General features: G+C 45.3%; 2 protein-coding genes across 5 annotated transcripts in view; one reads left to right on the top strand and one right to left on the bottom strand.

Moving 5' to 3' along the window:
- JAK1 (Janus kinase 1) overlaps positions 1 to 25,041 on the bottom strand; it is a 127,606-nt gene extending 102,565 nt beyond the window's left edge. For 2 of the 3 annotated variants that reach the window (XM_073544686.1, XM_073544683.1), the window contains exon 1: positions 24,858 to 25,041. In XM_073544686.1, the coding sequence (XP_073400787.1) occupies positions 24,858 to 25,021 (164 nt within the window). In that variant the 5' untranslated portion in view covers positions 25,022 to 25,041. Of the gene's footprint in view, positions 1 to 8,201; positions 8,534 to 24,857 lie in introns of those variants that run through there. The other variant, XM_073544684.1, reaches the window with a different exon arrangement.
- A 17,180-nt stretch (positions 25,042 to 42,221) lies between these two features.
- AK4 (adenylate kinase 4) lies at positions 42,222 to 112,792 on the top strand. 2 transcript variants are annotated; one of them, XM_073544694.1, is made up of 7 exons: positions 42,222 to 42,432; positions 43,306 to 43,449; positions 46,525 to 46,713; positions 73,191 to 73,310; positions 95,637 to 95,809; positions 103,030 to 103,148; positions 110,572 to 112,792. In XM_073544694.1, exons 3-7 carry the CDS (start codon positions 46,569 to 46,571, stop codon positions 110,708 to 110,710), a joined length of 696 nt encoding a protein of 231 aa, XP_073400795.1. In that variant the 5' UTR covers positions 42,222 to 42,432; positions 43,306 to 43,449; positions 46,525 to 46,568; the 3' UTR covers positions 110,711 to 112,792. The 2 variants fall into 2 exon arrangements, with proteins under 2 accessions (XP_073400795.1, XP_073400794.1); XM_073544693.1 differs by lacking the exons at positions 42,222 to 42,432; positions 43,306 to 43,449 and adding an exon at positions 45,432 to 45,620.
- Positions 112,793 to 144,179: the final 31,387 nt, after the last annotated feature.

The raw sequence follows: 144,179 nt of genomic DNA on the forward strand, positions 1-144,179 counted from the left end.
TTTTATTTTTTTTTCTAGATTTTATCTGGATTTCAGTTTGCAGATTCACAATACAATGAGGACCCCTGACGAAGGGTTACAAACCTGTGTAAATTTGGCCAAAAGATCAGTGTAGGTTCCAGCATATGTTATATACGTGGAGTCAGGGTTTGTTTGTTTTTCACAATTTTCTATATGGCAGTTTTTTTTTCCCTAAATCAATGGAGACTCCGAGACTATTAGACTATTACGACACACTAGTAATATTATAGTTATGTGAGAATACAAAAAAAAAAAAAAAAAAAGGAATTTTTATTTTGCACTGGTGTAACCCCTTCACCACCTTGCAATTCTCCGTTTTGGCTCCCCTTAACTTTATTTTGGTATCAATAAGTTGTACTTTTGAATGACACCATTGATTTTACCATATAGTGTACTGGAAAATGTAAAAAAAAACATTATAAGTGCAGTCAAATTGCAAAAAAGTACAATATCACAATTTTTTTATTTTTTATTTACCATGCTCACTAAAGGCTAAAACTGACCTGCCACTATGATACTCCAGGTCATTACGAGTACGCAGATATCAAACCTGTTTTTTTTTTATTTAAATTGTGAAAAAAAATCTGAAATTTGTAAGAAAACAAAAAAAATATATATATATATATATATATATATATATTATGGCGCCATTTTCCAAGACTCGTAGTGTCTCCATTTTTTGGGATCTGGGGTTGGGTGATGGCTAATTTTTTGAACACTGAGCTGACATCTTTAATACCATTTTGGGGTAGATAGGTTTTGATTGCCTGTTATTGCAATGTTGCAGCTGCCAAAAAGAAAAATATTTTTTTCTTATTACACTGTTAACCGATCTAATTAATTTTATATTTTGATAGATTGGGCATTTCTGAATCCAGCGATACCAAGTATCTGTATTTTTTTAATGGTTTTATTTTGAATGGGGCAAAAGGGGGGGGGGGCATGATTTCAACTTTTAGATTTTAGTTTTATTTATTCACCTGCTGCAAAGAGCAGGGCTTCAGCCCTGCTATGTGTAGCATAAGTCATGATCTCCTATGACGATAGGTTTACAATTACAGACCTCTAGCTGTCATGTCAACCCATCAGTGCCCCATGATCATGTGCCAGGGGTGACGATAGGTGGGTCTTGTGATGCGCTTCCTCCCAGATTGTGTTAAATGACGCTGTCAGAGATTGACAACGGCATTTATTGACTGCAAGTGGATCTTCAATCCACCCACGGCTGTTAAAGAGGCAGATGACAACTGATCAAATCAGCTGTCATGTGCAAGGAAAGATGCTGGCTCAGCGCCGGAGCAAGCATCAGAGGCAGGGACACGTACACGTCCAAGGTAGTAAAGGGGTTAAAGTGTACCTGTCATTTCAGGTGACTTTCAGAATTAGCTGTCATGTGTGCACATGAGGAAAAACACGGTTTCTGGCCATTATATGGCTTCTATCCTGCATTTTCACTAGTTTTCTCCTATGCAGACTTTAGCTCAGTTTTCTCTGAGCTGGTGGGTGCAGACTAACTCCTATGTCGTCTCTCATACACAGCACACACAGAGGAGGGTTTCCTGCTCTCCTGTATGTAGCAGCAGCATGAAGGGAATTATATAGTAATACTGAGCAGTGTAGCTGTGAACCCAGGTTTGCGGTGGGATATAACAGTTGCTTGAAGATGCAGCCTAATCTCCCTGTCTCTCACTTACTTCTCACTCTTCAGAGTATAATAGGGGGTATAACCCGATACCTCAGTGACCTTACAGTCAGTATTGCTTTCACCATGGAGGATTTTAGCTGTATTTCAGAGTAATTATTGAGTTCAGGAGACAGAGGAATGGAAGAAATGGCTTACAAGAGGAAAAAGGCAGTCTTCTCTGTTAAGATACACTACAAAGTTTCTTATATTCACGTGGACTATTGATTTATGCAAAATTTGGGGAAACAGCAGCAACCATTTAAATGCATAGGAATTATTATTAATAAAACCATTTAGCTAGAACATATTGTACAATACCGCAGAATCCCATAGTAATGAATGGGATGTGTTGCAGAATTAATGCTATCCCCTCTGAATTGTAATAAGTTGGAGCTATAGAAGTAAAAATTATTTGCTATCATGGATTTGTTCCAAATATTAGGAATTTTCTAAATTTCTGGGTAAGCATAAATGATTTAGGCGGTGTAATTTAGTTGATGACTATTACCTTTACTCGGCAACATAATGATTGCGGTCATATTGAGAGCAGTAACTTATTGCAACTTTGACACACACTGTGGGGAGAATAAGTTTTTGATACTCTGCTGATTTTGCAAGTTTCCCCACCTACAAAGATTGGAGAGGTCTGTAATTTATTCGTAGGTACAATTCACCTGTGAGAGACAGAATCTAAAAATAAAAAAACAGAAAATCACATTGTATGTTTTTTGCATAATTAATTTCCATTTTATTACTTGAAATAAGTATTTGATACAATAGAAAAACAGAACTTAATATTTGGTAGAGAAACATTTGTTTGCAATTACAGAGGTCAGATGTTTCCTGTAGTTTTTGACCAGGTTTGCACACACTGCAGCAGGGATTTTGGCCCTCTAAAGATTCTCTGTTGGGTTCAGGTCTAGAGACTGGCTAGACCACTCCAGGACCTTGGATTGCTTCTTGTGGAGCCACTGATTCATTACCCTGGCTGTGTGTGTGTGGGTCATTATCATGCTGGAAGACCCAGCCAGGACCCATCTTCAAGGCTCTTACTGAGGGAAGGAGGTTGTTTGCCAAAATCTCACGATACATAACCCCGTCCATCCTCCCTTCAATATGATGCAGCCATCCTGTCCCCTTTGCAGAAAAGCACCCCCAAAGTATGATGTTTCACCCACCATGCTTCACAGTTGGGACGGTGTTCTTGGGGTTGTACTCATCTGTCTTCTTCCTCCAAACATAGCGATTGGAGTTGACACCAAAAAGTTCTATTTTGGCTCATGTACTACATGACCTTCTCCCATGCCTCCTCTGATTCATCCACATGGTCATAGACGTACTTCAAACAGGCCTGGGCATGTGCTGGGGTGAGCAGGGGAACCTTGTGCGCCCTGCAGGATTTTAATGCATGATGGTGTAGTGTGTTACTAACGGTAATGTGTGAGGCTGTGGTCCTAGATCTCTTCAGGTCATTGACCAGGTCTTACCGTGTAGCTCTGGTCTGATTCCTGAACTTTCTCAGAATTATCCTTACCCCACGAGGCCAGAGCCTGCATGGAGCTCCAGACCAAGGAATATTGAAAGTCATCTTCTGTTTCCTCCATTTTCTAATAATTGTGCCACTAGTTGTTGATTTCTCACCAAGCTGCTTGCCTTTTTGTCCTGTAGCCCATCCCAGCCTTGTACAGGTCTACAAGTTTGTCCCTGATGTCCTTAGATAGCTCTTGGGTCTTGGCCATGGTGGAGAGGTTGGAGTGTGATTGAGTGTATGGACAGGTGTCTTTTATACAGGTAACGTGATCAAACAGGGACAATTAATACAGGTTATGAGTGCAGAGTAGGAAGCTTCTTAAAGAAAAACTAACAGGTTTGTGAGAGTCAGGATTCTTGCTGGTTAGTAGGTGATCAAATTTCATGCAATAAAATGCAATTTAATTATTTAAAAATCATACAATGATTGTTTTGTTCTTTTTTTAAGATTCTGCCTCTCTGTTGAAATATACCTACGATAAAAATTATAGACCTCTCCATTCTTTGTAGGTGGGAAAACTTGCAAAATCAGCAGTGTATCAAATACTTATTTTCCCCACTGTCATCACAATGTTTCCAATGCATTAGGCTCTGGCTAGAGGGCGACTTTAGCCATGACACAGGTCAATCTGAGAACTTTGCTGTGATGTATCAGCTGGAAAGTAGATGGCGTCTGACCAGGGCTGGACTGGCCATCTGGCAAAAGCCAGAAGGGCCTGTCTGATGGTGGGCCACCTTGTCTGCTATGTTGTTAACAGAATCAGTGTTCTCAAGACACCCATACTGTTAAGAGTTGTAACCAAGGTATCATTAGAAATATTGGTCTTGTAGTAAATCTTCCTTTCCTCCATCCAGGGTAATATTAGAAATATATCCCCATCTGGTGCTTGAGGACGGGGACAACATGGGCCTGTGTGATTTCAAATGTCAGGGTTGAATTTTCGCCTCAGTCCGTACCTGAGTCTGACACCCCCCTACAGTACAGTAAACAAGATTTTTCTGATGCTGGTTGCGAGTCACACGGCGCTTGTCTTAAATTTCACTGCAAGTGACATGCGATGAGTTGGATTCGTTTTTGTGTTGTTTTTTTTTTTGTTTTTTTTGAAACAGCTAAACAGATCTAAAATAGTTGCACAACAGCAAGTCAAAAGTTGGAGCAATGTTTTTAGTTGTCTGAGAATTACAGTGATGCAACACATTGCAGTGTAGCATCGGTCTTATTAAAAGAAGTTTACACTATTTTTGCAAGAGTTTTAAGAGGCACTTAGGTTTCTCTACCATTTTAAAGAAATAAAGCAAAATATATGAAGAAAAAAAAAAATGGAGAATTCTGTATTCTGAAAAAAAACAAAAAACAAACACACAACAAAAAACCATGCTGCAATGTAGGCTATTCAATAATTTGTCAATTTCATTATCATAAATTCCTTGGCCAAATGGATCAGTGAATTACACTATGCATAAAAAGTCACAATTTGCATAAAAAGTCACAATTTGCACAAAACACCTAAATTAACATACAACATTTCATGCATTGGTTTCCATCCACCTCTTATCTAACATTGTGAAACGCTTAAAAAGCTGCACTGGCGTGATCGGAGCGAAAATAATAATTAAATTGGAATATTTGATAAGTATGGAGTGACGTAGTTTAGAGGGTACAGTAAAAACTTGGTGCAAATCAAGTCATAATTTAATAAACATGCGCCCCCATGAGTAAATCCAACCCAAATATGGCTGGCAATGGTATATCTTAAGGGGAGTTGTCTCGGCAGGAGCCTAGCTTCTGCAGCACACCTAGAAAGCCAGGAGAGCGGTGTGCTCCTGAAGATTGACACTTCAAAGCAGCAGCATTACTGTGCCGCCGGCACGAATTGTGCTCCCTTCAATGCTGCAAGCGCGGGCAGGCGGCATCTGCAGCATCAGGTCACAGTTTCAGCGCACCATCACAAGCTTGTAAGCGCTGCACTCCATGCCTAGGAGACTGCCTAGAATACTGGACACCTCTGCAGTCTAGCAGAGGTGGCCAATAAACTGTAAACTATAGATTTAAAAATCCCGCCGATCTTGAATAGTTTTTATAAATAACGCAGTTGCATTTTTTTTTTTTTTTTTACAAGCACTTTGCAATTTTAACCATTTAATTACAGTAGATGAGACAGACCCTTTAAACCTGCCTTAGTAAATGAAGATCATCATCTTCAGTGCTGCCAATATATACACATATCGTTAGGTGTAACCGATATCTGCGGCTCCCGTTATAACGCCGCTATATTATTATATGCTGCAGTGAGTGGACCGTTTCTTGGATTACAGCAGCAGGGTTCTAGGACCCGACATCCAGGACAGCTCAATCGGGGCGGTGCACGGCTTCAGAGAAAATCTGCAGGAAGACGTAATTGCCAGAAAAGTATATGTGGGCAGGGAAATATGTTATTTACCGAAAGTGGAATCCTCAAGGCTCCTTCACTGCCTAAAAGCCTGGAAATCCCATAACTTATTGATTGAGACGGGATTAATAGCTCAGGGTGTAAGAGCAACAGCTTGTCGTAAAGACGATGGCGCTAATCGTATTAAAAAGGAGGGTAAAATTCATGGAAACTGGATCTTATTATTTCAGGATGTTTTTAAATAAGATGCCGTCCTGTGAAGACCGGAAATGGACTTGAAAAAGGACAGATTGTCGACTCTCATGAGACCGATTTCTGAGATTCCTTAAAAAAAAAACAAAAAAAACTTGTGTGTGCAAAGTTATGGGTAAAAGGGGGAAGAAATTAAAGGGCCTGTCACACTAAGCGATATCGCTAGCAATATCGCTATAACTAGTGACGTTATAGCGATATCGCTGTGTCTGATACTTACCTACGACCCACTCCCCCGCTGGTTATCGCTGATCGCTCGAGAACGTCCTGGGCCGTTTCTCGTTGGCAGCTTCCTGCGGCGCTTCCTGCTGTGACGACGAGCGACGCGTGCGGGAGGACGCAGGATCGCCTGGTGTGACAGGCAAGTAGCGACCCCCGTCCCCAGCGATATCGCTAGTGAGATCTGCCTGTGTGGCAGCGCACTAGCGACCACTTAGCGATGTACCAGCGATCCTGACCGCGTCATATCGCTAGTCGGGATCGCTGGTACATCGCTAAGTGTGACAGTACCTTAAATCTGTTAAAAATGGTGGAACATTTAAATGTGAACTACAGATTCTTCCAAAAATGTATTGCACTGATTACTCTGTAGCTGAGAGCACAGCACAGAGATTGCATTATTTGCAATTGTTTGAGGTCCTAAAATGTGAAATGAAGAATGAGGAACTGATCTGTCTGCAGAATGGCTGAGCAGGTGCATCCAAGCCAAGTGCACACAGCATCTTAGGGTGTGTGCTCACGTTGCGGATTCTGCTGCGGATCTGCAGCGGATTTGGCCCTGCAGTACCATTTTAGTCTATGTAAAATGAAAAACGCTGTGCAGACGTTGCAGATTTTTCCACGCGGATTTAAATCCACAGCATGTCAACTCTTTGTGCGGATTCGGCAGCGGTTTGACACCTGCTCCATGACAGGTGTCAAACCGCAGGGGAAAACCGCAGGCTAATCCGCAGTAAATCCGCAGGTCATTTGACCTGCAGATTTTGACAAATCTGCGCGGAAAAATCCGCAATGTGCACACACCCTAAGGCTGCGTGCACACGCTGCAGATTTTTCTGTGCGGATCTGCAGGTAAAACCGCAGGTAAAGTGACCTGCGGTTTTCCTGCGGATTGGCCAGTGGTTTTCCCCTGCGGTTTGACACCTGGACAATGGAACAGGTGTCAAACCGCAGCGGAATCCGCAGAAAGAATTGACATGCTGCGGATTTGAAAACCCATAGGATAGCATTATAGTGTACACTGCCTGTGGAACTGCTGCGGTTCTGCAGGGCCAAATCCGCTGCAGATCCGCAGCGTGTGCACATACCCTAAGCCTACACTCATGAGGCATCTGTCCGACAGTTGTCAAAGTCTGGACGGATAGGTAAATAAACGATAGCCAGATGAAAATCCAGGGACTGCGGTAAGGGGAAAATGGAGAATTGCCCAGAGATACCATCCAGAAAGGGTGCTCCGTGCTTCTGCAACATCTCCATTAAGTGATTGTAAATAATGTTATGCATCCTCCAGTGTATGACTGCATCCTCAATAGTCCGGAAACACAACACTCAGCTTCCCACCATTATTGGGTCAGAAGAGGAGAGAGAGGGAGAGGCAAGACCAGGAACCTACAGTCATGACTGGTGTGTCTCCCCACCCTCACCCCCTTATCATAATGTCTGCAACGAATTATCAACTGCATTGTGCTTCGGACCCCTCCACGACTGTCTTGGGATGAATAAATATATATACACACACACACACACACACACACACACATACATACATACATATACACACACTGGGATGTCAGCGCTGTTCAACGTTGCATGTTCCAGTATTTGGGAGAACAATGACAGATTGGAATAACAGCAAGAGAAATCTCTGCACCGACAGATCAGAGTAGGAGAATATGGCCAGGATCACACATGCGAGAAACACGGCGGAGTCTCGCATGCTAATACCCGGCAGTGCCGCCAGCACTCAGGAGCGGAGCGTGCGGCTGCATATATTCCTATGCGGCCTCACGCTCTGATCAGAGTACCGTCGGCAGTGCCGGGTATTAACATGATAGACTTGGCCGTGTTTCTCGCATGTGTGATCCCGGCCTTAGGGTGACGTACAGGTGTCCACTGACCTCACGCCACCACTCTCACAGGCTATAATTGGGCAGAGCAAGGGAGGTCTGTCCTCTTCTATAGACAACATTATGGACAATTGTAGCTTCCAGCTATGGAAAAAGTTTGGGGAAGACACTTTTCTGTTCCCCATTACTGTGCCCAGTGCACAAGGTCCATAAAGTCATTGGTGGAAGAATATGACTGGCCGCACAGAGCCCGCTCACCTATAATGGAGACTGTGAGCCCGGCCTCTCCCCAACATCAGGGTCCGACCTCACAAATGCTCTTCTGCATGAAGGGGCAAAAATTCCCCCAGACTCCTCCAAACTGTTGTAGAAATCCTTCCCAGAAGAGCAGGCGCCGTTATATCTGCAGAGAGCGACTCCATATTAATGTATATGAATGTAAAATCCAAAATGGGAGGTCAGTAAAACACTTGGAGGTGTATATGCGAAATATGGAAGACCCCCATAAACATTACATTTTTCGCAGTCCTGCAGAAATTGGCTGACTTTTCTAATGTGCGTCTGGAGTCTTTATTCCTTGTGCGAGGAGTCTGACAAAAAAAAAATAAAAAGGCTATTTAATCATATCAGATAAGTAATTACATCACTGCATATTTCCAAATCCTATGACCGTTCTATACACATTACTATTAATATATAGTACCTTTTTCCTGTATTCCTTCTCCTGCCAAAAGAAAATCTGCAGATCTGAATGGGAAAACCCATTTACTGCAGAAAGTCACAATCACAACTAAGGGTGTGTGCAGACGCTGCGGAATCCGCTGCGGATTAATCCCCACGGATTTTGCAAAAACCGCAGATAAACCGCAGGTCAAAAGACCTGCGGATTATCTGCAGTTTTGACTGCGGTTTGGTCCTGCGGATTCACCATCTCCACAATGGTGGAGATAGGAACCCGCTGCGGATTCCGCAGAAAGAATTGACATGTCACTTCTTTCTGCGGTTTCAAAACCGCAGCAAATCCGCGCGGATTTTTCCGCAACGTCTACACAGCGTTTTTTTTTTTACCATTCATTTGAATGGTACTGTACACCGCAGCTAAAACTGCTGCGGGTCCGCAGCGGCCAAAAACGCTGCGGAAACGCAGCGGAATCCGCAGCGTGTGCACATACCCTAAAAGGTCGCCTTTGTATCTTTTATAAGGCAGATGGAAAACGCTGCCACCTACGGGCCGATGTGTCACATTGACAACATGCTATTTTGCCCCTGAAAAGCTACAAAGTTAGGCCTCTTTCACACATCAGGTTTTCGCCGTCAGGCGCGATCCGGCGCTTTTGACAGAAACCGGATCCGGCGAAATGCAATGCCGGATCCGGTTTCCCCCCCATTGACTTGCATTTGCGCCGGATCGCGCCGGATGGCCATGCGTTTCATCCGGTTTTCGCCGGATCCGGCAATGTGTCGCGATCCGGCGTCTGGAAAAAACGTCTACTGTAACGTTTTTTTGTCTCCGGCGAAGGATCCGGCGCGTCCGGCTTTTTCACACAATGAAAGCCTATGAGCGCCGCAATGCGCCGGATCCGGTGGGGTCTGAGCATGCTCAGTAGCTCTGCCCACAGGAGATATATAAAAGCAAGACAATGGGACCCTCAGCCACACCCAACATGCCACCCAAGCCAAGAACCAGGAGCAGGAGAAGGCAGCAGACATCTGCAGCAGCAGCACCATCAGCACCACCCCAAATGGAGCAGCAAATGGAACATGCTGAGGAGGGGAGTCCAGCAGCAGATGAGAGACGGTAATTATCAAATCCCCCATTCCTCCAAACTAGGGCCATGGAATATCAAGATATTCATTGGCCCTTTGTTTCTCTTTATTCAACAGCCGCCAAAGAGATGCAGCAGCAGCAGCAGCAGCAGAAATGGCATCACTGGCAGCAGCAACAGCAGCAGCAATACCCACAGCCATGGAGTCTGGCCATCAACAGGACAGCACATCTTCTTCTGGGAGCCCTCCCTCGCATCGTCAGCGTTTGACGGTAAGTTTTTATTTCCAAAATCCATCATCTCTGTAATATATGTCTATTCATTGACTTTTATTTCAAAACAGGAATCACAAGATGAAGAGGAGCTCCCAGAAGAAGAAGGAAGGGGTGGACAGACACCTGGAGTGGGCTCACAATTGGTAAGTTTTTTGCATCAAATGCAGAAACACAACATCACACTACACACAACACATAGAAAACAATGTTCTGCAGACCACACACAGCAAACAAATGCCTACATCCAAAGACATAACATTTTTTGTTTTCTTCTCTAGTCTTCCCAATCTGGTGCTCGGCCAAGAGGTCCTCGCAGTGCCTCCCAGGGTCGTCGGCGACAGCAACGCGGCGGTCACCAGCGTGTAAGTATAAATATTTTTGCTTTGTTTTTTTGCACTTTTTATTTCATTTCTTTTGTGGAGGCTAATTATGTTATTTTTGTCTTTTTCTTTAACAGCCTTCACAGCGTGCTCCCGACTCTGACGGTGAGGATGGAGGGATTGATGTGGACCGCCTCATCGATCTCTTCAGAGAAAGGGAGCCGCTCTGGAATATGGCTGACCGCCGCCACGCTGACCTGATCGTTACCCGACGACTCTGGGAGGAAATCTGTTCTCTCCTTGTGGGCCGCTGGGAGGACCTCGAAGCTCGGGCCCAGATTAAAGAGCGTAAGTATATACAGTACCGGTTGCTTGATGTAAACCAGTGTTTCCCGAACTCCAGTCCTCGTGGTCCCCACGGATCATGTGTTCAGGATTTCTATTTACTATGGAAATCCTGAAAACATGACCCCTGGGGACCATGAGGACTGGAGTTTGTGAAACACTGATGTTGTATACTAACCACTCCTTTCTCGTTTCAGGGAACAGAATTGTGAATCGGTGGCGGTCTGTGAGGGATCGTTTCAAGAAGGAGTTCAATAAAGAGATGCGGGCCCCGAGTGGATCTGGAGGACGCAGGAGCAAGTACAAGTACGCACAAGCCCTGTCGTTCCTCCGGGAAACAATGCTCACCAGAAGGTAAATATTACACACCACATGTGAAAAAAATGTTAGATGTAACTTTTTTTTTTCAGCCAGGGCCATACCATGTCAGTATTTTAATTGTTTTTTTTTCTCTTTATTCCACAGCACGGTGAGCAGCACTCGGGAGCCTGCACGATTGGACCCTTCTGAGGCGATCCCTGAGGAGACCGGCACCGAGGGACACTTCGACCGCCCCGGTACATCTGCACCTTCCCAGCCTTCCCACACATTCGACCCATCTGTCCCATCCACCAGCACAGGAGCATCGTGGCCGCCTACATTACATGAAGCTGCTGGTGAGGAGATCGCCTTCCCTTTACCCCACCCTTCTGCCCCTGCCACCTCTAGTACACCTGTGGGTACTGGGCGGCAGCGGCAGAGGGGTCAGGAAAAGAGTTATGCGCAAGAGTTCTTGCATCTGAATGCATCTTTCAAGAACTGTCTCAAAGTCTTGTCAGAGCAAATCTCCGCAGGCTATCAGCAGATCAACTCCAGCATTCTGGAGGTGAAGACACTTCTGCAAACCATGCATTCAGAAGCAAGATCTTCGCCAAACCACACCTTTTTCAGGTCTGTTGTGGAGCGCATGGCAACACTATCTCCTACCCAGCAGATGCATGTAATGCATTCGTGCCACGGTGCTCTACAGCAGGTTACCTCCCAACCTCCACCTCCCACCACTGTAGTTCCTCCACCTGCACCCCCTCCAGCCACTTTCCATCCTCCCCCTCCTATTACATCTGCACCCCCTCCAGCCACTTTCCATCCTCCCCCTCCTATTACATCTGCACCCCCTCCAGCCACTTTCCATCCTCCCCCTCCTATTACATCTGCACCCCCTCCAGCCACTTTCCATCCTCCCCCTCCTATTACATACCAGCAACCTCACCAGTACCAGCAACCTCCCCAGTACCAGACATCTCCCCAGCACCAGACATCTCCCCACTTCCAGCAACCTGCCCCGTACCAAACTCCTTCCCCGTACCAAACTCCTTCCCCATACAACTTTCCATCAACATCATCTGCTCCTACAGTCCCTGCCCAACCCTCCACTCCACCGCCCACCACCTCTTCTGCCTCCCACATGTCCACCCATTCTGTAGTTTTTTCCACACCTTCACCTCTAACTGTTCCTTCCCCATCACAATCCCAGTCCTCTCTCCACACACCCAGTGTCGAAGTGTCCCGCAGCCCCTCCAGCAGTATTTCCACCCCACAGTACACAGATTTGTAATGTGTGTTTTTTGTAATAAAAATGCCCATTGGGTTTAAAACCTTTATTAAAAAAGTTTTTTGCACTTTAAAAACATTTTACAAAAAAAAAAAAAAATTTAAATAAAAGTTAAATTATCGTTTCACAATGGTTGTCTGTCATTTCTTTCTGCGGCGAACTATGTTTTAAAAAAAGGTTAAATACAGGGTATTTCAAAGGTAAAAAGGTATTCAAAACCAGGTATATAACTGTGGGTAAATTTTAGCTTTTTGCCACAGTTGTGTTCCTGGTTGTGTTTGAAGCAAAGTATTTCACCTAAAAAGTTGTGTTTATTGTTGGTGATTTCCTACCAATGTACACAACTTTTGTTAAAAGGTGAAATACTTTGCATAAAACACAACCAGGTACACACCTGTGGCCTAAAGGTAAAAATAGTAAGACCATGACAAGATAGCCAACTTTGGTTGGCAAAGGTATATACTGTTGGTCCAGAAGGTACACAAGTTTAGGGCACAAATCTTTCACACTCTGTCATCCTGCCAGTGTACTCTGCCTTGAGGTGACAAAGTATAGTGGAAAATTGTCCCTGAAACCGTCACAGAACTTCTAGTGGTAATATTTCCAATGACAACATCCATCTTCGCCAGTAACTTGCTCTTCTCTCCAACCTGCACTTTCTTCTCTACAACCTGTCAAAGAAGGGCTGTAGGAACATGCTATATCTAGTTTTCCAGTAGCCAATCCCGTTCGGAAGGCCACAAGGGTCAATTTTAAAAACCGGATCCGGCGTAATCCGTCGAAAAACGGATAGAAAAACGGATGAACCGGATGAGACGGATCCGGTTTTGTCTGTCAAGAACAAGACGGATCCGGCAGAAAACCGGATCCGGCACTTCAGGTTTTACAAAACATTTGCCGGATCCGGCATTCCGGCACGACGCCGGATCGCGCCTGACGCCGAAAACCTGATGTGTGAAAGTAGCCTTAATAGGGCAAAAGTCAGCCACAAACGGTTTAGAGAAACACAAGAAAGACCCCGAGCAAGAACAGTATATGAGCCATCTGCAATCCAATAGTTCGTCATAATTCACGGCACCGGCTGTGGAGATGTTAGCCGGCGTCTTCACCTCTTGGGCCCCTGTACGATAGCACAGGTTGTGCTAATTATACGGCCGCTCCTGTCTCTACAGATTATCTGATGTATCTGACACAAGGTATGGAAGTCAGGGCACAGATTTACATGCATATACCTCCAATTTATTGCCATTGAACCCTTTCTTCGCCATTCTCGCCGTATGCTTCGTGTCGTCCTGCTGTAACCCTATGTCGCCCTTTCCGTACCCATAATAGTCAAGTGTATGAAGTAACTCATCTTATAGGATAGTCACATATAGCTCAACCTTGAGACCACCATCGATCGCCTTTGGCTGGTGGTCTCAACCCCATATCATCAGGATTCCTCCACCGGACTTCACAGTTCCTTCAATTTCTTGATCCGCTAGGTCCTTTTTCTCTTGTTTCGTCCAGACCAATTTGCACCCATCAGAGCCATCTACTGATTTTCGTGTCATTGCTCCAAATTACCCGTTTCCAATCTTCTACTCTCCATTTATCGTATTTTTGCAAACTTGAGCTGACGCTTCTTATGACGATATTGAAGTGAAGTATTCTTCACCTTTTTTAGGGCCACCATTCCAGACTTGTGTAACGTGCGTCACACGGCGCTTGCATTGATGTCTGTGATCTATTATGAAGCATACGAGCCTCCTCCACTGCCATGTTTGCCGCCCCAGAAGTGATAGACCTTGTGATGAGCCAACTTGTTGACTCCGATATTTTGCCTGGACGTCCATCTCTTGGCTTCTGGATGAACGGACTTAATTTCGTATTTTTCCATCTATCGCGGCTCTCACATGATGCGGTTTGGCAATTTTCTTGACTGCTAGACCACCATCGAAGAGCTGGATGATGCCGTTTCTCTTTTCTTGGGAAATGGTCTTCATGGCTGCTCCTCGATTCGAACCAATGACCTTTTGCTTGAGAATCAGCCTAATAAACACACCAAGCGATCGGGGAATGTGAGAACAGGTTGTAGTTTGTAGCATTCTGGAAGAAAGATTTTTCCACCACCAGGCGCAAAACAGTAACAATGCTGCAGTGACATGACAATATAATCTGCATAACTAATCATATGCTAAATAGTTACAAGTCAAATCTATGTACGAGATAGCCGAGATGATTGTCTATAAAATGATGGCAGTCTCATCACTTTAGAAGCAGCAGTGGATGGTGAGATATGGAGACTGAAAGTCAAAAGTTCAAAACATTGTTACCCTTGTGCTAATCTGTGTATAAAAAAAAGAAAAAAAAAAAAAAAAGTAAAAGTTGCACCACAATTCTGCTGAAAACAGACACAATGTATCCCGAGACAGAAGTAGAAACACAAAGTAATGCCAGGACACTCTCAGGCGGCACCCCACAGCCTAGGTTGGGCTACAGGCGGTTTCCACTGCTCCAGAAAAGATCCTCAGATGTTTTTTTACATGTAAAAACAAACGAAGTTGATACTCACCCACCCCAGGTCCATCACCAGATCGCCACCGTTGCAGCAGCGAAGTATGCTGTAGTCGTGATGTCAGTCACAGCAGTCAAAAACACAAAAGCAGTTGCAACAGTTAAAAAAAAAAAAAAAAAAAAAAAGCTGCTTCTGAACTGGGGAAAGAGAGTACCTACTATGTTTATTTTACATGCATAAAAGCATTTGGGGACAACCGTTTCTAAAAGGGGAAAAGCATTTTGGTGACCTGGCAAGATGCGGTCAAAGCTGGGCTCCGAGATGCTGTGGTAACCTGAAGCACAGGAGAAGACAGCGCAATGCTCGGCCTGAGAACTCTGACCCGAAAATACGGCCACCTGAAGAAAAGCGCAATTCTGAGATTTGATCACGTCAGTCGTTAATAACGGGCAACTAGGTTACTCTGAAGATTAACGCTTTGTGGGAGAACACAAGGATGGTCTTCATCTGTTGTGGATAATGGATCTATACAGCTGAAATTACAGCTTATTTCTAAACCTCAAAATATATGATGCTACACCTCTCTCATTGGGGATGTTCGGAACATAAATTTTAATCCAATGCACGGTACGAATATTTAATAACATGTGGATCCAATATAGGACTCACCAGGAGACAAATAGCAGCATGCAGAGAAGTGATGCGCCATCTATACCAGCTCTCCAAACTGCAGCCGTCATGAGCAATTTATAACACTACAATTACTAGAATAGCTAGCAGCCCTAACAGAGATAGCGGTATACAGACTGCCGCACCTCTGCTTGGGACAAAAACAGTGTGATTTCAGCCCAAGTAAATAAAAATGTAGAAAAAAAAAAAAAAAGCGCAAATATTTCTGTTGTGGAATTCACTTTAAAAAAAATTGCAGCAGTTTCCCTGGTCTATTGGTAGAAAGGAAAGCTGCTATGAAAATTGCAACATTTGGTATGATCCATTGCCCCCTTGCTCCTTCCTTACATTATCTTTCAGCTCCACTTTACAAAAGATGCAATTTACAGATCAGGCCATAAAATCCCTATCCTCCCCCCCATCACATATATCTTGTAATTCAGGATCCAAACTCCTGCAAAAAAGATGAACTATGCCTTTAAAGACAGTAAGAGGGGAGACAGTAAAACATCCCCATACAACAGCTTCTGGGCATCTGCAGCAGAGCAAAGTACAGAACACAGACAGGACCGGCTTACACATTCACAGCACGTCATAGGCGGCTAGGATTATTCTACATAATGTATGTACACAGTGACTGCACCAGCAGAATAGGGAGCGCAGCTCTGGAGTATAATACAGGATGTAACTCAGGATCAGTAATGTAATGTATGTACACAGTGACTGCACCAGCAGAATAGTGAGTGCAGCTCTGGAGTATAATACAGGAAGTAACTCAGGATCAATAATGTAATGTATGTACACAGTGACTGCACCAGCAGAATAGGGAGCGCAGCTCTGGAGTATAATACAGGAAGTAACTCAGGATCAGTAATGTAATGTATGTACACAGTGACTGCACCAGCAGAATAGTGAGTGCAGCTCTGGGGTATAATACAGGATGTAACTCAGGATCAGTAATGTAATGTATATACACAGTGACTGCACCAGCAGAATAGTGAGTGCAGCTCTGGGGTATAATACATTACTGATCCTGAGTTACATCCTGTATGTACACAGATTTTCTATGCACAAAATAATCGTTAACTGTAAAAATTTTAATTTTGCACGCAAAATGTGCGGCAACAAGGAGGATGGTATTATAGTAGGTATATTTTACATTGGGTGTAATATTATAGTATAAATAAGGTGCAAGTAAGTGTATATAGGGGCAGTATTATAGTAGCTATATTCTTGTACATAGGGGACAGTATTATAGTAGCTATATTCCTGTACATAGGGGGCAGTATTATAGCAGTTATATTCTTGTACATAGGAGCAGTATTATAGTAGTTATATTCCTGTACAGAGGGGGCAGTATTATAGCAGTTATATTCTTGTACATAGGTGCAGTATTATAGTAGTTATATTCTTGTACATAGGGGGCAGTATTATAGTAGTTATATTCTTGTACATAGGGACAGTATTATAGCAGTTATATTCTTGTACATAGGGGCAGTATTATAGCAGTTATATTCTTGTACATAGGGGGCAGTATTATAGCAGTTATATTCTTGTACATAGGGGGCAGTATTATAGTAGTTATATTCCTGTACAGAGGGGGCAGTATTATAGCAGTTATATTCTTGTACATAGGTGCAGTATTATAGTAGTTATATTCTTGTACATAGGGGGCAGTATTATAGTAGTTATATTCTTGTACATAGGGACAGTATTATAGTAGTTATATTCTTGTACATAGGGGCAGTATTATAGCAGTTATATTCTTGTACATAGGGGGCAGTATTATAGCAGTTATATTCTTGTACATAGGGGGCAGTATTATAGCAGTTATATTCTTGTACATAGGGGGCAGTATTATAGCAGTTATATTCCTGTACATAGGGGGCAGTATTATAGCAGTTATATTCCTGTACATAGGGGGCAGTATTATAGCAGTTATATTCCTGTACATAGGGGGCAGTATTATAGCAGTTATATTCTTGTACATAGGAGCAGTATTATAGTAGTTATATTCCTGTACATAGGGGGCAGTATTATAGCAGTTATATTCCTGTACATAGGGGGCAGTATTATAGTAGTTATATTCTTGTACATAGGGGGCAGTATTATAGTAGTTATATTCTTGTACATAGGAGCAGTATTATAGTAGTTATATTCATGTACATAGGAGCAGTATTATAGTAGTTATATTCATGTACATAGGAGCAGTATTATAGTAGTTATATTCTTGTACATAGGGGCAGTATTATAGTAGTTATATTCTTGTACATAGGAGCAGTATTATAGTAGTTATATTCTTGTACATAGGGGCAGTATTATAGTAGTTATATTCTTGTACATAGGGGCAGTATTATAGTAGTTATATTCTTGTACATAGGAGCAGTATTATAGTAGTTATATTCTTGTACATAGGAGCAGTATTATAGTAGTTATAATCTTGTACATAGGGGCAGTATTATAGTAGTTATATTCTTGTACATAGGGGCAGTATTATAGTAGTTATATTCTTGTACATAGGAGCAGTATTATAGTAGCTATATTCTTGTACATAGGAGCAGTATTATAGTAGCAAAATAAAAGAATTCAGCAATGGGTGGAAATCCATAAAAACTCAAAGTTTATTAAACAAAAATCTACAATTCCATAAAAACCCCGTATGATAATGAACCACTACAAACGCATTTCAGACGTGGTCCTTATCCAAATGGCACTAAATTTTGTTTTATTAGCTTTATTGCAATATTTTAACAAGATAAATATCTGGACAGCAATATCTTTGAGAATAAAACAAGATGGAGGAGCGCAGTCTTCCGGTCCCTTGTAAGAGTCTGACGTTAAGATGGCTGCCATCCTTCAGTTATCACAGTACTGTACCTTTAGACTAGACAGCATCAGCACTGTGATAACTGAGCCAGGGTAGCCTGTCAGTCACAGAATCCTTTATCAAAAAGACGAGGTGCATCAACTTGTGAGCTTTTTGAAGTAGTTTCCTGTTAATAAGTAAAAAAAATTAGAAACAAAAAAACAACCCAAAACAACCACAGAATGTTACAATGAGTTCTACACTATGCAATATAAAATTTTTAAAACACTCCTATTGTTCGGGTACGTGCACACGCTGCGGATTGCAGAGCGGATTTGGCCGCGCGAATTTTGTAAAATCCGCAGGTAAATCTGCAGGTCAAAAGACCTGCTGTTTTACCTGCGGATTGCTCTGCGGTTTTGCCCTGCGGTTTTTCATCTCCTCAATGGAGGAGATGGCAAACCGCAGCGGAATCCGCAGAAAGAATTGACATGTCAATTCTTTCTGCGGTTTCAAAACCGCATAAAAACCGAGCAGAAAGATCCGTACTGTCTACACTGCGGTTTTGTATTCCCATAGGGAATAATGGTACTGTACACCACAGCAAAAACTGCTGCGGAACCGCAGCAGAATCCGCAGCGTGTGCGCACACCCTTCTCCTTTTTTGACTATGCAATATAAAAACATGACACTAGAGGGCAGTATTGTACAACATGCAACATAAGGCAGGAAGACACGAATCAGTGTAAGGAGGGGCCGCAGCACTATGGCGGGCATTGCAACCCCCTGCTTGTTAATGTAGGCATCGTACCCGGTCTGAACAGGCGGCTGCGAGTGGTAGTTTAGTTACCATGCATTACCAGGAACAGCCAGGCTAGTTAATTTATTCTGCTGTTTCTAGCACCACTCCGGTCCTCTCCTCTGTTATGACTACACTTTTGGGTTTCTGGCCCGGAGTGTCATTTCCTTTACTAATTTTAAGTCCATGAGAGTGTCGTCTTATAGATTTACAATGAAAAAGTGACCTCCGCTCCACTCAGAAACCGACATTCTGATCCGGCTGGTCACAAAGACGCTCACATGATCCAGTAGAGGACTGAGGCGACGCTGGAAACATCAGTAGATGGTGATGGGTCAGTACTTTAATACCCATGAATAATGGTAAATGGAAAAGAAAAAAAGAAAAAGAAAAACAAAGCACTGCTTACTGCATAATATTGGCAATTCTAACTACTAGTCCACTGCCTGTTGTAAAGAGTAATCAGCTTCTAGAAGCAGAGAGGAGGCGATGGATTGTAGGATGCGGGTCATGCCATTATCTCTCTATGGGGTCCGGGGCCACGCCGTAGCCACCGCTCTCCTGTCAGTCAACTTGCGTACAGGCATAATGCAGAGTGGAGCATGCAGTCCAGGGCAGGCAAGCCATTTGACAATGGCAGAAGCAGTGCATGCTGGGAAGTGAGGGAAAGAAAGTTACTGCACCTATAGTACTGTCAAAGTGCTGAGCATGGTTATTAAAAAAAAAAAAGAGAAGAAGTGGAGTCTGGTTCAAGATGTGACCCAGAGCAGACGTCAAGTGAGGGGTCTCTCGATCCCCTCCAGGCTCCAAGCCTGGGGGTTCATCCTTCTTTTCATCTCAAGACTTACAGACAGGCCTAATGCCTTGGATCTTCCCCTGACTTCTACAGCCAAGGTGGCTGAAGACTTTTAACCCTGGATCCCCGCTGTCCGGTTTAAGGCGTGCTTCTACAGCACTAGGTCGCTCTAAATGTGTACAGAAGAACCTATTGCTCCGCGTGTTGAGGAAATCGAGGGTCCCCCACCTCACCGCAAATTATCCGTCATTTATTTCAAGTATATTTCAGCATGTACCGTGACCAGCTGAGGAAATGAATACGGGATTTCAGGTCTGTACATATTGCCATATAGTCCCTATTCTCTTTATGCCACCAAGAGACTATGAACTTCTTATAATTACCTGCAAGTCCTGCTCCTAACTAATACAGGTTCTTAAAGCTCCAGAACCTCAATTCTGTGTCAGAATCCAATCCTGAACTGTATTGACCGTGGATTCCCCACATGAACTGTTACCAGAACTCCATGCTATATCTCCCTGTTCTGCTGAAGTAAAGCAGCTGTTATCCCCGAAAAAAAACAAAAAAACTTTACTTACTAGGGGCGAGTGTCAGATGACCAAGTAAAACTATCAGGACAATTCTTGACTGTAGACTGATATGTGCACTGAAAGCAGTTTAACTTGTGGGGGCCGCTTTTCTTACAGGTTGTGTGTGAACAGACAGGCACGCTTTAAAAACTGATCAAGATACAAATGTCTCTTTAGGAATCAGGAAACCCAAACTAGCAGGGGTTTGTTGGATTGGGGTCCCTCACTGACGACTGTAAGATATGGAAATTGCCTCTTCAGAGAGAAAGAGGACCTTTACTCTACAGCGCCACCTATTGGTAGCAGCAATCCTACAAGTCACAGTCAACCCTTTAACGAGTCTTGTAATATGACTTAGGATAAAACCCAAATAGGAATCTCAATTTGCAGACACTGTGTTTCGGGCTATTGGCCCTCGTCAGTGCAAAGTATGAGATCTGATTTGGCTGGGTGAGAGGCTCTGGACTGAGGTCTAAGGGGTGAATTCTGGAGTCCTGTTGAGAAATAAAAATTTTGATCCGTTTCCAGCTGCCATTACGGCTCCCATAGGGGGTCATGGTAAACCATATACGTGGCAATATATGATCCGATCATGTATCACTGTGTACATAAGCTGATCACTGCAGCGTCCCGTAAAGCTGGGGGTCCCTCCTAGGGAGTCATAATAAAAGTGATCGCCGGCAGGCGCTGCAGACACAGCGCGGGATAATTTATGGAGCTCATGAGACTTTGTGGAACTAAATGTTCAGGCTGGAGGACGGTGTCCTCTTATGACCAACAAGTGATGAGACGCTCTTTAAAAATAAAATAAAAAAACCAAACGAAGTTAAAAGTCTTACTGCTGGTGGGTGACAAAATTTATGGTGGAGGAGGCAGTAAAGTGATACGAGCTCAAGAGGATTTATACATCCGTTTTCTACTTAAATAAATAATCCATAAATTAAAGTTCACCTGGAAGTTATGTGTCAGCAGCAAAGAGTATTGCATCAAAAACAATAAAAGCATTTCAAGACTGCTTGCTGACAGTTTCCACGTAGATTCGCAATTTTTTGTCTGACATGTCCTTGTATTTCTTTGCTTGAAAATCAATCTGTCTATAGAAATGAATGCTTTACATTGGGTATGATGAGCTTCTTACCTCCCTTGTTGAGGGTAAAAAGGTAATAAATAGCAAAGCAGACAAGGACATATGGGGAGAAGTCACCATGTCAAGGGGTACAATCTTCATCCTAAATGGCTTGCCCACTAGTGCAAATGTAGCTGCTAAGAAAAAAAAAAAAAAAAAAAAAAAAAAAAAAAAAGAAGACATTTTGGGTTATTTTAAATTACTAAATTATACATTTTTTCTATTTACTTCCCTTTTACACACACGCGATACGATCACATAGCTTATATTTCCCATAACTCAAGATTTTTTTTTTTTTTATTAAACACATTGTTTAGATCCTCTATTATTCCTCCTGAAAGTGTATTAATAAATTTAGAATTGGGAGGGTTCCTATACAGAGTTTATCAACAATGACCATTCTAGATTAACTGACTCGTAATTGATAACTTCCACTTGTCAATATATTCAGAAATTTTATGGAGGAACAACAGAGGAACGGCGCAGGTTATAAGAAAAGATGCCAATCTGTCATTCGTTACATTATCACTGGAAGCTTCTATTGTGTTTAGTCTGTAATCACACAGGAATCTTCACAACAACTATTTCAATTTGTTTTTGAAGTGGGTTCTGCGCCAAAATCCACATAAAATACCACCTTCAAAAACTTTCAATAAGCTACAGATTGATCACAATAAGCAAACACGCCTGTAGAGCAAGCGGTGCTGGATTTTTCCTATCTATTGCAGATGCCAACTGTTCCGAATTCTTGGAACTCCTGGGACAAAAAGGGGCAGAGTTTATGTAAATTAGCCCTGATGGGCAAAGGGTGTGGGATTTCAAGGGTGGAACAGACTTAAAACATCCTCAGAAATATAGGCAACTCCGTTTTTGTTTTTTTTTTCTCTTCGGCATGTGTGTGTGTTAAATGTGAGCACTGATGGAGAAGGAGGAGAAAAAAACCCCAATAAACAGAAAAACCAAATCTGCACTCAAAAATTAAAGAATTTCTGCAAGAAAAAGCTCCTACCGCCTCATATATGGATTTTTCATGTGAATATACACCTAAATTATTTAGACTTGAGAGTCCTCAGTGGTTTATACTTTTTAATATAGTAATAAATTGCAAGCTTTCGAGACTACTCAGGTCCCTTCATCAGGCATATAAAGGCAAAGGCATTCTCTTCTCAGATACCCAAAACTTGCTAAAAATGTACTTTTAAAACAATAATCATTTTTCTAATTTACTTGAAAATTCTCTACCAATCCCTCTATAAAACAAATACCTCTTTTAAAAAAAAAATAAAAATAAAAAAAATTCTGGATGATGATAAATATTTATCCTTCATTTTCTTAAACGTGCTGGGGATTTTCAAACAGGACGTCATCAGGGGGGGTGGCACTGGGGTCCCTCCCCTCAGCTTCTTCCACCGCCAGCCCCCTGATGAGGTCCCATTTCGGGGCAGTGAGCGAAGCTGCAGGAAGAGACCCCCAGTGCCGCCCCCTCTGACGACGCCAGTTTGACAATCCCTTTAGGAAAACTGAAGTGGAACATCTCCAGAAGTAAAATAAAGAAACAGAAGAGACGGGGGGGGGGGGGGGGGGAAATCTTCAAGTAAATTACAAAAGTGATTAAGTTTTAAAAATACATACTAAGTTTTAGGTGTCGGAAAACCCCTTTAAAGTGGTCACATAATACAACCTTTCCTCCCATTGGCCTACCACCTCTAAGCCAAACAAAAAGATACATTTCATAATTCAGTCTGTTACAATTGTATCCGAGGCGTCTACACAAATCAACAGGAAAAACAAAAAAAACACAACAAACTTTGTTCAAGCATGACCGTTTATTACTATGTATCAGTGCAGGCAAGTCGTTCCAGCCAGATGTTAGAAGCCTTTATCTGGCAGAGGATTGTATGGACCGGATACAGCTGTATGGATGGAAACAAGAAATTCACTTTTTTGATTTTGAAATAACTTCGCTTTATTTTCATTTTTATTTTCATAATGTCCTTGAATTGACCTCTTCCTCCACTTAGGTGGGTTTGACAGCCCCATAAACTCAGAAAGAATCTGGGCAACAAAAAATAAGGCCGAGTTAAATCAAGCACCCAACTTTTCCTGGCTCCAGAATGGTAAATCTGCCTATTCATCAAAGTACACCATACTGTGGGGACAATGAGGAAGATTTTTTCTTTAAGGCTTAATGAGATGTAGAGGACGACCCCCCCCTAAATAATATGCAGCCATGTTACTTATGACCAGGGCCAGCACCATCATCTGGCGAATCCGTGCAAGTGCAGGTGCCCATTCTGCGCAGGCTTCAGTTTGTGGTGCGCGTCATGTATGGGCAGGCTCAGCTTGGCTCAGGATATTGATCTATGAAGGTTAACCTCTTAGATGCTGCTTTCAGTCATTACAGATGCATTTAAGAGGTTGGAGATGGAGGAAGATCTCCCGCCACCCTCCATAACAGGATTACATGGGCCCAACGGCATCATCATGGCAGAACTACTAAAGGCTTCAGAGCCTGCGCCGTTTGTACGCCGCCATCTCTGCTTTATAGGGGATTGGCAATTTTACAATATTATAATATTGTGCAAATGACTGAAGGTTAAAGTCCCATAGGGTCATTAATAAGAAAAAAGTCAGAAGTATAAAAAAAAAAAAAAAAAAAAAAAAAAAAAAAAAAAAAAAAAAAAAAAAAAAAGAGTCACATCATTGCCCATCCCATCTCTACTCCCCTTAATTAAAATCTAAAATAAATTAACATTTAGTATCACAACACATAGAACTGTACAAACCGATATAAAGATTGATCCCAAACACTGAAAGCAAAAACGGAGAAAAATAAAACGCAATGGCGGAATCTCTGCTGCTTCCCCCCTCTACAAATCAAATAAAAAGATAAATTAATAGATACTGAAGAATAAGATCAGGTGTGTGGACCCCAAAATGGTGATAAAAACTACAGCTGGTATCGCAATAAATCACGACCTGATACAACGCTAAAGGAACAATCATTTGTGTTGTAGTTACTGGAAGAAGAAAAAAAAAAAACCGAGGGGCGCAATGGGACCCCAGAGAATGGGAAGAAAAGCAGCAGAGCGCGCCGCACTCAGGCCTCCAGGAAGGAAAGGGTTACGGGCGGTGTTTACAGCCCGGTGCGGCCGCCGCCTCCTCCTCGGGGCCTCCCGCCCTCCTGCTATATTTATAATGGCAGAAAATAAGGGGGGGGGCATTAACCCCTCCAGCCCCGGTGCCCCCCCCAAATACAGAGCTGCGGACAATGCCCGGCCGCTCCTCGGTGCGGATCGTGCGCTCGTCCGCGCGTCAGATGCCAGTGTCAGGCGGCGGCGGCTGCTGCACCCACCTGGCAGGTAGCGCCCCCTCCTCTTCTTCCTCCCGGCGCCCCCGTCCTGCAGCGCCTCTCCCCGGCTCTGGCCGCCCGCAGTCACCGGAGGGAGAGCTGGTGACGCAGCAGCAGGAACGTGACTGTCGCCATTTTTGTGTTTTTATTAAATCTCTCCGAGCCATGTGATGGGAGGAAAAAAAAAAAAAAAACTTCCGGGTCTCATGACAGGAAAATAACAAAAGGCACATGAGCCTGGAATAACAGGGAGGAGGAGGGAGCGCTCCACAGCCGCAGAGCCCTGTTCACACTGCGCCAGCCGCTCCTGCCTGCTGCTTACACAACTGCACTCTATTTCTGGTTCATTTCTTTTTTGCACTTTGGTTTTTCCCTTCTTCCATCAGACTTAAAGATATAAATCTAATTTATTTATAAACATTTAATAAATATATATACACAGGGCCTGGCCAAAATAATGGCATCCACAAAAGTTAGTTTAATATGGTGTCGGTCCACCTTTCGCGGCGATTACAGCCTCAGTTCTCCGAGGTATGGATTCATACAAGGTGTGAATTGTTTCCAAAGGAATTGTAGCCCATTCTTCAGGTAAAACACCCTCCAGTTCTCTGAGTGACGACGGCGGCAGAAATCGACGTCTAACTTGAATCTCTAAAATCGGCCATAAATGCTCAATAATGTTGAGGTCTGGGGATTGTGGGGGCCGCATGAGATGCTCAGCTTCATTACAATGTTCCTCGTGCCATGCTGTAACGATTCTAGCTGTATGAATTGGTGCATTATCATCCTGAAAGATGGCGTTCCCCTCCGGGAACAGTGCTTGAACCATAGGATGCACTTGGTCGCCCAAAATGCCCAAATAATCGCGGCTGTTAATTCTTCCATGAAGGGATATCATTGGCCCGGCGGATCTCCACGAAATAGCACCCCAGATCATCACAGAACCTCCGCCATGTTTTACGGTTGGAAGAAGGCAGTCTGGATGGAATGCTTCTTTCGGCTGTCTCCAAACGTACACCCGGTCGGAGGTCAGAAATAGGGTAAACGATGATTCGTCTGAGAATATCCCAGGTTTCCACTGCTCGAGGGACCTACTCTGGAGGTTTCTACTCCACTCTAAACGCTTGGAAGCATTTGTCATTGAGATCAGGGGTTTCTGAATCGCAGCTCTTTCGTGGAATCCAGATTTGTGCAGCTCCCGACGAACAGTTTTTGTGGAAACTGGGTTCTGTAGGAGTTCATTGAGCTCAGCAGTGATTTTCGGAGCCGTGGTCTTGCGATCCTCTCCCACAATTCGCTTTAGAGTCCGACGGTCTCTTTCAACTTCAACTTTCGGCCGGACCTGTGCTTTGCTGCGGACGTTTTTCCTTCTCTTTCAAACGCAGTCATTACTTTGGAGACAGTACCTCTTGACACGACAAGCATTCGGGCACTTTCTGTTACACTAGCGCCTGCCATACGAGCACCAACAATTTGGCCTCTTTGAAAATACGAGCGGTCTGCCATTGGTATCAGGTTCTCATCAATGTTCTTACAATTCTGCAAAACAAACAGTTAATTTACATACACATAACACAAATAATCAACTACAAAACATTACCATATGTCACGGTTTGCATGTTTATAACATGTTCGAAGATAATGATGCCAAAACGTTGGGTGTTTCCATTATTTTGTCCAACCCCTGTATATATATATATATATATATATATATATATATATATATATAGATATAATCTACATTCAGCGTATCATCCTGCGCTCCATGGACCAAAAGAATCTCTCCATGCCACCGGACTTTGGTTTTCGTGCCCCAATGACATCCATTGACTCATTTTTAAATTGCGGCAAAAAAAAAAACATTATTGCATTTCTCTTTACTCTCTCTTCTATCAGGCAGGTCTGATGCACTTTACCGGCCTCTTCTACCAGACAGGTCTGATGCACTTTACCGGCCTCTTCTATCAGGCAGGTCTGATGCACTTTACCTGCCTCTTCTATCAGGCAGGTCTGAGGCACTATACCGGCCACTTCTATCAGGCAGTTCTGATGCACTTTACCGGCAACTTCTATCAGGCAGGTCTGAGGCACTTTACCGGCCTCTTCTATCAGGCAGTTCTGATGCACTTTAACGGCCACTTTTATCAGGCAGGACTGATGCACTTTACCGGCCTCTTCTATCAGGCAGGACTGATGCACTTTACTGGCCTCTTCTATCAGGCAAGTCTGATGCACTTTACTGGCCTCTTCTATCAGGCAGGTTTGATGCACTTTACCGGCCTCTCCTATCAGGCAGGTCTGAGGCACTTTACCGGCCACTTCTATCAGGCAGGACTGATGTACTTTACCGGCCTCTTCTATCAAGCAGGTCTGAGGCACTTTACCGGCCTCTTCTATCAAGCAGGTCTGAGGCACTTTACCGGCCACTTCTATCAGGCAGTTCTGATGCACTTTACCGGCCACTTCTATCAGGCAGGTCTGAGGCACTTTACCACCCTCTTCTATCATGCAGGTCTGAGACACTTTACCAGCCATTTCTATCAGGCAGGTCTGATGCACTTTACCGGCCTCTTCTACCAGACAGGTCTGATGCACTTTACCGGCCTCTTCTATCAGGCAGGTCTGATGCACTTTACCGGCCTCTTCTATCAGGCAGGTCTGAGACACTATACCGGCCACTTCTATCAGGCAGTTCTGATGCACTTTACCGGCAACTTCTATCAGGCAGGTCTGAGGCACTTTACCGGCCTCTTCTATCAGGCAGTTCTGATGCACTTTAACGGCCATTTCTATCAGGCAGGACTGATGCACTTTACCGGCCTCTTCTATCAGGCAGGACTGATGCACTTTACTGGCCTCTTCTATCAGGCAAGTCTGATGCACTTTACTGGCCTCTTCTATCAGGCAGGTTTGATGCACTTTACCGGCCTCTCCTATCAGGCAGGTCTGAGGCACTTTACCGGCCACTTCTATCAGGCAGGACTGATGCACTTTACCGGCCTCTTCTATCAAGCAGGTCTGAGGCACTTTACCGGCCTCTTCTATCAAGCAGTTCTGAGGCACTTTACCGGCCACTTCTATCAGGCAGTTCTGATGCACTTTACTGGCCACTTCTATCAGGCAGGTCTGAGGCACTTTACCACCCTCTTCTATCATGCAGGTCTGAGACACTTTACCGGCCATTTCTATCAGGCAGGACTGATGCACTTTACCGGCCTCTTCTATCAGGCAGGACTGATGCACTTTACTGGCCTCTCCTATCAGGCAGGACTGATGCACTTTACCGGCCTCTTCTATCAAGCAGGTCTGAGGCACTTTACCGGCCACTTCTATCAGGCAGTTCTGATGCACTTTACCGGCCACTTCTATCAGGCAGGTCTGAGGCACTTTACTGCCCTCTTCTATCATGCAGGTCTGAGACACTTTACCGGCCATTTCTATCAGGCAGGACTGGTGCACTTTACTGGCCTCTCCTATCAGGCAGGACTGGTGCACTTTACTGGCCTCTCCTATCAGGCAGGTCTGATGCACTTTACCGGCCTCTTCTATCAGGCAGGTCTGAGGCACTATACCGGCCACTTCTATCAGGCAGTTCTGATGCACTTTACCGGCAACTTCTATCAGGCAGGTCTGAGGCACTTTACCGGCCTCTTCTATCAGGCAGGTCTGAGGCACTTTACTGGCCACTTCTATCAGGCAAGACTGATGCACTTTACCGGCCTCTTCTATCAGGCAGGACTGATGCACTTTACCGGCCTATTCTATCAGGCAGGTCTGAGGCACTTTACCGGCCACTTCTATCAGGCAGGTCTGAGGCACTTTACTGGCCACTTCTATCAGGCAGGTCTGAGGCACTTTACTGGCCACTTCTATCAGGCAGGTCTGAGGCACTTTACCGGCCACTTCTATCAGGCAGGTCTGGGCACTTTACCGGCCACTTCTATCAGAAAAGGTCTGTGGCACTTTACCGGCCTCTTCTATCAGAGTACTGCAGTGCTGCTCAGGCGCTGGGAAAGGTCAGAGAGGTCCGTCACCTGTGCACTGCAGTACTTCACTCTGCCCTCAATAGGGCAGATAAAGTACGCCTGCGCAGGAGCCGTTGCAGAAGTAAGAAGGAGGACGTCATCGCTAGAAGATGGGAGGCGCCGGACCGCGACACCCATCGCACCGGACCCCCGAGTGAGTATAATCTAACTCGTTTTTCTTATTTATCAGGTTACATCGGGGGCTTATCTACAGCATTACAGAATGCTGTAGATAAGCCCCTGATAGCGGTGGCCGCATCTCATGGGGCAAAAATGAGGTGACAGATTCTCTGTAATCCGATTGCCACCACACTCGGACAATCGGGAAGAGCTCAAGCAAAGCGCCAGAATTGGCACATTTAATGGGGGCTGGGGAGACGGCGGGCTGGTATTTTTAGCCTGTGAATGGCCAGATAACCATGGGCCGTCCCAGCCTATTTATATCAGCTCACTGCTGTCTGTTTTGCCTTTGCTCATTATAAAAAATGGAGAAGACTCCACGTCATATTTTTTAGGGTCCCACCCCATTGTTTTTATAACCAGCAAAGGCAAAGCAGACAGCTGTGAGTTGATATTAAGGGTACGTTTCCACGTACCGTAATCCCTGCACTTTGGGCAGAGCGGAAACCCTGCTCCGCCCAAAGCTCCGACCCTTCAGTACACTCGGCGATTCCAGATGTGCTCATTGAACACATCCGGAATCACCGCAGCGCATCCATAGAGTAGGCTGTTTACCTTGCAGAGACTGAGCGTCTCTGCAAGGTAAACAGACATACTGCGGTCTAAAAAGACATGCCACATGTCCGGTTTAGCGGGTGTGTCACCCGCGTATTCAGATGCATAGTGGAGACGGGATTTCATGAAATTCCCTCCACTCTGCTGGAACATCTGGCCGCTGCAGATTAAATGCTACGGCAGGACGCAGCATTCAATCCGCAGCAAATACTGAATGTCTCCGCTACGTGGAAACATGCTCTTATAGGCTGGGAAGGTCCATGGTTATGTGACCCTTCCCAGTCTGATAATACAAGCCTGCAGCTGTCTGCTTTCCCTTAGCTGGTTATTAACCCCCTTCTGACATCGGTTGTAATAGTACGCCATTGTCGGATTCCCCCTGCGGGCTCAGCACAAGGGCCCGCACCTTTCTGGGCACATGACAGCTGATGTATACAGCTATCGTGCCTGCAACAGCCGCGAGTGGAATCGCGATCCACCTGCGGCTGTTAACTAGGTAAACGCCGCTATCAATCTCTGACAGCGGCATTTAACTCGTGCTTACTAGAAGCGTATCACTAAAACCGCCCATCGGTTGGCATGACAACCAGAGGTCTCCAGCAGAAACCTATGATTTGTAAGGTACACCTGGGGTGGACCCGCTAGACCGTGGCAACGAACCTCCCGGGGGCGAGCTGACCAGGTGGACCACCCCTATACAGGGAGCGTTTGGGGCAAGCCCGCGGGTAACTATTACCACGGCAGCTGGTACCCTGGGAAGTAACGACAGACAGACAGCTAGAGCCGAGTTGGGGATACAGGACTGATGGTACCGGCTGGGAACCACAGGACAGACGGGCGCTGCTTAGAGACACGAGATAGGTGGGCACGGCCTGGAGACACAGGAGAGGCGGGCACGGCCTGGAGACACAGGAGAGGCGGGCACGGCCTGGAGACACAGGAGAGGCGGGCACGGCCGGGAGACACAGGACAGGCGGGCACGGCTGGGAGACACAGGACAGGCGGGCACGGCTGGGAGACACAGGACAGGCGGGCACGGCTGGGAGACACAGGACAGGCGGGCACGGCTGGGAGACACAGGACCTAGGAGAGAGGAAAAATGGAGAGGTGAACGAGCAACGGATGGACAGGACGCGATAGCGTGCATAGAGGGCGGCCAGAATCACTAGGGAAAAGCAGTGATACTCAGGCACCGCTGGCAGGAAGAGGCGGCCAGATATAGGGGCTAGTAGGAGGACTTCCGGGTCGTGACCTAAAGTGGAGGAGGAGCAGGCGCGCATCCTCAGGAGGAGGAGGCGCGCGCGTGCCCAGGCACAGTATGTGCGCGCGCCCGCCGAGCAGGAGGAGCGGGAGCGTGCACCCGGCGCGGTCCGGAAGACCAGACGGAGGAGACCGCCGGACAGAGAAGAGTCGCCGGGGAGGACCGCGGAGAAGACCGCGGCCGCCGGCGCAGAGAGGAGCAGGACACCGGAGGATGGGTAAGCTGCGGCCGGGAGGAGGCAAAGAGAGGAGTGCGCGGCAGCCGCCGCGTGACAGTACCCCCCTCCTTACGCGCCTCCCTCCGCAGTCCGGAAAAAAACTTAGCCAAGATTCGAGGGGCCTGGATGTTCTCTTGGGGCTCCCAGGACCTCTCCTCGGGACCAAAGCCCTTCCAATCAACCAAAAAAAAGGTTCTCCCCTTTTGCTTCCTCATGGCCAAAATATCTTTAACCTCAAATACATCGTCTGCGGAGACAGGCGGAGGCGAGTGAGGGGCCTTAGAAAGGAAACGATTGAAGATGACTGGTTTTAGCAAGGACACATGAAAGGCATTAGGGATACGGAGAGAGGCAGGAAGCCGTAGTTTGTAGGAGACATCATTAATACGGGAGAGGACCTCAAAAGGTCCAATATAACGGGGACCCAGTTTATGGGAAGGGATCTTGAGGCGAATAAACTTGGAGGCCAGCCAAACTTTATCACCAGGGTGATATGGCGGAGCATCCAGGCGTCTTTTGTCGGCGTGTCTCTTGACTCTGTTACGTACCAACTCGAGAGCGGCCTTGGTCTCCTGCCAGATCCTGGAGAATTCCCCGGTCAGAAGGTCAGCCGCCGGTACACCCGAGGCAGGGGGAACCGGAAGAGGTACACCAGGATGTTGCCCGTAGACGACAAAGAAAGGAGACTTGCCCGAAGACTCACTGACGTGGTTATTATAGGCGAACTCAGCCCACGGGAGAAGTTCAGCCCAGTCGTTCTGGTGGACATTGGAAAAATGCCGGAGGTAGTTCACCAAGCACTGATTTGTCCGTTCGGCCTGACCGTTGGACTGGGGGTGGTAAGATGAGGAGAAGTCGAGAGTGATATCCATTGATCTGCATAGGGCTCTCCAGAAGCGAGAGGTGAATTGGACTCCTCTGTCAGAAACAATATGTTGGGGCAGTCCATGAAGACGGAAGATGTGCTGAACGAAAATCTTCGCCAAGGCTGGGGCCGATGGCAAGCCGGAAAGAGGAACGAAGTGTGCCATCTTAGAAAACCTATCAACCACCACTAGGACGACAGTACAGTTGGCAGAGCGGGGCAGGTCCGTAATAAAGTCCATGGCAATGTGTTGCCAAGGGGACGAGGGTACTGGAAGCGGGTGTAGAAGACCAGAAGGCAGCTGCCTAGGCACCTTGATCTTGGCACAGGAGAGACAGGAGGCGACGAAATCCCGGACATCCTGGGGAAGAGTCGGCCACCAGTAGTAGCGGGACACCAGGAGAAGTGTCTTCTTAAGCCCGAGATGGCCAGCCAGCTTGGAAGCATGTCCCCAGTGGAGGATTCGTCCTCGGTCCTTCTCCGGCACAAAAGTCTTGCCAGGTGGAGGTGAGAGAAGAGAAAGTGGTGCCACCGTGATGAGCCGGGATGGATCCAAAATATGCGTGGGTTCCTCTTCGACATCTGCGGGAAGGAAGGACCTGGACAAGGCGTCAGCTTTGAGGTTTTTGTTGCCTGGGCGAAAATGCAGGTCAAAATCGAATCGAGCGAAGAACAGAGACCACCTGGCCTGGCGTGGGTTGAGTCTCTGTGCAGACCGAAGATAAGCTAGATTCTTATGGTCTGTGAAGATTGTGAAGGGATGTGCGGCGCCCTCCAATAAGTATCTCCACTCCTCTAGAGCTAACTTGATGGCCAGCAGTTCTCGGTCCCCAATGGAATAATTCCGCTCTGGGGTGGAGAAGGACTTGGAAAAGAAGCCGCACGTAACGAGCCTACCGGAGGAAGATTTTTGAGACAAAACCGCTCCAGCTCCAGTTGCTGATGCATCCACTTCGAGGACAAACGGTTTGTTGACCTCAGGAGGATGGAGTACGGGAGCCGTGGCAAATGCTCGTTTCAGAGATAGGAAGGCCTCCTCTGCTTCAGGGGTCCAGACGTGCGGGTTGGCTCCTTTACGAATCAAAGATGAGATAGAGCCGGCCAATGAGGAAAAATGAGGGATGAACTGCCGATAATAATTTGCGAAGCCGAGAAATCGCTGAACGGCTTTCACCCCTTGGGGACGTGGCCAGTTGAGCACGGCAGACACCTTCACCGGATCCATACGCAGGCCGGAGTCGGAGATGATATAGCCCAGAAATGGAAGGGAGGACTGTTCAAAGGCGCACTTCTCCAATTTGGCGTACAGGCGATTCTCCCTCAATCGGAACAGTACTCGGCGGACATCTCTTCTGTGGGTGGACAGATCGGGAGAGAAGACCAGGATATCGTCAAGGTACACAACCACACTGGAGTACAGAAGGTCTCGGAAAATGTCGTTCACAAATTCTTGAAAGACTGCGGGGGCGTTGCACAACCCGAAGGGCATGACGAGGTACTCGTAGTGTCCATCCCTGGTGTTGAAGGCGGTCTTCCATTCATCTCCAGAGCGAATACGGACGAGATTATAGGCTCCACGGAGATCCAATTTAGAAAAGATTCGCGCCCCTCGTAGCCGGTCGAAAAGCTCGGGGATGAGAGGTAAAGGATATCTGTTCTTGATGGTAATCTGGTTAAGACCTCGATAGTCAATACAGGGGCGGAGAGACCCGTCCTTCTTCTTGACAAAAAAGAAGCCAGCCCCAGCGGGAGAAGATGACTTTCGGATGAAGCCTTTGGCCAAATTCTCTTGTACATATTCAGACATGGCCTGGGACTCGAGTGGACTCAACGGATAGATTCGCCCCCGGGGCGGAGTCGAGCCGGGTACAAGCTCGATGGGGCAATCATATTGCCGGTGCGGTGGAAGAGCCTCTGCCTCTTTCTTATCAAAGACATCCGAAAAAGCCCAATAGGCCGAGGGCAAATCCGCAGGGCCCGAGACAGGAGACGAGCATTTGAGGGGTTGTACTGGACGAAGACATCTAGTCTGGCAAACGCAGCCCCAGCGAAGAATGTCTCCGGTCCTCCAATCCAGGACAGGTTCATGCATCCTCAACCACGGAAGACCCAGGAGCAAGGTGTGGGATAGAGACGGCAGCACGAAGAAGGCTATTGTCTCACGGTGCAGGACCCCGATCTGTAATTCCAGCTCTTCAGTGATCAGCGTAACGGTCTCGCGCAAGGGAATGCCGTCGACTGAAGCTAACTGCCGGGGAACCTCCAAGGACCTAACAGGTATCCCCAATCTCTTCACCGCCTCGAGTTGGATAAAATTACCAGCAGCCCCTGAGTCAATATAGGCTAACTCCGAGAAACGTTTGGATCCCTGGATAAACAAAACAGGAAGGGTCAAAGGTAGAGAGGTGTCGAAGGCACCTAGGGAGGCCTCTCTTACCTGTCCTAGGCGGAGGAGTTTCCCGGCCTCACAGGGCAGGAACGTAGAAGGTGGGAAGCACTGCCACAATAGAGACAAAGGCCATGAGTGAGTCTCTCCTGGCGGCGTAGCTCTGCGGGCCTGAGTCGGTCAACCTGCATAGGTTCAGGGGCTGACGCCGAGGTGGAAGGCCGAGAGCGGGGAGGACTGCGTGTCGGAGGAGAAAACCGAGTGGGTCTTCTCTCCCTGGCGACCTCGCGGGAACGCTCCCGGAAACGCAGGTCAATTCGCGTTGCCAGCGAGATGAGATCTTCCAAAGATGTAGGTGTATCCCTGCCTGCCAACTCATCTTTGATTCGGGGCGACAAGCCACGCCAAAAAGCCCCTACTAGAGCCTCATTGTTCCATCCTAGTTCAGAAGACAACGTACGGAACTGGATGGCGTACTGTCCCACAGAGAGAGCACCCTGGCGAAGGCAAAACAAGGACTCGGTGGCGGAGACCAGACGGCCGGGTTCATCAAAGACCTTACGAAATGTCTCCAAGAAGGTTGCGAGCTGGGAGACTATCGGGTCATCTCGCTCCCACAATGGATTCACCCAAGCCAATGCCTCACCCTCTAAGTGGGAAATCATAAAGGCCACCTTGGCCCGGTCGGAGGGATACTGCAGGGATGCCAGCTCGAAGTGCAACTGGCACTGGTTAATGAACCCCCGACAGAGTTTGGGATCTCCACTATAGCATGGGGGTTTGGCCAAGCGGGGCGAGGACTGAGAAGCTGCCGCAGGCGCAGGGACAGCGGCCGCCGTCTGTAGAGCTAGAAGGCGGTTATCTACAGAGGCTATGTAGTTCAAAATATGGGCCTGGGTGTCGCGCTGCTGAGCAAGCTCCTGCTGTAAGCCGGAGATTTGGGAGGCAATCCCCGGATCGGAGGTTTGCAGAGATGAAAGTCTGGACTCCATTGACTTGAGGAACGACATGATCCTCGCCTGATTCTCACGAAGGAACAAAAGTTCCTTTTGGGTCGGGGTCGGGGTACCAGCGGGATCCATGGCCTGAGTATTCTGTAAGGTACACCTGGGGTGGACCCGCTAGACCGTGGCAACGAACCTCCCGGGGGCGAGCTGACCAGGTGGACCACCCCCTATACAGGGAGCGTTTGGGGCAAGCCCGCGGGTAACTATTACCACGGCAGCTGGTACCCTGGGAAGTAACGACAGACAGACAGCTAGAGCCGAGTTGGGGATACAGGACTGATGGTACCGGCTGGGAACCACAGGACAGACGGGCACTGCTTAGAGACACGAGATAGGTGGGCACGGCCTGGAGACACAGGAGAGGCGGGCACGGCCTGGAGACACAGGAGAGGCGGGCACGGCCGGGAGACACAGGACAGGCGGGCACGGCTGGGAGACACAGGACAGGCGGGCACGGCTGGGAGACACAGGACAGGCGGGCACGGCTGGGAGACACAGGACAGGCGGGCACGGCTGGGAGACACAGGACCTAGGAGAGAGGAAAAATGGAGAGGTGAACGAGCAACGGATGGACAGGACGCGATAGCGTGCATAGAGGGCGGCCAGAATCACTAGGGAAAAGCAGTGATACTCAGGCACCGCTGGCAGGAAGAGGCGGCCAGATAAAGGGGCTAGTAGGAGGACTTCCGGGTCGTGACCTAAAGTGGAGGAGGAGCAGGCGCGCGTCCTCAGGAGGAGGAGGAGGAGGCGCGCGCGTGCCCAGGCACAGTATGTGCGCGCGCCCGCCGAGCAGGAGGAGCGGGAGCGTGCACCCGGCGCGGTCCGGAAGACCAGACGGAGGAGACCGCCGGACAGAGAAGAGTCGCCGGGGAGGACCGCGGAGAAGACCGCGGCCGCCGGCGCAGAGAGGAGCAGGACACCGGAGGATGGGTAAGCTGCGGCCGGGAGGAGGCAAAGAGAGGAGTGCGCGGCAGCCGCCGCGTGACATGATTGTCATAGCCAGACTGCAATTAGTGCCGCCCGATGGTCGGCGCTCATAGTAAGTGAGCATTTCTGCTATATACAGGCAATCTGATCATTGCATGTATGTAGCAGAGCCGATCAGACAACTGCAGCTTCTAGTCTTCCATGAAGACTATTGAAGCATGCAAAAATAAAAAAAAAATAAAAATATTTATTAAAGAATATAAAAGTTCAAATCACCCCGCTTTCGCCAAATTCAAAATAAAACAATAAAAAAATCAAATATACGTATATTTGGTATCGCTGGATTCAGAATCGGCCAGTCTATCAATATAAAAAAAAGAACCCGATCATTAAACGGCGCAATGAGGGGAAAAAGTCAAAACGCCAGATTTACAGAATTACTTTTTTTGGTCGCCGCAACATTACATTAAATTGCAATAACGGACAATCAAAAGATTGTATCTGCACCAACATGCAGATATCATTAAAATATCATTAAAAACGTCAGGTTGGCGCGCAAAAAATAAGCCCTCACCCAACCCGAGATCATGAACAATGGAGACGCTATGGGTATCGGAAAATGGCGTAATTTTTTTTAAAGAAATTTTGTCATTTTTATTTACCACTTAAATAAAAAAGAACCTAGACATGTTTGGAGTCTATGAACTCGTAACGACTTGGAGAATCATAATGGCAGGTCAGTTTTAGCATTTAGTGAACCTAGTAAAAAAAACCAAAAAAAAACCACAAAAACAAGCGTGGGATTGCACTTTTTTTTTGCAATTTCACCGCACTTGGAATTTTTTCCCCATTTTCCAGTACACGATATGTTAAAACCAATAATGACATTCAAAAGTACAACTTGTCCCGCAAAAAAACAAGCCCTCACATGGCCATTTTTCACCTAAAAATAAGACTGTCAGGGTGTGTGCACACGTTGCAGATTCTGATGCGGAATTTTTTGCGCGGATTTTGCAAAATCCGCAGGTCAAAAGACCTGCGGTTTACCTGCGGATTAGTCTGCGGTTTTCCCCTGCAGTTTGACACCTGTACAATGGAGCAGGTGTGAAACCGCTGCGGATTCCGCACAAAGAAGTGACATGCTGCGGATTTGAAATCGCGGAAAAATCTGCAGCATGTGCACTGGTTTTGTTTTCCATTGAAAATAAAGGTACTGTACAATGCAGCAGAAATTGCTGCGGATCCGCAGGGCCGGATCCGCAGCAGAATCCGCAACGTGTGCACACACCCTCAAGGCTCTGGGTGGAAGGGGAGCAAAAAACGAAAAAAAAAAATAAAAATACCTCTGGTTAAAAGTAGGAGGGTCCTTATGTAATTGTTTTTTAATTTATTTATTTAATAGGTTAAATAAGGATAAACACCCTTTAGTGCAACATTAAAGTCGCTAAAGGATGCTAGTTTATTATATGAAGGGGGTTTGTGACATTAAATTTCTACATGACATCTATCTATTCTATCTTATACTCTGACGGTTCGGGCTGTGAGTTTACTGTACTTGGCTGATGAAAGGTCGGGTTTCATTTGAGATGTGTGCGTAAAAATCGGACAACGCACGCATGGTTTGTGTGCTGTGGGATTTTTTTTCTCACATCCATTGACTTGCATTGGCGAGTGTGATCCGTTTCTCGCAGACAATCGTAGCATGCTACGATTTTTTTCCGTAGTCCGATTCAAGCTGAGAAATGACTTGCGGATGAGTACTGAATCATTTGCTAACGTTGGTCAGAGGGCACAATGTGATGTTTTCTCGCCTTGCACTCCTCCGTGTTATACACCAGTGTGAGCGAGTCCTTAAGTTCACAATTTACGTTGATCCTTCCCATCTTTAATTGTAAACATTCTATCTGTCTGATTTCCAGACTTCACATGAACTGATGTTATACAGGGATTTGTCACACTAATGGGAGGCAGAGAAGAATCAGATGGGTGCAGACACTACTTAGATTGTAATGCCATCTGTTGCCAATCCTGCTTTATTTAAAGGGACAATCAAGAAAGAGATGAATCGGGGGCACGGGCTAGGAGAGAAAATGAGAAGCTAAAGCAGCAGCCAAAACCTGGTGTTTATGTCTGTATTCCTTGCAAAGTTAATGGCTTTTTATGAATTACGATTTTAACAAAAATGACAACATGAAGTGCAGCCAAATAGTTCATCACAGAACTTGACAACCACTTTTTTTGCCCTTTTATTTATTTCTTCTCTTCTTCCAAAAGCTATAACTTAATTATTTGTCCGCTGACATGGCCGTACAAGGGTTTGTGTTTTTGCAGGGCGGGTTGTAATTTGACTGTATCCTTCATTCATCCTACCATATAAGATACTGAAAAATGGGGGGAAAAGTTTCATGTGGGACAGAATGGTGAAAAAAATTTAAATTCCACCTTGTTCTGGGGTTTTCTTATTACATCATTAAGTGGAAAAAAAAAAATCCCAGTGACATGATTCTCCAGATCAGTATGATTATGGTGATACCAAACATAAGGAAGTTTATATATATATATATATATATATATATATATATATATATATATATATATATATATATATCAGAACTTTGTAAAGAAAAAAAAAGAAAAAAGATTCTGCCACTATTTTTTGAGACTCATAACTTTATTTTTTTCATCCGTGGAACACTTTTTTTTGTGTGTCGAGCTGCACTTTTTTATTGATACCATCTTGGGATACATGACATTTTGATCGTTTTTTTCTATTGTTTTAGTGTGTGATGCATGCACAGATCAATGATGAGCTGAGATCTCAATCTGCGCATGCGCCGTCACGGCACCATTTCCCCAAAGACTGCCAAAAGATCAGTCTCCGCATGCGCAGTTACTGGTGCCATTGTATTGAAGCCTATCAAGAGATCAATTTGCACAAGCATCAACTGCAGCTTGGACGGCACCGATGTGGAATTTAAATAGTGAAGAAAATAGACAGCAGAGGCAGCGGAGAGGCCATGGCAGAGCTAAAGACTCTACCCACAGTCCCGCCCCAATGCATAGAGATTAAGGCTGTGTGCACATGTAAGCGTTTTCTTTCGTGTTTTTTAAGCGTTTTTACCGGCAAAAATGCTTAAAAACGCTTACAAGAAGCATCCCATTTATTTTAATGAATTCTGCACTTTTTGTGCATATTGATGCTTTTTTTTCAGTGAAAAAAGGCATTGCGGTAAAAAAACGCAGCATGCTCATTAATTTTGCTGAAAAATCCGCATTTCTAGCTATTTTCTAGGAGACTGGGTACGCGTGGAAAAAACACATAAAAACCATGCGTTTTTGCGCAAAAACGCACAGAAAAAACGAGCTAAAAACGCGCGTTTTCTGGGAAGGAGTCCGGTTTTCATGCAGAAATTTTCAGCATACGTGTGCACATAGCCTGAAGCTTCTAAATAATTTTATAGAAACCGTGCTACATATTTCTTCACTGAAATTATGTATTAAATCAGTACACCTGCGCCATTATGGCAATACTTGGTGACAGATTCTCTTTAAAAGTTTGATTTCTCGAATTGCTTCCTCCAATAGGTGCCACTAGAAATCACGTTTTCTGCAACCGTGAAAGGGTTACTTGAAGAGGGGGACACAGCATCACTCTGTATAGATCAATATATATGCAAACACAAGATCTAACGTTATTGCTGAATAAAAGGTGCTAAAAAATGTTTTTCTTTTAAAAAGTACTTACAAAAAATGAAGGTTCTGAGTGCATAAATTGGCCAATTCAAGTGTACCCATCAACCATGACAAAGTGACGCTTCTCCGATGGGTCCTATCATCCTAAACATGCATCACTTGGGCTATAAGCCTACAGTGTGAATGGGCAAACATGCCTCTCTTGTGTTACAAATCTACAAATTTAAATGGGCTGCTACAGGAAAGATGTATATCTTTGTACCATGTTAGCCAGTAAATGGGCTGCTGGAACCAGTGCTAATTAAACCCTAAGGGTATGTGCACACACTGCAGATTCTGCAGCGGTTCCGCAGCGGTTTTGGCCGCTGCGGACCTGCAGCAGTTTTAGCTGCGGTGTACAGTACCATTCAAATGAATGGTAACCAAAAACCGCTGTGTAGACGGTGCGGATTAATCCAATTCTTTCTGCGGAATCCGCAGCGGTTTCCTATCTCCACCATTGTGGAGATGGTGAAACCGCAGATAATCCGCAGGTCTTTTGACCTGCGGTTTTATCTGCGGTTTTTGCAAAATCCGTCCGGATTAATCCGCAGCGGATTCCGCAGCGTCTGCACACACCCTTAGACCGGGGTCACACTTGCGAGAAACTCGCAGGAGTCTCACATCTCAATACCCGGCACTGCCGCCGGCACTCGGGACTGGAGTGTGCGGCTGCATGTATTTCTTTGCAGCTGAGCGCTCCGGTCCAAGTGCTGGTGGCTTTGCCGGGTATTGAGATGCGAGACTTGTGTGAGTTTCTCACAAATGTGTGACCCCGGCCTTAGGCTGATGGAAGGAGTGCAGAGTCAGAAAGGAGGCAGTCACAACCTCCAATGGTAAACTACATAGAGCACAAAACCTGACCAACACCTCCATATAATGTGAACAGGTGCACGCTGCAATGACAGCATAACATGTACAGAGGAGGGGGACACAGCAGCACTCTGTAGGTAGAGATAGGTATTTATATATGCAGCCAGATGAAAGAGTGCAAATACAGACACAAATAGGTAGACAGGTTATCAGCCTTAGTCTAACGAGTTTTTTTTTTTATATCAACCATAACAGATATCACTCACAGTCAAAACAATTGCGTATCTCATGCATTACCAGTATCAAAAGGGCGTAATAATAGGATTTATACATGCAGATATTGGTACCAGTGGTGATTTGCACTATCATCAGTTATATATATCAGACCATCAAAAAAGTCAATCTACATAGACTAGATATTAGTAGTATTGCAACAGTAAAACCATAATAGGATACATAGTAAGTAGATCAAAATAGTGTCATCAATTGCATATGCCAGACATGAGATATAGCATATCCATAATAGGGTAAATATATAATAATTACTATATACTGTGTATCAGTGGCGGATACAGGTAGAAGAGGGCCCCCATGTGTCTATCAGATGCAGCCGGCACAAGAGCAGAGGGGGGGCATAATACTGTATAGGGTGCTGTGGGTACCATTATTCTACACTATATATGGGGGCTGTGGTGATGACCATACTATATAATGAAAGGCTGTCGTGGGCATCATAATGTATATTGAGGCTGTTGTAGATATCATGCTCTATGGGCGGCTGTAGTGACCATCATACTGTGTAGGGAGACAGTGTGAGAATGGGGTACAGTTTGGAGAGGGCAGTGTGGTGGACATTACGACGGCATAGTGTGAAGAGGAGGCACACAGTTGATATTGAATGAGGAAAGCGTTAAATGGGGTGTGAGGCAGTGACCCCTGTTACAGCTAGGGGGCACTGTGTGTTCTCCCCAGAATATGCTCGGAGGTGTATTGAGGCTATGGGAATGCATTGCGGTCACAGGCGTAGCTGGGATTGCAATGGTGAAGCAGTGACCGATGTCACAGGGAGGGGTCACTGTGTAGTCTCCCCAGGATATGCACGGAGGTGTATGAAGACCATAGGTGTGCATGGCAGACATGGGCATAGCTGTGACTGCAATGCAGACTGAAAATAAAAGTAAGTGTTAGTCTTGGACATGTTAGTGTCCAAGGCAGATGTACAGAAAACCTGCTCTGGATGTTGTGTTTGAAACAGACTGCAGTATTATAGTGTTTCAGTCTGTTCCATTCAGAACCCAGATTTTCCAGGTGGCTATGATAAAAACCCTGCAGGAAAGGGTTAGGGAGTTTTGAGTGAGTCTCAGGTGTGTCTGGGCCAGAGTGAGTTGGCGCTTGTTGCTGTGCATAGCAGTTGGTTTGCAGAGCACAGGACAGAGCGGAGCCAATAGGCCTGCACCCACAGCACACCCAGTGGTGCTGCCTTCTACAGTGACTGGTCTCGGAGGTGGATGTCCTGTGCCCGAATAAAGGACTAGTGTGTGTAACGGCTACAAACATATGGATATGGTGCCCGGCAGTGACCTGGAGGATATCGAGGACTATGTACAGCTGTGAGCAGAGACTGTGATACAGCGTTGCAGGACACCCATGGGAACTAGTCAGTGGAGTACTAGCCTGTGTAGTGACTGCAATCTAAGGCTATGTGCACACGCTGCGGATTGGTCTGCGGATTTTTCAGCGTGGATTTAGCAAAATCCGCAGGTAAATCCGCAGGTCAGAAGACCTGCGGTTTATCTGCGGATTAGCCTGTGGACTTGACCTGCGGTCTATCACCTCTACAATGGAGGAGATGGCAAACCGCAGCAGAATCCGCAGAAAAGAATGACATGTCAATTCTTTCCGCGGATTGGAAACTGCAGCAAAAACCGCGCGGAAAATTCCGCAGCATCTGCACTGCAGTTTCCATTTTCCATAGGTTATAATGGTACTGTACAATGCAGCAGATTCTGCTGCGGATCCGCAGCAGAATCCACAGCGTGTGCACATACCCTAAAGGATGCCTTGTACTATGTAGTGCTATGAACTGGTGTTAATTGAGCACTGATAATATGCACTGAAGTTACATGCATTTGCGTGGATTGAAACCTTTTCTGTGTGAAGATAACACACGAAAGAGACTTTTATGTTTGACCTTTGTGGGTCACTGCCTCATCACTGTGCACGATGCTGCCTTACAGGGGGCACAGTATGGAGAGAAGAGCGTGTAAGGGAAAACAGTAGCGAGAGTACACCGACTGTATAGGCCGTGGTTCATGAGGGTTGATTGTGTGACAGTTATATTGGATAATGGCAGAAAGTGGGGTGGCTATAGCTCATTAAAGCAGACAGTATGAAGGCCGTATAACATAGAAAGCTTATTTAAGAAATAGTATGGACAGATATTTTTATGAAGAGGGTATTTTAATAACACTCTTATTTTTAAGGGCACCGCTTGGGGATGTGCTGCAGAAGACCGAAGAGGAAAGACTATGGAGACAAAATGTGGATGTGAAATGTCACCGTGGTGTCTGGACAAGATGGAGCCGAAAATAAAGATCAACTCCAATCAGAGAAGACTGCACTTACAGGTGCTTCTCACAAAATTAGAATATCACCTAAAAGTTAATTTATTTCAGTTCTTCAATACAAAAAGTGAATCTCCTATATTCTATAGAGTCATTACACACAGAGGGATCTATTTCACGTGTTTATTTCTGGTAATGTTGATGATTATGTCTTACAGTCAATGAAAACCCAAAAGTCATTATCTCAGTAAATTAGAATACTTTATAACACCAGCTTGAAAAATGATTTAAAATCTGAAATGTTGTTTACTGAAATGTATGTTCAGTAAATGCAATCAATATTTGGATGTGGCTCATGCATCAATGCGGCGTGGTATGGAGGCGATCAGCCTGTGGCACTGCTGAGGGGTTATGGAAGCCCAGGTTCCTTTGATAGCAGCCTTCAGCTCGTCTGCATTGTTGGGTCTGGTGTCTCATATTCCTCTTGACAATACTCCATAGTTTCAGTCATTGGGTGGTGTGAGCATTGTCTGACTGACTTGTTCACATATGTTTTTAATCCGTTTTTTCCTTGCTCTGCATGGTTTGGGAGACCCCACCCCTCTCCTGTGTGACATGCACATAAATGAGCTGTCTTACACCACAAGCCCATATACTAGGAGGCGCCTGTCTGTATCCTGTTCATTTAAACACTGTTCACATGTTCAGGTTTTAAATACATTAGATAGGGACTGCTTCATGAAGGGTTACCGTGACGTGGTGAAGCGGCTTGGTATACATTTTTTGCAAAAAACGAATCGACTAAATACCCTGTATTTGTTATACAGCACTTGCTGATTACTGTCATGTTTTTGACTGCAGAGTATTTTTTTCAAATTTGTCATTTGTGTTCTCTTGTTGTGTTTCAGCCATTTGGTGGTGTGAGCATTGTCTGACCGACTTGTTCACACTTGTGCATGTCACATGTTTTTAATCAGTATATACATCATGTACAGAAGAATGCAGACTGTTCAAGACCTCGACTTGTAAGCGAAGATGAACACTCTCAGCGTTTTTTTTGCCTACTGTGTCTGGTTTACACAATTCTCTCTAGGCAAACATTGGCTGCACAAATCTTTCTTGTCCTAGTAGTTGGCTACAATGTATCAGTGCCATTCAGATCCTGTTACATTTAGTGATGCACCAGCGATCCCGACAACGATACGACCCGGTCAGGATCGCTGGTGCATCGCTAAATGGTAGCTAGTGAGCTGCCACACAGGCAGATCGCAGCAGCGGTGTCATCGACCCACGTCCATGGCTCGCTCGGCGGCACCAGCAGGAAGCCGACGACGAGAAATGGACCATCCCGGTCTCGCGCGATCAGCGATATCCAGCGGGGAGCCGGGTCGGAGGTGTCACATGCAGTGAGATCGCTAGTGATATCGCTGCTGCGTCACAAAATCGGTGATGCTTTAGCGATATCGCTAGTGATCTCGCTATATGTGTGAAGGCGGCTTTACTCACAGAGAATTGTCTAAACAGGACACAATTGTAACAAACCCATAGCTTTAAAAAGTATTAGGTCTGTACACTTACGGTGATTGGACTTTAATTGGAATCAAGAATATTCTTGTAAGGCCACGTTCACACGTTCAGTATTTTACAAAACTATTTGTAAGCCCAATTAGATGGACAGTATAATAGAAACACCACTATTTCTGCATTTTTCACCCATTCCTGGTTTTGGCTTACAAATGCTGATGAAAAATACTGACCAAATACTGAGCGTGTGAACGTGGCCTAACGCCGACAACAAGCAGAGATATTGAAAATGGGGGAGAAAAGAGTTAAGTATAATATAATATTCCAGAACAAGAAAAGATAAAAAAAAAGTGACACAAATTGAAACAAATTGTATCCAAATCCATTCCTGCGGTTCTGACAGCTTCCACCAGGTGGCATCAAAGAGCTGTAGTTTGACCGTCTATAGTCCTGTGTTTTTGTGAGGAGCAATGAGACTACATATCCCAGAAGGCTGTGCGGCGGGGCGTCTGAGCCTCCACAATGAATTGTGCAGGATTCTTTGCTGCTGATGTGTGAGGGGAGCAGCCTGCGCTGGGCGTCGTGTCCCTCCTGTGCCACAATCCTCTCCCTTAAAGGCTCCCAGCCTGGACGTGGCTCATGTAATGTAGGATCCCCTACTGCTGCTTACTCGCCATATTGAAGGATATAGACTAAGAGGGACCCAGGAGGTGAGTTAGGACTTTGCAAATTGCAAAAACAAGGATGTTGTATCTTCGCTCAGGCTTATCTCCTCTGCCTGTCAATCAAAGCTGTAAAGTGCAAAAGGAAGGGCTCTGACTGCTCCTTAAGGAAGCTAAAGGGATTGCCCTCTATAGCATTTTTGCAAATGCAGTATTCGTTTTTGTTTCGGATACACCAGTTGCATAGTTTCTTATGGCTAAAAAAATAATTAAATCTGATTTTAAAGATATTAGCTGCCGAATAGAAGAAATGTAATATTGTCTGCTTTAAGAAAATGTCTAAAGTTGCAGTGCATCAGATCGGTGGACTACGACCTGCATCATTCAGATCATGTTGGGAATATCTGGAGAGTCACCAGTAGCATATAGAAGTCAGGGGCGTGCTGGGAGTTGTAGTGTCTCAGCGTCTCCGAATCCACGGGAAACAAATGCTTTTCAGGCATGTAGGTGCTTATAGGAGAATCACAGTTTACCGGCAGCAATTATGCCATGCTGAGAGTTGTAGTGTCACAACAGTCGGAGAACTACAAGTTGAAAATAGATGTCGATGCGTTCTGGGAGTTGTAGTGTCACAATAGCCTGGGAGCCACAATTACAGATAGCTTAGGTCATGCTGAGAGTTGTAGTGTCAAGACAGTTGGGGAAGAACAAGTTGCATGTAGCAGACTCTGCCAGGAGTTGTAGAGTCGCAGCACCCCAAGGGCAGAATCTTTCACCTGGTTCCTGTGTTGCAAATAGTTTTCCAGTCTTCCAATTTTATAATATGTCATGTCTCTTTAATTTGGAAGAGAAGGGGTTAACTTCATTTAAGTACTCTTTGGCATCTTAAGAGGGGCCGGGACTGAGCAGGAGGCAGTAACCAAATATTTTTTTCCGATTGGTTCTTTTTTAGATCCTCTCGGAGTTGGGTTTCCAGAAGTACAAACACCCCTTCTGATGGCGTCCAAACTTTTGAGAGCTGTCATTTTAGGACCGCCGGGATCTGGCAAAGGGACGGTGTGTCACAGGATCGCCAAGAACTTCGGGCTGCAGCATCTGTCCAGTGGTGATTTCTTGAGGCAGAACATCCGATCCAATACCGGTAAGATAAAACTATCAGTAGATTTCTCCTGGGCGCAAGGCAGGGGGCAGCGATTGTTCTCGGGTATTATATTTGATTTATTAATGAGGTTCTATATACAGAATGGCTGAAAGAAAGTGATACAAGCTGACGGGATGGAAAAAGCATCGATCACAGAAAGGCATAACTATGAGGCCCAACCTGGAGACCATTACATCACAGACAGACATATAGAGATAGCCAGTGTCGGACTGGGGAGCCAAGGACCCACCAGTAACACTGACTTTGAGGGGCCCACTTTTCACCTGCATACAAATATTACACTCCCCTCATTCACAAATGTACCTATATCTCTATATAATAATAAGCTAGGTAGTTTGGTTCATGAATGATGAGATGCTGCTTTTTTCTTTACAGAGTAAATCATGTGAATTATGCCACATACTATCCATATAGTGGGGTTAGGGGCCCACTGGGGGATTTCCCGGTTATCCTGTGGGCCAGTCCGAGCCTGGAGATAGCGATTGGAAAGTGGTACAGGATAGCAAGCAATGACACATTGTTGTGATAAAATGGCATCCAACAAAATTTGCAACTTTTTAAAACCAGAAAACCCACAGAAAGGACTTAATATCTTATACCTATACAATGGTGACCAAGTAGTTAGGCATGAATTTCTATTTTTGTGTTAGACAATGTTGCCTTCTCAAGGTCACCTAGACCCAAATCATTGTTTATACCTGTTCTGTAAAAACTAATCACTGAGCAACAAACGCTAATTTTATACTGCCTGGTTTCAGATAGATGTGTTTAACATTAAGGCCGGGGTCAGACTTGCGAGAAACTCACACGAGTCTCGCATCTCAATACCTGGCACTGCTGCCGGCACTCGGATCAGAGCGTTCAGATGCATAGAAATACTTGCAGCTGAACGCTCCAATCCGAGTGCCGGCGTCAGTGCAGGGTATTGAGATGCGAGACTCGTGCGAGTTTCTCGCAAGTCTGACCCCAGCCTAACATGTTGCACAGTTTCATATAGGAACAGTATTATAGTATTTTATATTATTATACATAGGAGCAGTATTATAGTAGTTATATTTTTGTACATAGGGGCAGTATTATAGTAGTTATATTCTTGTACATAGGAGGCAGTATTATAGTAGTTATATTCTTGTACATAGGAGGCAGTATTATAGTAGTTATATTCTTGTACATAGGAGGCAGTATTATAGTAGTTATATTTTTGTACATAGGGGCAGTATTATAGTAGTTATATTCTTGTACATAGGAGGCAGTATTATAGTAGTTATATTCTTGTACATAGGAGGCAGTATTATAGTAGTTATATTCTTGTACATAGGAGGCAGTATTATAGTAGTTATATTCTTGTACATAGGAGGCAGTATTATAGTAGTTATATTTTTGTACATAGGGGCAGTATTATAGTAGTTATATTCTTGTACATAGGAGGCAGTATTATAGTAGTTATATTCTTGTACATAGGAGGCAGTATTATAGTAGTTATATTCTTGTACATAGGAGGCAGTATTATAGTAGTTATATTCTTGTACATAGGGGGCAGTATTATAGTAGTTATATTCTTGTACATAGTGGGCAGTATTATAGTAGTTATATTCTTGTACATAGGAGCAGTATTATAGTAGTTATATTCTTGTACATAGGGACAGTATTATAGTAGTTATATTCTTGTACATAGGAGCAGTATTATAGTAGTTATATTCTTGTACTTAGCGGGCAGTATTATAGTAGTTATATTCTTGTACTTAGCGGGCAGTATTATAGTAGTTATATTCTTGTACTTAGCGGGCAGTATTATAGTAGTTATACTCTTGTACATAGCGGGCAGTATTATAGTAGTTATATTCTTGTACATACGAACAGTATTATAAATGTTCTTTATAGGGGACGGTATTATAGTAGTTATATTCTTGTACATAGGGGCAATTTTTATTGTAAAAACCAAACAAATACAAATAAATTTAACAACATTCCTCCAATAATACAAAACTGAATTCACTAGGATTGTACATACATACATACATACATACATACATTACATATCCAGATTATACATATCAAATTAACTTAGAGTCCATACTCCTAGTTTGGGGAAAGAAAAAAGAAAAAAAAAAAACACTTTACAAACAGAGCTCATCATATTCCTACCCAGTGACTCATCCTTCACTATCTTAACATTTCCTAATTTCTCCTAATGATTTTCCCTATCTGAGTTTGGACATTATCTGGTTGACAGCGTCACAGATCTGAGTCAGAGTTATTCTGTTCACCACCGGTCTCCATCTCAGACTCTACTCAAGTGCCCTCAGGTAAGGGCTTCCGCTTTGGCGGAGTACAGTCCTCTACGTCCCTATCACACTCTGCATCAATTCTTTTCAGGTCATCTTCAAAATCGCCGTCAGGCTCACAGAACAAGAACCTCAAACCTGTTAGATACGACCATTACACCTGCAGAACTCTGGAATTTCTTCCCGGCTCCTTGGCCAGTGTCATACTCCTCAGGTTTACGGGAGGCCTTGTCCTTTTTCTTCCTTTTCTGATTATTGCTATACTCTTCAGACACAGATGGTAGCACTGAAGTAATGCCTTCCTGTGACTGCTGCCCCTGAGGTACAACCTCCATACTCCCCTGTTCTCTCTCTGAACCCTGCTGCTCTGGTGTTAGCTGAGTAGACCCCTGGTGGACCTCTGGTCTGGTCAGTATTTCCCCTGACAGTAAAGCTGCCTTCTCCAGAATCTCTGCCCCTGCCACCAAGTCCTCATCAGGAAAGTCCTTACAGATATTGTGCCAGGCGTCTGGACAGTCCCTGTGAGGGTGACCGATCTTCCCACAGAGGTTGCACCTGATGTTCTGGCAGTCTGCAGCTAGATGGCCGACCTCCCCACACAGGCTGCAGTTCACCACAGTACAGGTATTTCCCAGGTGACCTGCCTTGCCACATTTAAAGCACTTACGAGGCTGCCCAGGATAGAAACACACACCCCTCTCCCTCCCAATAAAGAAGGAGTTGGGTAAATGGGCAGTGATGTTATTGCATTGGCGCAGTTTCACCAAAACCCGCCACCCTCCCGTCCAGATACCATCACTGTCTCTGCTTTTGGTGAGGTCAGAGACCAGGTCACAATGCCTCCGGAGCCACACCACAATGTCCTGTGGGGGAACAGACTCATTCTAGAAGATGACATTTATGGTGACAGTATCTGGCTTAGAGATAGGAATAAAGCTGAACTTACTCCAGCCCTCCTTGTCTCTAAACTTGGGGAAACTAGACCAGAATCTGTCCAGGTCAGACATGAGCTTAAAGCTGACCTCATAGCCCTGCCTGTCTGGAAGATTAATCACTGCCAGGATGCTGACTGGCACAAACCCCATCTGGTGGCACAAGACCTCCCTGACAACAAACCTCCTGTCTGGCAGGTCCTCCTTGGCACCTCTGTGCCGGAAACGCACAACGTTTCTCCGTTTAAACGCCTGGCCTGTATAATTGGTACCAGAGGTAAAGGAAGGAGCACCACGACTCCAGGCATTACTGGGGGGACCGTGCGGGGTCACATTGGGTTGACTGACGGGGTGAAGGTTTGCAGCAGGAGGGGCAGCCACACCTTGTGTGCTCGAAATTAAAGGGGGGAAATCACAGACATTATCATGCACATTGTTATCAGCATCAATGTCATTATCAGACTGTGCAGCGTCCACCAAAGATACTGTGCTCCCCCAAGCCCCCGACCCCTCAGATACAGCACGGTTATCCCCAGCATCAGAGCCCTGCTGGGCACCATCAGTAATGACCAACACATGTCCACTGCCTAACTGTTGTGCTTGGCATTCTGAGACTTGTAGTCCCTCTGCTGGACAGGGCAGTCCATGCTGCTGCAGGCTGCTGTGCTTGGCATTCTGAGACTTGTGGTATACCTGCTGGAATCTGTATAACATGCTGCTGCTTGGGATCTGCTGCGGCTGCAGTATTTGACCCTTTTGGAAGCAGAAACTTGCAGGCTGCAGCACTGGCCGCACCGGATTTTGGGGTCCACCTGGGACAATGTCTGAGCTGGAACCTGCAGAGTCCTGCTTGTGTGACATAAACAGTTCCTGATTCCTATAAGTCTCTGCCAGGGGCCCCATCTCTCTAGGACACAGTCCATGTCCCTCACCACTTTTGCCAGCTGTATACCCAGTGTGTTCAGAGTCTGATCATAAAAGGTGTGATCCCCACCAGGATTAGCAGCCTTTACCTTATAGCCCATGTCTATTTGTTTCTGCAGCAAGTCTTTGTGCTGCTGTAACTCACCGAGCATCTTGACCAGTCCTGGGATCTCCTCTGCGACCTGAAGCTCAGGTGCACGTGGCGTCTCCTCCTGGGATCCTGCTTTCAGCAATGTCCCCAGATGCGTGAAACCAGACGTCTCCTTAACTTTCACCACCGCTGGTTTCGTGGCTCCAGGCTCCACAGCACTGTTACTGCTGCCACCTGACTGCGACCTTGTGCGCCCAGAGCTCGCCATGCTGGCCACCACATGCTTCTGCTGCAGGTTCTCCTGGATCGTCTGTCTCTCCAGTGAGGTTCTCCTCTGCCTGCTGGGAGTCAGCTGCACACCTGAAGCCGGTGATGGCACCTCCTGAGCTGCAGGCTGCTTTCCTCCATTCAGCTTCTCACCAGTAGATTTCTTTTGGATTTCTCCTAATTGCCCTTCACTCTGCTTGCCTTGGCTGGCCGACTGCTTAACTGGAATTTTCTTACCCACAGCCGTGTCTTTTCCTTGTTCCGTTACTTTACGCAGTTTCACAGCTTCATCTTTCTTGCTGCTGCTACTTCCATTCTGAGCTTTCTTTCCCTCAGAAACAACTTTGGGACTTGCATCCGCCTTAGACACAGCTTGAGCGTTACTTCCCAGTGTAGGCCTGGAAGCCTGGGCCTTGCTTGGGGAGTTACCCCGCCCAGGGTGGTCTCCCCCTGGGCTTGCTCCAGACATCAGGTGAGCTACAAACACACAACCTCACAGCTAGGAGGCAGTATTAGAGTAGTTATATTCTTGTACATAGGGGCAGTATTATAATAGTTATATTCTTGTACATAGGGGCAGTATTATTGTAGTTATATTCTTTTTAGGGGCAGTATTATAGTAGTTATAATCTTGTACATAGAAGCAGTACTATGGCAGTTATATTCTTGTACATAGGGGCAGTATTATAATAGTTATATTCTTGTACATAGGGGCAGTATTATTGTAGTTATATTCTTTTTAGGGGCAGTATTATAGTAGTTATAATCTTGTACATAGAAGCAGTACTATGGCAGTTATATTCTTGTACATTGGAGCAGTATTATAGTAATTATATTCTTGTACATAGGGGCAGTATTATAGTAGTTATATTCTTGTACATAGGGGCAGTATTATAGTAGTTATATTCTTGTACATAGGGGCAGTATTATTGTAGTTATATTCTTTTAAGGGGCAGTATTATAGTAGTTATATTCTTGTACATTGGAGCAGTATTAAAGTAGTTATATTCTTGTACATTGGAGCAGTATTATAGTAGTTATATTCTTGTACGTGGGGGCAGTTTTATGGTAGTTAGGAACAGTATTATAAATGTTATATTCTTTATAGGGGCAGTATTATAGTAGTTATATTCTTGTACATAGGACAGTATTATTGTAGTTATAGTCTTGTACATTGGGGCAGTATTATAGTAGTTATATTCTTGTACATAGGAACAGAATTATAAATATAATAATCTTTATAGGGGCAGTATTATAGTAGCTATATTCTTGTACATTGGAGCAGTATTATAGTAGTTATATTCTTGTACATAGGAGCAGTATGATAGTAGTTATATTCTTGTACATAAGGGGCAGTATTATAGTAGTTATATTCTTGTACATAAGGGGCAGTATTATAGTAGTTATATTCTTGTACATAGGAGCAGTATTATAGTAGTTATATTCTGGTACATAGAGGCAGTATTATAGTAGTTAGTCTTGTACGTGGGGGCAGTATTATAGTAGTTATATTCTGGTACATAGAGGCAGTATTATAGTAGTTATATTCTTGTACATAGGAGCAGTATTATAGTAGTTATATTCTTGTACATAGGGACAGTATTATAGTAGTTATATTCTTGTATATGGGGGCAGTATTATAGTAGTTGTATTCTTGTACATAGGAGCAGTATTATAGTAGTTATATTCTTGTACAGAGAGGCAGAATAATAGAAGGGAAAAGAGGTACGTCCAATTCTCAAATGTGGATAAAATACCGTAATAGTAAAGCTTTTTTTATCACATATAAAGTCCGGAACAAGGACATTGTTTCTCTGTTGCGTTTCAAACACTAGAGGTGTTTTTAGTCGTGGTCGGCCGAGCTTGAGGGAGATGAGTTGTACACCATGAAAGATAACTTTCATTGTAGAAGAATGACAGCAGGTAGAAAAAGCAAGTTAATTGCAAACTTGCTTATTTTCTTGCAAGCCTATTAAAGCAGTTTAATACCTTGATAATACCCCTTTTCGCTTGTCATTTTGGTTGTATCCGTGCCTGTGTAATTTCTCTAAAGATTACTGCCTCCTGTGAGAGGGTCTGGAAGGTAACTATAGCATTCGTCTGCATTGAGTTTGATGGGAGCAAAGTAAATAAAGAATAATGTTCTCGCCTTCCTTCCTCTTCTCTAACTATTTGTACAGGTTTATGAGTCAGGGACTTGCAGACTGGAGGGTTTTGTGCATAGTTGTGAGGAGACGTGCAGATTTACAGGGAACGTGTTTTCACTTTCCACATTGCACTGAATATAGGAAATATAGGACAAGCCCACAAGTCTCCTCTGATTGGCAGCGCCGCCTCCTCGTATAAATGTAAGATGTTTTGGGCTTCCCTTTGCTGACAGCCTCTAGAGATGGAGCTGTACAGAGAGTTTCAAGAACTAGATGGTTTTAGTAAATATATTTCCAGTTTTGCAATTTTAAAATATAAATGACTATGTGAATGGGTTTTCTCCCCTGTCTTGCAGCAATGTTTGGAACAGAGTGACCTTTAGGCGCCTAAATGAGCACCAGACAAATTTCTAAAACCGCACCATAACTGACATAGGACTGTGTACACATTGCCATGCAGCCCTATTTACCTTTACGGGACTTAGATAAATTTCCCATCACAGCGCTTTGTCGGTAGGGGTAATATTTTGGATAGTTTTTTCAGCACAGACATTTTAAAGGGAACCTGTCAGCAGGATTGTGCACAGTGACCTACAGAGTAAGGTCGGCGTAATCACATGAAGACCCCCCCCCAGTACATATATGATTATGGTGTAGCGCTGGTGCCACGGCCACCTCCTGCCTGCAGAAGTTTTTTTTTTTCTAATATATATACCGTGTGTGTGTGTGCATATAATATATATATAATATTAATTATATTATATTATAAACTGGGGGCAGGTCAGAGAGGGATCAGTGACCTGTCAGAAGCCATACAGGTGAATACCGAATCAGAGCACCACCTGAAGACCCCCCACTGGCCGCCCCGGAGCACGAGCGTATCATTAACTCAAAACTGAAAATAAAGATTAAACAACAACCACAAGGCGGATTTCATCACCAGGTATCATTGTAATCAGTATAACGGCGCCGACCTGACACTGTCTGTAGGTTACTGAGCACAATCCTGCTGACAGGTTCCCTTTAAGGAGTAATACAAGTGAATATAAGAAGCTTTAAAACTGTAATTTATCTTATTAAAGAAATCTGCTTTCTCAAATTTCAAGCCACTTCTCCTTTTCTCCCTTCCCTATGAACTCATTATTTATTCTGAGCCACTGTTAAAAATTATATTTTGCTCAAGATAAATGACAGGCACCAGCACACTGAGGGATCAGATTACAGCAAAATTGGAAGGAATAGAGTTAGAAAGATGTACAGGTACACATTAGATCCTGCTGCTGCATTAAAGGAAGTGCTTTTCTCGTGTTATATTTTACACCAGAGCTGGAGTCACAGCTACACTGCTCATTACTGCTATATATTTCTCTCCATGCTGCTGATGCTTCTGAACATGTGCTACATAGAAGCAGGAGAGCAAGATTCCTTCATCACAGTGTATGGGAGACATGATAGCAGCTCATCTCCATCCACTATCTCAGAGACAACTGAAAACTAGAGGGGGAAAAACTAGTGAAAATGCAGGATAAAAGTCAGATGATGGCCAGAAATAATGTTATTCCTCATGTATGTACACATGACAGTTTGTCCTAAAGTAATAGGCATGCTTTTAGGTTAAAAAAAAAAAAAAAATCATAGAAAAAAAGGGATCTGTGTTCACCACCACCAGGTCATAATATTAATTGACTAGAGAATGCAGCAGTCCCATAATAAACGGTGAAGGCAGCACAAGTGCAAAATATGGATGAAACAACCATTCACACGCCTAGGATTATAAATGCTCACATATGAGGCTTGTACAGGGCGCCAGTCACACAGGTTCGTGTGATGCCCAGTGTCTGGCTTACACCCAAACTACTAGATCAGGCGAATGGCCACCACTTTATAAGTGCACCCCACAAGGATAGACACTCCAATTCCCCCAGCCTACTCTTAAGAAACCTGTGGCACCCTGCAAAAAGAGAAAAAATAGGCAACAAAAAGATGTTACAAAAGTGAATGTGGTATTGGCCTATATTTTGTCCAAAATATGCAAGGTCGCAACCCACATGAAGGGTCCTCATTCTCTTGCGAGTCCCTACACTAAAATTTAAAGCAACCTACCTAAAAGGCCATAAAATTCAAAAACATCGCAGAAAGGTGACTGCTTTAAGGTTCACGCAGTTTTCAATGTGCAGCCTTGGGTTATTTTTTTGCATTCTTCCTGATTGAGAAGATGAATTGTGCTTAGATATCGGCCTTGTCTGCAGGTTAATGCACATGCTCTTCACTGCTTCATTATCGCTGTGTTCGCTCTGGCTTTCTGCTGTGGGTGTATTGTCCCAAAGGGATCTGCTGTCAACAAGTGGCATACGTGTGGCACATAGCTTATACCTGGAGGGCTTGTGCTTCACAGAATGGGCAATGTGGCTGCCGGCAGCTGCTGGGACGTTCAGGCATTACAAAAAGACTTACAGAGAATAAGAGCTGAGTGTTAGCCTGGATTAACCTATTATAGAAGAAATAACTACAGGGACGGAAGCTCGGAGATAAAAAAAAAAAAAGTTGTTTTTATTGAAACACTTCTTTGTCTTGCCCAGATCTGGCATGGCTGCCATTACTGGGGTTCTCAGACCGCTTTCTCAGACCCCTGAACAGTAAATGTTTCACATTCCCCAGCATTTTGGGAATGGGAACATTAGACTGATTTACCATCTAGGGGTTTGGTACAATTCTGGCTTCTCGTGTCAGTATAGTCATCACTTGGTATCCAGGCACTGAGATCCCCCACTGATCCCTAAAATGAGGGGCTACGACACTGGGTGACCATTACCCTCTCGTATTTTATATGGGAGAGATAAGAATTGTCCAAATTTTGCAGAAAGAAGGATCTGGCATGTCGAGACTATATGGTTGTGATTCATTTTATTTTCCCTTTTGAGAAAACCTATGTACAGTGAATGTACATGTGTATGCGAGAATATCCGCTATCTAAGGGCATAGTAAAGGGGTTGTCCAGGTAAAACAAATTGTCACCTATCCGTGGGATAGGGAATAATTTGTTGATGAGCGGGTTCCAACCACTGGGACTGATTGACCAAATAATTCAGCCTTGACTGTCATATCTGCTGTATATAGAGGTGTTATAAGTCATTGTATAGGAGGAGGTGAGCTGTGACATCACCTATTGTGAATGGTGGATCCTGTGTTATCTACTGTATATAGAGGTTATCAATCATTGTACAGGAGGAGGAGGTGAGCTGTGACATCACCTATTGTGAATGGTGGATCCTGTGTTATCTACTGTATATAGAGGTGTTATCAGTCATTGTACAGGAGGAGGTGAGCTGTAACATAATTTATGGTGGATCCTGTGTTATCTACTGTATATAGCGGTATTGTCAGTCATTGTACAGGAGGAGGAGGTGAGCTGTGACATCACCTATTGTGAATACCCATTTAAGGGTGCACTGTGAGCGTTGCTGCTATGGAGGCAACATTTGTAATTTCTTTGGGGGTACTGTAACTGCCATTCTTTTGAGGACATTCTGATTGTAGTGGGTACAATGTGTCACTATTATAGGGGCACTGTAGATGTCACTGTTGTAGGATACTATGACTGTCACTTCTAAGAGGGCACTCTGGCTGCCAGTTTGATGGGGGCATTGTGACTGTCACTACCATGAGCATAGCCGCCTTCAAGGGTTGGGGGAAAACTGTGCAATTCTCCCAAGGCCTTCATCCCCAAAGTTGCCCCTAGTAATGCCTACAAGTCGTTCAGTCTATGGCCGTCTACCAGAAACTGCACCTATAACGGCAGTCCTGCATTATCAGTACAGTTTCCAAAGTTGGAAGTGTAGAAGGATCTCTGAGGACATCATGGTCCATGTGTCCTTCACCCTGCACTGTTGCGGTCACTGCTATGGGTGCACTGTGGATGCCATTGCTATGAGTGCAGTAAATTTTATGAAATATGTGTCGGCACAAATAATAGCATCTTTCTTCCCTAGACAGCACCACACCTTCTCCACAGGTCATCTCTGATATTGCAGCTCAGCTCCTTTCCTGCCGATTTACAATTTTCCTTTTTCGCTAAGGGGTAAATGCTCTTTTACATATGTTTATATGGAGGATGAGAACTTATAAACTGGTTGTCCTCTCAGTGATTGACTTGTTTGGAGCTTGGGGTTTTTTTGACCTAGTTTTCTCAGTGATTAACCTTTCCTCGGGCCTATTACCCAGTGACTTGGACACTTGGCGGTACATGGCATTTCTTTTCCCGATTAGCTGTATGATTCTCCAGGAGGTGGCCGAGCGTAGCCGTTGCCCAGCAGGCGCGAGGATCATGGTGGGTGTCTGGTGTTAATGAAGCGGGCAGCAGGACTGAAGGTTAACCTGTAAGCAGCGTGCCCATCTATATTAATCATTGAGCCTGTAGGATGAGAGATGCCGGCCTGTCTGATGACTGCGGCTCCGGAAAGGGACAGCGAAGTGGTTTACTTTGGATTTACTCCAGAGACACAATGGGTAGAAGCCGTGTGCTTTGTGGAATATTACAGCAGTGTGCCGGATGGATTAACTTGCAGTTATGGCAGTCCATGGAAGGTTGCAACTTTGCAAAATAATATCTGACTCTGCCATTCTTGAACTTCGTTTTCTAATTTTAGGTAAATAAAGCCCAAACATCGTACAATGGAAAATTCTACAATTTTACCAGTCCTGATGAAGGCTGCGCTGCATTAAGATGCACATAATTCATGAATGAATGAACTTGGTGCCTCTTTCAGCTTCCCACCACAAAAAAATCTTCTTTGCTGTCTGAGGGGTATTAACAGGGTTTTTTGTTTTCTAAGAGATCCTGATAAATGAAACTGCACGTTACTTCTTTGACGCAAATCCTGATAGAATCTGCTTTGAGCTAGGCAGCAATGTCCGATCAAAAGTCAAAAAAAAAAACCTCCAGGAAAAATCTCTTCCGAAACTTCTCCAAGGTCCACCCTAAAAAAGAGTATTTTGGCTAGAAAAATTTTTTTTTTTTTTTTTTTTTTGTCTGCGGATCAAAAAATGTGAACAAAGCCTAAGGCCTCATTCACACAGTTTTTTTCAAGTACAAGAAAAAAACACCGGGTTTCATCAGATGTTCGTCAGTTTTTTTCTCTCATGAGATAAATAAAGTTTCTCCACCTTCTCTTATGAGTCAGTGGCATCCGAGTGCTGTCCGGTTTTTTGTTTTTTTTTCACTGACCCAATAGATTTTGATCCGTCACCTGGATTGATACTGGACATGTCGCTATGATTTTTTACGAATCACTCGATCTGAGGAAAAAAATCTGACGAGTGAACAGCCCCACAGACTATAATAAATTCAACCACTATCCATTAGAAAAACGGATAGGAACATGAAAAAGTGACGTGTGAATGAGCCCTTAGTGTGGGAAATACGTTGTCAGATCTTACTCCTTTTTAAAATCACTGGTTCCACATGGCCAAGCAGTGAATGCACCGAAGGAGTCAACGCAAAGCCTGTCACTTTTTATTAGATAAGAGATGGACACGCTTTGACAACTTTGTTTCCTCGCTCTAACTGTTGTCAGGAAGTGCATGTCTGGATAAGAATAAAGAGCCTCTGTAAGTCTCTGTGCACACAACGTCTCTTCTAGGCTGCGTTTTGGAAGAAGACGGCTCTTCTGGAATACAACGACGGTGATTTTCTTGAAGTGTCCTCTTTGGAGTCTGTTTGGTCGTGTTTTTTGCAGGTCGCTGTGACATTACAGGGCACATGTCAATTATTTATAGAATGACTTATGCACTTTATAAAGCGGAATCCACCTCAAAAAGACGTCATGTGCACGAACTCTAATATCGGAGGCTCGATAAATAAAACATTCAGTGGCGGAAAAGGATATCAATGGAGGAGCTGCTCTAGAGCCGTACAGCACCCGTCTCAGTGACCTTGAGAGCACCTGCTGACGACGTTTCTACATTGGCACGTGGCATCTAAATCCAGATATAACCCGGCTGAGTTGTCAGGCACTGGTATAAAAGAAAATGTATCTTCATTGCAGAGCAAGGAAACCTTGTGGTCCTAAACAATCTTCAAGTTGTTAATTCTGAGGCATGAGGCACCATGTGGCTCGCACCGTAATGTCAGGGCACTTGCAATGCTGCACATGCTGGTTTTTCCTATGACGTTCCTGCAGAAGATGAAATGCCAACCTGTCCAAAGGAACATTCCAGGCAGAAGTGAAATGTTATACCTGGTGCAGGGCCAGAGGGATGTGGAGCGCAGCATGCAGATTCTCTATTTTTGTGGGTTTTTGTTTTAATTCCTTTGTCAAGCCCACTCTAAGAGACCCATAACGTTCCTTAAAAGGTGGTGTCCGAAAGCAACATTTATAATACATAAGTTGGTCGTTCTATGAGCTGATGTAGTTATAGGTGAATGGTGATGGTGGAGCTGAGCCAGTGCCGTCACCAGAAGTGTATGGAGAATTTTATGTCTCCACTTTAGATAAGGAACAAGGTCTGAATCAGATTTTTTCATATTCTAGACAGCGTTTCTCGCTCACTTCACTTTCCACATTTTATTGCAGGATAATTCTCTGTATAAATTTTACATTTTTATTTTATTACGGTAATTGAAATTTATGGGTTTTGTGTCTTCTCCTTGATGTCCCTCTCAAGGCTCCTGTGGGTTCTCACTTCTAGAAAGTCACAATGGTCCTTGGCTGTGTAAACTGTCAAAGCCAATACATACATAAAACTTATCTAAAAAGATGCATAGACCCTCCATGTGCCTCCATGCCGCACTACATTCTGTCTCGGCAGCAGAGTTTCTATGGGAGAATTCCTACAAAATCCGGCGTGCAGTGAAACATGGCACAATTTTTTTTATTTTTTTTTTACGTATTCTGTACAAAATCAAGGCAAAGGCAGAGTGGAGATATTACTATGGGTGCCATAGGACACATGCTGAAATGGTTTTACTGACAACTTTAAAAACAAAATTAAAAAAATTGTCCCTTGATTGATCAAACTAATTACATCACAATTCTGGCATAAATCGCTATGAAAAATCTTAACCATTTTCATGCCACTTTCTCTGCCAAAATGGCGTCTAATTCCTGACGAGCTGCAGCGTTCTTTATGCCAGACATCTTACTCCAGTCCATGATTGGAGTAAGACTTGTAGCGAGGCGCATGGAGATGCATGCCACTTGTCAGCCATTCCTGAGTCATTAAAAGGCGTGCTCTTCTTAATAAATCGGGCGACTCCAGTTTTGATGAATCTGGATCTTTATATTTTTGTTTATCGTTTTTAGATTTTTGCAAATGGAATCAGAAGATTGAGAACATCCTGGAGTTTGAAGAACCTCAGACCTGATGCTTCTCACAGCTGAGCATTTGCTACAACTGTATCCAGTCCAGGCAAACATTGTAAACGCTCATTCACACTTCAGTTTTTCACGTACGAGCACTATCCATTTTTTTCATGGATATCACTCGTACTTATGACAGTCTATGGGGCAGTTCAGATATTAGAGACTTTTTGTGGACCAAATGGTATGTGCAAAATTGGGGAAACATGTCCGATACTGATCCCGAGTGTTGGATCAAACTAGGCAATAATAAAAGTGTATGGGTCCATGAAAAAAATCATCAGTGTGCCGTGCGTTTTTCACTGACTGATAGGAGAAGGTGGAAGAACTTAGAACTTTTTTTTTTTTCTCATCAGTGAAAAAAACTGCTGAAATTGATGAAAATCTGATGAAACTCGGTTACTTTTTCTTGTACGTCAAAAACAATGACATCTGAATGAGGCCTAACAAACTATCGTGACAGAAAGCCGCTGCTGATGTGTTTAGATCACAAATGTTTATGTGAACTGGACACAACTGTAGCAAACTAAGCTGTGAGAACTGGGTGTATCTATTTGGAAACTACGTATGTAAGCAAGAATATTCTGTGACAGCAGAGAGGTATTGACAGTGTTTTTGTTTTCCATTGTCATTTTTTTTTTTTTTAGAAATATTTGGTTTCCAAATACTAAGGATGATTTTTTTTTTTCTAGAGATAATTATTAGAAAAATCCTAAATACTGTAATTTCTATCTTGCTCTTAAAGCGGTTATCTCATCTAAAATTGCTAAGCGCTTGTAAAAACAATGTATCACTAATTAAAAATCCTTTGTTTTGCAGAACAGAGGGCTTTTTAAATGATATAGAGAACTGCTTGTTGTTTGTTACCGGCCACGTCTGCAGTGTTTCAGAGGTGGCTGGTTTCCTAGGCAAGCAAGTTGTATTGACAAGCTCTTTGCTTTAAAGCTTACAATCGCTGCTCTGCTGGGTCACTGGATCGAGCCACCTTCAGTGCAGCAGCGCTGCAGAGGTAGAGCTGCCACATAAAGCGGCATCAGAGGGCGCACAGTACAGACCACAGTTCTGCCGCTGGTCCGTATTATCAATCTTCAGGAGTAAATCATCCCCCAGCAAGCAGGGAGCTGGGAAACAGTGGAGCAGAGCTGTCCTGGAGATAGAAGATGAGCAAATGATTGATGTTCATATAAGAGGCTTTCAAGTCCCTGCTTTCCGATGACGTGGAGACGGTCAGCTCTGTGCATTATATGATATTAACACGTATTCTATGTGGATGGTTTGATAGTGGGAGATATTTGGCAGGATTCCCTCTGTTAATTCTATTGTGTTCACGCTGTGCATAACATCCCGGCCGCTCTGCTTATTGCTCCATCTGTCGCTTGTTCTGCAAGATCTATCGTCTTTCCATAGCCGCTACCAGAAAGCAGCGCAGGGTGCATTCATTATATTGAAAGGCTGCAGTACGTCCGGCTCTGCCACTATTCACTCTCATTGTTTTATTGAAACTCTGCAGTTGTATTAAGTCTTGATTAAAAAAGAATTTTGTGTGTACAGTTTCTTTGAACACCTGTGTCTCCATGGTTATCGAATACAAACAATTCCTTTATAGTCTGATCCTTAAAGAGGCTTTTAAGATTATTAATGATTAATTAACAATGTTAGATCACCCAAAATATAACAATTTTTCAACTGGATTTATTAAAACAAATGTTCCTGCTGTAACATATTTGTTACGATGTCCCCTGCTGTTACATAATTGTTATGACTTCCTATCCTGTTACATACATGTAATGGCACCCCCTGGTGTTACATACTTGTTATGGTGCCTCCTTGTGTTACATAATTGTTATGTTGCCTCCTGGTGTTACATATGTGTTATGGCACCCCCTGAATATTTCATACTTCTGAGGGTATGTTTCCACAGTCAGTAAACGCTACAGGATGGACGTTGCGTACATCCGCAGCATCCCACCCACAGCGGCCAGCTGTGACAGCATAGTGGATGGGATTTCAAGAAATACCATGCCCCCTATGCGGGCACCGACGCCCACGGATTACCGGCAGAGACGCACATGTGGTGCGTCTTTCCAAGATAAATATCACCCATACAATATATTGGACGCAGTGATTCCACACGGTTCAGTGAACACATGCGGAATCACCTACGTACAAAAGCCAGCAGCACTTTGAACGCAGTGGACATGTGCTGCATCCAAAGCGCTGCCAATTACTGAACGTCTGCACATACCCTTATGGACCCCCCTGCTGTTACATACTTATTATGGCACCTCCTGGTGTTACGTACTTGTTATGATGCCCCCTGGTGTTGCTTACAGTACTTGTTATGGCGCCCCCTGTTACATACTTGTTATGGCGACCTCTGCTGTTACCTACTTGTTATGGCACCCCCTGCTGTTACATACTTGTTATGGCGCCCTCTGCTGTTTTACATACTTGTTATGGCACCTTCTGCTGTTACATCCTTGTTATGGCGCCCCCTGCTGTTACATACTACCCTCTGCTCTTACATACTTGTTATGGTGCCCTCTGCTGTTACATACTTGTTATCGCTCCTTCTGCCATTACATACTTGTTATGGCGCCCCCTGCCGTTACATACTTGTTATGGCGCCCCCTGCCGTTACATACTTGTTATGGCGCCCTCTGCTGTTACATACTTATTATGGCGCCCCTTGCTGTTACATACTTGTTATTCTGCCCCCTCCTATTAAAGGGAATCTGTCACCAGATTTTTGCTGTGTAATCTGAGAGCACCATGAGGTAGGTGAAGAGAGCCTGATTACAGTGATGTGTCACTTACCTGGACTTGTGCCTCCTTGTCCAACCCCGCCCCCAGTACTGATTAGCAACTTTCTGTTACTATACAATGTACATAGAAATTTGCCAATCAGATGTGTGGGCGGGGTTATACACACATCTGCCAGTGGTGTGGGCGGGGTTATACACACATCTGCCAGTGGTGTGGGCGGGGTTATACACACATCTGCCAGTGGTGTGGGCGGGGTTATACACACATCTGCCAGTGGTGTGGGCGGGGTTATACACACATCTGCCAGTGGTGTGGGCGGGGTTATACACAGACATCTGCCAGTGTTGTGGGCGGGGTTATACAGGGCTCAACATCTGAGCTTTGCTAAATCTGCAAGGGAGAAAACTTTGATTCTAAAGCCGGGGTCACACTGGCGAGGAATACGGCCGAGTGAGAGGCGCTAAAAGCACGCATTAGACACGGACCAATGATTCTCTATGGGGTCCCTCGCACCAGCCGTATATTTCTCATCCGTATTCTACGCTCCATGCCAATCGCAGCATGCTGCGATTGTCAGTGTACTACGCCCGTAGTACGCCAATGCAAGTCTATGGGTGCGCAAAAAATACGGATTACACACGGACCACACATGTGACCTGCGAGAAATACGCACCCGGTGTCTTTTAGCAAAGCCGGCAATTCAGTGCGCTATACAGTAAACTCACACTGACAGGTTTAATAAAGAAATGAAAGAATAGATATAGACACATAGAATGCATATATATATGTATTCTATGTGTCTATATCTATTCTTTGGTTTCTGTTATAAACCCTGTCATAGGGCTCCATTATATGCCCATTTTGCAAGCCTGCGAGAAAATCTCGCCATACGGATTACATACGGATGCTTACATGCGCAAAATACGCGACCACACCTTGCTTACGGATGACATATGGAGCACTATTTAGGGGCCATTCATCCGTATTACGCATGTAAAATACTGACCGTATTTTGTGTTGGTTAGTGTGACCCCGGCCTATCAAAGACCCTGATTCCAGCGATGTAAGTGATACATCGCTGGAATCAGGGTCTTTGTCCCTACATCATGCTGTTATCAGATTACTTAGCATAACCTGCTGACGGATTCCCTTTTAATTCCATTTTATGCCACCTTCTGTACATATATTTTTAGGCATGATCAATAGTAGGGATCAGTCCAACACACACATCCATGAGGGTTCATGTGATGGGGCTGAGCTACTGAGCTTGTCTGATCACAGGTACAGGACACATAAGGTCTGTGAAAGGGAATAAGAAAAAACATCAGGAGGCGCCATAACATGTATTGGCAATGTCTGCACACAGGATCATTTGCCAAGTAAAACTCGTTACACTTCATGTAATCTATATTTGGAGTAATTGATGGATTGGAGCTTTCGATCAGAAAATAAAGCTCCATTTCCTATAAAGGCACATTAGCGAAATCGTAAAGGATTAGAAAAAATGGCAGCTTTTTTTTTCCAGAAACGGCACCACACATGTTCACAGGCTGTGTGTGGTATTGCAGCTCATTGATTCCAGTGAAACAGAATCTCAAGATTAGACACAACCCATGAACTAGTGTGGTTCTGCAGCCATGTTATAATCCTGGATGATCCCTTTAAGAATGTAAACAACATAGAAGATTACACCTAAAAAAGTGATTAAAAAAGGAGCATTCTCTGGACACCTTCCCATCATCACATAACAAATGGTCTTATCAGCCTGGCAGCATGGGAGCTGCAGTTTCCAGTTGGTCATTTTTTTCCCTTAAATAAATTGTCTAGATTGAGCAAACCCTTAATAATAAGTAAAGGATTTAGGGCGTCAACGGTGTGAAAACTTCAGCTAACGCAGCATTCTCTTTTTATCTTGCTTTTACCCCTGGGCGAATATCTGAAATACGTCAGATAGTGAGTGGCTTGTTTCCGCTTGCATTCCTCTTATCAGTGTGCTACATAATAAAGTATTTACCAAACTAAGTTACAGGTCATCTGTGTCAGGCAGTGTTATCATAGTCACAATGGGTTTCATAGTGGTCATTATGCCCAGGCAGTGTTATCATAGTGACACTGGGTTTCATTGTGGTCATCTATGCGCAGGCAGTGTTATCATCTGTGCGCAGGCAGTGTTATCATAGTCACACTGGGTTTCATAGTGGTCATTATGTGCAGGCAGTGTTATCATAGTCACACTGGGTTTCATAGTGGTCATTATGCGCAGGCAGTGTTATCATAGTCACATTGGGTTTCATAGTGGTCCTTATGCGCAGGCAGTGTTATCATAGTGACACTGGGTTTCATCGTGGTCATCTGTGCGCAGGCAGTGTTATCATAGTGACACTGGGTTTCATTGTGGTCATCTGTGCACAGGCAGTGTTATCATAGTGACACTGGGTTTCATAGTGGTCCTTATGCGCAGGCAGTGTTATCATAGTGACACTGGGTTTCATTGTGGTCATCTGTGCGCAGGCAGTGTTATCATAGTGACACTGGGTTTCATCGTGGTCATCTGTGCGCAGGCAGTGTTATCATAGTCACACTGGGTTTCATAGTGGTCATTATGCCCAGGCAGTGTTATCATAGTCACACTGGGTTTCATTGTGGTCATCTGTGCGCAGGCAGTGTTATCATAGTCACACTGGGTTTCATCGTGGTCATCTGTGCGCAGGCAGTGTTTTCATAGTCATTCTGGGTTTCATAGTGGTCATTATGCGCAGGCTGTGTTATCATAGTCAGACTGGGTATCATAGTGGTCATCCATGTACAGGCAGTGTTGTCATAGTGACACTGGGTTTCATAGTGGACATCTATGCGCAGGCACTGTTATCATAGTGATACTGGGTTTCATTGTAGTCATCTCTGAAGACATTTATATACATCTACTCCCTGTACATTAGGAGTACAACAAATATATGCCATATGCATTTGTGTAATTTTAATCCTGTCCGCTGCATTCACACACATCCACCGCCCTGGCATTAACTCTCTACACTCCATCCATATTGGCCCCTCGCTTCTTTCCTCTCCTATGTATAGCACTCACGCTCTTTTCACGTTGTTAAATTGCACAGATCCAGTCAGTCCCACCATTCAACATCAGAGACGCTCTCATAAATCACTTAACCATCTGCTCACTCTTTCTATCCTCCTTCTCCTAGTCGCAGGAGACATTGCTCCCAACCCTGGTCCCTCATGTTATAAAAAGTCAAACCCCCTGACAGGGCTGTGGAGTCGGAGTCGGTGCTCATTTTGGTGGAGTCGGAGTTGGAGTCGGTATAAAATGGACCGACTTCGACTCCTAAAATATATAATAAATTGGGTACAGTAATTCAATGCAGGATGTGCTGAATATTTTTTCATAGGAGTTTGGGAAAGTTATGAAATGTCCTATAAATGGCTGTTATATTCCTGATCTAAGGCTACATTCACACACAGCGTTTTTCCTGTGTTTTTTGAGGATACGTTTTTCAGCTGCAAAAGCTGATCATCTTTTTAAAAAACTGCATCACCTGAAAGGTTTTTGAGCTCATAGATAATGTTTTCAATAGCAAAAGCAGATTAGAAAAATCTGCTCTATCTATATATCCATATCTGTCTATCCATATCGTATCTGTACCAAAAAGAATGAAAACCGGGTAGTACACCAATATATATTCTGTTCTATCTAAATATCTTGATTATTGGATCATAAAAATGATTAAATGTCTGAGGTTCACATTGTACTACAATAAATTTTTCACTTAAATATAAGCAATATGTGTGGGAGTCGGAGTCGTGGAGTCGGAGTTGGAGTCGGTGTAAGGGAAATTGAGGAGTCGGAGTCGCAGGTTTGGCTTACCGACTCCACAGCCCTGCCCCCTGACTGCTACACTTAGAAACCCCTCTAATCTTATTAATATTCCCTGCCTGCCATCTGTCTCTCTTGTGCCCTTTGGAATTCTCGCTCAGTGTGTAACAAACTCTCCTTCATCCATGACTTTTTCCTTTCTAATTCTCTTAACCTCCTGGCTCTTACTGAAACCTGGATCCAGCAGTCAGACACTACCGCTGCTGCTGCTCTTTCATACGGGGGGCTACACTTCTCTCATACCCCAAGATCAGACAGTAGAGCTGGTGGAGGCGTTGGTCTGCTGCTATCACCAAAATGTACCTTTCAGGTTATCCCTCAAGTACCCTCACTAGTCTTCGCTTCTTTTGAGGTCCATGCCGTCAGACTCTACACCCCCTTCTCCATGCGAGTGGCGGTGGTATATCGTCCTCCCGGCCCCTCCCATCAGTTCCTAGATCATTTTGCCACTTGGCTTCCACATTTTCTCTCCTGTGACATCCCTACCCTCATCATGGGAGATTTCAACATCCCCATTGCACTTCCCCTCTCACCATCTGCTACTCACCTTTTGTCTTTAACCTCGTTTGGCCTTTCGCAGCTTACTAATTCTCCAACGCATGAAGACGGAAACTCCCTCGACTTGGTCTTCTCTCGGCTTTGTGCAGTGGATGATTTTGCAAACTCCCCTCTCCCGCTCTCTGACCACAATCTTCTTTCATTCTCTATAAAGAACTGCCAGGCTGCTCAGGTCACCCCCACTGTCCAGACTTATAGAAACATACAGGCCATTAACACCCAGAAACTTATGAAGAACTTGCACTCTTCATTGGCCCCTATCTCCTCCCTCTCATGTCCTGATTCTGCATTGAAGCATTACAATGAAACACTTCAAAGTGCCCTGGATGAATTTGCACCCCCTATAAATAGAACACCACAACACAGACGGCGACAACCCTGGCACACGGTGCAAACACGTTTCCTGCAGCGGTGCTCCAGGTGCGCTGAACGTCTGTGGAGAAAATCCAATCTACACGAAGATTTCATCCATTTTAAGTTTATGATTAGAACATACAACACTGCCCTTCACCTCTCCAAACAAACCTATTTCAACACCCTCATCACCTCACTGTCCAATAACCCGAAACGTCTCTTTGACACTTTTCATTCTCTACTCAATCTGTTGTGAGTTCATTTTCCCCTTCACTACTGAGGCCCGAGGAACTCCCTCTTCTGGTAAAGAAAGGTAGTGAGCCTGATTATCAAACACCTGAGTCTGATGATGACTGGCTGAATGGAGTTACTGACTGGATATAAGGCTGCCGACGCCCTTCTGCCCTGCGGGTGATTTCTCTGTGGGATCCTTGGAGACCAGTCTGAATTCCTGCTCCTCTAAAGCTAAGTTTTCTGCTCGGCCTTTTGCATTTGTGCTTAGACTTTGTTTTGCTTTGTTTTTCTGGATTTCTGCCATTCCCTGCTGGGGTGTGCTGAATTCCTTTAGCTCTGTCTTCTGAAAATACCTGATTGCTGATTTAGTTTTTGAAGCCTAGCTGCTTCAGGGTCTTTTTCATATCAGCTTGTTGGCTTATGTCTTTGATAGGGTTTTGGCAGATTGCAGACAGCAACCTTCCTTTCCTGTTCTGTTTAGCTAGCTTGGGCCCCATCGTTTGCTCAGCCTATCTTTCTATCTGTGTGAGTGTTTTTTCATCTTGCTTCACCGCCATTATATGTTGGGGGCTGCCTTTTACTTTGGGGTCTGCTCTGGGGCAGTTTAGATTTCCTTTTCTGTCTTTAGGCTATTTAGCGCTCTGGCTGTGATCGAGGGGTCTAGGGCATCGTAGGAACCCCCCACGGCTACTGCTAGTTGTGTTGATAGGTTCAGGGGTCTGCAACCTGATAGTTGCCAACTTCTCTGGTTTTCTGGACGTAGCTTCTATTTTTGTGTCTGCCTCCTACGGTGACTCAATCATAACATCAATCCAAGAGTACAGGCCCCAACTACGGAGCTCCGAGCTGACGATCTGGCCAGTTACTTCAAAGAAAAAATTGACCAGATTCGACAGGAAATTATCTCCCAATAACCTCATACCATGCACTCTCCTCCCTCCCCCACTGCATCTAGCTCATTCTCTGATTTTGAACCAGTCACAGAAGAAGAAGTAAGCAGGCTCCTTGCATCTTCTCGCCCAACTACTTGCACCAGTGACCCATTTCCGTCACATCTCCTCCAGTCCCTTTCCCCTGCTGTCACCCCTCACCTAACTAAAATATTTAACCTCTCTCTTCTGGTATTTTTCCCTCATTTAAGCATGCCATCATACATCCACTACTTAAAAAACTATCCCTCGACCAAAACTGTGCCGCTAACTATAGACCTGTCTCTAATCTTCCCTTCATCTCTAAACTCCTGGAACGCCTGGTCCACTCCCGTCTTATCCGCTATCTCTCAGAAAACTCTGTTCTCGACCCTCTCCAATCCGGTTTCCGCTCTTTACACTCCACTGAAACTGCCCTCACTAAAGTTTCTAATGATCTGTTAACAGCTAAATCAAATGGTCATTACTCCATGCTAATTCTCTTGGATCTCTCTGCAGCATTCGACACTGTGGATCATCAGCTCCTCCTCACTATGCTCCGTTCCATTGGCCTCAAGGACACTGTTCTCTCCTAGTTCTCCTCCTATCTCTCCGACCGCTCCTTTACTGTATCTTTTGCCGTTTCCTCCTCCTCTCACCTTCCCCTTACTGTTGGGGTCCCCCAAGGATCGGTTCTAGGCCCCCTCCTCTTCTCCTTGTACACTGCCCCTATTGGTCAAACAATCAGTAGATTTGGTTTCCAGTACCATCTCTATGTTGATGACACCCAATTATACGCTTCTTCTCCTGACATCACGCCAGCCTTTCTAGAAAACACCGGCGATTGTCTAAACGCTGTGTCTAATATCATGTCCTCACTATATCTGAAACTGAACCTGTATTTAGCTTGCAAAATGCTAGCGTTTTCCAAGTGATCTGTAGCATCGCTTGGAGAACTGATTGACAGGTTGGTCACACTCGTCAAACATAGTGTTTGACGAGTGTGACTAACTTTTTACTACTGAGGCCGCCTATGTGGCATCAGTAGTAAAAGATAGAATGTAAAAAAAAAAATAAAAAACGGTGTTATTCTCACCCTCCGACGTCCCACGCATCCGTTCCCAGTAATCCTTTGCGAAAATGCCCGCGATGACGTCAGTTCTCACGGGATCGCGATGTCTCGCGGTAATTCGCGATGACGTCGCGCGAATGACCGCGAGACTTCGCTATCCCGCGAGAAGGGACGTCATCGCGAGCATTTTTGCAAAGGACTACTGGGAACGAGAGCGTGAAGAGAAGCGGGAAGGCTGCGCGGGACGTCGGAGGGTGAGAATAACAAAATATTTTTTATTTTAAATTCTATTTTTTACAGGGATATGGTACCCAAAGCCCGGAGGACAGTCTTCTCTCCTCCGTACCATGGGTACCATCCGCAATTGTTCTGCTTACTTTCCGCATGGTGTGCACAGCCACATGCGGGAAATAAGCGGAACAATGCATTCCTATGGGTGCGGGATCGCCGCGATTCCGCAAATTAATGAGCTTGCTGCGGTTTTTACCGCGAAGCGATTCCGCCGTGGTAAAAACCGCAGCATTAGCACAGCATTGCGGAATCCCATAGGAATGCAAGGGATGCTTATTTTTCGCGGCATAATCGCGCGGTTAAAACCGCCGCGGAAACGCGAAAAAAACGCCACGTGTGAACTCAGCCTTACTCCCCAGCAACAGACCCGCTGTCTTGGGGTCATACTTGATTCTGAGCTTTCCTTTGCCCCCCACATTCGATCACTGGCTCGCTCTTGTCATCTGCACCTCAAAAACATTTCTAGAATTCGACCTTTTCTTACTTTTGGCTCTGCAAAAACTCTTACTGTTTCTCTTATTCATTCTCGTCTCGACTATTGTAACTCTCTTCTAATCGGTCTCAAACTCTCTCCTCTCCAATCTGTCTTGAATGCTGCAGCCAGGATCATATTCCTCACCAATCGTTACACCGATGCCTCTACCTTGTGCCAGTCATTACACTGGCTACCCATCCACTCCAGAATTCAGTATAAACTTATTACCCTCACCCACAAAGCCCTCCATGGCTCAGCACCACCCTACATCTCCTCCCTTGTTTCAGTATACCACCCTACCCGCGCCCTCCGTTCTGCTGATGATCTGAGGTTAGTATCCTCAATAGTCAGAACCTCCCACTCCTGTCTCCAAGACTTTACACGTGCCGCACCAATTCTTTGGAATGCACTTCCCAGGTCAATACGATTAGTCCCCAATCCCCACAATTTTAAGCGTGCCCTGAAAACTCATTTATTCAGATTGGCCTATTGCCTCAACACATTAATCTAATCTATCCCTGTGTGGCACAGCCAAAAGTTTTACCATAACCAGATTTCCCGCATCATGTTGCCACATGCTTTATGCATCCATTATCCCTCTGTCTGTACTGTTACACACTTAACACTATGGCTGGTCCATACAATCAGGGCAACTGTTACCACCCACCTTTCGTGTCTACCTCTTTCCTCATAGACTGTAAGCTTGCGAGCAGGGCTCTCTTTCCTCTTGGTATTTGTTATAATCTACTGTATGTGATTATTGTTATGCTGTAATGTCTATTGTCTGTACAAATCCCCTCTGAAATGTAAAGTGCTGCGGAATATGTCGGCGCTATAAAAATAAAATTTATTATATTATTATTATCTCTGCGCAGGCAGTGTTATCACTGAGATTTTTAGTGACCATTTGGATATTTATAAATTATGATTGGATGCTAGCAGACTTGGGGACTCTGCCAGAATACAGGAGCATGGGGTGTTGTCATAGGGACACAGCCTGGGAAGGAATAGAATTTTTTTTGCATTTTTACATCACAAAATATGGAAAAATGACTTTCTCATATGAAACAAAAAAATGGTAGCAATGGGGGCCCAGTCAGCAGACCCCTGGCTGCCATGACAAGCTGTCGCGGGGGGCTGGTGACCGCACAGGGGGCAACGGATAACACACCAACAAATGCGTCAATTGAACTCCTCTCTGTGATTGACAGCTGCTTTTAAATAATTAAACAGCAGCAATCCGAGCAATCTGGTTGCTTCTGTTACAGGCATATGTGAGGCTGCAGAGTTTGGGTCCGGAAACCTGTGGTCAGTCCTGGTATCGAGGTCTGTACTCAGAACATGATATATGGACGTTTGATTCGGGCCTTTGGATGTAGTAAATTTGTAAAATATGTGTTCAGGGGACCGCTCCCCTTTAATTCCCCTCTGACTTTTCTGACTTCCCCTTTAATAGACACATAATAAATATGAATTCTTCTTTCTTCTCTTCCCCTTGGATCCAATGCTAGCAGGAATGTCAGGAGCTGCGTGACTTCTAATATTTTCATTCCATCCATGGTTTCCACAGATCTTTCCAGCTTCATAACATGTTGTTGCCCCTGTGGTTTCACTGCCGAGGATCAGATCATAATGCATTCCTAATCTTGTTTGTAACCACGAAGCGCGTAAGTCTGCACAAGAGATGCATGCAGAATCGCACAGAAATTTTTTTTTTTTTTTTTTATATTTTGGATGCATTGAAGTAATGACTATTGGTTGCAGGAGCAGACATGGCTCTTACATTTATGTTGCTAATGTTTTATTTTTGCCGTAGAAGTGTATTGCACATTTATTCCATGCTACATTCTGCCTTGTTGAGGTAAGACCCAGTAACAGACTCCACTTTATTCTGCTTTTCCCTAGAGGCCGGAGTGTTAGCCAAGCAATATATGCAGCAAGGCCTTCCTGTGCCCGACGACCTCATCACTCGTGTCATGCTTTCTGAGCTAGAGAAGAAGACGACGCACAGTTGGCTGCTAGACGGTAAGCTCACACTTCTGGCTCAATAAGGGGTGGATGTGCAGTACCAGCCGCGGCCACTATCAGAAGATGGAGCAGCTCCACAATTGAGATCCCACAGACACCGAGACCAGCTGATCAGTGGGGGTGCCGGGTGTCAGACCCAGACCGATCAGACATTGATGACCTATCCTAAGTAGTGATGATAAAGTACGGCACAATGTCTTTAATAATATTTGCATTTTGTGTTGTGAAATCTGGTGGCAGATCCACTTTATGTAGTCCGTGGATCAGGTGTGCTACACAACTGACCTGGCACAAAGTAGCAGGTACCAATTTATAAAGTCTTATCTGGGCGTATGATTTACCTGAAGTCCAAAAGATTGTGTAACCATTATATTTCCAATGTAGAAGGAAACATCAGGCCTTGCTTCTGTGTTTGCATTGCTCCGCAGTCTGGAATTTCATTATACAAATGTTTCATATTCCCAAATATGATGTAAGAAATATGTTTTCTCCTTATGGAGACTGACACGCCAGGTTTGACATGACAGTATCAGAAGACTTACACGCCTTGCATGCTCCTCTGGGTAAATATGTAAACTGTCTCTTCAGAGAGGAAGTGCACTTGAACTCTAGCGTCACCTATTGGTAGTAGCGATCCTACAAGTCAATATCGACCCTTTAACGAGACTTGCAATATAACTTAGGATAAAAGCCAAATCAGAAAATCAGTTAGCAGACATGGTGTTTTTGGGGTATTGCTCCTCATCAGTGCAAAGTATGAGATTTGATTAGGGTGGATGACGGACTAAGACTGGGATCTAAGGGATAATGTTTCTCCTTATAGAGAGTGATATGCCAAACATCACCATTCAAGTGATTCTGAGCCATTGATATTACACTCAGACTATGCAAAATTCCCCTCCCTATACCTTTCTCCTATGTTGGCCTTTGTGTTCACCCCGATTCTTCCCTATCGTATCTCGTCATTTGAATACTATTTATTCACATAACATGATACAATGTTTCAATACTATTTCTTGCACTCTACGATCCCTTTCCAAATAAGTATATGCTGGTTAATATACATTTTGCTGATTGTACCTGTTGTGCAACCTGAATTTGATTTTGATGTATGTTGAAACATCAATTGTTAATTATAACTTCAATAAAAATATACTAACCCATAGAGTGACATGCCAGATCTGGCATGCCAGTACGAGGTACTTAAATGAAATCTAATGGTTGCACAGTCTTTTGGACTTCAGGTTAAGCATACGCCCAGATGAGACTTTATTGTTCCCTAAAGCAGTATTATAAGAATTCTGTCTGCAGCTGAGCCCCGGGCTGTGCGGCTGACAGGAGATCATAAGGAATGTGACACTACATGCCCTGCAGCTGTAAGCATGTGTATTTTTGCTAAATAACATGTAACTGAACTCACAGACCACAAGCAATTTTAGGTACAAGATCAGATTTTGCGCTTCTGGGTAATTATTGCTGCAACAGAAATGTACATTAAATATCACTTACGGAGTGACTCGACCCAACAGATGGTCGGTCAGCCAACGGCACAACACACAACAGGGATAGAATAGGGGAGAAGAAGGCCCTACCAATAGGGAATGAGGAATGGTCACCACCTGAGCTCCAACCTGACTCACCTAACGCCCTATGCGGGTCCCCCCCGCCGTCAGGATACCTCGCCCGTCACTGTCACCTAAACTACCTTGGCTAGTGCAGTGGCCGGCGTAGGGCGCTAGCCTGCCACTACAGATAATAACACACAGGGGATAGTGACAAACAAGAAATGGATGAGAAAAAACAATTTAGTTTATGGACACCGCTGCTAAGCTCCACACCACAGATAACAGCAGCTGAGCTCCCAACACCAGATGTGGCTGACACCAGAGAGCTGCTCCTGCTAGGCTGGTCTCCTGAAAGGAACTGTATCACCAACAGTCGGCTGACACATCAGGAAACCTTTTAAAGGATGGTGAGAGTGGTTACCACCTGCATCAGCTACCCAGCAGCACTGCAGTAACACCAGATTACCAGCTGGGGAAAAACTGACACTAACCCCCGATGGTCCAAAAGGAAAAAAGTTTTAAACTGAGTGGAACCAGAGCTGCCACAAATCCAAAAAATGGATCGTGCCAATTAACCTATAGTCTTTACAGTGACGGTACAGTGAAAATAAAAATGGGATTGCAAAAAAATAACTTCTATGATTACTCGAAAAATAAACAATAAAAATGTATTAATTGCGTATATATTTTTATAGAGGTCATAGCTCCCTTTTTCTGACACAAATCTCCAATTTCTGTGAAAGCAAAGCTTTTTAACAAATTCTCAGCTTCCCGCAGCCACCACTAGAGGGAGCTCAATGCACTCTGTATTATTGTAGAAAAAATAGAAGTGGATCCAGCTCACTCCCAGGGCTTATTTAAAAATCAGCAAACTTTTATTAGGTTATCCTTTAAATCATTGTAGAGCAGGCTCCCTCTAGTGGCGAGTTTGGGCAGACAGAATTTTTCCTTTTAATTTTTTTTCACGTCTAAGCAGAGGTTTTGGCAATCGATAAAAAAATGTCTCAACCCATATAAAGATGTATTATGGAATTAATCCATGCTCAATTTTGGTCTGAAACATGTAGTATTAAGGTGATAGAAGGAAATTCCGCCTAAAGTTTAAAAATGTTTTATAATACCTTTGGTAGTAGTTTACCCAGAATTTTCATTTTCCAGTTTTTCCTACTATAGTGGTTTAGGATCAATTAGTATGTCACATAAAACGCCCAGTAACTTCAGTGGAACGCTATGGTGCAGGTGTGGCAATGGGCTTTGTTAGTGTGACCTGTGCTACAACAGCTCAGTGTCGGGATCAGTAGGCATCTCACCAATAGAACCACTACTAATTAATGTTTTACGACCACCTATTTACTTAATTATGTGTATAATATGGTGGCATAAATTAATCTAATTTTTAACAAGTCTCTTCTTTGCAGTGGTTTTGGTAGTAAGTTGCGGGAGCACGTGTTAATACTCCATTGTGAAATCTATGTGGCCGGCCGCTCAGCCTGTGGAATATTCCATCCGATCTGTGTATCTGGCCGGCTCAGATGTGACATTAACGGAAAGGGATGACTCAACTCTGTAATAACAGAACCTTGTGGCTGTTACATTGTGTTTCCTCCTTTATCATCACACTTGTCCTTCATTTCGATACAATCTTTCAATATTTACTAGAACCAAAGTGAAATCGAGGCTTAAAAGTGGAATTGATCCTCACAGCCGGCTTGTCTTTTTACCAGCTGGACCATGAAGAAGACGGGCCCCCGTAGGCTTACGATTCTAGGGCCCCTCCAACATCCTTGTCCATTCATACAAATATTATCTAAAAGTTTTGTAACTCTCAGATTGCAGATCTGATCACTGACATGGTGATTGTTACAGCTCCCGCTGGTTATCACCCAGTGTTCCCAGAAATTTCAATATAATTTCTGCCTCTTAAGGCCCGAGTCACACTAGCGTATGGTATCCGATGCAAGAGTCATCCAAGTGTCAGTGCTCTATGCTCCGCGCCTGTTGCATGAGAGAATCAGAGCACAGGTGCTGAGGAGACGGAGAAATTAATTTCTGTCTCTTCCATTGCCGACGTCCACAGGAATCGCACTGCACTTGGGTGACCTACGTACGAGTGCAGTGCGATGTTTCACACGCACCCAAAGACTTGTATGGGTGTGAATGATCCTATTCTCACTGCCATTTGACAGCATTCTGCGTTTGTTTTCGCATGCCGATTCGTCATGAGAAAGCAATGGCAGATGTGCATTGCCCCATAGAATAACATTATGCTGAGTGCAGTCTGATTTTTTTTTTTTCTTTAATTTGCCATTTAGGAGTCTGAGAAAGCTGTGTGATTACAGCTGTGGACATGCTCCTTCTATGTGGCATTTTCTTCACCTTTTTTTTTTTTTTTTTTTTAATCTTTATCAGTTTTTTTTTTAATAAGATTTTTTTTAAAATCATATTTTGGGCGACTTTTTTTTGCATTTTTTGAAATCCAATAAGCAATGACAAAAATGCTATAGTCAAAATACCTAAAAAAACAAAACGCAAAACAATTGCATTACACTCGTCCGACTCTCCTGCATCAAAATCGGTCCGCTTTTTTCATCGCTAGTGTGTCTCTGCCCTTAGGGTCTTTCAAGCCTTTTATGAGCAATTTTTCAGGCATTTTGCAGAGCAGACCCACTCCAGAAACACCTGAATAAAACTCTGTGAATGTAGCCGAATAAAGCAGATGTATAGAGTTGAACAGAAAGATTTGCAGAACCGAGGTCCAGCGGCCATAATGGTAATCAGACCGGATCAGAGCCCTGCAAACCTCCTATTGCCTGCAACATCCCTGACACTTCTTCTGATTAAAAGTCCACTGCAACGTGATGAGTGAAAAAGTAATAGCGGCCTACTAATCAGAAGGGGTTTTCGATCTGTCTTTTAAGGGTATGTGCACACCTTGCGGATTTGCCCCTGCGGATCCACTGCACATCCGCTAGTGAGTTACAGTACAATGTTATCCTATGGGGGAAAAAAAACGCTGTGCACATGCTGCGGAAAAATCTGCGCGGAAATGCCTAAGGGTGTGTGCACACACTGCGGATTCTGCTGCGGATCCGCAGCGGTTTTGATACTGCTGCAGTGTACAGTACCATAATATCCTATGGGAAATGGAAACTGCAGTGCAGATGGTACGGATTTGCTGCGGTTTCTAATCCGCAGAAAGAATTGACATGTCAATTCTTTCTGCGGATTCCGCTGCAGTTTACCATCTCCTCCATTGTAGAGGTGATAAACCGCAAGCTAATACGCAGATAAACCGCAGGTCTTTTGACCTGCGGATTTACCTGGGGATTTTGCAAAGTCCGCGCAGATCAATCCGCAGCAGAATCCGCAGCGTGTGCACACACCCTAAGAACTTAGGCATGCTCGAATAAACTGAGCATGCATGTGTATTGTATGGACAGCAGATACAGCTTTCGGCCACCAGTTATCTAAGATGTATGTGCACCTTAAGGAGAAGTCTGTTTTCTTCTATTTTTTATAAGAAGCTATTGGCTCAGTAGATTTGGGTTAATGTGATTCACTGGAATGAAACTGATTTTAGCTTTTAATGGATTTTATATTCAAGAACCAGGATGGCGGCAGAGCAGAGGGCATATACGAGGAGTGCCCCAGATTCTGACAGGGCTCCTCAGGCTCGCCGGAGAACAGAGCTCAGACTGTACATAACCTGTGTGATACATCATCCGCTTTATCACATAAGTAAATCAGCATGTAACATTGATTAACCCTGTAAATACTGTAACAAGCATGATATTGAGTTACATACTCTAGTCACATCCAGAGCTGCCTTCATAGTCTGAGGATTATACGGAGATGAGTGCTCATCTCTTCCTGCAAAAGCGTTCTGTCACTGATTTCTTTCCCCTGTGTCAGTCATCCAGTACAGTGCTTATATTTTAAAGAGGTTCTTCAGCAGCTGCAGTGCATAATAAACAGTACTGTCCCTTAGCTGAACAGCTGAGCATCAAAAATACAAATGCTGCAGAGCTTCTTTATAAAAGTATAAGGGTATTTCATATCCGTCAGTAGTGATAAAGCATCACTTTACTCTTTAAAAAGAGGTTCTGCAGCGGCAAGATGTGTATTATAAGGAATAATGTTTCCCTGCACTATACATGTGTGACCTGTATACATGTACTTGCTTCTTTGTATGGCCACAGAACAGAGTTTACAGTTTGTCCATGATTGAATTTTTTTCCTGACACAGCGCCACACTTGGCTGTGTGTGGTATTGGAGTCAATCCTTAAATACTGGACACGGTGTAGCAGTGCAGATGTTAGTTAAATATAATCAGACATTTTTTTTCTTATAAATATGGACAACCCCCTTTAAACGCATGAGTTCACCAGCCGCCAATTATAAAGGTGTAATTTAGCAGGGTTGCTTTCATGTAAGCAGAGTAATTATAATGACTCACAAATTGCTATGTGGTAGATTGTTATATCCATATGAGATAGTGATCCGTGCTGCAGCTGTCTGTGACCACCGATGAATCGCAGCCCCGAATCCTCATTAGCACGTCTGCGGGGTACAGGGATGTGGATCTTTCCTTGCAGACGACCTGACACATCATTATTTTGTATGATATTCGCCAATATAAAACTGTGAGTTGTCAGGTGTCATAACAGAAAACCCAGTGATCATGATCACAGCCGCCGCTGCCGACTATTCCCGTCCTTCTATCTCTCAGCTTTACGTGATGGATTATCCTATTTACACTCCTATCATTATAGGATTAGCATGTTGGGATTGTGGGCAGGGCGATTTAAGACACTTCTAGTTAGTCGTATTCTGTAATTTACACTACACTGTGGTTTGGTATTTGGATCTGCTGGGAGACCTCTGAATTTTTTGAGGCAGGAGGATATTAAAGGGTTTTCTAGAACTTCGTTATTGATGGCCCATTCTTGGGATACTTCATCAGTATTAGACCTGTGGGGGTCCAACACCCTGCAACCTCCACCAAGTCCGGTTTTTTTTTTTTTGGTTTTTTTTTTTCCTCAGATTGAGTCTGTTCTGGAAAAAAATTGCAGCCTGCACGAAATGCATCCTTAAATCGGATTGCACTCGGCCATGCAAGTCTATGGGTCCATAGAAAACATGAGACCACACTCAGATGGTATCTGAGTGCAGTCTAATTTTCACTGCACTCAGAATAGTAGCCGAAAAAATGAAGTACAGAGTGGAGGAAAAAGGCCGCGTATATAGGGTAATCACTTGGTAAACCTGATTGTCATTTCTATAAGCTGTACCATGAGAAGTACCAGGAAAAATAAAGTTTAGACTAGATATTTACACTTGCGTTAGCAGAAAGTGGAAAGCATAACGTCCCCGCCACAACGCGCGTTTCGCGCTTTCTTCATCAGGGGACGCTTCTGGTACTTATGGTACAGCTTATAGCAATGACAATCAGGTTTACCAAGTGATTATATACGTGGCTTTTTCCTTCATTATATTCAGTTGTACTCAGGGCACTTGTCACTTTATACTCTGTTTTTGTAACTAGAGCTGTATATATACTATATACATTATATAGGCCTGTTATTTATAAAGATACCAATCATGTACACAATGCTGTTGTCAATACTCTACATGTATATGCATGTTTAATTGCACTTGTCATTTTACTGTTCACTGTGGCCATTTTTATTTTATATTTCTTTTGTTCTATATGATTTTTTTGGCTTAATTTATGAAGTTCCTTTTTTATATGAAACTATTGGCAATATTTAGTACAAATGGTAAATCCAGTATTGTATTTTGCAAAGTGGTTTTGATGGTGGTTTGATGCAATATTGATTACAGATAGCAGCAATATGTCTCTAAATTTTAATGATATATTGGTTTCATATACTCTGGGTGTCGGGCTTTTTTTAGTGCCCGTATTTATGTTCTAGTAGCTAGTGTAGAGTTATGACCTGAATTAATTTTGTATGTTCCATATGAGTAAACCTTGTATCTATCCTAAAATATTCCAGAAAAAAAGACCAAAACAGAATGGCACCCCCTACAGTTTCTTTTTAAGTACTCTTTATTGTGCAGATCTCTGCCCCATTCAGCCTTACTTCAGTCTTTTTGTCCAGCTTAAAATAATTTCAACTGGATCCTTTTTTTTTTGTTTAACATTGAAGCCATCTGCTTTGCCTAACATAGACGGCCTTTATTTGCTATCCGTTTTTTTTAATGCACCCACTCACATGAATGGGTGCGACTCATCCGCAAATCAGATTGAAAACTGACATATCTCCATTTCTTTGACAGTCAAGTAGTCTTAAGGCCATGTGCACACGATGCAGATTTGCAGCATTTCCGCAGCGGATTTTACCGCGCAGAAACGTTGCATATCCGCATTGTGATGTACAGTACCTTTAAAATGAATGAAAAAAAAAAAAACGCTGTGCAGACGCTGCGGATTTTTCCGCGCGGTTTTCCTACGGTACAAAATCCGCAGCATGTTGCTTCTTTTGTGCGGTTTTCTATCTCCCCTGTTACCAAATCCGCAGGGGGAAGACCGCAATGGAAAACCGCACAAAAACCGCGTGAAAAATGGAAGAAATCCGCAGGAAAAATGCAGGTCATTTGACCTGCGGTTTTCTTCCATTCTGCACGGAAAAATCCGCAGGGCTCAAAACTCCGTCTGCACTCAGCCTAAAAAATAACCCCAGACGCGTAAAGTTGTACATAGATGATATTAGGTACGTGAAAAACCAGGATAGAAGCCGTGCATGTATGAGGCCTGACTGACGAGGAGGATGAGGAGGGATCCCGCATGCAGAGATCCAGATGCTTTTCCCTTGTTGTTTGCAGGGCATTGATGTACCATCTAGCTGCACATAACGCGGCGGCCATCAGTTGTGAGGGGAAATCTCTTTGGAGCTGCATGCATGGAAGATTGCTGAGCGTGCACATATCGGTGTCTGCGGGGTGGACCTGCTGTTTAATCTCTTCCAGCATCAGACAGTTCTCTTGTCCCCAGCTGTCACCGAGTTATATTTTTATCTGTAATGCTCCGCGCTGCTATGAACGGTATATTTTATATGGCGAACTTTACAGATTCGATGATGTGAAGAATCATTGTCAAAATAGCAGGCTCCTACATCTATTAATGACTGATATTACAGGGCATCTCTGACCTGCACCGTCCTTCTATATGTTGATACCACACCTGCGCTATTCATTCCTGTACTGCTCCATTACAATGGATCCATGGCGCCCTGATGACCCCATTGACTATAATGGGTTGATTCGGGTTCCTGTCATGGCATCCATGAGGTGTTGGGAATCCACGACAATGGCTCCTAACGGAGCCGCTAACACAGGTCTGAACATGGCCTTATGCTTTTTGTCAGAGAAGACCACACTCTAGAAGGCTACCTTTCAATTCCCTTTTGGGTGGCACGTTTTACTGAAACAGACATGTTCAGACTGGTGATCGATCTTCTTTTTTAATGGGGATTTCCAGTATAAGGCCGGGGTCAGACTTGCGAGAAACTCGGACGAGTCTCGCACGTCAATTCCCAGCACTCGGGACTGGAGTGTGCGGCTGCATGTATTTCTATGCAGCTGCACACTCCGATCCGAGTGCCGGCGGCAGTGCCCAGGTATTGAGACGTGAGACTCCTCCGAGTTTCTCGCAAGTCTGACCCCGGCCTAAATGAAAGGATTTTTGGAGGGGTGTGTGCATCTAAATAAAGCTGGCACATCTTCCTCCAGCGCAGATGAGATTAGGACTGGTATAGGACACACCAATCCCACAAACCAAACTGCTTTCAAACCATTATTTGGTGAGTTTTTGCTGCACCCATCAGCTGAATTAGGTCACTTGTGTTTTTTCATTTTTTTACATGCTGCTGTTTTTCTCTTTATGGCACGTCCTGTTTTACATTAACCCCTTCACGACCTTTGACGCCACGTAGGCGTCATGAAAAGTTGTGCCAGAACGACCCATGACGCCTTTAAAGCCCCCCTGCGGGTCGGGTGACCTAGGTCACTGAAAGGTCACCCGACCCGCAGATACAGGGGGCTTTGTTCTTCGCCACAGGGGGCGTGGCTTCGCCCCCACGTGGCTACGATCGCTCTGATTGGCTGTTTCACTTTTAACAGCCAATCAGAGTGATAGTAATATTTCATCAATGAAAATTGATGAAATATTACAATCCAGCCATGGCCGATGCTGCTGTAGCATCGGACATGGCTGGAGACACTGATTCCACCCCCCCGGCGATCGCCCCCCCCCCGCAACTGAATGACAGCGGCGATCTGCCGCCGCTGTCATCATCTGCCCCCTCCCATTCCCTCTGCTCCCCGCCAGATTCCGATAACCCCCTCACCCCCTCTCACCTCCCCCGGCACCTTCTAAGTCCCCCTGTCGCTCCCGGTGTCCGGCGGGTCCGGTTCATGGGCGCCGCCATCTTAGAAAATGGCGGGCGCATGCGCAGTGCGCCCGCCCGAATCTGCCGTCTGCAGATTCCATTCTTTCATTTTGATCACTCTCACAGTGATCAAAATGAAAGAAAAAGTAAATAAACCCCCCGATTATCACCCCCATAGGTAGGTACAACTAATAAAATAAAGAAAATATTTTTATTTTTCCGTTAGGGTTAGGGTTGAAAAGAGGGTTAGGGTTAGGGTTGAAAAGAGGGTTAGGGTTGGAAAGAGGGTTAGGGTTGGAAAGAGGGTTAGGGTTGGAAAGAGGGTTAGGGTTGGAAAGAGGGTTAGGGTTGGAAAGAGGGTTAGGGTTGGAAAGAGGGTTAGAATTAGGGTTAGGGTTGGAATTAGGGTTAGGGTTAGAATTAGGGTTGGAATTAGGGTTAGGGTTGGAATTAGGGTTAGGGTTGGAATTAGGGTTAGGCTTGTGGTTAGGGATGTGTTGGGGCTAGGGTTGGAGTTAGAATTGAGGGGTTTCCACTGTTTAGGCACATCAGGGGGTCGCCAAACGCGACATGGTGCAACCATTGATTCCAGCCAATTTTGCGTTCAAAAAGTCAAACGGTGCTTCCTCCCTTCCAAGCCCTGACGTGTGCCCAAACAGTGGTTTACCCCAACATATGAGGTATCAGCGTACTCAGGAAAAATTGCACAACAACTTTTGGGGACTAATTTCTCGTGTTACCCTTGGGAAAATAAAAAATTGGGGGCTAAAAAATTATTTTTGTGGAAAAAAAATGATTTTTTCATTTTCACGTCTCTGCATTATAAACTTCTGTGAAGCACTTGGGGGTTCAAAGTGCTCACAACACATCTTACATACGTTCCTTGGAAGTTCTAGTTTCCAAAATGGGGTCACTTGTGGGGGGGTTTCCACTGTTTAGGCACATCAGGGGCTCTGCAAACGTAATGACGACCGCAGACTATTCCATCAAAGTCTGCATTTCAAAACGTCACTACTTCCATTCCGAGCCTTGACGTGTGCCCAAACAATGGTTCCCCCCCACATATGGGGTACCAGCGTACTCAGGACAAACTGGACAACAACTTTTGGGGTCCAATTTCTCCTGTTACCCTTGTGAAAATAAAAAATTGCGGGCTAAAAAATAATTTTTTGAGGAAAAAAAAGATTTTTTTATTTTCACTGTTCTGCGTTATAAACTTCTGTGAAGCACTTGGGGGTTCAAAGTGCTGCTCACCACACATCTAGATAAGTTCCTTGGTGGTCTAGTTTCCAAAATGGGGTCACTTGTGGGGGGTTTCCACTGTTTAGGCACATCAGAGGCTCTGCAAACGTAACATGATGCCCGCAGACCATTCGATCAAGTCGGTATTTCAAAACGTCACTACTTCCCTTCCGAGCCCCGACGTGTGCCCAAACAATGGTCCCTCCCCACATATGGGGTATCAGCGTACTCAGGACAAACTGGACAACAACTTTTGGGGTCCAATTTCTCCTGTTACCCTTGTGAAAAAAAAATTGCGTGCTAAAATTCATTTTTTTTTAGGGAAAAAAATGATTTATTTTCACGGCTCTGCATTATAAACTTCTGTGAAGCACTTGGGGGTTCAAGGTGCTCACCACACATCTAGATAAGTTCCTTGAGGGGTCTAGTTTCCAAAATGGGGTCACTTGTGGGGGGTTTCTACTGTTTAGGCACACAGGGGCTCAGCAAATGTAACATGACGCCCGCAGACCATTCCATCAAAGTCAGCATTTCAAAATGTCACTACTTCCCTGCTGAGCCCCAACGTGTGCCCAAACAGTGGTTCCCCCCCACATATGGGGTACCAGCGTACTCAGGACAAACTGGACAACCACTTTTGGGGTCCAATTTATCCTAGTACCCTTGTGAAAATAAAAAATTGCCAACTAAAAAAAATTTTTTTAGGGAAAAAAAAAGATTTTTTTATTTTCACTGCTCTGCATTATAAACTTCTGTGAATCACCTGGGGGTTCAAAGTGCTCACTATGCATCTAGATAAGTTCCTTAGGGGGTCTAGTTTCCAAAATGGGGTAATTTGTGGGGGAGCTCCAAAGTTTAGGCACACAGGGGCTCTCCAAACACGACATGGTGTCCGCTAACGATTGGAGCTAATTTTCATTTCAAAAAGTCAAATGGCGCTCATTCCCTTCTGCGCCCTGCCGTGCACCCAAACAGTGGCCCCCCCCCCCCACATATGGGGTACCAGCATACTCAGGACAATCTGGACAACAACTTTTTTGGTTCAATTTCTCCTGTTACCCTTGTGAAAATAAAAAATAGCATGCTAAAAAATCATTTTTGAGGAAAAAAAAAGATTTTTTTATTTTCACTGCTCTGTTATAAACTTTTGTGAAGCACTTGGGGGTTCAAAGTGCTCACTACACATCTAGATAAGTTCCTTAAGGGGTCTAGTTTCCAAAATGGTGTCACTTGTGGGGTAGCTCCAATGTTTAGGCACACAGGGGCTCTCCAAACGCGACATGGTGTCCGATAACGATTGGAGCTAATTTTCCATTCAAAAAGTCAAATGGCGCTCCTTCCCTTCCGGGCCCTGCCGTGCACCCAAACAGTGGTTTATGACCACATATGAGGTATCGGTGTACTCAGGAGAAATTGCCCAACAAATTTTAGGATCCATTTTATCCTGTTGCCCATGTGAAAATGAAAAAACTGAGGCTAAAAGATAATTTTTGTGAAAAAAAAGTACTTTTTTTTTTTTTATGGATCAATTTGAGAAGCACCTGGGGGTTCAAAGTGATCACTATGCATCTAGATAAGTTCCTTGGGGGGTCTAGTTTCCAAAATGGGGTCACTTGTGGGGGAGCTCCAGTGTTTAGGCACACAGCGACTCTCCAAACGCAACATGGCAAGCGCTAAATATTCCAGCATATTTTCCATTCAAAAAGTCAAATGGCACTCCTTCCCTTCTGAGCCCTGCTGTGCGCCCAAACAGTGGTTTTTGACCACATATGAGGTATCGGTGTACTCAGGGGAAATTGCCCAACAAATTTTAGGATCCATTTTATCCTGTTGCCCATGCGAAAATGAAAAAATTGATGCTGAAAGAAAATTTTTGTTGGAAAAATTAAAATGTCCTTTTTTTCCTTCCATGTTGCTTTAGTTCCTGTGAAACACCTAAAGGGTTAATAATCTTCTTGAATGTAGTTGTGAGTAGCGCAGTTTTTAGAATGGTGTCACTTTTGGGTATTTTCTGCCATATAGACCCCTCAAAGTGACTTCAAATGTGAGGTGGTCCCTAAAAAAAAATGGTTTTGTAAATTTTGTTGTAAAAATGAGAAATCACTGGTCAACTTTTAACCCTTATAACTTCCTAACAAAAAATATTTTGCTTCCAAAATTGTGCTGATGTAAAGTAGACATGTGGGAAATGTTATTTAGTAACTATTTTGTGTCACATAACTCTCTAGTTTTAACAGAATAAAAATTCAAAATTTGAAAATTGCGAAATTTTCAAAATTTTCGCCAAATTTCTGATTTTTTCACAAATAAACGCAAAAATTATTGATCTAAATTTACCACTAACATGAAGCCCAATATGTCACGACAAAAAAAAATCTCAGAATCGCTAGGATGCGTTGAAGCGTTCCAGAGTTATTACCTCATAAAGGGACACTGGTCAGAATTGCAAAAAATGGCCAGGTCATTAAGGTCAAAATAGGCTGGGTCATGAAGGGGTTAAGCTGCTTTGCTTTTAATACTTTCTGGTATTTAACTTAAACAAAACTTTATTGATGAAGTTGTGTGCAGATTATATGCATTTTAAGTGCATTTTCACAGCAACACGTGTTTTGTTTTTTTTTTTATCTGCGGATTTTCCACATCTAATGCAATTCTGAGTAGAAAATCTGCTCATAAATCTCAGCATACCTGCGAGAGAAATTGACGTTTCTGATTTGAAACACACACCGCAGGTAAGTTTACGCTGGTTTAAAAAAAAAAAAAAAAAAGTACAGTGGGCATGAGATCTCTCTAAATCCCATCCACTTTGCTGATACTGTAAGACGATTTTTTTTTTTTTTTTTCTGAACGAAAATACGCAGTGTAAAAGTTTCATCCTGGGTATGTGCGCATGGAATCCCCCTGAAATAACGTCCCAAAAACAACACTTTTATTGTTCAATATATTTTTATTAAACAGGTAAAGTGATATTAACAAACATTACCATTTTGAATGCTCATTAATAGAGTATTATTCAACCCTCCATCAGTAGTATCACCACTACTAAGATTCCCCATCCCATTTACATCATTATACATTCTCTAATGGCTAAATCAAGAGAAGAGGGAGACAGTCCAAGTTAAATAGAGGAAAAGAGAGAGAAAAAGTATAAGAAAGTACAGAGAAGAAGAAAAAAAGAGAGAAAGAAAAACCAAAAAGGAGAGGAAAACGAGACAGAACACAAATATTGCTAAGATGCCTGAGGTCTGACACCCCAGTATTGCTTATTTGCTATGGGGGACAGGGTAGTGTCCTTTTGTTAGCCAAGACTGAAAATGTTGTGACTCTTTAAATTGAACCCAAGGATGCCACACCGCAAACCAACTGGTACCCGATCTGTCATCAAAAGCCCTCATCTCCTCCATCCGACAGAGAACATCCACCGCCTCCACCCAATCAATCCGCCCAGGGCCGGTTTTAGGCAAAGTGGGGCCCTAGGCAAAGTTTAAATTGGGGCCCCAAATGATAACATATAGCACATCACAGAAGCATTTCGATTGTATTTACATGTGCTGAGTTCAGTCCGCTAAATGAGTGTGATCGACAATACTAAAGAAGTCATTCAACACTTGTTTCCCGGCCTCTTTCCACCATCTGAGAAAGAATGATGGGAACAGAACGATCACTAATGGATTGCTAAGGGTGTGTGCACACGTTGCGGTTTTTGCTGCGGATCCGCAGCGGATTTGGTCCTGCGGATCCGCAGCAGTTTCCATGCGGTTTACAGTACCATGTAAACCTATGGAAAACCAAATTCGCCATGCACATGCTGCGGAAAATTCCACACAGATTTGCTGCGGTTTATTTTCCACAGCGTGTTACTTCTTTTTTGCGGAACCGCAGCTGCAGTGTACGTTCCGGGATATACAAATCAATCTCTCTCTCTCATCCGCACTGCCAAACCGCACTAGAACCTGCATCAAATCCACTGTACACATGCTAGGAATCCGCAGGAAAAATGCATGTGTTTTACCCTGTGGTTTCGGCCAAGATATATGGATTCTCTGCAGAAAAAGTCACAGACTAATCCGCAACGTGTGCTCACACCCTAACAGATCACCATACAGTATCATGTTATCAGCAGCACATCTGCAGTTTACACCCCATAGTCCTCCATATAATATAATCTGCCCCATAGTCCTCCATATAGTATAATACACTCCTCAGTCCTCTATATAGTATAATAAACTTCTCATAGCCCTCCATATATTAAAATACACTGCTCAGTCCTCCATATAGTATAATACACTCGGCATAGTTCTCCATATAGTATAATGCACCGCCATAGTCACCCATAGTTCTTCATATAATGCATTCCCCATAGTCCTCAATACAGTATAACGCAGCCCACATATAGTATAATGCAGCCACCCCATAGAGCATAATGCAGCCACCCCACAGAGTATAATGCAGCCCCGCCATAAAATATAATGTAACCCCCATAGAATATAATGCAGCCCACCTCTTATAGTATAATGCAGCCACCCCTTAGAGAATAATGCAGCTACCCCAGAGTATAATGCAGCCACTCCACAGAATATAATGTAACCCCCATAGAAAATAATGCAGCCCCACCCCCATATAGTATAATGCAGCCCCTCCACAGAATATATGGCAACCCCCTCATAGGATATAATGCAGCCCCTTATATAGTATAATGTAGCCCCTCCATAGAATACAATGTAGCCCTCCTCATATAGTATAATGCAGCCTCCATCGAATATAATATAATACAGCCCCCCCATAGAATATAATGTAGCCCCAATTAGAATATAATACAGCCCACCTCCCCATAGAATATAATGTAGCCCCCCCATATTATATAACACAGCCTCCCCCTATAGAATATAATGTAAAATGTACCCCATGGTATATAACACAGCCACATAGTATATAGCCCACCATGCTATACAGCCCAGCCCACCATGCTATACAGCCCAGCCCACCATGGTATACAGCACAGCCCACCATGGTATACAGCCCACCATGGTATAATACAGCCCAGCATGGTATATAGCCCCCCAGAATGGAATAATACAGCCCAGTAGTATAATACAGCCCAGCATGGTGTATAGCCCCCCAGCATGGTATAATACAGTCCAGCATGGTATAATATAGCCCAGCATGGTATATAGCCCCCTCAGAATGGTATAATACAGCCCAGTATGGTATATAGTCCCCCAGAATAGTATAATACAGCCCAACATGGTAGAATACAGCCAAGCATGGTATATAGCCCCCCAGAATGGTATAATACAGCCCAGCACGGTATAATACAGCCCAGCATGGTATATAGCCCCCCTAGAATGGTATAATACAGCCCAGCATGGTATAATACAGCCCAGCATGGTATATAGCCCCCCTAGAATGGTATAATACAGCCCAGCATGGTATAATACAGCACAGCATGGTATATAGCCCCCCAGAATGGTATAATACAGCCCAGTACAGTATAATACAGCCCAGCATGGTATATAGCCCCCCTAGAATGGTATAATACAGCCCAGCAAGGTATAATACAGCTCAGCATGGTATATAGCCCCCCAGAATGGTATAATACAGCCCAGCACGGTATAATACAGCCCAGCATGGTATATAGCCCCCCAGAATGGTATAATACAGCCCAGCATGGTATAATACAGCACAGCATGGTATATAGCCCCCCCAGAATGGTATAATACAGCCCAGTACAGTATAATACAGCCCAGCATGGTATATAGCCCCCCTAGAATGGTATAATACAGCCCAGCAAGGTATAATACAGCTCAGCATGGTAGATAGGCCCCCCAGAATGGTGTAATACAGCCCAGCACGGTATAATACAGCCCAGCATGGTAGATAGCCCCCCAGAATGGTGTAATACAGCCCAGCACGGTATAATACAGCACAGCATGGTATATAGCCCCCCCAGAATGGTATAATACAGCCCAGTACAGTATAATACAGCCCAGCATGGTATATAGCCCCCCTAGAATGGTATAATACAGCCCAGCAAGGTATAATACAGCTCAGCATGGTATATAGCCCCCCAGAATGGTATAATACAGCCCAGCACGGTATAATACAGCCCAGCATGGTATATAGCCCCCCAGAATGGTGTAATACAGCCCAGCATGGTATAATACCGCCCAGCATGGTATATAGCCCCTCCAGCATGGTATGATACAGCCCAGCCTGGTATAATACAGCCCAGCATGGTTTATAGCCCCCCCCAGAATGGTGTAATACAGCCCAGCATGATATAATACAGCCCAGCATGGTATATAGCGCCCCAGAATGGTGTAATACATCCCAGCTTGGTATAATACGGCCCAGCATGGTATATAGCCCCCCCAGCATGATATGATACAGAATGGTGTAATACAGCCCAGCATGGAATATAGCCCCCCCAGCATGGTATGATACAGCCCAGCATGGTATATGGCCCCCCCAGCATGGTATGATACAGCTGAGCATGGTATATAGCCCCCCCAGAGTGGCCCCACAGTCCAACACTCACACTGATTTAAAAAAAAAACAAAAAAAAACACTCCTCACCTTCTCCACGTGCCCGCGCTGCTGGCTGCTCCTGTCTCTTCCTGCTCTGTCTGGCACACAGTGAGAGCGCAATGACGTCATCGCGCCCCCGATGTGTCAGAGGCAGAGCGGGGAATGATGGGAGAGGGAGCGTCAGCTGACGCTCTCTCCTCCATCACTGCCTCCTTCAATGCGGCGGCGGCGGGAGTCGGCGCTGGGGGCAGGCAGGCCCCCCTGCCTCACAGGGGCCCCATAGCGGCTGTGTGATGTGCCGCTGGCTGGGGGCCCCTGGAGGAGCAGGGGCCCTAGGCAGCTGCCTGGTCTGCCTGCCCCCAACGCCGGCCCTGAATCCGCCCCTCCACAAACGAAGACCTCCACCGCCTAGGTATAATTTGACGCATTGCAGTCATGAAATATGGCAGCATACTCTTCTTGATGTTGGATAGTGAGTCTGGGAAAATGGATAGCAATGCCACCTCTGGAGTCGCCTCCATTTGCTTATTAGCAATATAATTAGAGTGCGAATATTTCATTCCATAAGGGTCTGACACCTTGGCAGCTCCACCATATATGTAACATGGATCCCACTTCCCCATTACACCTCCAACATAAGTCCGGGACTGTCGGACACATTCTGTGCAATTTAATGGGTGTTCTGTATCATTGTGTCAATATCTTAGTTCAGCTCCTGGATCCTGCAGGACACTGACATCCTATGCGCAGAGGTGAACGCCTTAGCCCACATTTGAGATGTAATTTCTCTGTTTAATTCCTTTTGCCACTGGATCGTACATCTGAGAGGCCCTACCCCCATCCCCCCAGACACTATCATACCGTATATCAAAGAAACAGCATGAGCCGGCCCCTGTGGCAGAGTACATAGTCGCTCAAAAGAGGTAGACACGTGGTACGAGCCCCCCCAAAATCTAAAGACCTAATGTAACTCTGGAGCTGTAGAAATTGTAGCCAATGCCCCGCTGCCCGTCTCCTATCTCATAAAATGTCTTCCAAAGACAAGATGCCCGTTTGGCTAGTCACATCTTTAATACATGGAACAGGCCCCTGTGTAGCCGAGGGAATTATAGAGGTAGGATGTTGCAATTCAGTGGGGAGCCCAGGATTCCCAACCAGGGGGTTAGTGGTCCCGGAATATTTGCCAATGAGAAACGTTTCGCGAATCGCCTCCAGGCCCGCGCGATAGTATATAGTGTATAGGAAATAGACATCTTCCCCAAGTTAACATTGTATGGAAGCCAGAATACTCCCCGAGAGAGATTCGGAGACAGCTCATGTTCAGTGTCCACCTGTGATGGTCAACGTGTGACTGGACACACCGCCTCCAGCAGGGCGAATTTCTATGGCACACGCAACCTTGGATACACCGCCTCCAGTAGGGCGAATTTAAATAATATAACGTGCAGCCGGATACACCGCCTCCAGCAGGCGAATTTCAGAATTACACGTGAAACTGGATACACCGCCTCCAGCAGGGCGAATTTAAATAATAAGGGGAAACACCAGGGAAATCGTTACAATGGAGGGCCCTGCGATAGGGAACGGGGACGTGGAGACCTCCTGCACTCCCCTGAGCCAGTCTCTACACTCCTAACAGTCCCTATACAGGCTCCGCACCTGTCGCCGAGCTGGAACCTAAGAACCCTAGCTCGCCCTGCACCTAGCCCTCTCTAGTGAAATGGACGGTGTAGAAACTAATCCCTTTATGTGTGTTTCAGTGCAGTGGTGGAAGTCACAAACAGGGATAACACCACTTAGCTTTGCTCTGTTGCTATTTCTCCCAGCAACAAAGTCCACCACCAGAATGCAGTTTTCTCCAGAATCGCTGCTACTTCACCAAGCTTTGTCAGAACTGCAAGGAACTCTCTCTAGCTCCTTCCACACCAGGACTCTGACTGAGCTGCCAGGAACTCCTCTCTGTAGCTCCTTCCTCCACCAGACTTGGTTGGAAATGAGCAATATCACCAACAGTGATTGCAACACCCGTCACTCTTTTATAGCAGAGCCAGAGCAATCACACCTGCTTTATAATCACGTGCACTATACTAAAGTAACCAGAGTGCAATGACCTTAACGGCCACGCGGGCAAAACTAGAACTGAAACCACCACAGTGCAATGACCCTAATGGCCACCGGGGGCAAAACTATCTTTAAGCGCACAGCTTAAGGAAAAAAAAGGTTACTAGTGCATTTATCTGTCATAATCCAACCTGGATCATGACACCACCCAGAGTTTAGATGCCCTATTATGGAACAAGTCTAGAACACAGTTCCCAATAGTTGAAGCATGATATACCCGTAAATCCGGTAAGCCTGTTCCTCCATCTTCTTTACGCCTAATCAATTGGGCGTAACTACCAAAAACACTTTTGTGCTCATGTTCCATCCTATGTCATTTCTTTCAACTGCTTCAGGGCTCGAAAAGAAAATCTTTTAGGCCGGTGTCACACTGGCGAGGAATACGGACGAGTGAGAGGCGTTAAAAGCACGCATTACACACGGACAAATTATTCTCTATGGGTTTGCTCCCAACAGCCGTATATTTCTCGTCTGTAGTCTACCGTCCGTGCCAATCGCAGCATGCTGCGATTGTCAGTGTACTACGCCCGTAGTACGCCAATGCAAGTCTATGGGTCCGCAAAAAATACGGATTACACATGGACCACACATGTGACTTGCGAGAAATACACACCCGGTGTCTTTTAGCAAAGCCGGCTATTCAGGGCGCTATACAGTAAACTCACACTGACAGTTTTAATAAAAAAACGAAAGAATAGATATATACACATATAGACACATAGAATGCATATATATGTATTCTATCTATTCTTTGGTTTCTGTTAGAAACCCTGTCTTAGGGCTCCATTATATGTCCATTTTGCAAGCCGGTGAGAAAATCACAGCATACGGATGGCATAAAGATTACATGCACAAAATACGCGACCACACCTTGCTTACGGATGACATACGGAGCACTGTTTAGGGGTCATTTATCCGTATTACGCCTGTAAACTACGGACCGTATTTTGTGTCAGTTAGTGTGACCCCAGCCTAAGTAAAGATTGCACTATGGGAAAAAAAAAGGAAAACATTGCCAAAAATATTTAAAAAATACATGCAACACACAAAAACTGATGTAAACAATATGTCATTTTCTGATAGCTTCCTGAGAACTTTTGAATATTTTTTTAAGGGCTTTTTCTTAAAGGGAACCTGTCAGCAGGATTGTGCTGATTAACCTACAGACAGTGTCAGGTTGGCACCGTTATACTGATTACAATGATACCTGGTGATGAAATCCATCTTGTGGTTGTTGTTTAATCTTAATTTTCAGTTTTGAGTTAATAATATGTCCTTGCTCCAGAGCGGTCTGTCAAAGGGTCTGAGCGCGAGCTGGAGGCAACAATGAGAGTTGCCTTCCGCAGCCATCTGGCGCCTGGGATTAGCGCAAACTGTACTGCTTTTCCCAGGTCCTGGAACGTGTCACATGGGCACATTTTTTCAGGCGGATTCCATGCGCACATATGCACGATGAAACTTTTATACTGCGTACAATGGTATGTGTGCACAGGGCGCTTTCCCAGGTGAAACTGCTTCAGGACAATGCAGGGGGTTATTTTCCAGAGGCGACTTTGCCGTTGTTTGTGTAGTGCCGTCTTTTGCTCTATGCCATTAAGTATAGCGAGTGAGCAACTTCCCAAAGACAGAGCAAGTCACTTCTTTTAACCACTTCAGGGTTTCTGAACCCTCAAGCTATTAGAAGAAGTGGCCTAAGATGGAACATGTCCACAACAATGTCGTTTTGATGAACCCGGCTGACAAAGACGCAGTGTGCACATACCCTCAGGGTATGTGCACACGCTGCGGATCCGCAGCGGATTTGGCTTCTGCAGCAGTTCCGCAGACAGTGTACAGTACAATGTAAGTCTATGGGATTTACAATCCGCAGTGCACATGCTGCGTTTTTTTCACTGCAGGAAAAGCTGCGGTTTTAAATCCGCAGAAAGAATTGACATGTCAATTCTTTCTGCGGATTCCACTGCGGTTTGCCATCTGCTCCATTGTCCAGGTGTCAAACCGCAGGGGAAAACCGCAGGCCAATCCGCAGGTAAAACCGCATGTCAATTTACCTGCGGTTTTACCTGCGGATCCGCGCGGAAAAATCCACAGTGTGCGCACATAGCCTCAAGCAGTTAAACTTGTGATTTTTTTTTTTTTTTTTAATGGCTCAAAAAAATCTGTATTATCATAGCAGCGGCTCAGGCGAGAGGACTACTGACAATTCCACACAAATACAGTGACCTCGTCTCATGTCAGGTAGAAATCTAAAGTACACACTTGCAGCGCTTCCCCAGAGCCACGCTCAGAACATAGCAGCTAGTAATCTTCTTACACAGACAGATCTAGTGGGACATGACCGGTATCACTAGATGCAATTTACATTTTTTATTTATTTTATGTTTTTGTTTTCTATCTCAACTTGAAATTCACATGGATCTGAATATGTGATTATGTTTTCTGTCTTGATGTTTAGGATTTCCCAGGACTGTAGTGCAGGCAGAGGCTCTGGATAAGATCTGTGACCTAGATCTGGTGATCACATTGAATATCCCGTTTGAAACCTTAAAGGATCGTCTGAACACGCGGTGGGTTCACCTGCCCAGCGGAAGAGTCTACAACCTGGAATTCAACCCTCCCCAAGTGCACGTAAGAGCGTTCAGGGCTGACTGCTCAGTCTTTGCAGAACAGAGTTTGACTATATTTCATGGCGTTATTGCACTTTCCATTGAATAGGGCACAGCTACAGTACCAAGACCATGTACAGAATAACCTATCTGTGTAGGACAGGAAAGATTCATTCCTGAAATGGGTAATATTGCCTTATTCATTAAGAATACTCTGTTATGTAGCACCATCGTATTCCACAGCGCTTTACAGACATCATAGTCACTGTCCCCATTGAGGCTAACAATCTAAACTCCCCATCGGTTTTTGGAGGGAGGAAACTAGTTGCAGATGTTGTCCTTGGTGGAATTTGAACCCAGGACTCCAGCGCTGTAAGGCTACAGTGTTAACCACTGAGCCACTGTTTAGTGCTAACCACTAAGCCACCGTCCTCAGTCATTATTGTGGGGGTGAGGGAGATGGTCAAATACAATACTAGTTAAATACCCTGGTCAAATACAATACTGCTAGCTCAAATAATGCATGCCGAGTTCTGACTAGAAAGGTGTCCCTCTCTCTTTATTAAGAGAAGTCATTGGAATGATCAAAGTAGCGCTTCTTCTCCATTATGTTATTGGCTACAAAGCTGCACATGAGCTGAAGAGAAGACTCGTTCCTCTCTGGATGGTTTTCATGTCTTAAATCTCTCCAAAAGAAATACGGTATGTACATTAAAAAAATAAATGACTCCCAGGATAGTTTAGTGGAGTTGTACTCTTATAACAGTCCAACTGAGACACAGCTGTTCACACAATGGTTTTGCTCCTATTGGAATGTGCAACAATGTAGATTTCCACTGAAGTCAACAAAATCGCAAAGGAATATATGTAAACAAGGACTAAAGAAATGTATGTGAAACAAACCAGAATGTGTTACACCTTACCCCCTTGACATTTTCTCCTGCAGCTTCTTAATGTCGTCACTTGGAATGGCTTTCAACTATCTTGAAGGAGTTTACAGAGGTGCTGAGCACTTGTCGCTACTTGGTCTTCACTGTGCGTATAATACTGCAACTATGTACAAGAATAAAACTGCTATATTTTTAGGAGCAGAATTATAGTAGTTATATTCTTGTATATAGGAGCAGTATTATAGTAGTTATATTCTTGTATATAGGAGCAGTATTATAGTAGTTATATCCCTATACATAGGGGCAGTATTATAGTAGTTATATTCTTGTACATAGGAGCAGTATTATAGTAGTTATATTCTTGTATATAGGGGCAGTATTATAGTAGTTATATTCTTGTACATAGGAGCAGTATTATAGTAGTTATATTCTTGTACATAGGGGCAGTATTATAGTAGTTATATTCTTGTAAATAGGAGCAGTATTATAGTAGTTATATTCTTGTAAATAGGAGCAGTATTATAGTAGTTATATTCTTGTACATAGGCACAGTATTATAGTAGTTATATTCTTGTACATAGGAGCAGTATTATAGTAGTTATATTCTTGTACATAGGGGCAGTATTATAGTAGTTATATTCTTGTACATAGGGGGCAGTATTATAGTAGTTATTGTCAGGAACACCGCACTACACTCGCTCACTGAGCCGGTGCACATGTCCTGAGTACAAAAACCGTGCTCAAAGATACCTGTGGAGCAGGGCAGCAATGGTGACAATGCCTGCTTCAAACTATCAGGACCTGAAGCATGTGACTGCTGGGGGCGTGGCTTAAGCTCAACAGAGCTAGGAGCTGCAGGGAAACTCGTAGAAAGGTTACTACGGGACAAGTTACCAAGGGGCATAGACAGGGGTGGAAACCAGATCAAGCCAGGGTCAATGCACGATATAGCAGGACAGTATCAAAGGGTTAGACAGAGCGGATAGTCAGGACATAGCAATAGATCAGAAAACCAGAACGGGCAATAGACGATACAATAGGGGCAAACGGTAGCGGAGTAACAATAGCCAAGCCAGGAGGTTAGAACCAGAGAAGACAATAGTACCTAAAACGTGAGACGGAGTTCAGAGTGAGGGGACAGGCCGGGTTATACACGGGAATCAAACAAGCAATGCAGTACACGCACACCAGGGGGGTCGGTCAGACACACAGCCAGAATAACAGTATAGCTGACAGAGAATGCTAGTCTGGAGTGAGTATAAATACCCCTCCCAGATCCAAAGAGAGGCCGGCAAAAGTTACCCCTGTGAGAACAGGACATTAACCATGTCCTAACCATGACAGTTATATTCTTGTTCATAGGGGGCAGCATTATAGTAGTTATATTCTTGTACAAAGGAGCAGTATTATAGTACTGTATAGTATAGTATTCTTGTACATAGGAGCAGTATTATACAGTTGTGGCCAAAAGTATTGACACCCCTGCAATTCTGTCAGATAATACTCAGTTTCTTCCTGAAAATGATTGCAAACACAAATTCTTTGGTATTATTATCTTCATTTAATTTGTCTTAAATGAAAAAACACAAAAGAGAATGAAACAAAAAGCAAAACATTGATCATTTCACACAAAACTCCAAAAATGGGCCATACAAAAGTATTGGCACCCTCAGCCTAAATAACTGTGACCAACCGCTTCCGGTAACCATCAATGAGTTTCTTACCATGCTCTGCTGGAATTTTAGAACATTCTTCTTTGGCAAACTGTTCCAGGTCCCTGATATTTGAAGGTTGTCTTCTCCAAACTGCCATTTTTAGATCTCTCCACAGGTGTTCTATGGGATTCAGGTCTGGACACATTGCTGGCCACCTTAGAAGTCTCCAGTGCTTTCTCTCAAACCATTTTCTAGTGCTTTTTGAAGTGTGTTTTGGGTCATTGTCCTGCTGGAAGACCCATGACCTCTGAGGGAGACCCAGCTTTCTCACACTGGGCCCTACATTATGCTGCAAAGTTTGTTGGTAGTCTTCAGACTTCATAATGCCATGCACACGGTCAAGCAGTCCAGTGCCAGAGGCAGCAAAGCAACCCCAAAACATCAGGGAACCTCCGCCATGTTTGACTGTAGGGACCGTGTTCTTTTCTTTGAATGCCTCTTTTTTTTCTCCTGTAAACTCTATGTTGATGCCTTTGCCCAAAAAGCTCTACTTTTGTCTCATCTGACCAGAGAACATTCTTCCAAAACGTTTTAGGCTCTTTCAGGTAAGTTTTGGCAAACTCCAGCCTGGCTTTTTTATGTCTCCGGGTAAGAAGTGGGGTCTTCCTGGGTCTTCTACCATACAGTCCCTTTTCATTCAGACGCCGAAGGATAGTACGGGTTGACACTGTTGTACCCTCGGACTGCAGGGCAGCTTGAACTTGTTTGGATGTTAGTCGAGGTTCTTTATCCAACATCTGCACAATCTTGCGTTGAAATCTCTTGTCAATTTTTCTTTTCTGTCCACTTCTAGGGAGGTTAGCCACAGTGCCATGGGCTTTAAACTTCTTGATGACACTGTGCACGGTAGACACAGGAACATTCAGGTCTTTGGAGATGGACTTGTAGCCTTGAGATTGCTCATGCTTCCTCACAATTTGGTTTCTCAAGTCCTCAGAGAGTTCTTTGGTCTTCTTTCTTTTCTCCATGCTCAATGTGGTACACACAAGGACACAGGACAGAGGTTGAGTCAACTTTAATCCATGTCAACTGGCTGCAAGTGTGATTTAGTTATTGCCAACACCTGTTTGGTGCCACAGGTAAGTTACAGGTGCTGTTAATTACACAAATTAGAGACGCAGCACATGATTTTTCTAACAGTGCCAATACTTTTGTCCACCCTCTTTTTTATTTTTGGTGTGGAATTATATCCAATTTGGCTTTAGGACAATTCTTTTTGTGTTTTTTCATTTAAGACAAATTAAATGAAGATAATAGCAAAGAATTTGTGTTTGCAATCATTTTCAGGAAGAAACTGAGTATTATCTGACAAAATTGCAGGGGTGTCAATACTTTTGGCCACAACTGTAGTTGTTATATTCTTGTATATAGGAGTAGTATTATTGTAGTTTTATTCTTGTACCTAGAGGCAGTATTATAGTAGTTATATTCCTGTACATAGGGGCAGTATTATAGTAGTTACACACGTGGTCAAAATTGTTGGTACCTCTCGTTTGACAGAAATAACTTAAATCTGACAAAAGTAATAATAAATAAAAAATCTATGAAAATTAACAAATGAAAGTCAGACATTGCTTTTCAACCATGCTTCCACAGAATTTTAAAACAAATAAAGAGTTATATTCTTGTACATAGGAGCAGTATTATAGTAGTTATATTCTTGTACATAGGAGCAGTATTATAGTAGTTATATTCTTGTACATAGGAGCAGTATTATAGCAGTTATATTCTTGTACATAAGGGCAGTATTATAGTAGTTATATTCTTGTACACAGGGGGCAGTATTATAATAGTTATATTCCTGTACATAGGGGCAGTATTATAGCAGTTATATTCTTGTACATAGGGGCAGTATTATAGCAGTTATATTCTTGTACATAGGAGCAGTATTATAGTAGTTATATTCTTGTACATAGGGGCAGTATTATAGTAGTTATATTCTTGTACATAGGAGCAGTATTATAGTAGTTATATTCTTGTACATAGGAGCAGTATTATAGTAGTTATATTCTTGTACATAGGAGCAGTATTATAGCAGTTATATTCTTGTACATAAGGGCAGTATTATAGCAGTTATATTCTTGTACATAGGAGCAGTATTATAGTAGTTATATTCTTGTACATAGGGGCAGTATTATAGTAGTTATATTCTTGTACATAGGAGCAGTATTATAGCAGTTATATTCTTGTACATAGGAGCAGTATTATAGTAGTTATATTCTTGTACACAGGGGGCAGTATTATAATAGTTATTTTCCTGTACATAGGGGCAGTATTATAGTAGTTATATTCTTGTACATAGGGGGCAGTATTATAATAGTTATATTCCTGTACATAGGGGCAGTATTATAGTAGTTATATTCTTGTACACAGAGGGCAGTATTATAATAGTTATATTCCTGTACATAGGGGCAGTATTATAGTAGTTACACACGTGGTCAAAATTGTTGGTACCTTTCGTTTATTGACAGAAATAACTTTTATATCTGACAAAAGTAATAATAAATCAAAAATCTATGAAAATGAACAAATGAAAGTCAGACATTGCTTTTCAACCATGCTTCCACAGACTTTTAAAACAATTAAAACTCATGAAATAGGTCTGGACAGAAATAATGGTACCCCTGAAAATAATGTGACAAAAGGGATGTGCTAAATCACGGTGTGTCCACTAATTATCATCACAGTTGTCTACAATCCTGGAATCAGTGAGTGGCCTGTATAGAGGCTACAGATCCTCACTGTGCTGTGTTGTGCCATGGTGTATATTGACCAGAGGAAGCGAAGGAAAGAGTTGTCTCAGGAGATTAGAAAGAAAATTATAGACAAACATATTACAGGTAAAAGTTATCAGACCATCTCCAAGCAGCTCCATGTTCCTGTAACTACAGTTGCGCATATTATTCAGAAACTTGAGATCCATGGGACTGTAGCCAACCTCCCTGGACGTGGCCGCAGGAGAAAAATTGATGACAAATCAAAAAGACGGATAATATGAATGGTAACCAAAGAGCCCAGAAAAACTTCTAAAAAGATTAAAGTGAATTTCAAGCTCAAGGAACATCAGTGTCAGATCACACCGTCCATCGTTGTATGAGCCAAAGTGGACTTGATGGGGGATGACCAAGGAGGACACCACTGTTGAAAAAAAATCATAAAAAGCCAGACTGGAATTTGCCAAACTACATGTTGACAAGCTACAAAACTTCTGGGAGAATGTCCTATTGACAGATGAGACAAAAATGGAACTTTTTGGCAAGGCACATCAGCTCTATGTTCACAGATGGAAAAATGAAGCATATCAAGAAAAGAACACTGTCACTACTGTGAAACATGTAGGAAGCTCTGTTACGTTCTGGGGCTGCTTTGCTGCATCTGGTACAGGGTCTCTAGAATCTGTACAGGGTACAATGAAATGTCAAGACTATCAAGGGATTCTAGAGAGAAATGTGCTACCCAGTGGCAGTATTATAGCAGTGATATTCTTGTTCACTTGGGTGTAGTATCATAGTAGTTATATTCATGCACATAGGTGGCAGTATTATAGTAGTTATATTCTTGCACATACAGTAGGTGGCAGTATTATAGTAGTTATATTCTTGTACATAGGGGGCAGTATTATAGTAGTTATATTCTTGTTCACTTGGGTGTAGTATTATAGTAGTTATATTCCTGTATATAGGAGCAGTATTATAGTAGTTATATTCTTGCACATAGGTGGCAGTATTATAGTAGTTATATTCTTGCACATAGGTGGCAGTATTATAGTAGTTATACTCTTGAACATAGGAGCAGTATCATAGTATAGTATATTATTGGACATAGTGGCACTAATATAGTAGCTATATCCTTGTATATAGGGAGCACTATTTATAGTAGTTATACTCTTGTACATAGAAGCAGTGTCATAGTAGGTATCCTTTTGTACATACGGGACAGTATTGTAGTAGTATAGTAAAGCATAGTAATCTTGCACATATAAACAGTGTAACTAACTGTTTGAAGACATAGTTTTTAACCAAGTATCAGCCTTGACTGTTCTATTCTCCCAAGATGTTTCTTGTTATTGCCATCTCACACATTTCCAGGAGGTGGCAGCATTATCTGCTTATGGCACTTTATGTAGAATTTTCTATTTTCAAAAATATTGCTCTTTATAGGAAAAATGTATTTTTGTGTTTAGCTTTCATGCAGTGTAATGGCATTTTTTATACTGGTCAAGGGATATCTAGTAACATGGATAATATGGTCAAATAAGTCTATGGAGGAGGACATTGTAAAATATTGCTATGCATGCTGTTGTTTCCAAACTGTTGTATACTGTAACTACAACTCTCAGCAGCCTGAGGTTGTAAGGACATGCTGAAATTAAACTATGTACCGTATGTTATTTTGCAAGCTGCAGAATCAAGGGTAATTCACCAGAATTCAAGTTAATCCCTATATATTGGAAAGGGGATAACTTGATGATTTGTGGGGGTCATGGAGGATGGAGCTCCAAAGAAAAGTTCTCGGGATCGCTGAGGGTCCAGTGGTTGGAACCCAGCGATCTGTAAGACCTCCTTTATCCTGTGGAAAGGTAGTAATTGATGCTTTGGGATTAACCCTTTATGTATTCTTTTGCTGTCTCATTTCAGGGCATTGATGATGTTACTGGGGAGCCCCTTGTCCAGCAGGAAGATGATAAGCCTGACGCAGTGGTCGCCAGATTACGCCAATACAAAGACGTTGCCAAACCGGTGATAGAGCGATACAAGTGAGTTTACTTAACCTTATTATTACTGCATGAGTGAAACAGCAGAATCCAGCGAGTGAATCAGCAGATTACCTAAGAGCTCGGTCAGGAGTTTTGTTTGCAGAGCCGTTTGTGATTCATTTCTAAATGCTGCGTGAAAAGCTTCCACTGTGTGAACCATGGAAACAATGTGACCTCTCTCTTTTTTAATCTATTTTTCAAAATGAAGACGGACCCTATGAATATGCATTATTGGGGCACGTGGACTGTAATAGAAGCTGTGTTGCATTCACAAGCACCCCCTCAATTAACTAAAGTAGAAAACTGATTACAAAGAGCATTGCTCCATGCTCATTCAGACATCCGGTTTTCATGAACATATTGTAATCCGTAAATTTAACAGATAGAACAGGCACTCATTAAAATCTGTGGTGCCACCCATGGAGAAATGAAGCATTACATGGTGCCAAAATCATAGTTTTCTAACTCTTAAGATATCCAGCTCGTGCTCCAGCCCTGAGGGTGGACTCGTATCCAGCTCGAGGGTGGTCCCGTATTCAGCGCGTGCTTCAGCTCTGAGGGTGGTCCTGTATCCAGCGCGTGCTTCAGCTCTGAGGGTGGTTCCGTATCAAGCTCGTGCTCCAGCTCTGAGGGTGGTCCAATATCCTATGCGTGCTCCAGCTCTGAGGGTGGTCCCGTATCTAGTGCATGCCTCAGCTCTGCAGCTCTGACGGTGGTCTCGTATCCAGTGCATGCTCCAGCTCTGAAGGTGGTCCTATATCCAGTGCGTGCTCCAGCACTGAGTGTGATCTCGTATCCAGTGCGTGCTCCAGCTCTGAGGATGGTCCTATATCCAGTGCGTGCTTCAGCACTGAGTGTGGTCTCGTATCCAGTGCGTGCTCCAGCACTGAGTGTGGTCCTATATCCAGTGCGTGCTCCAGCACTGAGTGTGGTCTCGTATCCAGTGCGTGCTCCAGCTCTGAAGGTGGTCCTATATCCAGTGCGTGCTCCAGCACTGAGTGTGGTCTCGTATCCAGTGCATGCTCCAGCACTGAGTGTGGTCTCGTATCCAGTGCATGCTCCAGCACTGAGTGTGGTCTCGTATCCAGTGCATGCTCCAGCACTGAGTGTGGTCTCGTATCCAGTGCATGCTCCAGCACTGAGTGTGATCTCGTATCCAGTGCGTGCTCCAGCTCTGAGGATGGTCCTATATCCAGTGCGTGCTTCAGCACTGAGTGTGGTCTCGTATCCAGTGCGTGCTCCAGCACTGATTGTGGTCTCGTATCCAGTGCGTGCTCCAGCACTGATTGTGGTTTCGTATCCAGTGCGTGCTCCAGCACTGATTGTGGTCTCGTATCCAGTGCGTGCTCCAGCACTGATTGTGGTCTCGTATCCAGTGCGTGCTCCAGCACTGATTGTGGTCTCGTATCCAGTGCGTGCTCCAGCACTGAGTGTGGTCTCGTATCCAGTGCGTGCTCCAGCTCTGAAGGTGGTCCTATATCGAGGGCGTGCTCCAGCACTGAGTGTGGTCTCGTATCCAGTGCGTGCTCCAGCTCTGAGGGTGGTCCTATATCCAGTGCGTGCTCCAGCACTGAGTGTGGTCTCGTATCCAGTGCGTGCTCCAGCTCTGAAGGTGGTCCTATATCCAGTGCGTGCTCCAGCACTGAGTGTGGTCTCGTATCCAGTGCATGCTCCAGCACTGAGTGTGGTCTCATATCCAGTGCATGCTCCAGCACTGAGTGTGATCTCGTATCCAGTGCGTGCTCCAGCTCTGAGGATGGTCCTATATCCAGTGCGTGCTTCAGCACTGAGTGTGGTCTCGTATCCAGTGCGTGCTCCAGCACTGAGTGTGGTCCTATATCCAGTGCGTGCTCCAGCACTGAGTGTGGTCTCGTATCCAGTGCGTGCTCCAGCTCTGAAGGTGGTCCTATATCCAGTGCGTGCTCCAGCTCTGATTGTGGTCTCGTATCCAGTGCGTGCTCCAGCACTGATTGTGGTCTCGTATCCAGTGCGTGCTCCAGCACTGATTGTGGTCTTGTATCCAGTGCGTGCTCCAGCACTGAGTGTGGTCTCGTATCCAGTGCGTGCTCCAGCTCTGAAGGTGGTCCTATATCGAGGGCGTGCTCCAGCACTGAGTGTGGTCTCGTATCCAGTGCGTGCTCCAGCTCTGAGGGTGGTCCTATATCCAGTGCGTGCTCCAGCACTGAGTGTGGTCTCGTATCCAGTGCGTGCTCCAGCTCTGAAGGTGGTCCTATATCCAGTGCGTGCTCCAGCACTGAGTGTGGTCTCGTATCCAGTGCATGCTCCAGCACTGAGTGTGGTCTCGTATCCAGTGCGTGCTCCAGCTCTGAGGATGGTCCTATATCCAGTGCGTGCTTCAGCACTGAGTGTGGTCTCGTATCCAGTGCGTGCTCCAGCACTGAGTGTGGTCCTATATCCAGTGCGTGCTCCAGCACTGAGTGTGGTCTCGTATCCAGTGCGTGCTCCAGCTCTGAAGGTGGTCCTATATCCAGTGCGTGCTCCAGCTCTGATTGTGTTCTCGTATCCAGTGCGTGCTCCAGCACTGATTGTGGTCTCGTATCCAGTGCGTGCTCCAGCACTGATTGTGGTCTTGTATCCAGTGCGTGCTCCAGCACTGAGTGTGGTCTCGTATCCAGTGCGTGCTCCAGCTCTGAAGGTGGTCCTATATCGAGGGCGTGCTCCAGCACTGAGTGTGGTCTCGTATCCAGTGCGTGCTCCAGCTCTGAGGGTGGTCCTATATCCAGTGCGTGCTCCAGCACTGAGTGTGGTCTCGTATCCAGTGCGTGCTCCAGCTCTGAAGGTGGTCCTATATCCAGTGCGTGCTCCAGCACTGAGTGTGGTCTCGTATCCAGTGCATGCTCCAGCACTGAGTGTGGTCTCATATCCAGTGCATGCTCCAGCACTGAGTGTGATCTCGTATCCAGTGCGTGCTCCAGCTCTGAGGATGGTCCTATATCCAGTGCGTGCTTCAGCACTGAGTGTGGTCTCGTATCCAGTGCGTGCTCCAGCACTGAGTGTGGTCCTATATCCAGTGCGTGCTCCAGCACTGAGTGTGGTCTCGTATCCAGTGCGTGCTCCAGCTCTGAAGGTGGTCCTATATCCAGTGCGTGCTCCAGCTCTGATTGTGGTCTCGTATCCAGTGCGTGCTCCAGCACTGATTGTGGTCTCGTATCCAGTGCGTGCTCCAGCACTGATTGTGGTCTTGTATCCAGTGCGTGCTCCAGCACTGAGTGTGGTCTCGTATCCAGTGCGTGCTCCAGCTCTGAAGGTGGTCCTATATCGAGGGCGTGCTCCAGCACTGAGTGTGGTCTCGTATCCAGTGCGTGCTCCAGCTCTGAGGGTGGTCCTATATCCAGTGCGTGCTCCAGCACTGAGTGTGGTCTCGTATGCAGTGCGTGCTCCAGCTCTGAAGGTGGTCCTATATCCAGTGCGTGCTCCAGCACTGAGTGTGGTCTCGTATCCAGTGCATGCTCCAGCACTGAGTGTGGTCTCGTATCCAGTGCGTGCTCCAGCTCTGAGGATGGTCCTATATCCAGTGCGTGCTTCAGCACTGAGTGTGGTCTCGTATCCAGTGCGTGCTCCAGCACTGAGTGTGGTCCTATATCCAGTGCGTGCTCCAGCACTGAGTGTGGTCTCGTATCCAGTGCGTGCTCCAGCTCTGAAGGTGGTCCTATATCCAGTGCGTGCTCCAGCTCTGATTGTGGTCTCGTATCCAGTGCGTGCTCCAGCACTGATTGTGGTCTCGTATCCAGTGCGTGCTCCAGCACTGATTGTGGTCTTGTATCCAGTGCGTGCTCCAGCACTGAGTGTGGTCTCGTATCCAGTGCGTGCTCCAGCTCTGAAGGTGGTCCTATATCGAGGGCGTGCTCCAGCACTGAGTGTGGTCTCGTATCCAGTGCGTGCTCCAGCTCTGAGGGTGGTCCTATATCCAGTGCGTGCTCCAGCACTGAGTGTGGTCTCGTATCCAGTGCGTGCTCCAGCTCTGAAGGTGGTCCTATATCCAGTGCGTGCTCCAGCACTGAGTGTGGTCTCGTATCCAGTGCATGCTCCAGCACTGAGTGTGATCTCGTATCCAGTGCGTGCTCCAGCTCTGAGGATGGTCCTATATCCAGTGCGTGCTTCAGCACTGAGTGTGGTCTCGTATCCAGTGCGTGCTCCAGCACTGAGTGTGGTCCTATATCCAGTGCGTGCTCCAGCACTGAGTGTGGTCTCGTATCCAGTGCGTGCTCCAGCTCTGAAGGTGGTCCTATATCCAGTGCGTGCTCCAGCTCTGATTGTGGTCTCGTATCCAGTGCGTGCTCCAGCACTGATTGTGGTCTCGTATCCAGTGCGTGCTCCAGCACTGATTGTGGTCTTGTATCCAGTGCGTGCTCCAGCACTGAGTGTGGTCTCGTATCCAGTGCGTGCTCCAGCTCTGAAGGTGGTCCTATATCGAGGGCGTGCTCCAGCACTGAGTGTGGTCTCGTATCCAGTGCGTGCTCCAGCTCTGAGGGTGGTCCTATATCCAGTGCGTGCTCCAGCACTGAGTGTGGTCTCGTATCCAGTGCGTGCTCCAGCTCTGAAGGTGGTCCTATATCCAGTGCGTGCTCCAGCACTGAGTGTGGTCTCGTATCCAGTGCATGCTCCAGCACTGAGTGTGGTCTCGTATCCAGTGCGTGCTCCAGCTCTGAGGATGGTCCTATATCCAGTGCGTGCTTCAGCACTGAGTGTGGTCTCGTATCCAGTGCGTGCTCCAGCACTGAGTGTGGTCCTATATCCAGTGCGTGCTCCAGCACTGAGTGTGGTCTCGTATCCAGTGCGTGCTCCAGCTCTGAAGGTGGTCCTATATCCAGTGCGTGCTCCAGCTCTGAGTGTGGTCTCGTATCCAGTGCGTGCTCCAGCACTGAGTGTGGTCTCGTATCCAGTGCGTGCTCCAGCACTGAGTGTGGTCTCGTATCCAGTGCGTGCTCCAGCACTGAGTGTGGTCTCGTATCCAGTGCGTGCTCCAGCACTGAGTGTGGTCTCGTATCCAGTGCGTGCTCCAGCACTGAGTGTGGTCTCGTATCCAGTGCGTGCTCCAGCACTGAGTGTGGTCTCGTATCCAGTGCGTGCTCCAGCACTGAGTGTGGTCTCGTATCCAGTGCGTGCTCCAGCACTGAGTGTGGTCTCGTATCCAGTGCGTGCTCCAGCACTGAGTGTGGTCTCGTATCCAGTGCGTGCTCCAGCACTGAGTGTGGTCTCGTATCCAGTGCGTGCTCCAGCACTGAGTGTGGTCTCGTATCCAGTGCGTGCTCCAGCACTGAGTGTGGTCTCGTATCCAGTGCGTGCTCCAGCACTGAGTGTGGTCTCGTATCCAGTGCGTGCTCCAGCACTGAGTGTGGTCTCGTATCCAGTGCGTGCTCCAGCACTGAGTGTGGTCTCGTATCCAGTGCGTGCTCCAGCACTGAGTGTGGTCTCGTATCCAGTGCGTGCTCCAGCACTGAGTGTGGTCTCGTATCCAGTGCGTGCTCCAGCACTGAGTGTGGTCTCGTATCCAGTGCGTGCTCCAGCACTGAGTGTGGTCTCGTATCCAGTGCGTGCTCCAGCACTGAGTGTGGTCTCGTATCCAGTGCGTGCTCCAGCACTGAGTGTGGTCCTATATCGAGGGCGTGCTCCAGCACTGAGTGTGGTCTCGTATCCAGTGCGTGCTCCAGCACTGAGTGTGGTCTCGTATCCAGTGCGTGCTCCAGCTCTGAAGGTGGTCCTATATCGAGGGCGTGCTCCAGCACTGAGTGTGGTCTCGTATCCAGTGCGTGCTCCAGCTCTGAGGGTGGTCCTCTATCCAGTGCGTGCTCCAGCACTGAGTGTGGTCTCGTATCCAGTGCGCGCTCCAGCTCTGAAGGTGGTCCTATATCCAGTGCGTGCTCCAGCACTGAGTGTGGTCTCGTATCCAGTGCATGCTCCAGCACTGAGTGTGGTCCTATATCCAGTGCGTGCTCCAGCTCTGCCCTTGTCCTCACTTAGTATATGTACCACTCTATGAAGTCACCCTCTTCTGCAATGAAATTTTGCAAATGTGCGACATGTTGCTGGTCTGGTGCATAACTGATACTCTCCGTTTTGTAAAAAATGGATCATCAGTCACCCCCCCTCCCCTTGGTATTGCCTCTTCATTCTCTAATATGGCATTTTACTGGGAGTTCTGCAAACCAAACAAGCTAGTTTTGCGCTGATTTTCCGTTGCGTTAATCTAGATCATATTACCCTGAAGATCTGCATTGCTGTGCTGGAATGGACTGACCCTGCCATCCGCGGGTCTCATGATCATGATAAGAAGTCTCTGCTTAGTCTCCGTATCAAGGACAAAAATAGCTTGAGTGTTGAGCCGAGCACGTTCTCAGCGTAACACTTAGCGGATGCTTCTTGCAGTTGCCTTCACTTGGTGAGTTTGATGGTCAAGTGTAGAATGGTTTTATCTTACATAAAGATATGGGCAACTGGAGCACAGCCAAAAAGCTGTACACCATCAACTGCTGGAGTCTGGTTTAGTAAAGTAACACAACACAGCGATTGTGAATGCCACGTCACCTCTTTCTAAATACATTACTGATCCTGAGTTACCTCTTGTATTATACTCCAGAGCTGCGCTCACTATTCTGCTGGTGCAGTCACTGTGTACATACATTACTGATCCTGAGTTACCTCTTGTATTAGGCTGTGTGCACACGCTGCGGATTAGGTGCGGATTCATCCGCGCGGATTTTGTAAAATCCGCATGTGAAACCGCAGGTCAAAAGACCTGCGGTTTTACCTGCGGATTGCTCTGCGGTTTTGTCCTGCGGTTTTTCATCTCCTCAATAGAGGAGATGGCAAACCGCAGGAGAATCCGCAGAAAGAATTGACATGTCAATTCTTTCTGCGGATTGAAAACCGCAGATAATCCGCGCGGGAAATTCCTCACCGTCTGCACTGCGGTTTTTGATTCCCATAGGGAATCATGGTACTGTACACCGCAGCAAAATCCGCAGCGTGTGCACACAGCCTTATACTCCAGAGCTGCGCTCACTATTCTGCTGGTGCAGTCACTGTGTACATACATTACATTGCTGATCTTGTACTGATCTTGAGGTACATCCTGCACCAGCAGAATAGTGAGTGCAGCTCTGGAGTATAAAACAGGATGTAACTCAGGATCAGTAATGTAATGTATGTACACAGTGACTGCACCAGCAGAATAGAGAGTGCAGCTCTGGGGTATAAAACAAGATGTAACTCAGGATCAGTAATGTAATGTAATGTATGTACACAGTGACTGCACCAGGAGAATAGTGAGTGCAGCTCTGGAGTATAATACAAGATGTAACTCAGGATCAGTATAGGGTAAGTGTTCTGTTGTATTTAATTGTATTAGGCATACTCTTGCAGTATTTGTCTTCTGATGCAATTCTTTTTTTGTTTGTTTCAGGAGTAAAGGAGTTCTTCACACATTTTCAGGAACTGAGACAAATAAAATCTGGCCGTACATCTACACGCTCATGAGTACCAGAACCACACCGGTTCATCCCGAGGACACCAGCCAAGCCTTGCGCCAAGAGAACCCATAGACCCGCGGGTTATTTATTGATCTCTGTGTGCGGTATCCATGTGGTGCTATGTACTCATGATCCATGAATTGTTTATGATGTTTTGTTACGTTTTTTTTCTCTTTCAGGATAAGTAACTTTGATTAGAAAAACGTTTTCTAAATTTGTTCAGTGTTTCTCAGAGCGTCAACCAATGAACTGCCCGCTGCAATTAGCTGTATATTTTTTGAATATATCTATATAGCGTATCGGTTATTAATGGCCTTGTGACCTTTATGATATCCTGTATTTTTGTGAAAATATATATATGTCAAAGTAATTTTTTTTGTAAAAGATCTAATACATAACAACGGGTCCCATGTATCAAAACTGAGAGAAGTGGCTTTGTGATCCATGGGAACCCATCAGAAGCTGTTTTATAACTTGCAATGGAGCAATGAAACATGGATTCTGATTGACTTCCATGGGAAAGAAGGCTGATTTGTCTCCAAGACACATGGGGACCGTTCCTATACAGATCAAAGACGGTCAGAGATTGCATAAAGCAGTGGGGCAGATTTACCAGGACTGACACAGGGCATTCACCTTATCATTTGCAGGACATTTGCTCCTAGAAATGCCTATCTTGGGGAATATTTGCATTATTCATCCTCTTTCAGATAAATTTTACAGGACAAACTAGACTATTGAGAGAAAGAACACAGGGACAATCATGATGCTACTAAAAAAAATGATAATTGAGCATTTTTATCTGTAATACTCCAGCCTAATTCTTTTTGTTTTGCTTTGCCTGACTCAGTGCTAACAACTTCTGTTAGTAAATCCTTGATAAATGACTGCCATGAGACCACACTCTTTAAGGGGTTGAACAAGAATGGGGTGTATTGCAGGCCCTTTAGATTCAAGGATAAATGCACCCCATTTTGTCATATCCTAAATGGAAACAGTCAGCAAGTTTTTACATATGGAAGTAGTGGGATGGCCCAATAGGCTCTTGTCCCCCAGTAAAAATGAAACTTTTTTTAGAGATCCAATGGGCCAGTCTTTATAAATCTAGCATACTATTACGTCTAGAGGGGAACTTGCTCATGGGTTCCTTTTGGAGAGATTGTGTTGTGCCGTTCAATTCTGCGTTGGGAGGCGCTGATGACGTTGCATTGATAGATAGCTGCTTGGATGAGGGCATTATTGGCAGCCATCATGCATCTGTTGTAAGGAACCATAAGGTGCACGATACTTGCTGGTCCTGCCTGTGTCTTGGTAGGTATCCATTGAGGCAGGTCACCTGCACCGCTCATCTGCTGATGCAAAGGAGATTGGCATCGGACTAACCTTTTTAAGGATTTGTTTCTCAGCCCTGGAACCTTCCTAGGCTGCTGCCAAACTTCTCTTTTGTCTCACAAAAAGTAGAGCATGTAATTACATGGGGTGGGGTTTAGAAAACTTAGGGCACACGCTTCTGTAGTCCATCAAGAAGGACCATAAAAGCTGAACTTATGTGCAAAGTAAACACACAGTACTAATGTTTCACCAATATTTCCCCATGGCAGAAGGCCCACGCACAATAGAGGTGAGGGTGCACAACACAGGTGAGGGTGTGCACAATAGAAGTGGGGGTGTGCACAACAGAGGTGAGGGTGCGCAACACAGGTGAGGGTGTGCAAAACAGAGGCTAGAGTGTGCACAACAGAGGTGAGGATGTGCACAACACATGTGACGGTGTGCGCAACAGAGGTGAGGGTGTGTGCAACAGAGGTGAAGTGTGCACCGCAGAGGTTAGGGTGGGCAGCTGTGCGATCAGTCAGTGGTATGCCTTCACCATCGATTTTTTTTTTTTTGGCACCCCATAATGTCACCAATCCTAGGGTAATTCTGCACCCCGGAATTTTGCTTCTAGCAGTCTGGCCATTACCCTGCGTCACGATGATAAATCTGCCCTGGTATTTATAATGAGGTTCTGATCAGAGGATTCCCAGGTCTTGTGCTCTCTGTTATCGAGAGCGGTGCAGACCCAGTATATGAATATTTATGGCACAAGATGTTTGTTTTTTTCCCTCCATTATCATCATATCATCAAATGTGATTAAAATACAAATTCTGAAACTGTGTTTGTGATTCATATTTTCCATCTGGTTGTATGTTACATACATGTGTATATAGCAGATACACATGTATTCATACAGTGCATATACACTCACAGAGGATCACATATGGGAATGAATATACACGTGCATGCCGATGGGTGTATAGTCCATCTATGTTCTGTATGTGATCCTGGGACACACTGAATGAAAAGCAGTGGTCCATTCCTGTACAGGAGGAAAGACAGGGCCTTTACGATCGATATCCATGGACAAAGTGCATCCATAAAATAGCCATGGCTTGAACTGATTTTCTGTCAAACAAATGTTCTCCGATCAATTATCAGTTCCCTTTCACCATTGCGCCTGATTAGTGATGAGTGAACGTGCTTGGATAAGGTGTTATCCGAGCATGCTCCTGTGCTAACCGAGTGTCTTTGTCATGCTCGAAAAATATGTTCGATTCCCCGCTCCTGCATGTCTCGCAGCTGTTAAACAGAAACAACACATGCGGGGATTGCCTAACAAACAGGAAATCCATGCATGTGTTTTGGCTGTCGAACAGCTGCGATACATGCAGGAGCGGGGAATAGAACATATTATTCAAGCACGCCGAAATCACTTGGTAAGCACCCGAGCATGCTCAGATAACACCTTATCCGAGCACGTTCGCTCAGTTCTAAGCAGAACCATTGAATTTATTACAAAAGATCTAGAATTGTTTCCCCTGTGCTGGTGCTGCAATAAGAGCGGTAACCAAACAGCAGACAAAAAAGCAGCCAGCAAACAACAGTGATGTGCACTTGCTTCAGTTTGCTGCATGACATCACTGAGCAATAGAGAATTTCAGCAGAGTCAGCGGATAAATACAATAATATAGGATTGGAGCCATTTACACTGACTTGCATACATTACTGATCCTGAGTTACATCCTGTATTATACTCAAGAGCTATACAAGATCAGTAATGTAATGTATGTACACACTCATTTCATCAGCAGAATAGTGAGTGCAGCTCTGGAGTATAATACAGGAAGTAACTCAGGATCAGTAATGTAATGTATGTACACAGTGACTGCACCAGCAGAATAGTGAGTGAAGCTCTGGAGTATAATACAGGAGGTAAGTCAGGATCAGTAATGTATGTACACAGTGACTGCACCAGCAGAATAGTGAGTGCAGCTCTTGGGTATAATACAGGAGGTAACTCAGGATTAGTAAAGTAATGTATGTACACAGTGACTGCACCAGCAGAATAGTGAGTGCAGCTCTGGAATATAATACAGGATGTAACTCAGGATCAGTAATATAATGTATGTACATAGTGACTGCACCAGCAGAATAGTGAGTGCAGCTCTGGAGTATAATACAGGAGGTAACTCAGGATCAGTAATGTAATGTATGTACACAGTGACTGCACCAGCAGAATAGTGAGTGCAGCTCTGGATTATAATTCAGGATGTAACTCAGGATCAGTAATGACACAGTGACTGCACCAGCAGAATAGTGAGCGCAGCTCTGGAGTATAATACAGGAGGTAACTCAGGATCAGTAATGTATGTACACAGTGACTGCACCAGCGTGCTCTGATGGTTCATCTGTGCTACTGAGCAATTTATTAGCCATTAACAACTTTTCATTGTAATGGTGGGATCAAAAAACGATAATCCCACCAACTCTGCATTCAAATACCACAAATGGTTCGAAAATTTGGTCAGGGCTATTTCTGCAATGTTGTTGTCACATTCTTTATAGTCTAACAGACTATGCAAAATAGCTAAATCTTAAAATACCTCAATTTGGATTTTTTCAAACTTTGAGCGACGTGCGGCACGGGTTAACGTCGTTTGATCGAGCTCAAATTTTGGCTCTCTCAATATCTGGAAAGGGGAATCGTTTTGTGGGGTCCAGACGAACAAGATTCTGACATTTCCCCCCCCCCATATGAGATCCGGTCACCCTAGTGCACACGTTGCGGATTTGGCTGCGGATCCGTAGCAGTTTTCCATGCGGTGTACAGTACCATGTAACCCTATGGAAATCCAAATCTGCTGTGCACATGCTATGGAAAATTCCACACAGATTTGCTGCGGTTTATTTTCTGCAGTATGTCAATTCTTTGTGCGGAATCCGCAGCTTTTTTTACACCTCTTCCATTATAGGAATCCGCAGGTGTAAAAACGCAGGTGAAATCCACACAAAATCTGCACTAAATCCGCATGTAAAACGCAGGTCATTTTACCTGCTGATTCAGCCAAATCCGAGCGGAAAATTCCGAAGCCAAATCCGCAATGTGTGCACATACCCTAAGGATGTGTGCACACGCTGCGGATTCTGCTGCGGATCCGCAGCAGTTTCTGCTGCGGTGTACAGTACCATAATATCCTATGGGAAATGGAAACCGCAGTGCAGACGGTACGGATTTTTCCGCACGGATTTGCTTCGGTTTCTAATCCGCAGAAAGAATTGACATGTCACTACTTTTCTGCAGATTCTGCTGCGGTTTACCATCTCCTCCATTGTAGAGGTGTAAAACCGCAGGGCAAAACCGCAGGCTAATCCGCAGATAAACCGCAGGTCTTTTGACCTGCGAATTTTGCTAAATCCGCGCGGATCAATCTGCAGCAGAATCCGCAGCATGTGCACACACCATAACACTTCTGGTGGTGAATTGGCTCCTATAAATTTATAAGAACACAGTGGAACTCTGGCCACAACGAAAATGAATTCTGTGAACTTTATGTTGCAGCGGGCCGGGTCCTGAGCTGCTTAACACATGGCGTCAGGTTCAGACTACAGGGTTTGTTTGCGGGGTGTAAACATGGATACAGATATGTCTACACAGGAGCTGTACAAATTTTGCACAAGTACCTTTTATGTTTTAGATGCATATGTATATATACACACCTGTTATAGCAAAGCTAATAAATACTATTGTGACTATAACGGGTTCACAGTCAGTGGTGTTTGTGATGGGCATCCCTGGACTTTTCTTCTATACTGTTGTCATAAGGACGTTTTCGTTTGCTTCCCTCATTCCTTACATGTTTCTCTGTCTCATTTGCACGTTACTTCTCACATTTCTACAGCCATCTTTTGTATTGTCAGGTTACAGGTGCGAGTGATTAACTACAATCCAAAGTAATGTCTCCCAGATATGGGGAAGGTGAGACCCCACTCCCTCCAGATGCACTAATATAATATTTTGTACTTTTTTATGTCTTTGTGTTTTATAAATATTTTCTATATTATAAATCTTTTCATGCAAAACAAAAGAATCATAATGCAGGATGGAAACGTAATAAAGAATAAAAATAATAAAAATTCCATGACCATTTGAAAGAAATGAATAATGTTTTTGACCATTTTGTAGCCATCTTTCACGGACTTTTAACTTGCAAATCTGTCTAGTTCTGCAATGATACAATCCACACTACTGTAATTTATTAGACTAGGATTTCTCAAAATGCTCCATGCCTATTGGGGAAAGGACCTAATTGCAAATATTCTTTTATACTGCTGGATGTTGCATTTCTTACCCCTCCTTTCTACCACATAGTCTCTGACTCTGGCCAGGATCACACATGCAAGAAACTCGGACGAGTCTCGCATCTTAATACCCGGCACTGCCGCCGACACTCGGGAGCGGAGCGTGCGGCTGCATAGAAATACATGCAGCCGCAAGCTCCTCTCCTGTGTGCCAGCGGCAGTGCCGGGTATTAAGATGCGAGACTCGTCTGAGTTTCTCGCATGTGTGATCCCGGCCTATAATAAACACTCGCTTGCCTCGGGGATGGAGGTAATATTTGTGCTCACTCAACTTTTCAACCACATGACATTGAAGGAAAACTTAGGAACAGGAGGTGGCAGCAAGTTGTGAGTCTCTGGCATTATAATTATTACCAGTTTTCTCTGGATAAGCTACAGATGACAACAAATTCCTTTAGTCCGGCATCTGGTTTTCCTGATATGATGGAATATTTCTAGGGCAAAACTACAAGATGATGTGGAATCTCACAACACAGAGGTCTGTGCATTCATATCAATATTGGAATATGAATTTTTATATGACCATCTGTTAATCCAGAATATTTGATAATCTGTCCGATATTGCTTCCTGTGAACATTAGGTTAGGGCCGGAGTCACACTAGCGAATAGCAACAGATGCGATATGCTAATGACACTCGGCTCCAGCTCTGCTGCGGGTGTGATCCGTGTGTCAGTGCTGTGTGCTATGATTTTCTGGCATGAGCGAATTGGAGCACAGGTGCGGAGGAGACGGAGAAATTAATTTCTCTATCTCCTCCATTGCCGGCATCTGCGGTAACCACACTGCACTCAGGTGACATCCGAGTGCAGTCCGATGTTTCACATGCACCCATAGACTTGTATGGGTGTCTGCGATCCAATTCTCACAGCCATTCACAGCATGCTGCGATTGTTTTTGCATGCGGTATCAGCATGACAGAATGCTCACAGATGTGCACTGCTCCATAGAACAACAGTGGTCCGAGTGCAATCCGATTTTTTTATCGGCTTGCATTCGTCTGATTTATTCGCTCATGTGAGCGAGCCCTAAGGGAATGTTTCTGGGACATTTTCCAAGGCACTAAAAGGACAGAGCAAGTTTCTTAACAGGTAAATCAAAATAAATTGCCGATTTTATGTTTCCTCATTTGTAATCAGCATCAATTTTTTTAGTAAATAAAATGCTTTATGTGCATTTTCTTGTCATCCGTTATCTACGTTTATGAAATGACCTGAAAATAGGGATTCCCCAGCTCCAAAGAACAACATAGCATATTTTATGTTTCAATTTTTTTTTTTAAATTTTCAAGTTCTTTGCTTGACACGGGCTCAGAACCTTTTATAGTGTGACTCTTGCACACAAAAATGAATGTTCCCTTTTACTGACAGCAAGGTGAGATCTTGAATGCCCAGGAATTGAGAGGCTTATTGTATTAGAAAGATGAAGAAATGTTTGGTAAACAATTATTAATCCTTATTAACATAAAACTGAAAAATTTCTTTCAAAAGTATTTATCAGAGAAAGGTGGACACATTAATTAGTATGTACACCCCAACCTCCTCAATGCAGGCACTGGATATGCCGATATCCACTGTCAAAACGTACTGGGATCCAATTTTGAATGCAGCTTTAGCTGTGACGGGTGTAAAAGATTGGATACAACACAAAGATAGTATAAGATAATTCAATATTCATACATTGTCCCCATTTTGCACAGTTACATTTTTCAGATCTCTGCTGCGCCAAAGGTCATGTGCGAGCTGCTATATATAAAGAACAGAACTGCTAATCATTAGTGATGAGCGAACGTGCTCGGATAAGGTGTTATCAGAGCATGCTCGGGTGCTAACCAAGCGACGTCAGCATGCTCAAAAAATGTGTTTGACTCCTCCCCCCCATCTGTGGAATAGTGTGGAATATTGCAAAATCTTGTTCTTCGGCGCCCTCTGGTGTTTTAGTTGAGGCATGAAAGGCACAAAGATGTAACAGCACAAGCATCATTTTCATTTAAGTGGGATTCTATATTAAATGTTATCTCAAGAAGAAACATATAAATTATTTTAGCCACAGATGGCAGACACAGACCATGAAGCTTAGATGACAGGCTGAAAGATGATACTGGATGTGAAGGATGGAAGGAGAGGAGGGAGGTGTCCATCATCACAATCAAGAAATGCATGACAAAATAAAAAAATATTCAGGATTGAGAGTCCTCAGTAGTTGATACCTTTTAATGGCTAACTGAAAAGATGGTAACACATTGCAAGCTTTCGAGACTACTCAGGTCTCTTCATCAGGCTAGCCTGATGAAGAGACCCGAGTAGTCTCGAAAGCTTGCAATGTGTTACCATCTTTTCAGTTAGCCATTAAAAGGTATCAACTACTGAGGACTCTCAATCCTGAATATTTTTCTATCTACTGGCTAACACGGTACAAAGATATACATCTTCCCTGTGACAAAATAAAGTAACACTACTACATACACATATATAACCACTATATTATTGCTATAAGAATATAACTATTATATTACAATAATGCTGCCTCTTGTAGAAAAACTATAAGTACTGTCATACTCCCACCGTGTAGACAAAATTCATTATAGAGCAAGACACACTGTGTGCACTATTAAGCAATTTGTATTTTTGATTATTTATTTACAACATTGATAGCAATAAGCATAGATGGGGTAAAGGGCTTTTTAAGGAGTGTCAAGCTGAAAGCTCGAACATGGGACTGCTACTCAACCCAAAGAAGACAAAGATTTTGGTAATGCTAGGTATGATCAGGACACATCTGAAATGGATGGTGATGAACTGAAAGTTGTAAAGGACTTCAGTCTACTCTGATCGATTATCACTCAAGATGCAGTGACGCCGCCGGAAGACAACAGGAGAACAGCCATGGACAAATCACCAATGAAATCACTAGACAAGGTCTCCAAATCGATGAACATTTCACTGGCGATGAAGACACGGCTCGTACATAATCTGGTCTTTTCTGTGGCAACAGATGGATGCAAAACCTGGACGATAAAGAAACTAGACAGAAGAATTGATGTCTACAAAATGTAGTGCTGGAGAAGGATATTATTAATACCATGGATGGCAAGATGAACAAACAAATCATTCTTGGAACAAATCAAGCCAGACATGTCGCTCGAAGCAAGGAGCACCAAGCTATGACTTGTCTACTGTGGTCACATCATATGAAGCAAGCAATCTATGGAGAAGGACATCATGGTGGGAAGAACAGAAGAAACCAGTCGAAGAGGAAGACCAGCGACCCGATGGCTTAATACTATTTATTTATTTTACTCATTTACATAGCGCCATTAATTCCACAGCTTTTTACAGACATTATTGGCACTGTGCCCGATCAAGATAATCGCGGAGAAGACCCTGGTGGACCTATCTAGGCTTGCACAAGATCGATCTTCCTACAGAGCGTTCATCCATCAAGGCTCCATGGCTCAAGAGCGATCCTTAGGATGTTAAATAATCATAATAATTTTACTATTGAAAAAGTCCAGTGCTGTCAATCCAGAAGGTTAATAAACCTGAATATTTAGGAAAATAAAAGTCTCTCTTAGGGGAATATCAATGTGTGCAGAATTATTGGGCAACTAAATGAAAAATCAAACAACTCAACAAAAATAAATTTCTGATACATATAAGTGACCTATATAGTAATATATCAGCCATTTTTTCAATAACAGCCATAAGCTCCATCCATAGAGTCTGTCAGCGTCTTCATCTTTTTGGGCAGCTCCAACCACAGTCCCAGACACTGTTCAGAGCCGTGAATTTTTTCTTTCACCATAAATCTCCCATGTAAGAAGGTCCACAAGTTCTCTATAGGGTTTAGGTTGGGTGAGGATGGGGCACACATCATTATTCTTTTATCTTTAAGGCCTTTCCAGGCCTCGAGCATTGATTTTCTTGAAAGATGCAAACTTTTTCCTGTAAAAGTGCTTGAAAAAAGCATCTCCTAACAACTGACAAGTAGTTATGGGAGTTGATATTGAGTCCATCTTCAACCTGAAAAAGTCTGACTAGCTCATCTTTCATAATCCCAGTTCATAGTAGTGCCCATCACCACCTTACTGTTGTCTGAGCTAAAAAATGCTGTGTCCAGACGATCTCATCTCATCAGTCCATAAAACCTGAGAACAATCCTTCCTCAGATATTGCTCGGCCAAGTCTTGACGTTTCCACTTCCGTGTCTTGCTCAGTGATGGTTGGGCTCAGTCTCCTCACCTTGGCCGTGTCTCTGACCAATGAACATTAGAAACTTCTGGTTTCTAATTTTTCTCAACATGTTTTTTGCAATGCTTTAGACTATTTGCAACCAAACTTTTGATGGGTAGCTGTTACGGGCTGGCGGAACGCACCAAATAATAAAGATGGTATTTAGGTGCGTTCGCAGCCCGGGCTCCACCATGCAGAGGTGTTAACTGTTGCTCGGTAATGGCGAACGCGATATGGCGGTATAATAACGGAACACACGGGGTTAACCTTGTAGTGTCGGTGGTGGGGTGCCGAGCTGGGGGATGATAGGGGGTGGTCCCACTTCTTACCACGCAGAGATGATAACAGAGACACGATGAGGCAGATTCTGGGTGCAACAGGTCCAAGTTTATTGCTCACCGTCCGACTGACGGTCCTCGCGGTACACCGCGATATCTCTCTCTCTGCCCTCCGTGTCCAGGGCCGCTTCAACACCGTACGTTACACTAGGGACGTATTTATACGTACGTCCCGTCTCACATTGTGACAATCCTGACAGCTCGGTTACTGTGTCCGCCTTAGGCCCGTACACCATCAGCACTTTACTGGTCAGTTTCGTCATTACACATACGGTGTCTTCCACCCAGAGCCTTGTCTCTGCTGCGGTCCTTTCCTGTCAGGACCACCCCCCTGACGTTTCCTCTCCTCAGTCCCCTTGGTCGGATTCTCCTCAGGGAACACAGACTGGCGTAGTCCTCCTGTCACCTGGGCTCCCCCTGGGGACTGGAATCTTCTGGAACCCTCCCTCAGAATTTATAGCTCTCCCGGTTCCTCGAAACAGTCACTCTAACTGTCACCACGCCCCCCATGACCAACGGTTTCTAAAGCCCTAAGCTGCTGTAAAGTCCTTTGCTCACACTCCACCCTGCCATCTAATGGTCATCCCAAGGTACTGCACGTCCACTACACTTTCCTAGTTGTTTCCCCACTGTAATCACTGACTCCTACCTACACTGTGCAAACCTATCTTTCTTCACTCTGACTAGTCCGTCCGTCCGTCAGGTCACCTTCCCTACACTCCCCCTTCCTTTGTCCATTGTCGTCCTCGACAATCGTCATCCCTGCCTTCGTCGTTCTGAATCTACACCTACATTCTGTTGTCGGACCAGAAGTTGAGCCAAACCCACTATCTGCGGGGGCCGAACCATACTGGGAGCACTATGCTCTGAGCAGCCTACTGCTACTCACCAGTGCGCACGCCACATGACAACGTCTTTCAAATTGGGCAAGGTACACCCGTATTCTCTCTACGGCGTGTATCTTTCCCCTACTCTCCCCTACTGTTACTTTTCACTATCCGGTACGCCATGATCGAGGCCACTCACCTACCAGATCATTGCCGGCGCCCGCCTTTCCTTCTTTAGGGGTGTCCGTGGTGTTGGGGACCTGACCTAGGACGGCTGTCTTTCTCACGTCTTCCCACTCATTTTCCTTCTTTCAATTACATGTCATGGTCGGCGTCCCGGTCTCCCAGACCTCAGCTCTTAGATCCCTACCGGATCTCACACTTTCCGTTGGTCCCGCAGACCTTCCCTTAACCCGGACCTGTTGCATTTTACTTTGCATATTATACATCATACAACTTTATAATAGCACAAGTACCCCATTTTTATAATTTTTTTTTTCATTTTCTTTTGCTTTAAAACTCAACGTTCAACAATAAACATCGCCAGTACTCCTTTTCCCTCCCCCTTCTTTGGACATGAACACTCCCTCTTGTCTTCGTATCCCCGTTCTGTCAAGTTTCCAAATCAGTAAAATAACATCCTGTAAGAGGAACATTCTAAAAAAAAACAGCTTAATCACATAAAACATTTAAAAAAAAAAAAAAAACTAGAACTGTTCTTTCAAACTCTGACAGTCCAGGCCATCTCCTAATGGACTGTCCCACAAGGGTTGCCGTGACGTGGCGGGATGGCTTGTACATTATTTTGATCAAAATTATGTTTACTAAATACCCTTATTATTATTACCTTTATGCATTATTTGCAGTATACATTTTTTACTTTTTAGTTCAGGATATTTGTGTTTTTGCTTTTTGTTTTCTCTGGTTAATGGTCATGTGTTGATATGCGCTTACATTGTGCATACACATTAACTTACTATTCTCAGTTCATATTTGTTTTTTATTCATTTCATTGTGCATTCAGTGCATATATGGGTGTGACCGCCCTCTTTCTGAGCTGGGAAAGCCATCCAGTCTGGCCTACACTGTTACTAGTGGTTCAGCCGCTCGACCCTTGTTCACATTCACGCCACTTGGCAAGTGAGAAGGTTTTAAATACTAGAGTAGGGACTGTCCCACAAGGGTTGCCGTGACGTGGCGGGATGGCTTGTACATTATTTTGATCAAAATTATGTTTACTAAATACCCTTATTATTATTACCTTTATGCATTATTTGCAGTATACATTTTTTACTTTTTAGTTCAGGATATTTGTGTTTTTGCTTTTTGTTTTCATCTCCTAATGGCCGTAGCAAGGGGCCCACAGCCGTGGAACTCCTGGGGTGAAGGGAGTGTCCGATACAGTCCTCTTTACGGGGGTTCGCGTTCCTCAGGTACCGCCAGTACCGCCACCGCATAATACCCGCGGGGGCAGTATTCTTTATAATAAGAGACAAAGTCCCCTATTTCCAGGGCACGGCCGTGGCGTATGGAGGCTACGTTCACGTATACCTTCTGACCAGTCTGATCACGTATGAAGCCATACCCCCGGGCCACATTGGTGTACACCAGCCGCCCCCGGGATCTTTCCACCGCCATGCCAGCCTCCCCTTTTGAATGAAGCAGGCTCCATACCTCCTGCTCTCGAACCTTCTTTTGTTTTACCACCTCCGCAACCCAAACGGAGGGTACCGCGCCAGTCCCAGAGTCCGGTGGGCGGGACCTTGCCGAGAAAGGGCGTGGGGTAGAGGCGGCCGATGATATCTGTGGCCCAGCAGCCGCTGGGGCCGGGTAGCGGATGGGAGCAGCCGTGACTCCGGAGGGCTAGTCCACAGGGCCCGATAAACAGACCCCAGCCGGTTCCAATACCGGCTTCACCGCGGCCACAGGGTAGGCCGCATCCACAACTCCCAGCAAAGCCGGAGTAACGGCCGGTTCGGGTGATGAGGCTGACACCGGCCGAGGGAGCGCAACCGCGCCTTCTATAAATAAGCTCCGCCCTGGTGACTCCGGGCGGGGAGATTCGGGAACGGAAGCTAGGGCCTTGCTCAATTCTACGTATAGCATAGGGCCCTCCGCAGCCGGGCCTTCTGGTACACTGGAGACTGCGTGTTGTGGCAAAATGATAGGGGCCGCTTGTGAAGCCGCCGGCAGGGCCGGGGGAACTCTCACCTTCCCCGGCGCCACGGCCTCCGTCACACCACCGCACGGCTCACCCCGCAGCCTCTGCTCTCCAACTCGCTGCACAGCAGGCCCAGCTTCCAGGCTCAGGGGCTCCGCGGGGAGACTCTCCGCCGGTATCAATGGCGGCCGCTCCTTCTGGTTCCGCACGGGCTCCGCACAGATTTCTCTTCTTGCCCATGGACCCGAAGATGACGTCTTCTGTCTCAGTTCGTTCTCCTGCCGCCACTGCCATTCTAGGCGGCCAATACCCTGACTTCCACAGCGTCTCATACCGTCCGGTGGGCAGCAATCGAATGGCGCCAAACAGTCGCTCCCAGGCTTTTCTTCGGTGTCACTCCCTCTGTGGGGTGGGGCGTTGGCAGGCCTCTCCACCCACCTGTCAGGGTCCAATGTATGGAAACGTCGGCCTCCGGGCACATACTGCTGTCCACGGGGGTACGTTGGAGGGGGTCCCAGTCCATTCTGAACTACTGCGAACACCCGGACCTCGCCTCTGCGTTGAAGGAACGCCGCCATACTGCACTGTCTCTGGTACCGCCCCGGATCCTCTACTGGCCACACAGATCCGCCACAGCGCTTCCCATTTGTATTCCACAGGTAGGTCATTTGTAATCCACAGGTAATTGTAATCCAAACAGAGTAGTCCAAGTCCTTTTCCATTCTTTGAGGCAGGTCTGCCGCAGAAGATGGGGTATTAGCGGCGGCGATCCTGCCGACTACGCCAAAATGTAGTGTCGGTGGTGGGGTGCCGAGCTGGGGGATGATAGGGGGTGGTCCCACTTCTTACCGCGCAGAGATGATAACAGAGACACGATGAGGCAGATTCTGGGTGCAACAGGTCCAAGTTTATTGCTCACCGTCCGACTGACGGTCCTCGCGGTACACCGCGATATCTCTCTCTCTGCCCTCTGTGTCCAGGGCCGCTTCAACACCGTACGTTACACTAGGGACGTATTTATACGTACGTCCCGTCTCACATTGTGACAATCCTGACAGCTCGGTTACTGTGGCTGCCTTAGGCCCGTACACCATCAGCACTTTACTGGTCAGTTTCGTCGTTACACATACGGTGTCTTCCACCCAGAGCCTTGTCTCTGCTGTGGTCCTTTCCTGTCAGGACCACCCCCCTGACGTTTCCTCTCCTCAGTCCCCTTGGTCGGATTCTCCTCAGGGAACACAGACTGGCGTAGTCCTCCTGTCACCTGGGCTCCCCCTGGGGACTGGAATCTTCTGGAACCCTCCCTCAGAATTTATAGCTCTCCCGGTTCCTCGAAACAGTCACTCTAACTGTCACCACGCCCCCCATGACCAACGGTTTCTAAAGCCCTAAGCTGCTGTAAAGTCCTTTGCTCACACTCCACCCTGCCATCTAATGGTCATCCCAAGGTACTGCACGTCCACTACACTTTCCTAGTTGTTTCCCCACTGTAATCACTGACTCCTACCTACACTGTGCAAACCTATCTTTCTTCACTCTGACTAGTCCGTCCGTCCGTCAGGTCACCTTCCCTACAACCTCACCCAATGTGTACAGAGGCGGACTCTTATCTCACAGAGCCGCACAACCGCCAAATAATAAATGCCGTAGTCTGTTATTGCTCACAGAGCTAGGCAGTATGAGCGCTAGCGCATAGTCACAGAACTCAGCCCTTAGACCGCAGGACTGAAGTCCCTCTAGACCGCTAGCGCTCGGCACCGCGACTGTGATGCCAGAAAGGGTTAAATAAATTACGCGTGCAAGTGTGCACAGTGCCGCTCAGGTGGACACCACTAATCGCCCTGGGTTGGGCTAGATAAGCACACAGGTTGCGCAAGACATTGCACCGGCGTGGCTGTCACTTGCCACGGTTCGATAGTGCCCTGCAGTGGGCGACACCGTCGGACGCTAGTGTGCAGACGGCTGGTATGCACTGTGACCTATAGAATAGCCACAGACTGGCGCTGATTCGGACTCTAGACCCTACCAACATACGTATCAAAAGGGAAGGGGTTTCATAATGAGTCAGTCACCAGATACATGCATCCATCATCATACACTCCAAACTATTTGAGTCTATACTAGCGCATGGCCGAGCGGCCATGCAACCCTTTTATAGCAGCGTCCTTCCGGGACCTTCCTGACCTTCCTGATGGTCCAATCCCAGCTGGAGAAGGACCTGAGCATGTGACCTCCGATCTCCAATGAGAGATCGTCCCACGGGCATGCTCAGTGGACCGAAAGGAGGACTTAGTACCTGGAGTAGCTCACTGCTGACCAGCCTGCATTGCTATAGTTGGACCAGAGGTGGCATCAGCAACTAAACCTACGGAGCTGGTCTGAGCAGAGCACCTGGATCAATGAGTCTGCTGAGCAGCCTCCTGTGCGGCCGGAGAGGAATGGGAGACCACCGAATGTAAGGCTCGGGATTCCTGCTGTGCAGCGACCGGAACCTGATGCCTAACATCACGCCCCCTCCGCTCTGAGCCTCGCTATGCTCAAATGCCGCAATAAGGAGTGGAGCGTGGATGTTCTCCACTGGCTCCCAGGTCCTAGCCTCTGGACCATGACCCTTCCAATCCACCAAATAAAACTTTTTGCCCTGCATCACCTTGCATCCCACGATGGCATTGACCTCAAACTCATCCGAAGACAGGTCTGATGTCCCGGGAGATGACTCGGAGAACCGGGACATGTGCACAGGTTTAAGGAGGGACACGTGGAAGGTGTCAGAGATAGCCAAGTGTGGTGGAAGGGCCAGACGGTAGACCACAGGGCTGATCTGCTCAAGGACATTGAAGGGGCCAATGTAGCGCGGTGCGAACTTAGCGGACTCAACCGCATCCTGATGTTTCGGGCAGAGAGCCACACTAAGTCGCCAGGGGCAAAGGTCAGAGGAGGGCGCCGGTGTGTGTCAGCGGAGGTCCTCATTCTCTCCTTGGAGGCCTGGATAGCATCCTGAGTGCGATCCCAAATGTCACGTGCCTCCATCGCCCAGTCTGCCACCCTAGAGTCGGTGGATGACACGGGCATGGGCACAGGGACGCGCGGATGCTGGCCGTTATTTAGGAGGAATGGGGTCTGACCGGTGGAGTCGGCCACGGTGTTGTTCAAAGCGAACTCCGCCCACGGCAGCAAGGATGCCCAGTCATCCTGCCTGGCCAAGACAAAATGTCGTAGATATGTTACCAGGGTCTGGTTGGCTCTCTCTACCAACCCGTTTGTCTCGGGATGATAGGCCAAGGAGAGATTTAGCTCAATGCTGAGCAGGGAGCAGAGTTCTCCAGAACCGAGACGCAAACTGAGGACCCTGGTCGCTGACGATCTTATCCGGCATGCCGTGCAGGCAGAAAACTTGCTTAATAAACAACGCTGCCAGGCCCCGTGCAGAAGGTAGTCGAGAGAGTGGTACCAGATGCACCACCTTGGAGAAATGGTCGGTGACAACCCAAATGACGGTGCTGACACTGGACTTGGGCAGTCCCACCAAAGTCCATACCAACCATCTTCCAGGGCCTGTCCGCTACTGGCAGGGGATAGAGTAGCCCAGCGGGCCACTGCCGAGAGGACCGATTCTGGGCGCAAGAGACGCACGCCTGAATATAGTCCCTGACGTCACAGGCCATATGCAGCCACCAGTATATCCTCGCAAGAAGCTCACAGGTCCGTTTGGTCCCACCCTGGACGAATGAGCCCAAGAGAGGACCTCCGGTCGCAGGCGGGCAGGGACAAAAGTCTTGCCCGGAGGTACAGACTCAAGGGCGACCGGAGCCACGGTCCTCATGCTCTCAGATGGGACTATCAGCCGAGGCTCCTCCTCCGATGACACCAAGGACCGGGAGAGAGCATCGGCCCGGACGTTCTTCTCCCTGGAGAGAAAATGCAGGGTGAAGTGGAATCGGGAGAAGAACAAGGACCATCTGGCCTGGCGAGAATTCAGCCGCTGGGCTGTTTGTAAATAAACCAGATTCTTGTGGTCGGTGAACACCTGGAAAGGGTGGCGAGCCCCCTCCAGGAGGTGTCTCCACTCTGAAAAGGCCAACTTCATTGCTAGCAAACTCCCTGTCCCCGATGGAATAATTCCTCTCCGCCGGTGTGAAGATCTTGGAGAAGCATGGGTGCTTCCGACCTTGCAAGTCGTTCTGGAACAGGACCGCTCCAGCACCGACGGAAGAGGCATCCAGAATGAAGGGTTTATCCACATCGGTGTGTTATGATTGAGTCACCGTAGGAGGCAAAAACAGAAATGCTAGCTAAGTCCAGAAAACCAGAGAAGTTGGCAACTATCAGATTGCAGACCCCTGAACCTATCAACACAACTAGCAGTAGCCGTGGGGGGTTCCTACGATGACCTAGACCCCTCGATCACAGCCGGAGAGATACATAGGCCTAAAGAAGGAAAGGGGAAATCTAACTGCCCCGGAGCAGACCCCAAAGCAAAAGGCAGCCCCTCACATATAATGACGGTGAAGCAAGATGAAAACACTTACACAGACAGAAAGACAGGCAGAGCAAAGACGGGGCCCAAAAACTACCTAGATAGGAACGGATAGGAAGGCTGCTGTCTGCAATCTGCCAAAACCCTATCAGAGACAAAAGCCAACAAGCTGATATAAAAATGGCCCTGAAGCAACTAAGCTTCAAAAACTAAATCAGCACTCAGGTACTTTCAGAAGACAGAGCTAACGGAACCCTGCACACTCCAGCAGGGAGTGGCAGAATCCAAAAAGCAAGAAAAACAAAAACAAATCTTAAATGCAAAAAGGCAAAACAGAAAACTTAGCTTTAGGAGAGCAGGAATCAGACTGGTGTCCAAGAGTCCACAGAGAAATCACCCGCAGGGCAGAAAGGGAGTAGGCTGCCTTAAATCCAGTCAGTGACTCCACTCAGCCAATCGTCTTCATTAGTCCCAGGTGCCTGATAATCAGGCTCACTACCTTCCTTCACTAGAATAGGGAGTTCACCAGGCCTCAGTGACGGAGGGGAAAATGAACTCACAACAGTACCCCCCCCTTGAGGAGGGGTCACCGAACCCTCAACAACGCTACCAGGGTGATCAGGGTGAGCCCGATGAAAGGCACGCACCAATCTTTTGGCATGAATATCAGAGGCAGAGACCCAGGAATTATCCTCGTGACCATAACCCTTCCACTTAACCAAATACTGGAGTCTCTGTCTAGCCAGACGGGAATCCAGAATTTTCTCTACCTCATATTCCAAGTTACCTTCAACCAATACAGGGTCCGGAGGTGCCACCTCAGGCACAACTGGCTCAACAAACCTCTTCAACAAGGACTTATGGAACACATTATGGATCTTAAATGTGACAGGAAGAGCCAAACGAAAAGAGACCGGATTAATAATCTCCAAAATCTTGTAAGGTCCAATAAATCTAGGCTTAAACTTAGGAGAAGCCACCTTCATAGCAATATTTTTTGATGATAACCACACCATATCACCAATCTTAAACTGGGGACCAATGGTCCTATGTCGATTGGAAAACCGCTGGGCCTTTTCTTGGGAGAGAGATAACTTATCCACCACTTGGTCCCAGATCTGGTGCATTCTCTCCACCACAGTGTCAACACCTGGGCAGGCAGAGGGCTCCACCTGCCCTGAAGAAAATCGAGGATGAAACCCAAAGTTACAAAAAAAAGGTGACATCAAAGTCGCAGAACTAGCTCTATTATTTAAAGCAAATTCGGCCAAGGGCAAAAAAGAAACCCAATCATCCTGATCAGCGGAAATAAAACATCTCAAATACGACTCCAAGGTCTGGTTTGTTCTCTCTGTCTGCCCATTGGTCTGAGGGTGAAAAGCAGAGGAGAAGGACAACAGAATTCCCAACTTGGAACAGAACGTCCTCCAAAATTTAGACACAAATTGGACTCCTCTGTCAGATACAATGTTCTCAGGAATCCCGTGCAAGCGAACCACCTGTTGCAAAAACAGGGGCACCAACTCAGACGAAGATGGCAACTTAGGGAGTGGTACAAGATGAACCATCTTAGAGAACCTATCACAAATCACCCAAATAACAGTCATTCTTTGAGAGACCGGCATATCAGAGATGAAATCCATTGAAATATGGGTCCATGGCCTCCTGGGGACCAGCAAAGGCATCAACAGCCCACTAGAGCGAGAACAAGATTTATACCGGGAGCAAGTCCCACAGGACTGCACAAAATTCCTGACATCATGAGACAAGGTGGGCCACCAAAAAGAGCGACTCACCAGATCTCTAGTACCAAAAATACCTGGATGACCAGCAATGAACTTCAGACATCACTCTCTTCTTCCACTGGTCAGGAACATACAACTTTCCACTGGGGCAACGCTCAGGTTTGTCCTCCTGGAACTCTTGCAGAGCAAGTCTCAAATCAGGCGAGATGGCAGAAAGAACTACCCCTTCGCCTAAGATGGTAGCAGGCTTGGTCACCACAGGAGAATCAGCAAAGAAACTCCTAGAGAGGGCGTCTGCCTTGACATTCTTAGTTCCAGGAAGGAAAGAGACCACAAAATCAAAACGTGTAAAAAACAAGGCCCACCCAGCCTGTCTAGGGTTCAAGCGTTTAGCCGACTCTAGGTAAATCAAATTTTTGTGGTCAGTGAGGACCACAACTTGATGTTTGGCTCCCTCCAACCAATGTCTCCACTCCTCAAATGCCCATTTCATGGCCAACAGTTCCCGATTCCCCACATCATAGTTACGTTCAGATGAAGAGAACTTTCGGGAAAAGAAAGCACAGGGATTCATTTTAGATGTTACCGGATCCTTTTGGGACAACACTGCTCCTGCACCAATTTCAGAAGCATCCACCTCTACCTGAAACGGGAGTGAGACATCAGGTTGCCGCAGAACCGGGGCGGAGGTAAATCTACGCTTCAGCTCCTGAAAGGAAGCAACCGCCTCCGGAGACCAATTCAACACATCCGCACCCTTCCTGGTCAGGTCAGTCAATGGTTTGGCAATACTAGAAAATTTTGCTATAAATTTCCGATAAAAATTAGCAAAACCCAAAAACTTCTGGAGGGCCTTCAAAGAAGTGGGCTGTACCCAATCATAAATGGCCTGTACCTTGGCCGGGTCCATTTCAATAGTTGACGGAGACAAAATAAATCCCAAAAAAGAAATCCTCTGTACTCCAAAAAGGCATTTTGATCCTTTGACATACAGAGAATTCTCTCTCAAGATCCGGAACACAGTCCGAATATGTTCCACATGAGCATCCCAATCCTTGGAGAAGATCAAAATATCGTCCAGATAGATAATCAAAAATTTATCAACAAAGTCTCGGAAAATATCGTTCATGAAGCACTGCAAGACAGAAGGGGCATTAGTGAGCCCAAAAGGCATCACCAGGTACTCAAAATGTCCCTCCGGAGTATTAAACGCCGTCTTCCATTCATCCCCCTGCTTAATGCGGATAAGATTATACGCCCCCCTGAGGTCAAGCTTGGTAAACCAGCAAGCACCTCTGACTCTAGAGAATAGATCCGAAATCAGGGGTAACGGATACTGATATTTAATAGTAATTTTATTGAGGGCACGATAATCAATACAAGGCCTTAAAGAACCATCTTTCTTGGCCACAAAAAAAAAACCGGCACCTAAGGGTGAAGAGGATGGTCTAATATGACCCTTCTCCAACGCCTCCTTAATATAGGACCGCATAGCCTCGTGCTCGGGTACAGATAAATTGAAGAGCCGACCCTTAGGAAATTTACACCCCGGGCTTAGTTCAATTGCACAGTCATAACTCCTATGAGGAGGCAAGGACGCAGACTCATTCTCACTAAATACATCATAGAAGTCCGCCAAATAGTCAGGAACCTCATGCGACTGAGGAGAGGTGGAAAAAACCGGAGCCTCACTAAAGGTACACCGGCAACCCCAACTCACCACAGACACAGACTTCCAATCCAAAACTGGATTATGAATCTGCAACCAGGGAAACCCCAGAACAACGGCATCATGCAGACCATGCAACACCAAAAATCTGCAATTTTCTTGGTGGTCTGGGGCAACCCGCATGACCAACTGGGTCCAAAACTGAGGTTTATTTTTAGCCAGAGGGGTAGCATCAATCCCCCTAAAAGGGATAGGCGTCTGCAGAGGTGTCAACGGAAATCCACAACGTTTAGCAAAATCCAAGTCCATTAGGTTTAGCGCTGCTCCCGAATCCACAAAAGCCTTGGCGGAAAATGTGGACAGGGAACAGATCAGAGTAATCGCCAAAAGAAACTTAGGCTGAACCCCACCAACAGAAAACGTGTGTGCAAAGCGTTTCTCACGTTTAGGACAAACAGAAATAATATGTGAGGCATCTCCACAGAAAAAACACAGCTTATCACGCCTTCTGAATTCCTGACGTTGTGCCTTAGACAAAACTCTATCACATTGCATAGGTTCAGACGTCTGTACAACCGGTGGCAACACCTCTCGTGTAATCCTGCGTTCACGTAAACGCCGATCAACCTGAATGGCTAAAGACATAGAATCATCCAGACCAGAGGGAACAGGATATCCCACCATAGTATCTTTTACGGCTTCTGACAAACCCTTCCGAAAGAGAGCAGCCAAGGCACTATCATTCCAGGTAGTAAGGACCGCCCACTTTGGGAACTTTTGACAGTACAACTCTGCAGATTCTCGACCCTGGTTCAATGCTAACAGGGTCTTTTCAGCCTGATCAATAGCATTAGGTTCGTCGTACAGCAACCCCAAGGCTTGAAAAAATGCGTTCACATTAGTCAGAATAGGGTCATCTGGTTTCAAAGAAAACGCCCAATCCTGGGGATCGCCGCGCAGCAAAGAGATGACAATTTTAACCTGCTGCGCGGGGCTCCCTGACGAGTTAGGCTTCAAAGCAAAAAATAATTTACAATTATTTTTGAAACTCAAAAATTTAGATCGATCCCCAAAAAATACATCAGGTGTGGGGATCTTTGGTTCAACAGCATGTGAACGAGCAAGATAGGCGGAAATTCCTCGCACTTCAGCAGCGAGCTGCTCCACACGATCAGACACTTGCTTTATCTCCATTGAGAGAAAAAAAAAATTCCCCCTACGGCCTCAGAGATATAGAGGAAAGAATATACACACTCTTTTTTTTTTTTTAAACACAATTCTTTCCTGCTATTGAGTACCCAAGGATCTGCGGTTTGGCGGGTGATTCTGTTATGATTGAGTCACCGTAGGAGGCAAAAACAGAAATGCTAGCTAAGTCCAGAAAACCAGAGAAGTTGGCAACTATCAGATTGCAGACCCCTGAACCTATCAACACAACTAGCAGTAGCCGTGGGGGTTCCTACGATGACCTAGACCCCTCGATCACAGCCGGAGAGATACATAGGCCTAAAGAAGGAAAGGGGAAATCTAACTGCCCCAGAGCAGACCCCAAAGCAAAAGGCAGCCCCCCACATATAATGACGGTGAAGCAAGATGAAAACACTTACACAGACAGAAAGACAGGCTGAGCAAAGACGGGGCCCAAAAACTACCTAGGTAGGAACGGATAGGAAGGCTGCTGTCTGCAATCTGCCAAAACCCTATCAGAAACAAAAGCCAACAAGCTGATATAAAAATGGCCCTGAAGCAACTAAGCTTCAAAAACTAAATCAGCACTCAGGTACTTTCAGAAGACAGAGCTAACGGAACCCTGCACACTCCAGCAGGGAGTGGCAGAATCCAAAAAGCAAGAAAAACAAAAACAAATCTTAAATGCAAAAAGGCAAAACAGAAAACTTAGCTTTAGGAGAGCAGGAATCAGACTGGTGTCCAAGAGTCCACAGAGAAATCACCCGCAGGGCAGAAAGGGCGTAGGCTGCCTTAAATCCAGTCAGTGACTCCACTCAGCCAATCGTCTTCATTAGTCCCAGGTGCCTGATAATCAGGCTCACTACCTTCCTTCACTAGAATAGGGAGTTCACCAGGCCTCAGTGACGGAGGGGAAAATGAACTCACAACATCGGTGAGTATAGAATGGGAGCGCTAGTGAAATGGGATTTAATAGAGGAGAATGCCTTGGAGACAGTTCCGACCACAACTTGGGGTTTGCACCCTTCTTGGTGAGTACTACCAAGGGCGCTACCAAAGTCGAGAAGTGGGGGATGAATTGGCGATAGTAATTTATGAACCCCTTAAAGCGCTGCACCGCTTTGAGAGAATGGGGTTCCTGACAATCCATCACTGCTTGTAGCTTGGCAGGATCCATGGCCAAACTCTGGGCGGAGATGATATAGCCCAGGAAAGGCAAGGACTCCTCAAACACACACTTCTCCAACTTGGCATAGAGGGAGTTTGCCCGCAGGAGGTCGAAAACTTTGCAAACATCTCTCCGGTGGGAGTCAATATCTGGAGAGTAGATGAGGATATCATCCAGATGGACTACTACCGAGGTGGTAAGCATATCCCGGAAGATATCGTTCACAAAGTCTTGGAAGATGGCCGGGGCATTACAGAGCCCAAAGGGCATCACCAGGTATTCATTGTGCCCGTCCCTGGTGTTAAATGCCGCCTTCCATTCGTCCCCATCACGGATGCGAATCAGGTTGTAAGCCCCCCGCGGATCAAGTTTGGTAAACACTCGCTCCCCGTAGACTATCAAACAGCTCCGATATCAGGGGCAGAGGATACTTATTCTTAACGGTGATGGCATTAAGACCCCTGTAATCAATGCAAGGACGTAGTTCCCCACTCTTCTTCTGGACGAAGAAGAATCCCGCCCCCGCTGGTGACACTGACTTCCTAATGAATCCTCTTGCCAGATTCTCCCTGATGTATTAAGACATGGCCTCTGTCTCCAGGAGAGATAGGGGATAGACTCGACCCCGGGGAGGCTCAGCGCCAGGCAAGAGGTCAATAGGACAGTCATAGGGGCGATGTGGTGGAAGGGTCTCCGCCACCTTTTTGGAGAACACGTCCGCATACTGTCGATAGTGTTTGGGAGGCGAGGAAAGATCTGCGGGGACCTTGGTGGAGGCAACCTGTACGCACTCCCTCAGACATCTACCCTCACATGATTTACTCCAACCAAGAATTCTCCACGAGGACCACTCCATATGGGGAGAGTGATACCGCAACCAGGGGACCCCTGGAAGGACCTGGTCGATACCCTCGGGCATGACGAGGAGGGATATCGTCTCTTGATGAGATGGAGACACCGAGAGTAACAGTGGAGCGGTTTGGTGGGTAATCTGTGAGGGCAGAGTCGCACCGTTCACTAATCTGACGGTGACTGGCTTGGCCATCATAACCAGTAGTATTGCGTGCCGTTGAGCGAAGGCAGATGACATAAAATTGCCCCCCGCTCCGGAATCCACGCAAATCTCCACCGCCAGAGTGGAAGAACCAAACCCAAGTGTCCCCTTAAAGGACAACTTGGAGGAAAATGCTGCAGATTCTAGTGAGCCGCCTCCTACGGCCACTAAGGGCGAGCGTCTTTCCAGCCGCTGTGGGCACTTGTTGGCGAAGTGACCGGACTGCTGGCAACCATGACAGATCACAGGTGTTAGGAACGGCGGAACGCACTAAATAAATAATAAAGTGCGTTCGCCGCTCGGGGTCCACCGTGCAGAAGGTCTTAACACTGCTGCTAAATAATGGCAGACACGCTATGAGGCGGGATATTGCACGCGGGTTTGACGTCACCCGGTGTGCGCTGGGCGTACTCTGTTAGCTTCAAGGAGACAATAACATAAATGTGGAGCCTGTTGGACTCACAGGTCTCCTAGAAGTGCACGCACGGTATACAGTATGGTCACAGGAGCTGGGCCATAGACAGAAGGTCTGAGTCCGTCTAGACCTACCGTGCATGCGGCGTCACAACTGCGGACGCCAAGAGGAGCTGCAGACTGCAGCGCGGCGATAGATACTGCCGCTAATCAACAATGCCCGATAGCAGGCACACTGTCGGACGCTAGCACTATGGAGGATGCTGATGTGGCTTGTAGCTTGCCACTGGCTGGCGCAGACTCTAAAGCTAAGTCCCTATACACACTCGTAATATCAGAGGAAGGGGATCTTAATGAGTCATTCTCAGGTTCATGCATCCATCATCATTCACACAGTAGCAACTAGAGACTATACTAGCGCATGGCCGAGTGGCCATGAGGACCTTTTATAGCCGTGCGCATCCGGGACTTTCCAGATCTCTGAGATGGACCAATGAGATCAGGAGAAGGATCTGAGCATGTGACTCCCGATCTCCAATATGAGATCGTCTCGTGAGCATGCCCAGTAGCGCAAAGAGAGGACTTAGCCTCTGGAGCGTTTTGCTGCAAAGCAGCCTGCATTGCTGTTGCTGACCCAAAGGTGGCAGCAACAGCCAGACCCACAGAACAGGTCTGGGCAGAGCGTCTGGGACGCTGAGACTGCTGAGCAATCTCCTCTGCGGTCGATTGACAATGAGAGACCGCAGAATGTGAGGCTCTGGATTCCTGCTGAGCTGCTGCAGGAACCCGACGCCTAACGGGCTGGAGCGGGCCGGGGCCTGGATCCCTCCCGGGAAGCCCTCAGACGCTGGAGCGGGAGATTCCAGAGGTTTAGCAAAACTGGGTGCCAACCTAAACCTCTGCCTACACTGGGACCACTCCAACCTTCGCTCTGCAAAGCGAAGGTCTATACGGGTGGAGACGGTGATAAGCTCCTCCAGTGTAGCGGGAATCTCCCTGGTGGCCAGAGCGTCCTTCACATGGCCAGCCAAACCTCTCCAGAATGCCGGAATGAGGACCTTATCTGGCCACTCTAACTCCGTGGCGAGCGTCCGTAACTGGATGGCAAAGTGGCTGACCATGGACGAGCCCTGTGACAATGCCAGCAGCAGGAATGCGGTGTCATGGGTGACTCGCGGTCCCAGGAAGACCTGCTTCAGAGTGTCCAAGAACCGTGAGGCACTCTGCACCACATGATCACCACGCTCCCACAGCGGTGTGGCCCACTCCAAAGCCCAGCCCGATGTCACGTGCCCCGTCCTGAGTGACACAGCCAGCAGGCCGGTAACTGATACAACAGGACGCGGCACGTGTAATTGTCCTATGTGACGCGGCCCGCAGGCTGGTAACTAATACAATAAGACAAGGGAATAGGGAAAACCTGGGTAACAATAACAATGGTGGCCATGCGATAGGGAACAGGGACGTGGAGACCTCCTGCACTCCCCTGAGCCAGTGTCTCTACACTCCTAATGTTCCCTAGACCGATTCCGCACCGGGTGCCGATCAGGAACCTAAAAACCCTGACTCGCCCTGCACCTAAACCCTCACTAGGGAAATGGTCGGTGCGGAAACTAATCCCACCACTGCACTAAACACACATAAGGAAAAGTGCCAAAACAGGGGAACACCACTTAGCTTTGCTCTGTTGCTTATGCTCCCAGCAACAGAGCCCACCACCGGCGTGCATCTTTCCTCCACCGAGTCCAACATCTGGGTGCACTGTCCAGCACCATAGTGCAGCCTTGGAGCAAATAGAGTCCACACCTGCGTGCAGCTGTCCAGAGACAGAGTCTAGCAAATGAGTCCAGCTTTTCTGCCAAAGAGTCCAACATTTTTAGTCCAGCTTTCCGCAACCGAGTCCAGCATCCCGAGTACAGCTCTACACCATAGCTGCCACTCCACCAAGCAATGCCAGCCCTCCTTGCAGACACCATAGCAGACACTCCAAGAGTCCATGCCAGACCAGCCCTCCTTGCAGACACCATAGCTGCTACTCCAGCACTCTGACTGGGCTGCCCGTGACTCTCCTTCAGCTCCATTCTTTACCCAGGCTTGCTTGCAAATGAGGAACTATCACCAACAGTGATTAACACATCTGATACTCTTTTATAGAGCAATCACACCTGTTACATAATCACGTGCACAAACTAAGGTAACCAGAGTGCAATGACCCTAATGGCCACCGGGGGGAAAACTACCTTTGACACACAGCCAAGGGAAAAAAAGGTTACTTTGTGCATTTAATCTGTCAGATCCGACCTGGATCATGACACCCGACAGGTGTCACTTTAGCCCGCTTGGAGGGGAATCGTGCTGCCAGGAGCTCCAGCTGTATAGAGCACTGGCTCACGAAACCCTTACAAGAAGCACTATCGCCTGAGAACTTCTCAGGCAGCAGGAAGCGGGACAAAGTCGGGGCAGGGATGGCAGCCTCTGTGGCTGCCTGAACAGCAATCGCAGTAACATCCGCAGCTGAGGCTGAACGCTCGAGAGCCACCAACCTGCCCTGCAGCTGCCGGATGTTCTGCAGCAGTCGCTGTTCGTCCGCCATTACTAGCCAGACCCTGGCTCTAGTATAATGTTACGGGCTGGCGGAACGCACCAAATAATAAAATGGTATTTAGGTGCGTTCGCAGCCCGGGGTCCACCGTGCAGAGGTGTTAACTGCTGCTCGGTAATGGCGGACGCAATATAGCGGTATAATAACGGAACACACGGGGTTAACCTCACCCAATGTGTGCAGAGGCGGACTCTGTTATCTCACAGAGCCGCACAACCGCCAAAAAATAAATGCCGTAGCCTGTTATTGCTCACAGAGCTCGGCAGTGTGAGTGCTAGCGTATAGTCACAGAACTCAGCCCTTAGATCGCAGGACTGAAGTCCCTCTAGACCGCTAGTGCTCGGCACCGCGATACCAGCAAGGGTTAAATAAATTACGCGTGCAAGTGTGCACAGTGCTGCTTAGGTGGACGCCACTAATCGCCCTGGGTTGGGCCAGATAAGCGCACAGGTTGCGCAAGGCGTTGCATCGGCGTGGCTGTCACTTGCCACGGTTCGATAGTGCCCTGCAGTGGGCGACACCATCAGACGCTAGTGTGCAGATGGCTGGTATGCACTGTGGTCTATAGACTGGCCACAGACAGGTGCTGACTCGGACTCTAAACCCTACCAACATACGTATCAAAAGGAAAGGGGTTTCATAATGAGTCAGTCACCAGATACATGCATCTATCATCATACACTCCAAACTATGAGTCTATACTAGTGCATGGCTGAGCGGCCATGCAACCCTTTTATAGCAGCGTCCTTCCGGGACTTTCCTGACCTTTCTGATGGTCCAATCCCAGCTGGAGAAGGACCTGAGTATGTGACCTCTGATCTCCAATGAGAGATCGTCCCATGGGCATGCTCAGTGGACCGAAAGAAGGACTTAGTCCCTGGAGTAGCTCGCTGCTGACCATCCTGCGTTGCTATAGTTGGACCAGAGGTGGCAGCAGCAACTAAACCTACAGAGCTGATCTGAGCAGAGCGCCTGGATCGACGAGTCTGCTGAGCAGCCTCCTGTGCGGCCGGAAAGGAATTGAAGACCGCCGAATGCAAGGCTCGGGATTCCTGCTGTGCAGCCACCAGAACTCGATGCCTAACAGGTAGCACTTTCCAGAATCAGTTAAATCTCTTTTTTTGGCCCATTCTGCCTGAGGAAAACAAGCTGCCTGATAATTCTACACACCTTGATAGAGTGCGTTGCATCCCTATAACCCCCTTAGTGACAGAGCCAATTTGATACTTAATGACCAAACCAATTTTTACAATTCTGACCACTGTCACTTTATGAGGTTATAGCTTCAACGTATCCCACTGATTCTGAGATTGTCTTTTCGTGACATATTGTCCTTCATGTTAGTGGTAAAATTTCTTCAATATGACTTGTATTTATTTATGAAAAAAAGCAGAAATTTGGCAGAAATTTCATATCGCTCAAAATAGTTAATAATTAAGGTTTCCCACATGTCTACATCAGAACAATTTTGGAAACATAATTGTTTTTTTGTTAGGATGTTATAAGGGTTAAAAGTTGACCAGCGATTTCTCATTTTTACAAAACCATTTTTTAGGGACTACCTCACATTTGAAGTGAGATTGGGGGGTCAATATGGCAGAAAATACCCAAAAGTGACACCATTCTGAAAACTGCACCCCTAAAGGTGCTCAAAAGCACATTCAAGAAGTTTATTAATGTTTTAGGTGCGTCACAGGAATTTTTGGAATGTGGAAAAAAATGATCATTTTATTTTTTCACTAAATATTTACTTTAGACCCAAACTTTTTTATTTCCACAAGGGTAACTAGAGAAAATGGACCACAAAATTTGTTGTGCAATTTCTCCTGAGTACACTGATACCCTGTATGTGGGGGGAAGCCACTGTTTGGGCGCATGACAGGGCTCAGAAGGAAGGGAGCACTATTTGACTTTTTGAGCCCAAAATTGGCTGGAGTCAATGGCGAGCACCATGCTGCGTTTGGAGAACCCCTGATGTACCTAAACAGTGGAAACACAGCCCGACCCCTGACACAAATCCCAACCCTAACCCCAACTCCAACACCACCCTAACCCCAACACCCCAACCGCAACCCCAACACACCCCTAACCCCAACACACCCCTAACCCCAACGCACAACTGTAACCCCCACACCCCAACCGTAACCCCAACACAACCCTAGCCCCAACCCTAACTCTAATCCCAACCCTAGCGCTAGCCCCAATCCTAACCCTAACTTTAGCCTCAACCCTAACTATAACTCTAACCCTAATGGAAAAATGTAAATAAATACATTTTTTTTATTTTATTATTTTGACCTATATAAGGGGATGATAAAGGGAGGTTTGATTTACTGTTTTCTTTATTTTGATTACTGTGATAGGGTCTATCACAGTGATCAAAATGAACCAATAGGAGAATTCTATTGTTGCCGGGTTCCAGACGGCAGATCTTGGCGGGCACACTACGCATGGGGACCGGGGGACAGAGCCAGAGGGATCGGGCACACAGCAGGTACCGGGGGGGGGGCTCGGAGCACCCCATTTCTCTCTCCTCTGATGTGTTAGATCATATCAGAGGAGAGAAATGGGAAATCTGACTTTTTTTTGTAGTCACCGTTATTCGGTGAATAATGGCAATCGCAACACTGGGGACAGTAAAAAACCGACTCGAATCATGTTCTCTGGGGTCTCAGCTACCCCAGGTAGCCGAGATCTTGGAGATTTTCCGGCATGAGGGGGCGCTATAACCTTATTTCTCAGCGCAGTTAAAAAGCGGCGCTAAGGAATAAGTACCCTTAACTGCCGCCATTAAAAGGCGAATGGGCGGTCAGTAAGGGGTTAAGGACAAAATACATGTTACATGATCAGTTTCATCCAATAAGCATTTAAGTTTATACAGCTTGAAATTGGAAAATCTGGAGAAAAATAATGATATGGTCAAATATTTACTGTCTAATAATTTGCCACTACACGGTGTACATGGGAAGAGTTTTAGTACAACTTGTAATTATTAATTGAAATCCCTACTCATTCTGTGTCTAGCAGTCAAGTAGGCGGTCCTAATTAATCTTTGACAGTCTTACTTATATAAGTCCGTATTGACTACAAAAATAAAAATGGAAATGCTGATGGTGCTTCCTCCTACATAAACAGCGGTCATGTGAGGGGTCAGGAGCTTAGGGCCATAGGAGATCCAGACATGAGGCTGATTTCCCCAGTAACTAGACCTAATATACCAGTTCCAGTTACAAGGGAAACAAGATGAAAATAAAAATATTTTGGTATCTAAATGCCCCCCCCTTAAGGTGTTTTATTACTTTATGGGGGTGCATAATGCGTAAAATAAATAAATGAATAAATAGTAACAGTTAAAAAATAAATACATTTTTAAAAAATGCCATTGTTTTAATTGCTGTTTCTAGCCCTGTCCCTGTAAAAATAAAAAAAAGTGTCCAATACATAAAAATATTTATTACAGAATGGGGAGCAAATATTTAATTGTATTTTAATAGTCTTGTGTGGTCTGGTCATAAAAAAAAACGAAATAAAAAAATGGAAAAAAACAAACATTTACCTGTTAAAGCCCCAGTGCCGACCGTCGGCTTGTCCTCACCGTTTGTATGGTTGCGGCACTCATGTCCCATTTACAACACGTGACTACTGCAGGCAATCCCTGGCTTGCAGCAGTCAGTTTTGTTTTACAGGACATCAGTGCTGCAGCCAAGATAAAGAGACCAGCAGAGAAGATCGGGTGGTTATGGGTAGTTTTTTTTTAAATTCCTTTAGGAATGTTCACTGAAGAGATGTTATGAAGTGGGAAAATCCAGCATAGATCTCAAGAGAAACGCCTGCATTTTTTGCTGCAGTTTTCAGATCTGATGCATTTTTTCATGCAGTTTTTCTTGCAGCCTTTTCTTAAATTTGTAGCGGATTTCACAAAGAATCCACGTAAAATAAAGTGAAATTAGAAAAAAAACTCATTGCACAGCAATGTAGAAGAACCATTGAAATCGATAGCGAGTTTATTCAAAGAGTATCTGGAGCATTTTATATGATGATTTTGGAACGGATATATTTCAAAATCTATGTTAAATAAAGCAGTGTGAACATGCTCCTTAAAGGGTTATTTTCATATTTGTTAATAGTTAAAATTACACAAAGCGCTTGAAACCAAACAAGCAAATTTGCAATTTACTTGTTATTGAAAATCTCTGTTCTCAAGAATGGAGTGATACTGTATGTTATTTTGTTTAGTGCTCGTTTTCTAGGGAAGTAGCCACTTCTGGAGTATAGCAGCGGTGGCCGAACATGCACAGTGCATGAAAACTCTTTCATATAGGTCCTGTATACATTGCTCTGATACTAGTCAGATTGCTTCAGAACAACTGTGCTAAGAGGCAAAGGTGCCTGACATAGCAGCATCCGATAGCTGCACAGTTCGTGCCGGTGGCAGGAAGGTCGGGGTGCGGTGCGTTCCGGCAGAAGATGAAATAACTCTTAAATCATAATTGCTCAGTTTTGCTGCACACATGTGTATATAACCACTGTTGGATTATTATAATATGGTGCACTGTTCCTTTGGTTCCGAATGATTTATTTATGAATCTCCGCCTCATTATTATTATTATTTATTGTTATAGCGCCATTTATTCCATGGCGCTTTACATGTAGGGAGGGGTATACATAAAAACAAGTACAATAATGTTAAACAATACAAGTCATAACTGGTACAGGAGGAGAGAGGACCCTGCCCGCGAAGGCTCACAATCTCATTTCATTTATCGTTATTACACTGATACATGTGTAACATAGAACGTAATAGATAATAGACTCAGTCTCCGCTTGTCTCAATCAGCAAATATCTATAATAATAAATGCCCTAAGCAGCTTCCGGTTGTAACAACTTCCGTCCAGTTCTAACCGGTGACGTCACCACACACACACGCACGTTAACCCTCAACACACCACACCGCCTCAACACACACTCCTCTCACCTTTCACCTCCACTCATGTCCACTCACTCTTTCACTCCACATACGTTCCTTTCTCTCACTCCGTTTCTCATACTCACACCGTCATCGTCGCTGCCCCGACATCTTCCTCCGCCGCCGCGATCCAGACGTTCTCCAGGCCGCCGACATGTTCTTGCGGGACGCCATCTTGGATTTCGTGAAATCCCGCAATATTTAAGATGGCGTCGCCGCAACAACATGTCGCTGGCGTGGACGACATCGGGATCCAAAAAGATGGCGTCGTCGAAATCTCGCGAGATTACGCCGACGCCATTTTGGATCCCGATGTCGCCCATGCCAGCGACATGTTGTTGCGGCGACGCCATCTTAAATATCGCGGGATTTCACGAAATCCAAGATGGCATCCCGCAAGAACATGTCGGCGGCCTGGAGAACGTCTGGATCCTGGATCGCGGCGGCGGAGGACGATGTCGGGGCAGCGACGATGACGGTGTGAGTATGAGAAACGGAGTGAGAGAAAGGAATGTATGTGGAGTGAAAGAGTGAGTGGACATGAGTGGAGGTGAAAGGTGAGAGGAGTGTGTGTTGAGGCGGTGTGGTGTGTTGAGGGTTAACATGGCAAGAGGTGTTAACGACGTCGGCGAAATCTCGCGAGATTTCGCCGACGCCATCTTGCATTCGTGAAATTGCGTCATTTACCTCACGCCGACTTGCTGTGAGGACGCTTGGCATTGCCTGTACCACCATGACTACTGCTGCCTTGGTCCTATGCCTGTTTACTGCCGGTGTCTAATTACAAGGCCAATTTGCCTCTACCGCCATAACTACTGCTGCCTTGCTCCTCTGCCGGTGTCTAATTACAGGGCTAATTTGCCTCTACCGCCATAACTACTGCTGCCTTGCTCCTCTGCCGGTGTCTTAAATACAGGGCTAATTTGCCTCTACCGCCATAACTACTGCTGCATTGCTCCTCTGCCGGTGTCTAATTACAGGGCCAATTTGCCTATACCGCCATAACTACTGCTGCCTTGC

Source organism: Dendrobates tinctorius, unplaced genomic scaffold (genome assembly GCF_039654945.1).
Source record: "Dendrobates tinctorius isolate UK_male_01 unplaced genomic scaffold, ASM3965494v1 ptg000138l, whole genome shotgun sequence".
Lineage (NCBI taxonomy): Eukaryota > Metazoa > Chordata > Amphibia > Anura > Dendrobatidae > Dendrobates > Dendrobates tinctorius.

Bases quoted from the DNA above. Each gene is read 5' to 3' on its own strand.
- AK4 (XM_073544694.1), top strand. From the start codon at position 46,569: ATGGCGTCCAAACTTTTGAGAGCTGTCATTTTAGGACCGCCGGGATCT. The intron at 46,714-73,190 runs GTAAGATAAAAC...GCTTTTCCCTAG, and splicing joins GAACATCCGATCCAATACCG to AGGCCGGAGTGTTAGCCAAG. The intron at 95,810-103,029 runs GTAAGAGCGTTC...GTCTCATTTCAG, and splicing joins TCAACCCTCCCCAAGTGCAC to GGCATTGATGATGTTACTGG.